The sequence below is a fragment of the Panulirus ornatus genome, chromosome 11, assembly GCF_036320965.1.
Source record: "Panulirus ornatus isolate Po-2019 chromosome 11, ASM3632096v1, whole genome shotgun sequence".
NCBI classification, from domain to species: domain Eukaryota; kingdom Metazoa; phylum Arthropoda; class Malacostraca; order Decapoda; family Palinuridae; genus Panulirus; species Panulirus ornatus.
In genome coordinates, this window is record NC_092234.1 from 3,041,543 (window position 1) to 3,185,721 (window position 144,179).

At 40.2% G+C, this 144,179-nt stretch overlaps 3 protein-coding genes across 4 annotated transcripts in view; 1 reads left to right on the forward strand and 2 right to left on the reverse strand.

Moving 5' to 3' along the window:
* Bcat (Branched chain amino acid transaminase) overlaps positions 1 to 3,446 on the reverse strand; it is a 52,441-nt gene extending 48,995 nt beyond the window's left edge. The window contains exon 1 of the mRNA XM_071666366.1: positions 3,307 to 3,446. Within this exon, the coding sequence (XP_071522467.1) occupies positions 3,307 to 3,390 (84 nt within the window). The 5' untranslated portion in view covers positions 3,391 to 3,446. The remainder of the gene's footprint in view (positions 1 to 3,306) is intronic.
* Positions 3,447 to 12,234: 8,788 nt separating this feature from the next.
* Vps53 (vacuolar protein sorting 53) lies at positions 12,235 to 88,859 on the reverse strand. Of its 2 annotated transcripts, XM_071666371.1 has the most exons (19): positions 88,569 to 88,859; positions 82,134 to 82,319; positions 81,260 to 81,331; positions 76,948 to 77,090; positions 76,345 to 76,465; positions 70,842 to 70,987; positions 68,354 to 68,528; positions 64,038 to 64,151; positions 62,168 to 62,269; positions 61,425 to 61,567; positions 54,890 to 55,010; positions 51,653 to 51,838; positions 42,313 to 42,519; positions 39,802 to 39,992; positions 31,974 to 32,022; positions 25,366 to 25,470; positions 19,043 to 19,117; positions 15,445 to 15,534; positions 12,235 to 13,019 (listed from the first exon to the last, which is right to left on the reverse strand). In XM_071666371.1, exons 1-19 carry the CDS (start codon positions 88,644 to 88,646, stop codon positions 12,756 to 12,758), a joined length of 2,568 nt encoding a protein of 855 aa, XP_071522472.1. In that variant the 5' UTR covers positions 88,647 to 88,859; the 3' UTR covers positions 12,235 to 12,755. The 2 variants fall into 2 exon arrangements, 1 of the variants encoding a protein (XP_071522472.1); XR_011713302.1 differs by lacking the exons at positions 12,235 to 13,019; positions 15,445 to 15,534; positions 31,974 to 32,022 and having other exon boundaries at positions 19,040 to 19,117.
* A 2,314-nt stretch (positions 88,860 to 91,173) lies between these two features.
* LOC139751200 (uncharacterized) lies at positions 91,174 to 114,877 on the forward strand. Its single transcript, XM_071666372.1, has 10 exons — positions 91,174 to 91,327; positions 98,583 to 99,224; positions 101,654 to 102,475; positions 103,240 to 103,341; positions 103,910 to 104,065; positions 105,044 to 105,208; positions 105,920 to 106,087; positions 109,219 to 109,386; positions 109,819 to 109,986; positions 114,016 to 114,877. Exons 2-10 carry the CDS (start codon positions 98,625 to 98,627, stop codon positions 114,559 to 114,561), a joined length of 2,895 nt encoding a protein of 964 aa, XP_071522473.1. The 5' UTR covers positions 91,174 to 91,327; positions 98,583 to 98,624; the 3' UTR covers positions 114,562 to 114,877.
* Positions 114,878 to 144,179: the final 29,302 nt, after the last annotated feature.

Sequence of the window (144,179 nt, forward strand, 5' to 3'; positions counted from 1 at the left end):
GACCTACCTGAAGGTCTAAGACCTTGTTTCACTATCAAAATGCCAAGGAAAACACATTTTGTTGGAGAGAGGCTTATAACACAGTAAAACATGTAACCATTCACGTAGAATGTTACAATCTAAAAGCAAACCTATTAAAGACAACTTACAAACTTTGTTGAAGATATTCTTACGTCACAATGAATAAGAGGATTCCCTGAAATGGCTGCTACGTTAACTTTCTCTACTGTACCTTGCTATAAACAGTCATAACCCACTAACATTTACGAAAATGTGTATATAAACTTTTAACCTTATATACGCTCTCTACTACACGTACATACCAATGACCAAGTAAACTGGATCTGTGAGCCAAGGCCATGCAGTCCAGTTTTTGTCCCGAACTATTGATCTCTGCTCCTTCCCAGTCACCTCTAAACTCGTCAACTAACGTTTAGGGTCTAGACATAAACAGCAACGTTTATATATATATATATATATATATATATATATATATATATATATATATATATATATATATATGTGTGTGTGTGTGTGTGTGTGTGTGTGTGTGTGTGTGTATAAAGACTTCTAGTTTGACTTGGAATACTGAAATACCTAATAAACAGACCGCATTAAATAGCTCTCACCGGCTGCATCTTTCTCAGAGTACCATAGGACCATCAAGTTCTTGGCACGCTTATGTTGGAGTCTACAACAATAACCTAACCCAAATTGGTGCAAACCAAATCAAACTTAACTAGGCTTTAATAGTGTACATCAACTGGTTATAAAACAGGTAAAACGGGTCAACTGTGATGTGTATATGAAATCAAGGGAAGATTCATTCTCTAGCTTCTAAATACAGTTCATTATAGGATTGGACAATTCCTAAACATCATCGTAAAATGCGTCTATACCAATGCAAAAAGCCCTAACTTCATCCATCAGTTTCTTGAACCAATACGCATCAATAATTCAGCTCGACCTTAAGGCCGGTCCTTACCGATTCTTTCTTTTTTTTTTCAAGTTATATACCACCATACCCCTCAGCTGAAATAGTTGTGACTTGCTAAGAAAAACTATTTGTTTCTTTAGATAAGGTGGACCATAACACTTGAATTCTAGGCATCACGAAATCAGCAATCAAAGCTTCCAATCACAGCCGATTACGAAGATTAACCTAAATGCAAATGCTAGAAGTTTCTATCTGGATACATTCAGAAAGAGTCGCCTAAAAGAAAATTGTTTCAAAGAGCTTGCATCAATTTACTCGGCTGATACTGGTGACAGGTTCACCAAACAGGGCACGATGAACAGGACTCGTGGTGGTCCAGCACAAGGTTAGCAAGGTGGCAACTTGGTCGCGTGCTCAACGCCCCCAAATGTATTGCATCGTATTCTAACAGCTACGTCACACTACACACATCTTTCACTTCACAACTGCGTTGTGCGCACAGGCTTACAGTCAATCCACAGCTTTTCACAAGACCAGTGCTCTACAGCTAAAAATGGAAACAAATATACTCCCTGTTAGACGCATTTACCTCACTTTCCGACAGGCATACACGAGAAACTCAAAAAGAGAAGTAACTTTAAAACAATTGTTTTTCCATCACCTGCACTGGACGCAGTGAGGTTTACAGGTATAAAGCTATCAAAGCCAGGAAGAGCAACATATGCAGTTAGGAGCGCCTATGGTCTTACATGTACCTTGAAAATCTAAAGATGGCCAACACACACACCGTAGTTTATGCCAGGTACAAAGATGCGCGTTAATGACGTATGAGTCTGCGTGTGTGATTGTGTATCAGCATATCAACGCCCGACCAGAAGTCTTACCTAGTGAAAGACACCTCATTCGAGAATGTGCCAAAACACATGAGTAAGTGCTGAAGACGAAAGCGCGTCTGCTGGCACAAGTGTGCTCGTATTCCGTCCGAGTTTCCAGATGAGCGTGCACAAGATTGTCTCATCTGGCTTCATTCTCTTGTTTCACGAGAAATACAAAACAGGTCATTCTCAATTATAATAAAACCAAAGTTTTTGTGTGAATTATATTATCAACAAATAAGACATGAGTCTACAATCATTTAGATCAACAACCTATGCATAAAGTTGTAATTACATTGGCCATGTTCTCTCAACTGACACTTAAGACATTTTCACTGTTCATCTATTAAAATATTGTTTCATGGTTGAGCGTTAACTATTCAAGTACAACAATCATCACCATGCAGACAGTCTTCATACATCCTTATCCTTCCATGAAAATCTAATAAAAAACGGTAAAAGCCTTGTGTATTGTACATGATAAGCCTGATCTGAACAATTCATATATTCAGGTTATCAGATTAACTGGAAACTATCAAAAACCATTTAAGTTCATTTCTTCCGCGACGTGGGACGGAAGCGTTTAACGAATCTACGAAACATTCTACGTGTTACAAACAATAAAGTTTTTAACCTTATTATAACAATTTTCACTATCCTCACCTTATTATAACAATTTTCACTATCCAAGTCCTTACTATCAAAATCGGCTTCGTTACATTATGCAACTTCCCTGCACAGTTATTACGTAAAAGATTTGTCAGATACGGGTAAGGTTTACAGTCATCATGAGGTGCTCATAATCCGGAATTAACCTAATGCAACCATGAAAAGCTTCAGGAAACCTTATCAGCTCATGCCACTTTTGTATTGCCGTCCCCTGCCTTGCGACCTCAGGTGGGTTACAGGCGGAGCTCTACATCCCCTTCAAGGTAACGATCAATACAGCCGTGTTCTTTCAATTGATACGATCAAACAACATACCGCCTTAGAATGAACGGACCCCCTACGACTTATCAAAACAAGAGCGACCTGAGGACAAAAAAAAAATACATAACTGTTGTCGCTGAAAGCGGCAAACAATGAAGCCAACCTTAAAGAATGATGACGTACGCCACGCCCACAGGCTATGATTGGTCGGCGGAGGAGGCTGGTTAATGACGTCATGATCGCGCCACGATGCCGGCCTTACCGCCATGTATTCAACTACAATAACAAAACACGACTACTGCTATGCAAGAATAATAAGTGTTGTTCACACAGCTTAATACTGAATAGAAGAGCTTAGGGGCATTAGAACTTGTGATACTGTTTACTTACATTTTACAAAATTACCGAGTAGCTCATCGATTTCGTATCTTAACCCAGCTGATTTCAAAGCCTGCACGTTTATTCACAATTTTCAATGCTCTAGCAAAAATCAACACATACAATGACACACTAGAACTACACTATGAACATCCACTAAAACGCTTCGCTACAGTGAACACTTACTCGGCTTCCTTTTCTGTTTTTCCACGTAAAATTATTTGAAATCCTTGCAGCGAAACTTCCGTACGTCTTCACTGAGGCCATCATCAAAGCGTACTGATCTGTTCACACGACTCGAGATGGCGCCTACCCGGCCGACCTCTGTCGGTAGGGACCAGGTAGTCTGTCGGGGTCTGCCGGGACTTGTGGGTATTGGATCCAAACAGTACTTCATAAATTGCATTATGTGCACCGATACAATAAGCAATGACTCGTTCTATTTCCCATGCTGTTTTTGTACTTTTTCCGACAGCATTCACATTCATAACCTCTGCAAAATATGGCATTTCAAAGTTAGTTTGAGAATGCTGTTCTTTTCCCCAAAAGCCCCCTAATTATATATTTTTATTGATACACTGTTTCATGTACTGCAATGACTGACTGTCGCTAGGTAGGAAGCAAGATTTCTTCATACAGAGGGTGATATTAATTGCACAGACCGTACTAATTGCAGTCCCGTTACCTCTAGAACTCAGGGACAAGCATGAACGATAACTAAATGTCAATAAGTTTTATCATTCCGCAAAGATTCTGTGTTAGTTAACCTTTCGACGGGACGTTATCAACCCAGGGACCCTAGGTCGGGTTTGCCAAAAGATTAGCGATTATGTCTATGGGGGTTGTATTTGGTTACCCTTGTCTGTTATCATGTTAATTTATATGGCATTTGCAACTTTGGCTTGCCGAGCCAGGAGGTCGTAATGACTGTTCGAGAGTAGAATTCTAAGATTATTTTCAAGGAAAATGCATCGCGTCGTCTGATGCTAACCTTGAGTTTTCATGCTTGGGATAAATAAACTTTTCTGATCTTTAATCTGCTCGTTTTCTCCATGATTTAACATCTGTTCCGTTTAACAAGTTTTGCGATTTCTTTTCTTTCTTATGATCTCACGTTCTTGTATCAGGCATTAACTACGCTGCCGGCAGCCGGTTGCGTATGGTCTTACGCAAGTGGCAGCCGGCTACGTATCTCGTCACAAACCCCACGGCCGACATTACCCTAGCGATAATTCAACCAAATCTTATTTCTTTTCATAACTTGCCGTTTATAATTTCATAAACATCATAACATCCAAAAATCATTCCTTGAATCGAGACGACTTCATGTTGAGAAAGGTGATTAAAGGCGAATAAGCTTTATATATATATATATATATATATATATATATATATATATATATATATATATATATATATATATATATATATATATATATACATATATATGTGTGTGTGGGTGTTTATGTATATACATGTGTATGTTGGTGGGTTGGGCCATTCTTTCTTTTTCCTTGCGCTACCTCGCAAACGCGGGAGACAGCTGATAAGTATAATATATATATATATATATATATATATATATATATATATATATATATATATATATATATATATATATATATACAGTGTGTTTGTGTCCAAAAAATGAACCAAACCACCTGAGCTGTTGAGATAAATGCTGATCAGATTGCCCCTAAATCATATGAGGAACACGTATATGTCCGACACTTCATATTAATAGTAAACTTATAAAAAATAAAGTCCAGTAAATTAGCACATGAATAGGCACGAACCAGAGGGACTGACATTTCATATCAAATATTTGGAAGCTACAGTCTTAATTACACTAAATATGGCTGTCATACTATGAACCGACCTCGCATTTGATGCAATCAGAATTTTAATGTAACTTTAGATTCAACAGTCGCCTTGGAATGATTTAAAACAGCTACCTAAGCATAATAACAACCTGCGTGCAAGGAAGAAAGTAATGTCACTTGTGCCTCCGAATGCGTATTTCTTTGTTCTGATATGCAATGTACAATAACATCATACACATAAAAGCAAGGGCATATGGCTGAACCAAAGACTATACATACAACCTCAAACTGAGCCTACGAGACTACTGATCTTTAACCAATGTCACAGTAGCAAGGTGCAAATGAGACATTATGGTGTTTGGTGTTACTAGCACCAGAGGCTGCAGCTGCAAGCTTCGTTACGTAAACAAACGCCCGCATCTGATACTTTCAACTCTATTATCAAATCAATATGATTATACACCACATATAACGATTTGGAATAGTATATTACTTTGATTTTCTTTAAAACTTGAAAATAAAAGATATTGTTTTCAGAATTTTCTAAAATTTCTTGATATACAAATGCACATTGGCGTCATATTAAGATGCACCTCGGCTGGTGATCAGTCCAGAGTCCAATAGGTGAAACCTGCCTAGTAATGACGTTAAAATGTTTCAATATGATGTTACTAGAAAATAAAGACACAGGAACAAGCGCGTTATGCGCACGTTTTTTGTAATCCTAAATTCTCCAGTGAAAGTCGAAAAGAATGAAGATAATTATCTAAAAACAACAAACTGAAGATTATAACCCAAAGATAATGTGATGACGTTAAACCTGGCGACTGTATATTTGAAAACAATTTCACAAGAAATGCGCGGTAATGTAAAAGGAAAAGTTGTTAGAACTCTGAGTAGTGTTCACACCCTGGGTTGATAAAGGAGTCGAAACCTATCGCTAACGGTGTTTTTGGAATTTTGATGAACTTGAATATCTTATAATGTGGGTGAGCAAGACTCGCTATCACTCATGTTGGACTTTTCATCACTTTTGTTTATTAATAACGTATATACAGTTTCGTCTGCAATCAAACCATTTGACAGAGATGAGGAGGTCATGTGGAATGTCTGAAGTCTTTGGATATTACTTGAAAATTTGGTTGTAAATGGAATGGGTTGGAACAAACCTGCCGGTAATCCCGAGACTGTACACCATATGATAAATTTTCCATCACCAGGAGGCATGCTGGAGCATAGCGCAACTTGGTATAACTGATATACCGAAACATTGACCACAAGCTTGTGTTACCTAACTTCAGTTATTATATGTAATCTAAGAATAATAGTCAGGCTGCTAAAACCCTAAAAAGGTTGCCATTGTATTGAAAGGTTGTTAACGTACTACAGGGGTGTATTGAAAGGTTGTTAACGTACTACAGGGGTAGTCATAAATTGTCGTATTCAAGATCTTAAACATCTGTAACGATCAAGTTCATCTGGAAAGGGCCATATACGCAGTGGGAATGTGTTCTTAAATAATCTTAAATATCTGAAAGTGTTTACAAGATTGTTGGTTTTAAAATGACGGCCACAGCCTTAATGACCCTAGTAATCAATAAACCTACAGCCCAAATAACCAACCAACTCTGATCTATAGCTGACCCACAGCCTAGCATAAATTTATGATCTCGGTAATGTATGTATCGCTATTGAGAAAGAGAAAAAAGCGAGCTTTCAACGTTTACGAGACGGTCGCCCCTGAGATGGAAACGGCTATATTTTCCAAGCCCTTGAGAAGTAACAGGAACCACGAATGGGAAACTTTTCAAAATAAGTGATGCACAACTCTAGCATGACAACTTCACAGATGAAACTGAGAATGCTGAAAAAAATATATCGAAAAGATTGCCGAGGCTCGTTAAATAGGTTGCGATAAGGGATTGGCTACATTTTGGTTCAGACTACCTGTAAAGTGCGATTCAATCGGTGTCAAGGGGCGACATTATCATAATTATGATTACTTAATTACAAACGTTTCACAAACATATTTCTACCAAAATTCTAAGCATTATCTTAGTGGAGTTAATTACATGAAGTATCTAAAAAATCAAAATCTTTAAATAGCAAAACATAAATATCTATGCAAGCCTATGTACAAACCAAAAGATGCTGAAAAAGGTACTTCCTCTAGCATCTTTAGTTTTTCTTCATTCATCCTTTCCAGAGAATATATTAGCCTTTCAAAATCCTCGTTTAATGTATGATTATATAGGATTCCAGGAATTCTTCGATATGTACATAAAAAATCGGGCGTTTAATAATTCCGTAATCAAGGTAATGATTTTTATAATATTCAAACATTTTATAGCATTATTCCAAGTTACCTGTCAAATTCGGGTGTTATGTTTTAGTAATATGCATAATTAATGGCTTCTCTATACTTACTTTTAGTTATACTGGAAGATAAGACATGTATTAGAGGAAATGATACTGGAAGATAAGACATGTATTAGAGGAAATGATAAGTCTATTTGTACTTCATATGATGATGATGGCCAAGGATATGGTGTAGATAGGCGTATGACCATAAACATGGCATGTCCTTGAGAACACATTGTAGAATTCCCCTGAAACTAAACACGAACTAAATGTATCAGGGGAAATGATAAGGATACTTGTTTCACATGATGATGGTTAATGACATGATGACAAATTCTGACGTCCTTAAGTGGACAGTGTCTAAGCAGTGTGGAAGGAATTCCTCTGAAACTAAACACGAATTAAATGTCGACTGGGTACTTTTGACTGGAATTAATTTTAGAAGTACATTTACAATGAAATATTGGCGAAAATGTCAGTTGTGTTGTGGTTACGTAATCAAGCGTTGTCTTCCGTTAGAAACTTGATTCTGGACCTTCCTACGGGTTTTCAGACCTTTAATTAAAGTATTGAAATTAGACCAAACCTTAACATGCCTTGCAAGCACTTACAACAACAGTAATCCAAAAGGCAGCTTCAGATCCAGACTGCTTTACACTGCTAAACCTCTCAATATGGAGGCAGTTACAAGTAAGTCAGTTTTCAGGTGTAATACTTTAAGAATTATCATTAGCGTATGTAGTTCTCGAAGTCAGTGAAGACGAGAGGGAGTTCCCAGCTGACCAGAGTAACCGCGCTGTCGGCCGCAAGAAATCTTACTACCTTAACCTTCGTCCAACATCTATTAGAACTATATAATCATTTCCTTGCATGCTACATCATGTCGAACAAATTTAAGCTATACATTTTGAAGTTCCTTAAAACAGAAACATACATACACACGGACCTCCGTGGGTAGTGATTAGCGTTACTGACCATGAGTTAGCATAGCAGGGCCAAAGCGTTGAACCCACATGAATTTCAATCCCGAACGTGGCAGTCGGCCTACATCTAACCCAAGAGTATATCGTCCCATCGGGAATGGTCGATGAATGTGTGTGTCTGTGTGTGTGTGTGTGTGTGTAAACTTACATGGGAGTAAAGGTGATACATACAAGTCTAAGAGATAAGGAAAGACGAGCGTAAAACTCTTAACACAAAAATAATCACCTATAGATCATACCAAATATATATGGCAACAACACAATGAAAAGAATACTAATGAGCAGTTATCAAAGACACGTTGGGAAAGAAATTAAAAGACTGGAACATTCTTTAAGGATTTAATGAAGCTCAAAAATCAAAGGTGATGCGACAAAATGAAGGTTACATAAGCTAGCTGTCTGTGGTGTCTATACATGGGTTACCTAGGTTAGCAGGATGTGGTGCTCACACCATACATACGTAATAGTTTCGTTATGTTAAAATCTGTGCATGATGGTAAGGGGTAGGAGAAACCTTTAGCTTCAGACATGAAAAACATTTACCAGTCACTGCCAGTAAACAATGAACATGTAAAATAAGTACTAATTAGCAACAAAAATCTGTGAAGTGGCTTCAATTTACCGTAGGTTAACTTACTTTACAACGTGCTTTCTGTAGTCTATGTCGAAGTTCTTATCTCAGGCTAACTTATGGTACCCTATGGTAACCATGGGTAAAAAAAAGTAATAAAAACCTTTTCAATATTTCACTTAACCTATGAAATTCAATAACCTTGTCATCCAGTTCTTGTGGAAGACGCTATTTTTTCTACACTTTCTAAAACTTCCAAATACATGTAAGTCTTAAACTTACAAAATAGTAAAAGAGTAATGGTACAGGCATGCTTTAGTTTTGCAATTTGGTGTATTTCTATCTACCATCATAGCCAAAGATGGAAATTAGAGAGATATATTTACTATATTTCAGTTATTTATGTCAAATAATTATCATGGAGTACAGTAAATACATATATCAACACCTATTCTGTAACAAAAAAAATCATATCAATACATTAACTACTTCATATCTATATGTAGAACAAGATTTTTACTGTTTGCTGCGATGGCTAACTTCTAAAGCTTCCACATACACGATAATCATTTTGCTATATAAATTTGCATGATCAAACAGAACCATGACCTAAGTCTTAAACTTATAAAATAGTAGACAGCGACAAAGTATATAAAAAAAAAAAAAAAATAACAGTACAGGCATGCTGTAATTTTGCTAATTGGTAATATGCCTATTTATCCTTTTTAGAGCAAAGAAACTGATTACATATTTCTTAGATTAACCTTAATCTATAAATGAAAAGTGTTCTGGTTAATCTATAAAATGCATGGATTATCATATGTCCATCTATTAAGTCTAACTATATTCTCATTTACTGTACATGGGGTTGATCAAACACATAATCATACCTGTTCCTAGCACCAAATGTACATGCTATGAGAAGTGCATGTACACCAAACTCATGGGATAAATTTGCTATGCTGCATCAATTATCATAATCTAATTCATCATATAATGAATATTTCTCACCTGATATTTGCCTCCCAAGCAGTAATAGGGCATGCTCCTAAAAGATAATTATGTTCGCACAAGAACCAATATATTGCATAATGAAAAACATATATTCCTGTAAGTTAACATTACACATTATCATGAAATCAGTGGCTTTGTAAAGATAGGCTATATATCTCTGTGCACTTCACCTCAATATTCAACATAGGGATATAGCAAGCTCTCAGATCAGTTTCATATTAGCTGCTTTCAAGAAGCGTGCTATATGACAGTAAAATGAATATTAGTATCAGAAGACTGATCTAAGATGGAAATAATGCTACAAATATTTTATGGTACTGCATTATTATCATTATTATTATCAATACCATTAAAATATATACCCACCAATCTCACTAAGTTCCTTAATGAGACTGTACTTCATTTTGTCCAATGATGGCAATATAGCTTCAATGAAGGTGACTTTTTGCTCATGGTTAACCACAGGCTGGTGAAGTTTGGTAACACCTATACTGTGGTAATTACTGTAACAATTCTCAACTCTAGAAAAGCACACATAATACACGTCCCCAGTTTGAGATAAAAGAAAATGAATTCTGGAATTAGAATGTATATCAATATAATATGTATATCACCAACTTCTGAACCAAGGCCAATTCCTCTCTTCACCTAAATAATGATACTTGCCATGTTCTATAATCTTTTGGAGTACTACCATCCCCATCACTCCAATTTTCACACTCATTCACAATCTTTCTCTTACTTGCAATCATACTTTTCCTAAATCATTCCAACAAAATTCAATACTATATATTCTGCCTAAATGATAGAGGCTGTAAATTGAAAATGACCATCATAATCAGACCTACAGTACAACAGAAACAGCAAATTAAAAACAAAAGCATGCTACAAATGAAACATTAATGATTTGGTCACAAAAATTTACTAATGGTAATGTAGTTATGTGAACAGATGATAAATCTTCAGTCTCAAGATTTTTATTTTGTTAGCTGAGACAGCATGGGTAGCTGAGGATACCCCTTGCTTCAGCGAGGTAGTGCCAGGAAAATAGACATAGAAGGCCACATTCATTCACACTCTCTCGCTTTCATTGTAATGCACTGAAACCACAGCTTCCTATCCACAACCAGGCCCCACAGACCTTTCCATAGTTTATCCTCGACATTTCACAAGCCCTGATCAGTCCACTGACAGCATGTCAACCTGGTATACCACATCATTCCAATTCACTCAATTCCTTGTACGCCTCTCTCCCTCCTGGATGTTCAGGCCCCAATCACTCAAAATCGTTTTCACTCCACCTTTCCACCTCCAATTAGGCCTACTGCTTGTCCATGTTTCCTCCACCTCTGACACATATATCCTCTTTGTCAATCTTTCCTCACTCATTCTCTCCATATGTCAAAACCTTTTCAACAAACCCTCTTCTGCTCTCTCAACCATACTATTTATTACCACACACCTCTCTTACCATTTCATTACTGACTCGATCAAACCACCTGTAAAACCCTATCTATAGTCCATGCCTCGCAACCATATAATATTGTTGGAACTATTATTCCTTCAAACATCTCCATTTTTGCTCTCCGAGATAATATTCTCTCTTTCCACACATTCTTCATTGCTCCCAAAACCTTTAACCCCTCCCCAACTCTGTGACTCACTTCCATATCCATGGTTCCATTTGCTGCTAAGCCCACTCCCAGATGTCTAAAACACTTCACCTCCTCCATTTTTTCTCCATTCATACTCACATCCCAACTAACACGTTCCTCAACCCTGCTGAACCTAATAACCTTGCTCTTATTCACATTTACTCTTAACTTTCTGCTCTCACGCACTTTTTCAAACTCACTCACCAACTTCTGCAGTTTCTCACTTGAATCAGCCACAAATGCTGTATCATGAGCAAACACTACTGACTCACTTCACAGGCCCTCTCATCCCCAATAAACTGCATACTTGCCATTCTCTCCAAAACGCTTGCATCTACCTCCCTTACCATCCCATCTATAAATAAATTGAACACGCATAGGGACATCACACACCCCATGATATCCCTGTACAATTTTAATTAAATTTGCTGAAAAATTAAGGCTTTTATATGTGGATGAGTTCAAGATTGAAAGATTTGCAAACTGGAGCAAAGATTTTTTCAATAATGAGAAAATTCATATACACCCACCCCTTCCTTTATTCAGGGGTAATGTTCTGCAAAAACCTCACACAAAGAGAAACAGCATATAGCAAACCAATAATCATACACAGAAGAATGGGATGTTTTGGCCCACTTTTTACAACACACAACAGGAAACTTTGATTGCAAAAAAATAGTGAGTGGTAGAAGTAGGTTCTTTGCAGGATGGTGAAATCACATACTGGGATCCTGCTTAAAGTATGAGACAAGTGTTTATAAAGTCATCCTTTTTTTTTTTTTTTCCAAAAACACCATGAAAAGAAACACAAGAATGACTAACTCAAATGCACTCTTGTTCAAGGCTTTCCAATACTGTACAAATTACTGGATAAATATATGCAGAAATATGTTATCATATACAACATATCTTGTGATGCAGGGGAATTTACTGAAAAGACAAAAATACATTTGTCAGAGGATACATTCATGATAGTAACCTGACATAAAAATATCTAAGCCATTTGAACAATGATTTCAACAGGACAACCCTCTAAAACTTTCCACCATTCTTTTTCTCCAAAAAATCATACTGTACCCTGTTTTTATTTCTCCTGAGGTTTAGTAACAAACTTTTTAATATGTTGTTACTCAATAAATCCCCCCTTAAAAATCTTACTGTCTACATACACATATATAAAAAATCTTACTATTAGGGCATTAAGCAAAATGCAAAATACTTAGGTGTCTTATGATATAAGTCTGCGTGATTTTAACATCCTTTCAAGGCGCGCAATCTTGCTCATTTCATGTTCTGGGCTTGGGGCATTATTGGTGGTTATGCTGGCAGTGGGTGAAGTCTGACAGACAGGAAGGTGGGAAGCAGCAGGCTGGTTGCCAGTGATGATAACTGCTGGGCTTCGATGAGGAGAATCCATTGTGCACCCTAAAGTGCGCTGGCGATACAGCTCTAACACTGATGCTCGATCTTTAACCCCTCTCATTTCTAGCACCTGTGCAGTGATATGCATGAGATGTATTATCTTCATTCAAATTCTATATAATGCATTGCAACTGATGAGAAGAATGATAAAAGTTATGATTAAAAAAATCAATTATGTACATTAACTTCCTACCAATCAGATAGATAATTCCGTGACTGGTGTTTTGAGAAGTTTTTTTTTTTTTTTTTCATACTATTCGCCATTTCCCGCGATAGCGAGGTAGCGTTAAGAACAGAGGACTGGGCCTTTGAGGGAATACCCTCACCTGGCCCCCTTCTCTGTTCCTTCTTTTTTTGGAAAAAAAAAAAAAAAAAAAAAAAAAAAAAAAACGAGAGGGGAGGATTTCCAGCCCCCCGCTCCCTTCCCTTTTAGTCGCCTTCTACGACACGCAGGGAATACGTGGGAAGTATTCTTTCTCCACTATCCCCAGGGTTTTGAGAAGTAAATGCTGTTATTAGGAGCTCCTAGCAAATATCTGAACTTCTTATCAAATGTTCCCATATGCATTCCATTCCCAAAAAAATGGGCTAAGGATTTTACAATGCAAGCTTCAGTCTCAACAACAATAATGATGTATAGCTGAACAGGAGCTGATAAAGCTTTTACTTTCAGATATCATGAACAGAGAGGATGGAAAATTATTCTAAGTGTTATCATATATATCTATAAATGAAATCCTATCAAAAGTGTATTGGAAACTGAGAGTTTGAATTGTGATTTTTATGCATAAGAAATCAGAATGAAGGAAATGTCTGAATAAACAGTATGAAGAATACATGTCTAGGCAGCTTGCTCAAAGGCAGGAAGGCTGAAGATTACAACTGATGGTAATAAGAACTACTAGAACAACTCATCAAAGCAATAATTCATATCCACCTTCAATTACTTGCTTCAATATGAATTTAATAAAAATGATGAACACTGGAGAAAATATATAAACTTTTTGTCTTGCTCTCTTCTCTGAACCAATCAACACAATCCCCCATCTACTTTGATAAAGTAGTTTGGGACACATTCTGGGTTTGGGAAGAAAAATCACTCATCACTAATCTAATAACCCAAAAAGGCATCTTTTTTCTCTTGTAAACCTTCTTTGTTTCTCTTGTAAATCAGACAAAACCCCAATACCAGTCGGTTGTCATGATTTCCTGGTTCTGGAAGATCTAATAATCAGAATATTCAGGTTTGGGAGGATATACTGGAATACTAAACATAAATTGAATTCAAGAATCCCTTCTGCAGAATCTGAAACCTTCCACATTAACAAAGTTTCCATATAATAAACTTCCTTACATAATAAGTGAAAGCTGGTAAAGCTGCAACAATAAACACAGCAGTCATAATATTATCATACAATTTTGATTAATCATCAACACAAGGTAATTGCCCCTTCTTTCAATTTCTTTTGACCATATCCCCTGCTACATGCAAGAAAATTTGAGAAGCTAAATGACACAACTCTAAGAAAATTATATCATACACCTTAATTACAGACTTGGGCAAAAAAATCAATATACAGACACACCAGAATAAGCACACTGTTCAGAAGCCTTTCTCAAATAAGACTAACTCCTCCTAATGATGCAACATTGGCCTACAAATATCATCTCTAAACAATGTTTCTATTTGAAGCTGATACAACTATATGCATCATCTTAAACTTTGCAGGAAGAAAGCATCCAAAAATCAATGAAAAAAGAATTGTGAGTACAATAAAAGAAAAATCAGCAACCAGTCCCTAAATAATCAACTGAAAAACCTAACAATATAGATAAAGAGAATATCTTAAAGTAAATTATCAGACATAAAAGCATTCATCTAAATCTCTACTGTTTACTAATGTTCATATTCTGCAAAGAATTCTGAAGAATCTTATAATGATGGCTGCTAAAGAAAAGTACAAATGTATGTATGACACAAATGGGTTGATGAAAGCATCATCAACTGCAGGAAAAGTCAACCACTATCAAAACCTGAAACATACAACATAATCATTTATTATAAAGTACTGGAAAAAGGTGGCACAAAACAAGTTATGCAAAATCAACCCATGATGCACCATGATAAACTCTATCATTGTGCTCCAAATGCTACATCCAACTTATGTTTGGTTCTAAAATGTAAATCAAATGATGACTTAATCATTATCATTATTATACAGTGTTCAGTGGAGGGACACACTTCCAAAACATTGCAGGGATTTCATAACCAATGACAAAATTTTCATTCTGTAGTACTGGTCACTGCTTACTTAACAAAACAAACTTCATTTTATTAAATTCCTGGAGCTTCATAAGTATTCCTAAATAAGATATCGTATCAATTAAATAATGTGATACCTATTTCTGAGTTACTTTTTCTTGAAGAGCCTATGAAGTTTGACATTTCCAGACAGCTGAGTAAAGAGCAGTGCTGATAACACAGTATCATTTACCTTCTGAAAGTCTGCAATCGTTGCATCTGGCAGAAGGCGATTGAACTTATCAACTAAGTCATTGTGTGTTGCATATTCTCCCATCACAACCTAAAAGAAGTTTTTAAAAAGAAAATGAATTTAACTAATCATTAAATGTCTTATATCATATATGTCATACTTAATCGCTGTTTCCTGCCTCACAGAGGTAGCGCCAGGAAACAGATGAAGAATAGCCCATCCACTCATATACACACAATAAAGGCAGACAGTATGAATTATGTACATGGGTATAAATGTTTATGTCTGTGTGAGTATAAATATGTATACATTGAGATGTATAGGTATGTATATGTGCTGTGTGTGGATGTGTATGTATATACATGTGTATGTGGGTGGGTTGGGCCATTCTTTCGTCTGTTTCCTTGCGCTACCTTGCTAATGCTGGAGACAGCGACAAAGCAAAATAAATAAAATAAAATATATATATATGTAAATATATTTCTTTCTTTTTCTTTCAAACTATTCGCCATTTCCCTCGTTAGTGAGGTAGCGTTAAGAACAGAGGACTGGGCCTTTGAGGGAATATATGTTCTCAGTGAATGTAGGTTTGCGGCAAGGGTGTGTGATGTCTCCATGGTTGTTTAATTTGTTTATGGATGGGGTTGTTAGGGAGGTAAATGCAAGAGTTTTGGAAAGAGGGGCAAGTATGAAGTCTGTTGGGGATGAGAGAGCTTGGGAAGTGAGTAAGTTGTTGTTCGCTGATGATACAGCGCTGGTGGCTGATTCATGCGAGAAACTACAGAAGCTGGTGACTGAGTTTGGTAAAGTGTGTGGAAGAAGAAAGTTAAGAGTAAATGTGAATAAGAGCAAGGTTATTAGGTACAGTAGGGTTGAGGGTCAAGTCAATTGGGAGGTGAGCTTGAATGGAGAAAAACTGGAGGAAGTGAAGTGTTTTAGATATCTGGGAGTGGATCTGGCAGCGGATGGAACCATGGAAGCGGAAGTGGATCATAGGGTGGGGGAGGGGGCGAAAATTCTGGGGGCCTTGAAGAATGTGTGGAAGTCGAGAACATTATTTCGGAAAGCAAAAATGGGTATGTTTGAGGGAATAGTGGTTCCAACAATGTTGTATGGTTGCGAGGCGTGGGCTATGGAGAGAGGTGTGCGCAGGAGGATGGATGTGCTGGAAATGAGATGTTTGAGGACAATGTGTGGTGTGAGGTGGTTTGATCGAGCGAGTAACGTAAGGGTAAGAGAGATGTGTGGAAATAAAAAAGAGCGTGGTTGAGAGAGCAGAAGAGGGTGTTTTGAAGTGGTTTGGGCACATGGAGAGAATGAGTGAGGAAAGATTGACCAAGAGGATATATGTGTCCAAGGTGGAGGGAACGAGGAGAAGAGGGAGACCAAATTGGAGGTGGAAAGATGGAGTGAAAAAGATTTTGTGTGATCAGGGCCTGAACATGCAGGAGGGTGAAAGGAGGGCAAGGAATAGAGTGAATTGGAGCGATGTGGTATACCGGGGTTGACGTGCTGTCAGTGGATTGAATCAAGGCATGTGAAGCGTCTGGGGTAAACCATGGAAAGCTGTGTAGGTATGTATATTTGCGTGTGTGGACGTATGTATATACATGTGTATGGGGGGGGTTGGGCCATTTCTTTCGTCTGTTTCCTTGCGCTACCTCGCAAACGCGGGAGACAGCGACAAAGTATAATAAATATAAATACATATCAACATATACAAATATACATACACATACACAGACATATACATACATACACATGTAAATATTCATACTTGCTTGCCTCCATCCATTCCTGTCACTACCCTGCCCCACAAGAAACATCATTGCTACCCCACACTTTAGCGAGGTAGCGCTAAGAAAAACAGACAAAAAAGGCCACATTCATTCACACAGTCTCTAGCTGTCATGTGTAATGCACCGAAACCACAGCTCCCTATCTACATCCTGGCCCCACAGACCTTTCCATGGTTTACCCCAGACACTTCACATGCCCTGGGTCAGTCCACTGACAGCACGTCGACCCTGGTATACCACATCAGTCCAATTCACTCTATTCCTTGCACGCCTCTCAACCTCCTGTATGTTCAGGCCCCGACTGCTCAAAATCTTTTATACTCCATCCTTCCACCTCAAATTTGGTCCCCCACTTCTTGTTCCTTCCACCCCCGAGACATAAATCCTCTATGTCAATCTTTCCTTACTCATTCTCTCTATATGTCTAAAACATTTCAACACACCCTCTTCTGCTCTCTGAGAAAGGTTGTATATATAAGATTAATATTTTTTCAAATAGCACTAACAACCTCATAAATGAAAGATCAAAAGAATCTATTAATCCTATTCATTCATATGCTGAAGATTCACCACTGCACACTCAAGCTAATTCCACTTGCATTCTTTCCTCATTTGCTTGTCTTATCCCTCATTATAATTCAAATGTTTTCACCACTCGACTCAGTTAAAATCTCCCACCAGGATCAATGCAGTATAGTCAAATTCAGTGCTTCCTACCTCTCTCTCAGAAATTTTCTTTTGTTCAGTCCCCAAATGGTATAATCATAAACAAAATAGAAGGGCAAGTATGAAGTCTGTTGGGGATGAGAGAGCTTGGGAAGTGAGTCAGTTGTTGTTCGCTGATGATACAGCGCTGTTGAGTGATTCATGTGAGAGACTGCAGAAGCTGGTGACTGAGTTTAGTAAAGTGTGTAAAAGAAGAAAGTTAAGAATAAATGTGAATAAGAGCAAGGTTATTAGATACAGTAGGGTTGAGGGTCAAGTCAATTGGGAGGTAAGTTTGAATGGAGAAAAATTGGAGGAAGTAAAGTGTTTTAGATATCTGGGAGTGGATCTGGCAGCGGATGGAACCATGGAAGTGGAAGTGAATCATAGGGTGGGGTTGGGGCGAAAATCCTGGGAGCCTCGAAGAATGTGTGGAAGTCGAGAACATTATCTCCGAAAACAAAAATGGGTATGTTTGAAGGAATAGTGGTTCCAACAATGTTGTATGGTTGCGAGGCGTGGGCTATGGATAGAGTTGTGCGCAGGAAGGTGGATGTGCTGGAAATGAGATGTTTGAGGACAATATGTGGTGTGAGATGGTTTGATCGAGTAAGTAATGTAAGGGTAAGAGAGATGTGTGGAAATAAAAAGAGTGTGGTTGAGAGAGCAGAAGAGGGTGTTTTGAAATGGTTTGGGCACATGGAGAGAATGAGTGAGGAAAGATTGACCAAGAGGATATATGTGTTGGAGGTGGAGGGAACGAGGAGAAGTGGGAGACCAAATTGGAGGTGGTAAGATGGAGTGAAAAAGATTTTGAGTGATCGGGGCCTGAACATACAGGAGGGTGAAACGTGTGCAAGGAATAGAGTAAATTGGATCAATGTGGTATACCAGGGTCAATGTGCTGTCAATGGATTGAATCAGGGCATGTGAAGCGTCTGGGGTAAACCATGGAAAGGTCTGTGGGGCCTGGATGTGGAAAGGGAGCTGTGGTTTCGGTGCATTACACATGACAGCTAGAGACTGAGTGTGAACGAATGGGGTCTTTTTTTGTCTGCTCACCTCATTCATAACTTAAAAGATTCAATACACACCTGTAGTACCAGCTCAGCACGTGCCATGCCTCTTGCCACCATTCTGGTATACGTTTGAGGAGGGTCACGTCGCACCTGTAATGCAATTTGCTTTTTTTTTCAGTCCAGCCACAGACAAAAGTCGTCATTAAGGTTTGCCCTAAACAGAAACAAAATGATAAAGATAGAGAATTGGAAAAAAATCTTCAAGTCTTGAGGTATATGGAAAACCCACCTTTTATAAAGCAGCAGGTTGTAGATGTTAAAGATAACTTAAAAATGTAAAGTTTCAAAGCTTAATGGTGTTGATAAAACAACATAAGTCACAACAATCTAACCTTAAGATGCCAATAGCCACAAAGTAATAACACATGTTGTCCAGCTAATACCTAGAGGTGAAGGAAGGAGAACAAAAATTAATGTACAAAGCAAATAGGGTCAAAATCTAGAGATATACCAAGTTGATTAGTTGAAGTGTTTTGGACTCAACTGAGTCAATCAAGTATGTACAGCAAGAGCTTATCCATGTGCATGAGCACTACTCCATACAAGGAGGAATAAATCTATAGAACTGAAGTAACAGTTATATGTTAAAGTTTTAGAGGCATCTGTCCCACTGAAAAATACCATCCAATCTAAGTTCATATAGATAGTTGTGGCAAGATAGGACAAGATGTAAATCAAATAAGTGAAGAAACAGCAGATTTGAAAGAACTGGAGGAATGCAGTACTGAGTCATCAGTATATGACAGCTTTCCCTTTTTTGATGAAGAAATCATCAGGAAGAGGAGGAGCAAAGGAAACAGGACAGAATCCTTAGGGAAACTGCTGTTGACAGACAAAGAGGGAGAGGCATCATAAACAATTAGGGAAACAGAAAGACCAAAGAGGAAGAACATGGGAGGAATGAGTGAAAGAAAAAAGTCAAAAGGAGCTTGAAATCTTCTCACCAATCATCAGCTTCACGTTTACATCAGCTACCAGTGATATCAATCATCAACTTCATGTTTACAAGACATCAGCTACCAGTGATATTCTTTTCTATGTTACTAACATCTGGTCATCCTCTCTGAGAGACCTCTGAGCAGTCCAATACTGTAACTCTTGATAAATCAAAAGCTTCTGGCATGGTGTGGCCCTCTAAAGACATATTCAGATAAAAGCTTTTATCATACCACAGGATACAACATAGTACTCCCCAAAGATTCTTACAGAGGATGGTCAATTAGTAACACAGAAAAGAATACCACTTGTGACTGAAGCCTTGCAAAAGCTATGTTGATGGTCTGTTTGAAGAATATGATACTCCAAGTGCCCAAGGAAGTGGAAGTCATAATCACAGATTCTGGTAAAGATAAAAGTCAGAGAAACTGAAAATTAGTTGAGATTTAGAGCAGTGATGGACTGTTCATGAGGATAGAGTGTATGAATGCATGTTTTGCAGAAAAAAGTTTTCACATTTAAGCACATGCAAAATTTATGAGGAAGAATCAACATAAGCTCTGAAGCACATTTCTTTAAAATATAAAGAAAGATGCATATGGCTCACAAGCCTTACTTATGAACATGAGAAGTAACTTTAGGATGATGTGAGAAGAGATTACAGGGAGAAGCAAACATGAGGTGTGTGTCAGTGAGTGGGGGGATATTATACAAAAAAACAGAACCAAAGAGAGTAGCTTTATTATTTGAAGACGTTAATGGTATTAGCAGAATGTTGTAGTAAAGGAAACGTATTACGACAATGGCTGTTATATACATATGGCAAAAAGCAGGGAAAAAACCCTCTGTGGAAGAAGACAAGAGGTTGTTACAATTCCAATGGATACATAAGCATTTCATATAAGGAATAACATATCTGATTCTTCAGAGAATATCAAACATATATGCCTAAACACAACATTCACATAACCATACAAACAGAAAAGGCTATCAACGTCAGTGGCCAAATATAGTTTAATCCTGGACAGATATCTACAATGTACCCACAATCAACTGTATTGTAGTAGTGACACAGGCAAATGGGCTGCAGCCACATACAGCATGACAAATTTATTTATCAAAAATGCAATTTGATCCTAGACTGAGCAGCTGACATAAGGTGAGATATATGCAGAGAATACCTAATGCAAATAACTTCATTTTAATAAACTATTTCCACATATCTATAATATTTCAAATGTTCCATCTTCTTATTTCATTTACCATAACCCTGCATAGTGCTGTATTCCCTGATTCTTTAACAGAAAATTACCTAAAGCCAAAATACATCTCATCTGCTTACACTTTTTTTTCAAATGACTAGTGCTAATCCAAGTCAATGACATACACACTAGTGGGTTGAACCATTCCCTTTGGTAAACCAATCCAACCCATGAGGACCATATTTCTGCCTTTCTTTCATTCCTTAGAATTTAGATGATCTGTTTGTTTCCCTATAAATCGAAGCCCACTAAACCTCTCCTTCCTTCTTAAATATTCAAACTTTCGAAATTTTCTACTTTAACCCATCTATATCTCACATTCTATTTGTTAAAGAGGTAAATCAGCTAGGATACAGACACATAAGGCAAACTAGTACTTCTTTTACAATAAAGGAGGATGACAAATCGGTCAGACACCAAATATAACAACATTCTTCAATAAAATTACCTTCACTGATTGGAAAATTAAAATATTTTTTTCTTTTATCATTATACTGTACCTAATAACCTTGCTCTTATTCACATTTACTCTTAACTTTCTTCTTTCACACACTTTACCAAACTCAGTCACCAGCTTCTGCAGTTTCTCACATGAATCAGCCACCAGCGCTGTATCATCAGCGAACAACAACTGACTCACTTCCCAAGCTCTCTCATCCACAACAGACTTCATACTTGCCCCTCTTTCCAAAACTCTTGCATTCACCTCCCTAACAACCCCATCCATAAACAAATTAAACAACCATGGGGACATCACACACCCCTGCCGCAAACCTACATTCACTGAGAACCAATCACTTTCCTCTCTTCCTACACGTACACATGCCTTACATCCTCGATAAAAACTTTTCACTGCTTCTAACAACTTGCCTCCCACACCATATATTCTTAATACCTTCCACAGAGCATCTCTATCAACTCTATCATATGCCTTCTCCAGATCCATAAATGCTACATACAAATCCATTTGCTTTTCTAAGTATTTCTCACATACATTCTTCAAAGCAAACACCTGATCCACACATCCTCTACCACTTCTGAAACCACACTGCTCTTCCCCAATCTGATGCTCTGTACATGCCTTCACCCTCTCAATCAATACCCTCCCATATAATTTACCAGGAATACTCAACAAACTTATACCTCTGTAATGTGAGCACTCACTCTTATCCCCTTTGCCTTTGTACAATGGCACTATGCACGCATTTCGCCAATCCTCAGGCACCTCACCATATATATATATATATATATATATTATCCCTGGGGATAGGGGATTAAGAATACTTCTCACGTATTCCCTGCGTGTCGTAGAAGGCGACTAAAAGGGGAGGGAGCGGGGGGCTGGAAATCCTCCCCTCTCGTTTTGTTTTTTTTCTTTTTCTTTCCAAAAGAAGGAACAGAGGGGGCCAGGTGAGGATATTCCAAAAAAGGCCCAGTCCTCTGTTCCTAACGCTACCTCGCTAACGCGGGAAATGGCGAATAGTTTAAAAGAAAAAAAGAAAGCGACAAAGTATAATAAAATAAATAAATAAATATATGTTGATATGTATATGTGTGTGTATGGGCATTCATTTATTTATATGTGTATGTGAGTGGCTGGGCCATTCTTCGTCTGTTTCTTGGCACTACCTTGCTGATGTGGAAAATGTTGATCAAGTATGATGATTTCTTTTTCTTTTTTTTTTTTTTGTCGCTGTCTCCCGCGTTTGCGAGGTAGCGCAAGGAAACAGACGAAAGAAATGGCCCAACCCACCCCTATACACATGTATATACATACGTCCACACACGCAAATATACATATCTACACAGCTTTCCATGGTTTACCCCAGACGCTTCACATGCCTTGATTCAATCCACTGACAGCACGTCAACCCCGGTATACCACATCGTTCCAATTCACTCTATTCCTTGCCCTCCTTTCACCCTCCTGCATGTTCAGGCCCCGATCACACAAAATCTTTTTCACTCCATCTTTCCACCTCCAATTTGGTCTCCCTCTTCTCCTCGTTCCCTCCACCTCCGACACATATATCCTCTTGGTCAATCTGTCCTCACTCATTCTCTCCATGTGCCCAAACCATTTCAAAACACCCTCTTCTGCTCTCTCAACCACGCTCTTTTTTATTTCCACACATCTCTCTTAACCTTACGTTACTTACTCAATCAAACCACCTCACACCACACATTGTCCTCAAACATCTCATTTCCAGCACATCCATCCTCCTGCGCATAACTCTATCCATAGCCCACGCCTCGCAACCATACAACATTGTTGGAACCACTATTCCTTCAAACATACCCATTTTTGCTTTCCGAGATAATGTTCTCGACTTCCACACATTCTTCAAGGCTCCCAGAATTTTCGCCCCCTCCCCCACCCTATGATCCACTTCTGCTTCCATGGTTCCATCCGCTGCCAGATCCACTCCCAGATATCTAAAACACTTTACTTCCTCCAGTTTTTCTCCATTCAAACTTACCTCCCAATTGACTTGACCCTCAACCCTACTGTACCTAATAACCTTGCTCTTATTCACATTTACTCTTAACTTTCTTCTTTCACACACTTTACCAAACTCAGTCACCAGCTTCTGCAGTTTCTCACATGAATCAGCCACCAGCGCTGATTCATGTGAGAAACTGCAGAAGCTGGTGACTGAGTTTGGTAAAGTGTGTGAAAGAAGAAAGTTAAGAGTAAATGTGAATAAGAGCAAGGTTATTAGGTACAGTAGGGTTGAGGGTCGTCAATTGGGAGGTGAGTTTGAATGGAGAAAAACTGGAGGAAGTGAAGTGTTTTAGATATCTGGGAGTGGATCTGGCAGCGGATGGAACCATGGAAGCGGAAGTGGATCATAGGGTGGGGGAGGGGGCGAAAATTCTGGGAGCCTTGAAGAATGTGTGGAAGTCGAGAACATTATCTCGGAAAGCAAAAATGGGTATGTTTGAAGGAATAGTGGTTCCAACAATGTTGTATGGTTGCGAGGCATGGGCTATGGATAGAGTTGTGTGCAGGAGGATGGATGTGCTGGAAATGAGATGTTTGAGGACAATGTGTGGTGTGAGGTGGTTTGATCGAGTAAGTAACGTAAGGGTAAGAGAGATGTGTGGAAATAAAAAGAGCGTGGTTGAGAGAGCAGAAGAGGGTATTTTGAAATGGTTTGGGCACATGGAGAGAATGAGTGAGGAAAGATTGACCAAGAGGATATATGTGTCGGAGGTGGAGGGAACGAGGAGAAGAGGGAGACCAAATTGGAGGTGGAAAGATGGAGTGAAAAAGATTTTGTGTGATCGGGGCCTGAACATGCAGGAGGGTGAAAGGAGGGCAAGGAATAGAGTGAATTGGAGCGATGTGGTATACCGGGGTTGACGTGCTGTCAGTGGATTGAATCAAGGCATGTGAAGCGTCTGGGGTAAACCATGGAAAGCTGTGTAGGTATGTATATTTGCGTGTGTGGACGTATGTATATACATGTGTATGGGGGTGGGTTGGGCCATTTCTTTTGTCTGTTTCCTTGCGCTACCTTGCAAACGCGGGAGACAGCGACAAAGCAAAAAAAAAAAAAAAAAAAAAATATATATATACACAGACATATATGCACATGTACATATTCATACTTCCTTGCCTTCATCCATTCCTGGCACTACCCCGCCCCACAGGAAACAGCATCGCTACCCTCTGCTTCAGCGATGTAGCGCCAGAAAAAGAGACAAAAAACCACATTCGTTCACACTTAGTCTCTAGCTGTCATGTGTGATCATCAAAATCACTGTTCCCTATCCACATCCAAGCCCCACAGACCTTTCCATGGTTTATCCCAGGCACTTCACATGCCCTGGTTCAGTCCACTGATAGCATGTTCCAGTTCCAATTCACTCTATACCTTACACACCTCTCATCCTCCTGTATGTTCAGGCCCCGATCCCTTAAAATCTTTTTCACTCCATCCCTCCACCTCCAAATTGGTCTACCGCTTCTCCTTGTTCCCATCACCTCTGACATATATATCCTCGTATGTCAATCTTTCCTCACTCATTCTCTCCATACGCCCAAACCATTTCAACACACCCTCTTCTGCTTTCTCAACCTCACTCTTTACATTTCCACACACCTCTAAATCTCTAATGAGATGCATCACTTACTTGTGAAGCAACAACTGGTAGCTGAAGCATGACAGCCTTGAGGGCATGGCAGTCTAAAAGGAGCTGTTCACAGCCAACACCACTGATGGGACGGCATTTATACACCTGAAAAAGAAAATAATAATAATATAAATTACTTACTACTAACAATATGAATGCCTCTGAGTGTATGGTATCAGGTATCATGTGACTTGAGAGTTATCAAACTCTATGTTTGTATTCAAACATATTTTGCTAAATTACATATAAACTCTGTATGAATGTGATATAAATCAAATGTTTCCCTGATGAAAATATTCATCCCAAATCAAATCTTTGGCTAAGATAATCAATATTAAATACCCAGCCTTGTACATTCAATAGTGGCACAAAATTCTGAAATTCTGATAACTTCTGAACAGAAAGTTGTAGTCACCAGTATCCTATTAAGAGATTTATGAGTGAAGATATTTCAATATTGTATGGGTTCGGTGACAAGTTTACCTGCTGGACAAATTTGTTAAGGATTGCAGCTGCCAACTTGTCACAAAACCTGGAAGAGAGAAACAACATGGTTGGTAATCTCTATGATATTCATTGCAGTAGCTAGTCCCACCTGCTTATGGCAGCAAAACCATTAGTTAGATATACAACTAACAAAGAAGTTATAAACTATCTTTTAAAGCCTGCCAAATTTTCTAGTATGAGCTTAAACACACAGAAATGGAAATTTTGTGCATAATAAATTCCAGAAAAAAAATTCAGTCCTTCAGAAATTGTTTGATTATAGGACCATATACAAATCAAACTGTTGGAAAAGAATAGAGAAGTAAATAAAAATCCAATCAAGTGTAGAGGCCAAATATTCAAACAAAATCTTAACCCACTTACTGGCGATAAACCCTATACAAGGCACAGGATGCCTCAGGCAGTAGCAAGTCAGGAAACTACTACTGACAACTCTGTAAATGTTTCCACATCCTTTGCACATATTTTTTAACTTAGCTGGTCATTAACCATCAGGGAGTACATCATATATGTTCAGTCCAGATAGCAAAGGAAATAAAATTCCCCTATCACTGGGGATAGGGGAGAAAGAGTACTTCCCACGTATTCCCTGCGTGTTGTAGAAGGCGACTAAAAGGGAAGGGAGTGGGGGCTGGAAATCCTCCCCTCTCATTTTTAATTTCCCAAAAGAAGGAACAGAGAAGGGGGCCAAGTGAGGATATTCCCTCAAAGGCTCAGTCCTCTGTTCTTAACGCTCCCTCCCTCACGCGGGAAATGGCGAATAGTATGAAAAAAAAATATATATATACATAGATTTCCTATAATGTAGGTTTGCGGCTGGGGTGTGTGATGTCTCCATGGTTGTTTAATTTGTTTATGGATGGGGTTGTTAGGGAAGTGAATGCAAGAGTTTTGGAAAGAGGGGCAAGTATACAATCTGCTGTGGATGAGAGCTTGGGAAGTGAGTCAGTTGTTGTTCGCTGATGATACAGCGCTGGTCGCTGATTCATGTGAGAAACTGCAGAAGCTGGTGACTGATTTTGGTAAAGTGTGTGAAAGAAGAAAATTAAGAGTAAATGTGAATACGAGCAAGGTTATTAGGTACAGTAGGGCTGAGGGTCAAGTCAATTGGGAGGTAAGTTTGAATGGAGAAAAACTGGAGGAAGTAAAGTGTTTTAGATATCTGGGAGTGGATCTGACAGCGGATGGAACCATGGAGGCGGAAGTGAATCATAGGGTGGGGGAGGGGGCGAAAATCCTGGGAGCCTTGAAGAATGTTTGGAAGTCGAGAACATTATCTCGGAAAGCAAAAATGGGTATGTTTGAAGGAACAGTGGTTCCCACAATGTTGTATGGTTGCGAGACGTGGGCTATGGATAGAGTTGTGCGCAGGAGGGTGGATGTACTGGAAATGAGATGTTTGAGGACAATGTGTGGTGTGAGGTGGTTTGATCGAGTAAGTAATGTAAGGGTAAGAGAGATGTGTGGAAATAAAAAGAGCGTGGTTGAGAGAGCAGAAGAGGGTGTTTTGAAATGGTTTGGGCACATGGAGAGAATGAATGAGGAAAGATTGACTAAGAGGATATATGTGTCGGAGGTGGAGGGAACGAGAAGTGGGAGACCAAACTGGAGGTGGAAAGATGGAGTGAAAAAGATTTTGAGTGATCGGGGCCTGAACATGCAGGAGGGTGAAAGGCGGGCAAGGAATAGAGTGAATTGGATCAATGTGGTATACCAGGGTTGACGTGCTGTCAGTGGATTGAATCAGGGCATGTGAAGCGTCTGGGGTAAACCATGGAAAGTTGTGTGGGGCCTGGATGTGGAAAGGGAGCTGTGGTTTCGGGCATTATTGCATGACAGCTAGAGACTTAGTGTGAACGAATGGGGCCTTTGTTGTCTTTTCCTAGCGCTACCTCGCACACATGAGGGGGAGGGGGATGGTATTCCATGTGTGGCGAGGTGGCGATGGGAATAAATAAAGGCAGACAGTGTGAATTGTGTGCATGGGTATATGTGTATGTGTCTGTGTGTGTTTATATGTGTACATTGAGATGTATAGGTATGTATATTTGCGTGTGTGGACGTGTATGTATATACATGTGTATGGGGGTGGGTTGGGCCATTTCTTTCGTCTGTTTCCTTGCGCTACCTCGCAAACGCGGGAGACAGCGACAAAGCAAAATAAATTAAATGAATAAATATATATATATATATATGTATATCCTTGGGGTTAGGGGAGAAAGAATACTTCCCACATATTCCCTGCGTGTCGTAGAAGGCACTAAAAGGGGAGGGAGTGGGGGCTGGAAATCCTCCACTCTTGTTTTTTTTTTAATTTTCCAAAAGAAGGAAGAGAAGGGGGCCAGGTGAGGATATTCCCTCAGAGGCCCAGTCCTCTGTTCTTAACGCTACCTTGCTAATGCGGGAAATGGCAAATAGTTTGTAAGAAAGAAAAAGATATATATATATATATATATATATATATATATATATATATATATATATATATATATATATATATATATATATTCCCTGGGGATAGGGGAGAAAGAATACTTCCCACCGTATTCCCTGCGTGTCGTAGAAGGCGACTAAAAGGGAAGGGAGCGGGGGGCTGGAAATCCTCCCCTCTCGTTTTTTTTTTTTTTTTCAAAAAGAAGGAACAGAGGAGAGGTCCAGGTGAGGATATTCCCTCAAAGGCCCAGTCCTCTGTTCTTAACGCTACCTCGCTATCGCGGGAAATAGTGAATAGTATGAAAAAAAAAAAATATATATATATATATATATATATATATATATATATATATATTTATTTTATTATACTTTGTCGCTGTCTCCCGCGTTTGCGAGGTAGCGCAAGGAAACAGACGAAAGAAATGGCCCAACCCCCCCCCATACACATGTATATACATACGTCCACACACGCAAATATACATACCTACACAGCTTTCCATGGTTTACCCCGGACGCTTCACATGCCTTGGTTCAATCCACTGACAGCACGTCAACCCCTGTATACCACATCACTCCAATTCGCTCTATTTCTTGCCCTCCTTTCACCCTCCTGCATGTTCAGGCCCCGATCACACAAAATCCTTTTCACTCCATCTTTCCACCTCCAATTTGGTCTCCCTCTTCTCCTCGTTCCCTCCACCTCCGACACATATATCCTCTTGGTCAATCTTTCCTCACTCATTCTCTCCATGTGCCCAAACCATTTCAAAACACCCTCTTCTGCTCTCTCAACCACGCTCTTTTTATTTCCACACATCTCTCTTACCCTTACGTTACTTACTCGATCAAACCACCTCACACCACACATTGTCCTCAAACATCTCATTTCCAGCACATCCATCCTCCTGCGCACAACTCTATCCATAGCCCACGCCTCGCAACCATACAACATTGTTGGAACCACTATTCCTTCAAACATACCCATTTTTGCTTTCCGGGATAATGTTCTCGACTTCCACACATTTTTCAAGGCTCCCAAAATTTTCGCCCCCTCCCCCACCCTATGATCCACTTCCGCTTCCATGGTTCCATCCGCTGACAGATCCACTCCCAGATATCTAAAACACTTCACTTCCTCCAGTTTTTCTCCATTCAAACTCACCTCCCAATTGACTTGACCCTCAACCCTACTGTACCTAATAACCTTGCTCTTATTCACATTTACTCTTAACTTTCTTCTTCCACACACTTTACCAAACTCCGTCACCAGCTTCTGCAGTTTCTCACATGAATCCGCCACCAGCGCTGTATCATCAGCGAACAACAACTGACTCACTTCCCAAGCTCTCTCATCCCCAACAGACTTCATACTTGCCCCTCTTTCCAAAACTCTTGCATTTACCTCCCTAACAACCCCATCCATAAACAAATTAAACAACCATGGAGACATCACACACCCCTGCCGCAAACCTACATTCACTGAGAACCAATCACTTTCCTCTCTTCCTACACGTACACATGCCTTACATCCTCGATAAAAACTTTTCACTGCTTCTAACAACTTGCCTCCCACACCATATATTCTTAATACCTTCCACAGAGCATCTCTATCAACTCTATCATATGCCTTCTCCAGATCCATAAATGCTACATACAAATCCATTTGCTTTTCTAAGTATTTCTCACATACATTCTTCAAAGCAAACACCTGATCCACACATCCTCTACCACTTCTGAAACCACACTGCTCTTCCCCAATCTGATGCTCTGTACATGCCTTCACCCTCTCAATCAGTACCCTCCCATATAATTTACCAGGAATACTCAACAAACTTATACCTCTGTAATTTGAGCACTCACTCTTATCCCCTTTGCCTTTGTACAATGGCACTATGCACGCATTCCGCCAATCCTCAGGCACCTCACCATGAGTCATACATACATTAAATAACCTTACCAACCAGTCAACAATACAGTCACCCCCTTTTTTAATAAATTCCACTGCAATACCATCCAAACCTGCTGCCTTGCCGGCTTTCATCTTCCGCAAAGCTTTTACTACCTCTTCTCTGTTTACCAAATCATTTTCCCTAACCCTCTCACTTTGCACACCACCTCGACCCAAACACCCTATATCTGCCACTCTGTCATCAGACACATTCAACAAACCTTCAAAATACTCATTCCATCTCCTTCTCACATCACCACTACTTGTTATCACCTCCCCATTTACGCCCTTCACTGAAGTTCCCATTTGCTCCCTTGTCTTACGCACCCTATTTACCTCCTTCCAGAACATCTTTTTATTCTCCCTAAAATTTACTGATAGTCTCTCACCCCAACTCTCATTTGCCCTTTTTTTCACCTCTTGCACCTTTCTCTTGACCTCCTGTCTCTTTCTTTTATACTTCTCCCACTCAATTGCATTTTTTCCCTGCAAAAATCGTCCAAATGCCTCTCTCTTCTCTTTCACTAATACTCTTACTTCTTCATCCCACCACTCACTACCCTTTCTAAACAGCCCACCTCCCACTCTTCTCATGCCACAAGCATCTTTTGCGCAATCCATCACTGATTCCCTAAATACATCCCATTCCTCCCCCACTCCCCTTACTTCCATTGTTCTCACCTTTTTCCACTCTGTACACAGTCTCTCCAGATACTTCTTCACACAGGTCTCCTTCCCAAGCTCACTTACTCTCACCACCTTCTTCACCCCAATATATATATATATAGTGGTTCCAACAATGTTGTATGGTTGCGAGACATGGACTATGGATAGAGTTGTGCGCAGGAGGATGGATGTGCTGGAAATGAGATGTTTGAGGACAATGTGTGGTGTGAGGTGGTTTGATCGAGTAAGTAACGTAAGGGTAAGAGAGATGTGTGGAAATAAAAAGAGCGTGGTTGAGAGAGCAGAAGAGGGTGTTTTGAAATGGTTTGGTCACATGGAGAGAATGAGTGAGGAAAGATTGACCAAGAGGATATATGTGTCGGAGGTGGAGGGAACGAGGAGAAGAGGGAGACCAAATTGGAGGTGGAAAGATGGAGTAAAAAAGATTTTGTGTGATCGGGGCCTGAACATGCAGGAGGGTGAAAGGAGGGCAAGGAATAGAGTGAATTGGAGCGATGTGGTATACCGGGGTTGACGTGCTGTCAGTGGATTGAATCAAGGCATGTGAAGCGTCTGGGGTAAACCATGGAAAGCTGTGTAGGTATGTATATTTGCGTGTGTGGACGTATGTATATACATGTGTATGGGGGGGGTTGGGCCATTTCTTTCGTCTGTTTCCTTGCGCTACCTTGCAAACGCGGGAGACAGCGACAAAGATAAAAAAAAAAAAAAAAAAAAAATATATATAACATATCATGTGACTTGAGAGTTATCAAACTCTATGTTTGTATTCAAACATATTTTGCTAAATTACATATAAACTCTGTATGAATGTGATATAAATCAAATGTTTCCCTGATGAAAATATTCATCCCAAATCAAATCTTTGGCTAAGATAATCAATATTAAATACCCAGCCTTGTACATTCAATAGTGGCACAAAATTCTGAAATTCTGATAACTTCTGAACAGAAAGTTGTAGTCACCAGTATCCTATTAAGAGATTTATGAGTGAAGATATTTCAATATTGTATGGGTTCGGTGACAGGTTTACCTGCTGGACAAATTTGTTAAGGATTGCAGCTGCCAACTTGTCACAAAACCTGGAAGAGAGAAACAACATGGTTGGTAATCTCTATGATATTCATTGCAGTAGCTAGTCCCACCTGCTTATGGCAGCAAAACCATTAGTTAGATATACAACTAACAAAGAAGTTATAAACTATCTTTTAAAGCCTGCCAAATTTTCTAGTATGAGCTTAAACACACAGAAATGGAAATTTTGTGCATAATAAATTCCAGAAAAAAAATTCAGTCCTTCAGAAATTGTTTGATTATAGGACCATATACAAATCAAACTGTTGGAAAAGAATAGAGAAGTAAATAAAAATCCAATCAAGTGTAGAGGCCAAATATTCAAACAAAATCTTAACCCACTTACTGGCGATAAACCCTATACAAGGCACAGGATGCCTCAGGCAGTAGCAAGTCAGGAAACTACTACTGACAACTCTGTAAATGTTTCCACATCCTTTGCACATATTTTTTAACTTAGCTGGTCATTAACCATCAGGGAGTACATCATATATGTTCAGTCCAGATAGCAAAGGAAATAAAATTCCCCTATCACTGGGGATAGGGGAGAAAGAGTACTTCCCACGTATTCCCTGCGTGTTGTAGAAGGCGACTAAAAGGGAAGGGAGTGAGGGGCTGGAAATCCTCCCCTCTCATTTTTAATTTCCCAAAAGAAGGAACAGAGAAGGGGGCCAAGTGAGGATATTCCCTCAAAGGCTCAGTCCTCTGTTCTTAACGCTCCCTCCCTCACGCGGGAAATGGCGAATAGTATGAAAAAAAAATATATATATACATAGATTTCCTATAATGTAGGTTTGCGGCTGGGGTGTGTGATGTCTCCATGGTTGTTTAATTTGTTTATGGATGGGGTTGTTAGGGAAGTGAATGCAAGAGTTTTGGAAAGAGGGGCAAGTATACAATCTGCTGTGGATGAGAGCTTGGGAAGTGAGTCAGTTGTTGTTCGCTGATGATACAGCGCTGGTCGCTGATTCATGTGAGAAACTGCAGAAGCTGGTGACTGATTTTGGTAAAGTGTGTGAAAGAAGAAAATTAAAGTAAATGTGAATACGAGCAAGGTTATTAGGTACAGTAGGGCTGAGGGTCAAGTCAATTGGGAGGTAAGTTTGAATGGAGAAAAACTGGAGGAAGTAAAGTGTTTTAGATATCTGGGAGTGGATCTGACAGCGGATGGAACCATGGAGGCGGAAGTGAATCATAGGGTGGGGGAGGGGGCGAAAATCCTGGGAGCCTTGAAGAATGTTTGGAAGTCGAGAACATTATCTCGGAAAGCAAAAATGGGTATGTTTGAAGGAACAGTGGTTCCCACAATGTTGTATGGTTGCGAGACGTGGGCTATGGATAGAGTTGTGCGCAGGAGGGTGGATGTACTGGAAATGAGATGTTTGAGGACAATGTGTGGTGTGAGGTGGTTTGATCGAGTAAGTAATGTAAGGGTAAGAGAGATGTGTGGAAATAAAAAGAGCGTGGTTGAGAGAGCAGAAGAGGGTGTTTTGAAATGGTTTGGGCACATGGAGAGAATGAATGAGGAAAGATTGACTAAGAGGATATATGTGTCGGAGGTGGAGGGAACGAGAAGTGGGAGACCAAACTGGAGGTGGAAAGATGGAGTGAAAAAGATTTTGAGTGATCGGGGCCTGAACATGCAGGAGGGTGAAAGGCGGGCAAGGAATAGAGTGAATTGGATCAATGTGGTATACCAGGGTTGACGTGCTGTCAGTGGATTGAATCAGGGCATGTGAAGCGTCTGGGGTAAACCATGGAAAGTTGTGTGGGGCCTGGATGTGGAAAGGGAGCTGTGGTTTCGGGCATTATTGCATGACAGCTAGAGACTTAGTGTGAACGAATGGGGCCTTTGTTGTCTTTTCCTAGCGCTACCCTCGCACACATGAGGGGGAGGGGGATGGTATTCCATGTGTGGCGAGGTGGCGATGGGAATAAATAAAGGCAGACAGTGTGAATTGTGTGCATGGGTATATGTGTATGTGTCTGTGTGTGTTTATATGTGTACATTGAGATGTATAGGTATGTATATTTGCGTGTGTGGACGTGTATGTATATACATGTGTATGGGGGTGGGTTGGGCCATTTCTTTCGTCTGTTTCCTTGCGCTACCTCGCAAACGCGGGAGACAGCGACAAAGCAAAATAAATTAAATAAATAAATATATATATATATATATATGTATATCCTTGGGGTTAGGGGAGAAAGAATACTTCCCACATATTCCCTGCGTGTCGTAGAAGGCACTAAAAGGGGAGGGAGTGGGGGCTGGAAATCCTCCCCTCTTGTTTTTTTTTTTAATTTTCCAAAAGAAGGAAGAGAAGGGGGCCAGGTGAGGATATTCCCTCAGAGGCCCAGTCCTCTGTTCTTAACGCTACCTTGCTAATGCGGGAAATGGCGAATAGTTTGAAAGAAAGAAAAAGATATATTTTTTTTTTTTTTTTTTTTTTTTTATACTTTGTCGCTGTCTCCCGCGTTTGCGAGGTAGCGCAAGGAAACAGACGAAAGAAATGGCCCAACCCCCCCCCCCCATACACATGTACATACACACGTCCACACACGCAAATATACATACCTACACAGCTTTCCATGGTTTACCCCAGACGCTTCACATGCCTTGATTCAATCCACTGACAGCACGTCAACCCCTGTATACCACATCGCTCCAATTCACTCTATTCCTTGCCCTCCTTTCACCCTCCTGCATGTTCAGGCCCCGATCACACAAAATCTTTTTCACTCCATCTTTCCACCTCCAATTTGGTCTCCCTCTTCTCCTTGTTCCCTCCACCTCCGACACATATATCCTCTTGGTCAATCTTTCCTCACTCATCCTCTCCATGTGCCCAAACCACTTCAAAACACCCTCTTCTGCTCTCTCAATATATATATATATTTTTTTTTTTTTTTTTTTATACTTTGTCGCTGTCTCCCGCGTTTGCGAGGTAGCACAAGGAAACAGACGAAAGAAATGGCCCAACCCCCCCCCCATACACATGTACATACACACGTCCACACACGCAAATATACATACCTACACAGCTTTCCATGGTTTACCCCGGACGCTTCACATGCCTTGGTTCAATCCACTGACAGCACGTCAACCCCTGTATACCACATCACTCCAATTCGCTCTATTTCTTGCCCTCCTTTCACCCTCCTGCATGTTCAGGCCCCGATCACACAAAATCCTTTTCACTCCATCTTTCCACCTCCAATTTGGTCTCCCTCTTCTCCTCGTTCCCTCCACCTCCGACACATATATCCTCTTGGTCAATCTTTCCTCACTCATTCTCTCCATGTGCCCAAACCATTTCAAAACACCCTCTTCTGCTCTCTCAACCACGCTCTTTTTATTTCCACACATCTCTCTTACCCTTACGTTACTTACTCGATCAAACCACCTCACACCACACATTGTCCTCAAACATCTCATTTCCAGCACATCCATCCTCCTGCGCACAACTCTATCCATAGCCCACGCCTCGCAACCATACAACATTGTTGGAACCACTATTCCTTCAAACATACCCATTTTTGCTTTCCGGGATAATGTTCTCGACTTCCACACATTTTTCAAGGCTCCCAAAATTTTCGCCCCCTCCCCCACCCTATGATCCACTTCCGCTTCCATGGTTCCATCCGCTGACAGATCCACTCCCAGATATCTAAAACACTTCACTTCCTCCAGTTTTTCTCCATTCAAACTCACCTCCCAATTGACTTGACCCTCAACCCTACTGTACCTAATAACCTTGCTCTTATTCACATTTACTCTTAACTTTCTTCTTCCACACACTTTACCAAACTCCGTCACCAGCTTCTGCAGTTTCTCACATGAATCCGCCACCAGCGCTGTATCATCAGCGAACAACAACTGACTCACTTCCCAAGCTCTCTCATCCCCAACAGACTTCATACTTGCCCCTCTTTCCAAAACTCTTGCATTTACCTCCCTAACAACCCCATCCATAAACAAATTAAACAACCATGGAGACATCACACACCCCTGCCGCAAACCTACATTCACTGAGAACCAATCACTTTCCTCTCTTCCTACACGTACACATGCCTTACATCCTCGATAAAAACTTTTCACTGCTTCTAACAACTTGCCTCCCACACCATATATTCTTAATACCTTCCACAGAGCATCTCTATCAACTCTATCATATGCCTTCTCCAGATCCATAAATGCTACATACAAATCCATTTGCTTTTCTAAGTATTTCTCACATACATTCTTCAAAGCAAACACCTGATCCACACATCCTCTACCACTTCTGAAACCACACTGCTCTTCCCCAATCTGATGCTCTGTACATGCCTTCACCCTCTCAATCAGTACCCTCCCATATAATTTACCAGGAATACTCAACAAACTTATACCTCTGTAATTTGAGCACTCACTCTTATCCCCTTTGCCTTTGTACAATGGCACTATGCACGCATTCCGCCAATCCTCAGGCACCTCACCATGAGTCATACATACATTAAATAACCTTACCAACCAGTCAACAATACAGTCACCCCCTTTTTTAATAAATTCCACTGCAATACCATCCAAACCTGCTGCCTTGCCGGCTTTCATCTTCCGCAAAGCTTTTACTACCTCTTCTCTGTTTACCAAATCATTTTCCCTAACCCTCTCACTTTGCACACCACCTCGACCCAAACACCCTATATCTGCCACTCTGTCATCAGACACATTCAACAAACCTTCAAAATACTCATTCCATCTCCTTCTCACATCACCACTACTTGTTATCACCTCCCCATTTACGCCCTTCACTGAAGTTCCCATTTGCTCCCTTGTCTTACGCACCCTATTTACCTCCTTCCAGAACATCTTTTTATTCTCCCTAAAATTTACTGATAGTCTCTCACCCCAACTCTCATTTGCCCTTTTTTTCACCTCTTGCACCTTTCTCTTGACCTCCTGTCTCTTTCTTTTATACTTCTCCCACTCAATTGCATTTTTTCCCTGCAAAAATCGTCCAAATGCCTCTCTCTTCTCTTTCACTAATACTCTTACTTCTTCATCCCACCACTCACTACCCTTTCTAAACAGCCCACCTCCCACTCTTCTCATGCCACAAGCATCTTTTGCGCAATCCATCACTGATTCCCTAAATACATCCCATTCCTCCCCCACTCCCCTTACTTCCATTGTTCTCACCTTTTTCCACTCTGTACACAGTCTCTCCAGATACTTCTTCACACAGGTCTCCTTCCCAAGCTCACTTACTCTCACCACCTTCTTCACCCCAATATATATATATATAGTGGTTCCAACAATGTTGTATGGTTGCGAGACATGGACTATGGATAGAGTTGTGCGCAGGAGGATGGATGTGCTGGAAATGAGATGTTTGAGGACAATGTGTGGTGTGAGGTGGTTTGATCGAGTAAGTAACGTAAGGGTAAGAGAGATGTGTGGAAATAAAAAGAGCGTGGTTGAGAGAGCAGAAGAGGGTGTTTTGAAATGGTTTGGTCACATGGAGAGAATGAGTGAGGAAAGATTGACCAAGAGGATATATGTGTCGGAGGTGGAGGGAACGAGGAGAAGAGGGAGACCAAATTGGAGGTGGAAAGATGGAGTAAAAAAGATTTTGTGTGATCGGGGCCTGAACATGCAGGAGGGTGAAAGGAGGGCAAGGAATAGAGTGAATTGGAGCGATGTGGTATACCGGGGTTGACGTGCTGTCAGTGGATTGAATCAAGGCATGTGAAGCGTCTGGGGTAAACCATGGAAAGCTGTGTAGGTATGTATATTTGCGTGTGTGGACGTATGTATATACATGTGTATGGGGGGGGTTGGGCCATTTCTTTCGTCTGTTTCCTTGCGCTACCTTGCAAACGCGGGAGACAGCGACAAAGTATAAAAAAAAAAAAAAAAAAAAAAAAAAAATATATATATATATATATATATATATATATATGTAAACAATGGAACATATATCTTTAGAAAGAACAAAACGATTTTATGGTGAAATGTGCAAACATTAAGCCATTTGGAGGAAGCAGCTTTGTATGGCTGGTAGTGCTGCAGCCTGAACATTTGTTCACTTGACATGCTCACCACATAAACATAAGTAGAGCTACTGTATTGCTGAAAAACAATACTCCTTTGGATGATGAGACAAAAAAATATCAGGGTTTTATTTCTAATTCTAATGAAATGTGCTGCTCTGAGGGCATAATAAATATTCATAGCAGTCACAGTCAATGGGTAAAATCAGAGAATGTAAATACTGTACTACACGAGAATCATGTAGATTTCAATATGGATAAATAAATAAGCCATAAAAAAATTAATCATACAATGGTGCCTTCCTACAGATGACCCACAGAGAAAGAGGTAGTGGGGAAAATATCATGAGACTTGGAAGCTGCCATGTATGAAAAACTTGAATTTCCAGAGCACACTGAAAAGACAGTACTTTTACGCCAAATAATAAGTGCTATGGTAATGATGACTTTCACAACAAGGGACAGAATGCTAATCATGAAAATGTTAAACATGTACATATGAGGCAAAACAGAATACTGCTGTGTTGTAGGGTCACCAGTTAAACTGGTAAAGATAAACAACTTGGAAAGAATACGTAAACACCTCACAAACAAAACAGATGGTCAGGAGTATAAGAATTACCACAGAAGTTTGCAGGAGCTGAATTCTACATTCTAAAAAGAAGAAGCAAAAGATAAACGATAACATATCTCTAGCAGCAAACAGAAGACGTACAGAGAAACATTTTAAATCAGAAAGAATTGCATAGGTAGTAATACGTGGAAACATACTAAAAAGATACCAGATAAAAATTTACATGTGTCCCACAAAGAAGGCTCCATGATTATTCAAAGCAAAATTGCACAAAAAAGAAACATTCATGGAGCATTCACAGAGACATTTATTAAAAGATCCATTGCATGTTTGAGGTCAATCCCTGATAAACTTCAGATCAATGATTATGAAAGGTGCATGGCAGAGAGGAATGGCACTATTCACCTAAGACTAGCCCCACTATCATGGCAAAATCTTTTTGTTGGCACTCGTAGGCAGACTGAGGGGTAAAAACAGAGAGAATCTGAAGCATTATAGAGTAAAATTGAGGTGATGTAGAGGTAATTTAAGAATTCATTATCAAAAGCTGCTACAGGGGTGTGCAGAAGTGTCTATCTAAACTAAGGAAAAAAGGTACAGCTCAGTTTAATGCAGATTATAAAAAATTAGTGGAAAAGAAAGGGCTTGGAAGAAGTCAACCGAAATCAACAAAGGATGGAATGATCTATAGCTAGAGAATCTAAAAGACATTATGGATGAAGTTAAAAATGTGTGATGACAATAAACCCTCCATTCAAAAAAGTAAGGTGATGGGAAGAATTTCATTAATTTGACACCACTTCTTTTTTCTAACGTTTCAATTTCTGTATAAATAACATGGCAGTCATGTAAAATTTTCTGGCACTACTATTACTGTTTCCACACATCCATCCATACCTCATGTCCAAAAACCACATAGACCTTCACTTTGTCTTTCAAATTCCTTTCAGTAGTTATCATACATAACCTAACTATTTCTTAGTACAGTAAGCATAATCAGGAAGTGAAACTTACTAAGGATATTTAGAGTGGCTTGAGGGAAGACAAAAGGTACAAAAACAGAACACAGTGCCATAAGCATAAAAAATAACTAGTTGAAATACAGAGGATATTTTGGCTCAATCAGTCAAACCCATTTCAGTATTTAAAAACAAAATATGAGACAAAAGACATTACAAACCTGGTGAAGTATTTACGAGATGTGTGGAGATTATGTCTCACTAAGGGTACAGAAGTGGTAATATGCTGTGAAATTGCAGTTACATATGGACTCTGGTCACCAGTCTGTTCCATCATCCAGTTGACTTTGGTCATTGAAGACAAAGCTGGATCACAAAGGCTCTCTACATGTGCCACAAGGAGTGCAATACACTGCAAAACATCAAGGAGTAAATACGTAAAATTTGCAAAAAATACAGCATATATTACCTTTTCATTAAATACGATAAAAATAACAAATATATAACTGATTTACAATGGTTTTGTACTCTTCAAAGACTTTTTCTATATCCTCTGAAATAAACCCTCTCTATGAGTTCTCTATCTAAATAATCTTCATTATGGATCTGGTCTTTCCTCATTTAGGAAAATAATTTGGTCAGGTTCTTTTTTTTTTGGTAAATATAGGTGGCTCTATCAACAATTTTATACTATATGAAAATTCATCATCTGCTCATGGATAATGACATCATACTCACACATAACCTTTCTTGTTATTCATGACTTAAGACTTCAACATTTCTCACGTACATGGCTGTCCTCTCCTAACTATCCATCTATATCTCTAATGCCTGTTCCCTAAGGGAGCTCCCTCAATGGTGTGGCCACAGCAAATGAGTCTCTGGTCTGTCTTCTCCTTCCCCAACATTAATCACTTTCTGTTATCATAATTATAATGTTTCTTAAAAATTGCTGGAAAAATAAAATGGTACATGCAGATGTACACACACGGCCTGTGAAAAATACTGGTTTAGAAGGAAGAAAAAGTATTTTTATACCACTGGCACAGCTCCATGAACATCTGAAAGACCACTTTTTGCTGGGTATAAGGAGTGATATGGTCTTATGTCTCCTCTAAAATCAGGTAAATCCACGAGGACACAACCCCTTCAATTAATATGAAACAGGCCATAAGATGCTCATTTACATAACTCAGCAACAGTATAGCAACTAGTTCAGACCTATGATGTCATGGTATGAAAGTGAGACTGGGCAACCTCTTGCCCATATTCATTCCCTAGCTGTTGATCTACCATCCTGAAATCACAAATCAAAATGATGTTAACATAAGGTCAATAACATAAGCTACAGAACTTGTAATGTTAATAAGCTACAGCCTTAACTACCGAACCTTTTCAGGAGCACCTACTGACCCACAGGAACAAGAACTTTTGATCTGGAATAGGCTGATAGTCACCACATTATGAAGAAACCTGCTTTCTAGAACAAATTTCTATGATTATGCAGCTTAACCTCACATAGTGCTCTCCTGAAGCTACTGTAATCAACTAATCTTGATTCTTAACAGAAAGACTGAAATTAACCTAGTGAAAAAAATCTGTGGAACTGTTTAGTCCTCAAGGCATAACTCTGAACTGCTAAGTTTTCTTGTGTGCCTACATAAGTTTTCAAGACTATCTTGGTATAAATCAAAGTATACCAACGAGTGTCTCTTGTTATTATACTTGTTCAAATGCAGGCTTACAGGCTGCACATTTCTCTAAATGAAACTGCAGACTCTTCCACTGTCAAAATATCTAGAACCATACAAAAACAATATAATTTCAAACCATGAACAAAATGCAGTGACAGCTATCATAACAAAGTCTGTGTCCCACTTTTGCAGCTAATATCACAATGTCTCCAAGTATGCTAACTTTCATATTACAACAAAAAACTTACAATATGCATCATGGAAAACTTTTAGACAAAAGATTTTACCTACATGGCCAGTAAAGAAAAGGCCAGAAACAAAAACGATGACACCACAAGCTGACATAAAGCAAGATCCGAATAATACCAGGAAGGAGGTATATGTAAATGTGGGTGAATAGCTGCTGAGTCCTACCTTACCTCCACACCATAATGTTCTAGATCTAAATGGCTTGCTGTATGGCTGTTAAGTCCAGTGAGGAAGCATCTGATAGCCATCTATATTTCAAGATGGTCAAAGGGGAGAATCACGTATACAACTTACTCTCTTTTTACTTTCCCTAAAAAAAAGGCTCTCTCAGATGCTCAAGGGAATTGTGTGTAGAAGAAAAATGGTTATCTATAAATTCTGTAATGTATGACAAGACATGAAAAGCAGTAACAGTTATCAAAAGGTTCTCAAGAACATAGCAGAGCATGTGTAGGAAGTAAAAATAGACTGAGTACCTACTTTAAGAATGATGATTCTGTGGAAATAGTAAAATACTAAAACCTGAAGGTTATTCAGTATTTTTCAATATGAAAAAAATTCAAACTACTGACATGCAATTATAATTTTGCCTTTCTTTAAAAGGTATCAAAAACTCAAAAGATTTTGGATGATGTCGTACAGATGTCAAAGATTGGTCACTGATGCTCCCATATAAGCCACATGCAACACTATGCTTCAAAATTCTTAGAATTAAGACAAAATTTGCCAGTGTATAGCATATATCATCTTTTCATTAAGATAAATACCCTATACACCAAATATCCTAACCTGTGCTAAAACTGCATGAAAGACATCTTGTTCCTGGGTGAGGCTGATTGTATGAGCTAGTGATGGTTGGCTCTTTTCTTTTAATTTGGCCTCTAGTCGTCCTGTCATTTCTTCACAGTACTCAGCAGAAACTAGTACTGAACACACACGACGTACATCATCCTCACTTAGCTTGGGACTGTCACCCTCACGCCACAATGTCTGTACCTGTGGATACATCCCTCCCACTTGTCTATAAACAGAAACATTTCAGTAAAAATAGGTTCTGTTTGTAAGACTTTTCCAATCTTATATAAGGTAACCAAGGATGCTAGTGCTTAAAATCCATTTGCAGGACTCAGCTCACCATAGTAAAACATGGAAAATTTTCTGCATAATCATACATAATGATTCAAACCCTCTTAACAGCTGATCATCAGTCGTTGAACACTTCCATACAATGTAAACAAAATTTCCTCCCATCTTTTTCCTCTGGAGGCTTCAGTCAAAGACAGAAGGTTTCAGTAAAAACATCCTTTGAAAGCAACATAACAGAAGGTAACAAAAAAATAAAAGGAGAAGAATATGGATCTTCACAACACAGGTAGTTAGTGTATTTAATCAAGATGAATTCAAAGGCCATCTGGGGTTGAGCAGTCAGTTTTGAATCCTGGTTGTGGTATTAAGTCCAAACTTAACTCAGCTGTTCATCCTCCAATAAAAGATAGTTAATAATTTGAGTACCTGACTTAGACCACATCTGTTTCCTGGCACTACCTTGCTAATGCAGAGGGTGGCGATGCTGTCCTATGGGGTAGGGTGGCACCAGGAATGGATGAGAGTGAGCAAGTATGAATATGTACATGTGTATATAAGTATATGGACCCCTATGGTGTAGCAGTTGGTGTTCCTAACCGTGACGCATTCACAGGCTGCTAAGGGTTGAGCGCATAGGTTCAAATCCATTGGTTATGGCAGTCAATCCACAGTCAACACATCTGTTTATCCACCTCTAGGGGTTGGTCTATAATATGAGTACCTGCCTAAGGCTAGGAAATGGCGAATACGTTTGAAAAAAAAAAAAAAAAAAAAATATATATATATATATATATATATATATATATATATATATATATATATATATATATAGTGGTTCCAACAATGTTGTGTGGTTGCAAGGCATGGGCTATGGATAGAGTTGTGTGCAGGAGGGTGGATGTGCTGGAAATGAGATGTTTGAGGACAATATGTGGTGTGAGGTGGTTTGATCGAGTAAGTAATGTAAGGGTAAGAGAGGTGTGTGGAAATAAAAAGAGCGTGGTTGAGAGAGCAGAAGAGGGTGTTTTGAAATGGTTTGGGCACATGGAGAGAATGAGTGAGGAAAGATTGACCAAGAGGATATATGTGTCGGAGGTGGAGGGAACGAGGAGAAGTGGGAGACCAAATTGGAGGTGGAAAGATGGAGTGAAAAAGATTTTGAGTGATCGGGGCCTGAACATGCAGGAGGGTGAAAGGTGAGCAAGGAATAGAGTGAATTGGATCGATGTGGTATACTGGGGTCGACGTGCTGTAAATGGATTGAATCAGGGCATGTGAAGCGTCTGGGGTAAACCATGGAAAGGTCTGTGGGGCCTGGATGTGGAAAGGGAGCTGTGGTTTCGGGCATTATTGCATGACAGCTAGAGACTGAGTGTGAACGAATGGGGCCTTTGTGGTCTTTTCCTAGCGCTACCTCGCACACATGAGTGGGGAGGGGGATGGTATTCCATGTGTGGCGAGGTGGCGATGGGAATGAATAAAGGCAGACAGTGTGAATTGTGTGCATGGGTATATATGTATGTGTCTGTGTGTGTATATATATGTGTACATTGAGATGTATAGGTATGTATATTTGCGTGTGTGGACGTGTATGTATATACATGTGTATGGGGGTGGGTTGGGCCATTTCTTTCGTCTGTTTCCTTGCACTACCTCGCAAACGTGGGAGACAGCGACAAAGCAAAATACATAATAAATAAAAATATACACATGTACATGATTCATACTGTCTGCCTTTATTTATTCCCATTGGCATTTTTTTTTTTAATTTTTCCAAAAGAAGGAACAGAGAAGGGGGCCAAGTGAGGATAATCCCTCAAAGGCCCAGTCCTCTGTTCTTAACGCTACCTCGCTAATGCGGGAAATGGCGAATAGTATGAAAGAAAAAGAAAAAGATATATATATATATTTATATATATATATATATATATATATATATATATATATAGGAGAGAAAGAATACTTCCCACGTATTCCCTGCGTGTCGTAGAAGGCGACTAAAAGGGAAGGGAGCGGGGGGCTGGAAATCCTCCCCTCTCGTTTTTTTTTTAATTTTCCTAAAGAAGGAACAGAGAAGGGGGCCAGGTGAGGATATTCCCTCAAAGGCCCAGTCCTCTGTTCTTAACGCTACCTCGCTATCGCGGGAAATGGCGAATAGTAAGAAAAAAAAAAAATATATATATATATATATATATGCCAATGGGAATAAATAAAGGCAGACAGTATGAATTATGTACATGTGTATATATGTATATGTCCGTGTGTGTACATATATGTGTACATTGAGATGCATAGGTATGTATAATTGCGTGTGTGGAAATGTATGTATATACATGTGTATGTGGGTGGGTTGGGCCATTCTTTCGTCTGTTTCCTTGCGCTACCTCACTAACGCGGGAGACAGCGACAAAGCAAAATATATAAATAAATAATTTTTTTTTTTTTTTTTTTTGCATCATGTCTACCTCGTTGTTTAGTTTGTCTATGGATGAGGTGGTTAAGGAGGTGAATGCAAGAGTTTTGGAAAGAGGGGCAAGTATGCAATCTGTTGTGGATGAGAGAGCTTGGGAAGTGAGTCAGTTGTTGTTCGCTGATGATACAGCGCTGGTGGCTGATTCATGTGAGAAACTGCAGAAGCTGGTGACTGAGTTTGGTAAAGTGTGTAAAAGAAGAAAGTTGAGATTAAATGCGAATAAGAGCAAGGTTCTTAGGTACAGTAGGGTTGAGGGTCAAGTCAATTGGAAGGTAAGTTTGAATGGAGAAAAACTGGAGGAAGTGAAGTGTTTTAGATATCTGGGAGTGTGAGGAAGTGAAGTGTTTTAGATATCTGGGAGTGGATTTGGCAGCGGATGGAACCATGGAAGCGGAAGTGAATCATAGGGTGGGGGAGGGGGCGAAAATTCTGGAAGCGTTGAAGAATGTGTGGGTCAAAAGCATTATCTTGGAAAGCAAAAATGGGTATGTTTGAAGGAATAGTGGTTCCCACAATGTTATATGGTTGCGAGGCGTGGGATATGGATAGAGTTGTGTGCAGGAGGGTGGATGTGCTGAAAATGAGATGTTTGAGGACAATATGTGGTGTGAGGTGGTTTGATCGAGTAAGTAATAATAGGGTAAGAGAGATGTGCGGTAATAAAAAGAGTGTGGTTGAGAGAGCAGAAGAGGGTGTTTTGAAATGGTTTGGTCACATGGAGAGAATGAGTGAGGAAAGATTGACCAAGAGGATATATGTGTCAGAGGTGGAAGGAACGAGGAGAAGTGGGAGACCAAATTGGAGGTGGAAAGATGGAGTGAAAAAGATTTTGAGTGATCGGGGCCTGAACATGCAGGAGGGTGAAAGGCGGGCAAGGAATAGAGTGAACTGGATCGATGTGGTATACCGGGGTCGATGTGCTGTCAATGGATTGAACAAGGGCATGTGAAGCGTCTGGGGGTAAACCATGGAAAGTTGTGTGGGGCCTGGATATGGAAAGGGAGCTGTGGTTTTGGTGCCTTATTACATGACAGCTAGAGACTGAGTGTGAACGTATGTGGCCTTTGTTGTCTTTTTCTAGCGCTACCTCGCACACATGAGGGGGAGGGGGTTGTTATTTCATGTGTGGCAAGGTGGCAATGGAATTGATAAAGGAAGACAGTATGAATTATGTACATGTGTCTATATGTATATGTCTGTGTGTGTATATATATGTATACGTTGAGATGTATAGGTATGTATATTTGAGTGTGTGGACGTGTATGTATATACATGTGTATGTGGGTGGGTTGGGCCATTCTTTCGTCTGTTTCCTTGTGCTACCTCGCTAACGCGGGAGACAGCGACAAAGCAAAATAAATAAATTTTTAATTTTCCAAAGAAGGAACAGAGAAGGGGGCCAGGGGGGAAAAATTCCCCAAAGGCCCAGTCCCTGTTCTTAACGCTACCCGCAAAATCGCGGGGAAATGGCGAATAGAAAGAAAAAAAAAAAAAAAATATATATATTATTTATAATATTTTAAATATAAATTAAAATAAAAAAACAACTTAATTTAGGAAGGATAAATATTCCCCAAAATTTTTTCCCTGGTGTGGTAAAAGGGGGGACTTAAAAAGGGAAGGGGGGGGGGGGCCCCCCCCCTTTCGTTTTTTTTTTTTTTTCCTAAAGAAGACAAAGCAAAATATATAAATAAATAATTTTTTTTTTTTTTTTTTGCATCATGTCTACCTCGTTGTTTTGTTTGTCTATGGATGAGGTGGTTAAGGGGGGGAAAGCAAGATTTTGGAAAGAGGGGCAAATAGCAAAACGTTTTGGATGAGAGAGCTTGGGGAAATGAGTCAGTTGTTTTCGCTGATATACAGCGCTGGGGCTGATTCATGTAGAAACTGCGAACTGGTGACTTTATTTGGAAAAATGTGTAAAAGAAGAAAGTTGAGATTAAATGCAATAAGAGCAAAGGGTTTTTAGGACAGTAGGGGTTAGGGTCAAGTCAATGTTGTGTGGTTGCAAGGCATGGGCTATGGATAGAGTTGTGTGCAGGAGGGTGGATGTGCTGGAAATGAGATGTTTGAGGACAATATGTGGTGTGAGGTGGTTTGATCGAGTAAGTAATGTAAGGGTAAGAGAGGTGTGGGAAATAAAAGAGCGTGGTTGAGAGAGCAGAAGAGGGTGTTTTGAAATGGTTTGGGCACATGGAGAGAATGAGTGAGGAAAGATTGACCAAGAGGATATATGTGTCGGAGGTGGAGGGAACGAGGAGAAGTGGGAGACCAAATTGGAGGTGGAAAGATGGAGTGAAAAAGATTTTGAGTGATCGGGGCCTGAACATGCAGGAGGGTGAAAGGTGAGCAAGGAATAGAGTGAATTGGATCGATGTGGTATACTGGGTCGACGTGCTGTAAATGGATTGAATCAGGGCATGTGAAGCGTCTGGGGTAAACCATGGAAAGGTCTGTGGGCCTGATGTGAAAGGGAGCTGTGGTTTCGGCATTATTGCATGACAGCTAGAGACTGATGTGAACGAATGGGCCTTTGTGTCTTTTCCTACGCTACTCGCACACAGAGTGGGGAGGGGATGGTATTCCATGTGTGGCGAGTGGCGATGGGAATGAATAAAGCAGACAGTGTGAATTGTGTGCATGGGTATATATGTATGTGTCTGTGTGTGTATATATATGTGTACATTGAGATGTATAGGTATGTATATTTGCGTGTGTGGACGTGTATGTATATACATGTGTATGGGGGTGGGTTGGGCCATTTCTTTCGTCTGTTTCCTTGCACTACCTCGCAAACGTGGGAGACAGCGACAAAGCAAAATACATAATAAATAAAAATATACACATGTACATGATTCATACTGTCTGCCTTTATTTATTCCCATTGGCATTTTTTTTTTAATTTTTCCAAAAGAAGGAACAGAGAAGGGGGCCAAGTGAGGATAATCCCTCAAAGGCCCAGTCCCTCTGTTCTTAACGCTACCTCGCTAATGCGGGAAATGGCGAATAGTATGAAAGAAAAAGAAAAAGATATATATATATATTTATATATATATATATATATATATATATATATATATATAGGAGAGAAAGAATACTTCCCACGTATTCCCTGCGTGTCGTAGAAGGCGACTAAAAGGGAAGGGAGCGGGGGGCTGGAAATCCTCCCCTCTCGTTTTTTTTTTTAATTTTCCTAAAGAAGGAACAGAGAAGGGGGCCAGGTGAGGATATTCCCTCAAAGGCCCAGTCCTCTGTTCTTAACGCTACCTCGCTATCGCGGGAAATGGCGAATAGTAAGAAAAAAAAAAAATATATATATATATATATATATATGCCAATGGGAATAAATAAAGGCAGACAGTATGAATTATGTACATGTGTATATATGTATATGTCCGTGTGTGTACATATATGTGTACATTGAGATGCATAGGTATGTATAATTGCGTGTGTGGAAATGTATGTATATACATGTGTATGTGGGTGGGTTGGGCCATTCTTTCGTCTGTTTCCTTGCGCTACCTCACTAACGCGGGAGACAGCGACAAAGCAAAATATATAAATAAATAATTTTTTTTTTTTTTTTTTTGCATCATGTCTACCTCGTTGTTTAGTTTGTCTATGGATGAGGTGGTTAAGGAGGTGAATGCAAGAGTTTTGGAAAGAGGGGCAAGTATGCAATCTGTTGTGGATGAGAGAGCTTGGGAAGTGAGTCAGTTGTTGTTCGCTGATGATACAGCGCTGGTGGCTGATTCATGTGAGAAACTGCAGAAGCTGGTGACTGAGTTTGGTAAAGTGTGTAAAAGAAGAAAGTTGAGATTAAATGCGAATAAGAGCAAGGTTCTTAGGTACAGTAGGGTTGAGGGTCAAGTCAATTGGAAGGTAAGTTTGAATGGAGAAAAACTGGAGGAAGTGAAGTGTTTTAGATATCTGGGAGTGTGAGGAAGTGAAGTGTTTTAGATATCTGGGAGTGGATTTGGCAGCGGATGGAACCATGGAAGCGGAAGTGAATCATAGGGTGGGGGAGGGGGCGAAAATTCTGGAAGCGTTGAAGAATGTGTGGGTCAAAAGCATTATCTTGGAAAGCAAAAATGGGTATGTTTGAAGGAATAGTGGTTCCCACAATGTTATATGGTTGCGAGGCGTGGGATATGGATAGAGTTGTGTGCAGGAGGGTGGATGTGCTGAAAATGAGATGTTTGAGGACAATATGTGGTGTGAGGTGGTTTGATCGAGTAAGTAATAATAGGGTAAGAGAGATGTGCGGTAATAAAAAGAGTGTGGTTGAGAGAGCAGAAGAGGGTGTTTTGAAATGGTTTGGTCACATGGAGAGAATGAGTGAGGAAAGATTGACCAAGAGGATATATGTGTCAGAGGTGGAAGGAACGAGGAGAAGTGGGAGACCAAATTGGAGGTGGAAAGATGGAGTGAAAAAGATTTTGAGTGATCGGGGCCTGAACATGCAGGAGGGTGAAAGGCGGGCAAGGAATAGAGTGAACTGGATCGATGTGGTATACCGGGGTCGATGTGCTGTCAATGGATTGAACAAGGGCATGTGAAGCGTCTGGGGTAAACCATGGAAAGTTGTGTGGGGCCTGGATATGGAAAGGGAGCTGTGGTTTTGGTGCCTTATTACATGACAGCTAGAGACTGAGTGTGAACGTATGTGGCCTTTGTTGTCTTTTTCTAGCGCTACCTCGCACACATGAGGGGGAGGGGGTTGTTATTTCATGTGTGGCAAGGTGGCAATGGGAATTGATAAAGGAAGACAGTATGAATTATGTACATGTGTCTATATGTATATGTCTGTGTGTGTATATATATGTATACGTTGAGATGTATAGGTATGTATATTTGAGTGTGTGGACGTGTATGTATATACATGTGTATGTGGGTGGGTTGGGCCATTCTTTCGTCTGTTTCCTTGTGCTACCTCGCTAACGCGGGAGACAGCGACAAAGCAAAATAAATAAATTTTTAATTTTCCAAAAGAAGGAACAGAGAAGGGGGCCAGGTGAGGATATTCCCTCTAAGGCCCAGTCCTCTGTTCTTAATGCTACCTCGCTAATGCGGGAAATGGCGAATAGTATGAAAGAAAAGAACATATAAATAAATAAAATTAAATACATGGAGAGAATGAGTGAGGAAAGATTGACCAAGAGGATATATGTGTCGGAGGTGGAGGGAACGAGGAGAAGTGGGAGACCAAATTGGACGTGGAAAGATGGAGTGAAAAGGATTTTGTGTGATCGGGGCCTGAACATGCAGGAGGGTGAAAGGAGGGCAAGGAATAGAGTGAATTGGATCGATGTGGTATACCGGGGTTGACGTGCTGTCAGTGGGTTGAATCAGGGCATGTGAAGCGTCTGGGGTAAACCATGGAAAGCTGTGTAGGTATGTATATTTGCGTGTGTGGACGTGTGTATGTACATGTGTATGGGGGGGGGTTGGGCCATTTCTTTCGTCTGTTTCCTTGCGCTACCTCGCAAACACGGGAGACAGCGGCAAAAAAAAAAAAAAAAAAAAATACATATACACAGAATACATACATATATACAAATCTACATATTCATGCTTGCTTTCATCCATTCCTGGCTCCATCCCACCCCATAGGAAACAGCATGGCCATCCCCTGCTTCAGCAAGGAAGCGTCAAGAAAACAGACAAAAAGGCCACATTTGTTCACACTCAGTCTCTAGCTGTCATGTGTAATGCACTGAAATCACTGATCCCTATCTACATCCAGGCCCAACAGACCTTTCAATGGTTTATCCTTGATTTTCACATGCCCCGGTTCAGCCCACTGACAGCACGCCAAACTAGGTATACCACATCATTCCAATTCACTCTATTCCTTACATGCCTCTCACACTCCTGTATTTTCTGGCCCCGATCACTCAAAATCTTTTTCACTCTATCTCTCCACCTCCAATTTGGTCTCCCACTTTTCCTTGTTCCTTCCATGTCTGATAGATATATCCTCTTTGTCAAACATTCTTCATACATTCCCTCCATACGTCCAAACCATTTCAACACACCCTCCTCTGTTCTCTCAATCACACTCTTTTTATTTCCACACATCTCTCTCATCCTTTCATTACTTACTCGATCAAACCACCTCACACCATATACTGTCCTCAAACATTTCATTTCCATCACATCAACCCTCCTCCACACAGCCTTATCTATAGCCTGTGCCTCTCATTCATATAATACTGTTGGGACTATCATTCTTTCAAAAATACCCATTTTTGCCCTCCCAGATAATGTTCTCTCTTACTATGCATTCTTCAGGGACCCTAAAACCTTCACCCCTCCCTCACCTACCCTAAGCCTCACTTTTGCATCCATGGTTCCATCTGCTGCATGTCCACTCCCAGGTATCTAAAACACTTCTCTTCCTCCAATTTTTTTTCCACTCAAACTCACGTCCCAGTTACCCTGTCCCTCAACCCCACTAAACCTAATAACCATGCTTTTATTCACATTTACTCTCAACAGCTCAAAAAAGTTAAAACACTAATAATACTGATACTAAAATTTCACATATTACATGAGATGTGTATTTACCTGTGCAAGAACAGCTGTTAATTCCTTCATATTAATATCCTTAGGCATAGGAATGTTGGCTCCAACTTTAGGCAATGCTGCTCGTAATACTTTGGTGCAGAACTCTCGTAAGTGTCTTTGAAGTACCTCCACGAGCCCCCCTAAACTCTCTCCAGGTCCTAAGCGCAGGAACTCAACTAATACATTCTGCAAGATCATACATGATTCTCATATAAAAAATTTCCAAAAATGAAATTTGAATCTAGACATAATGATTCTAGCTGCTATTCAAGCTATAAGGAGTAAAAAGCCAGAGGAAAATTTCTCAAGATATGACTATCTCAACAATACCTGAAATTCTTAGCATCATGGAAAAAATATAGTTATAACACATGTCCTTCCCATGTCATGAACAAATTTGATAAGATGTAAACAAAACATCACACCTTGTCTCCCTAGCCTACTATACATTCTCAAAGCTCAAACATTATCTTATCATGAAATATTCAAACATGAAACTAGGGACGGGCAGGTATTGCCAGCTCATCCGGTGAGATTTCTGAAATTTCCAAACAATACAAAAAAGATTCCTAATTAATGTAAATCCTAATTCAATCGTTACAATAACACAATCTCCAAATCATGACAATCTGAAATGGCAAAGGTAGTAATAAAGTCAACTTGCCAATTAGGTAGTTACTTGGTATATAATCCAGAACAGTTTCTGTACTACCTATACTGATGCTAAAGCCAGTGATAATCTCAGCAAGAAATTCTGCGTAAATTGTAGAAGGACTGCCTGAACTGACTAACAGTCCACTAGATATTGTACCCACTCAACAATTAACTCCTGAGCCAAATGGAAGATCAATCTCTACTGTTAGTCTTGACTGATCTACAGAACTCATGAGCCACCTCTGGACAATGTCTTGAAAACAATGAACACAAATCATGAATTAAGGTTAGCTGTGGCATGATTACCTGTCAATCAAAAATCTATCTAAAATTCAATGAAATTAATTAGGTCATTCTAACTGCAGTATACTACTATTGGTTCTTGTTGAACCAAACTATATGGATAAACGAAGGCTTTGCATAAGTTATTTACAGTAGGATGAGCTACAGAAAGTATCTAAGAAGAAACTCTGATGCATATGTTATTAAGCGGAAAATGAGTTTCCAGAATGAAAAAATTTGACTGCTGTATACTAACATGATTCTGTCATTTATCCCTTTAAGCTCTATACCCACAGATCAATGGACAGAATTCTCCACTCTACAATTTCCACTCTATTTCCAATGCTAAGTTCTGGGTAAGAGTTTGAGAGAAGAGGGCACTTATGAGGGCCTGTATACACAACACTCATCAGTTTAGTCATCCTGTAGACATCAGAGAGGGAGGTGATACATAGTTTGCGTATATGTTGCCAAAGTGCAATAAATTTCATTAATTTTGCTGATATATATAAATATGAATAAGAGCAAGGTTATTTGGTTCAGTAGGGTTGAGGGACAAGTTTATTGGGAGGTAAGTTTGAATGGAGAAAAACTGTAGGCAGTGAATTGTTTTAGATATCTGGGAGTGGATTTAGCAGCGGATGGAACCATGAAATGGCACTCCTCTCCCCCATACGTGTGTGAGGTAGCGCTAGGAAAAGACAACAAAGGCCACATTTGTTCACACTCAGTCTCTCTCTAGCTGTCATGTGAATGCACCGAAACCACAGCTCCCTTTCCACATCCAGGCCCCACACAACTTTCCACGGTTTACCCCAGACGCTTCACATGATATGGTTCAATCCACTGACAGTACGTAGACCCCAGTATCACACATCATTCCAATTCACTCTATTCTTTGCACGCCTTTCACCCTCCTGTATGTTCAGGCCTCGATCACTCAAAATCTTTTTCACTCCATCTTTCCACCTCCAATTTGGTCTCCCACTTCTCCTCGTTCCCTCCACCTCTGACACATATATCCTCTTTGCCAATCTTTCCTCACTCATTCTCTCCATGTGACCAAACCATTTCAATATACCCTCTTCTGCTCTCTCAACCACACACTTTTTATTTCCACACATCTCTCTTACCCTTTCATTACTTAATCAAACCACCTCACACCACATACTGTACTCAAACATCTCATTTCCAACACATCCACCCTCCTCTGCACAACCCAATCTATAGCCCACACCTCGCAACTATATAACTTTGTTGGAACCACTATCCCTTCAAACATACCCATTTTTGCTTTCTGAGATAACATTCTCACCTTCCACACATTCTTCAATGCTCCTAGAACCTTCGCCCCCTGAAAAGAAACAAGTTGGCTGAAGTGCAAGTTTAACTGGAGAGAACCTTGAGGAAGTGGGGTATTTGGATAACTCAGACTGGACATGGCAGCCAATGGAACTATGGAAGCCAAAGTGAGCTTAGGTCCTGGGCACACTGAGGAGTGTGTAGCCAGATAGGTCAACGTCTGTGAGTATTAAGATGGGTATATTTGATGGTATAAGAGTTCAGTCATTGTATGGATGCAAGCAATGGGTCCTAGATGAATAAGTATGGAAGTGGGTGAATGTGCTGGAAATTCAATGTCTGCACACAATATGTAGTGTGAGAAGGGGCGGTTGAATAAGAAATGATAGGGTAAGAGAAAAATGTGGTAGTATGTACAAGAGAGCTGAAGAGGGTGTGCTGAAATGGTCTGAAAATATGGAGAGGATGAGTGAGGAGGGAATGACTAAGGGGGTATAAATATCACAAGTGGATGGGACAAAGGTAAAGGAGGATACAAAGGACGAGGTGTAAGGATGGAGTGAAAGGGACTACACTGGAGGGTATGAGGCATGCATGGGAATATGGGATAGGGTGAACTGGAGACAAGTAGTATACAGGGGATGTGCAGTCAATGGGCTGAACCAGGGAAATGAAGCAGTCAAGGGTAACTGAAGTAAAATCTAAGGAGCTTGGTTGTGCACTGGGGACTCCAGTTTCAGTGTACTGTGCATGACAAATACCGAGCGGAAGTTTCCCAAAGAGGTCATCCTTTGTTTGTTTCTAGCACTAATGTACTATCACAAGAAGTGGCTACAAGTATGAAAAAATTTCTACAAACCAAAAATACAAGAGCTAAGGAAGAAGATGCATAAGAGAGTAATCACTTGGAAATGTGTGATGACTTCAAAGAGGGGCAAGAGCTAAAGGGACCAACCACTTTCAAATTTCTGATCTGGTGTGAAATAAAAGTAAACCTACCTTGTATATAGTGAAGAGTTCTCCACAGCAAGGTACAACATTGGATTCCTCAGCATCTATGTGCTCAAACTTGTAGCTTTTCATATCAGAGGCAAACTTCTCAATCTGATCATTAAGACGCCTGTTAATGGATGTAAAAGTTAATGCTTGTTACAACGTGATATAGTCCTTTAAAACTCCTACTGGGTTAATGCCTACTCTTAAATCACAAATACAGTTCTAGATTTAAAAGATAATTTTCAGGTCAAAATGACACATCAGCATTAATCTCCAAGCACAGTATTCAAGTTTCCTGGATAATTATCTTAGATAGGAGTAAAAGCTGACATAACCTTACCAAAAGATAAACAATATGAACACCTTACAGGTATCATGGTCCTATTATTAAATAACGGAGGGATTAAGAAAACTATTATGAAAAAATATCAACTTATCAATAAAAATAGTTTCATTCTGACAATATATATTCTCTTTTCCTACTTGCTCATCATTTTTTGCATGAGTGAGAAAGTGACAAGGACAAATAACTGAGCCTTAGAGGGGAAATTCCTCACTTGGCTCCTTGCTCTGTTTCTTTTTCTGGAAAGTAGTACAGGAAAGTATTTCTTTTTTCTTTCTTCATACCTGATTGCCATTTGCTTCATTAGCAAGGCAATGCCAGGGACAGACAAAGAAAGAAAACATCTGCACACATCCATTCTCTAGCTGACATATGTAAATGGACTGAAAAGGTAGCTCCCTATCCACAACTTGGGCCCTATCTGACATACCTTTCCATTACAGCACACTCGATTCAGCTCTCACAACCACACTCTTAATAATTCCACATCTTTCTCTTAACCTTTCTTTACCTAAATGACTCACTTCCGTCTCCAGAATTCAAGTCACTGCCATGTGCCCTCCAAGGTATCTAAGACACTTCACTTCCTCCAAGTTTTTTCCATTCAAACTCATACTCCAACTAACCTGTCCCTCAACTCAGCTAAACCTCATAACGTTGCTTTTATTCACATTTACTTTTAATTTCCTCCTTTCATGCACTCTTCCAAACTCAGTCCCTCTGCAGTTTCTCACTCGGATCTGCCACCAATGCTACATCATTGGCAAGAAAAAACCAACTCACTTCTTAGGCCATCTCATTCCCCATAGACTGGATACTTGCTCCTCTCTACAAGACTTGCATTTACCTTCTTCATCACCCAATCCATAAGCAAATCAAACAACTATGATTGCATCATACACCCCTACCACAGACCAAACTTCACTTGGAACCATTCATTCTGCTCTCTCCTTACTTACACTCTTAATAAGAACTTATCCCAACTTCAATAAGAACTTATCCCTACTTCTAGCAGCTTTCCTCCCACATCATATACTTTTAAGTCCTTCTGCAAGACATCTCTATCAACCATATCATATGCTCTCTCCAGATCCATAAATGCCACATACATATCTATCTGCTTCTCTAAGCATTTCTCACACATTTTTCAAAGCAAAAATCTGATCCGCACGTCTTCCACTACTTCTAAAACTACTTTGCTCCTCCCAAATATGAGGCTCAATCAACAATCTCCCATTTACCATGTCAGGCACATTCAAACTTATATTTCCGTAGTTTGAACCCTCACCTTCATCCCCCTTGCCTTTATACTGTGGCTCTCTATATGCATTCTGCCAATCCTTAGGCACCTCATCATGATCCATACATACACAGAAAATCCTTGCCAACCAATCAACAACACAGTCACCCCCTTTCTTAATATATTCATCTGCAATACTATCTACTCCAGCTACCTTGCACATTTCAGCATATGTAAGACTTTCAAAACCTCTTCTTTCTTCACTAAACCACTCTCCATGACCCTCTCACTTTACATACCACAATGACATAAACACCCTTCTTCTGCCACTCTATCATCAAACTCATTCATCAGTCATTATAAATACTCTCTCCATCTTCTCTTCACTTCATCACTATTACCACTTCACTTTTGACCCCTTTCATCAATGTTTCTAGTTTTCCCTTGCTTTTCACACATTTCAAACCTCCTATTAAAATATCTTACTCTCCCTAAAGTTTAGTGATACTCACTCCAGCAGTGAAAAGTTCTCATCATGGGGTGTAAGGCATGTGTACAAGTAGGAAGAGAGGGCAGTGAATGGTTCCAAGTGAAGGTTGGTCTGAAGCAGGGTTGTGTGATGCCACCATGTCTGTGCAATTTGTTTATGGATGGGGTGGTGAGGGAGATAAATGTGACAGCCATGGCAAGAGGGGTGATTATGCAGACCATGGGGGATGAGAGGGCTGGAACATGAGTCTGATGTTGTTTGCTGATGATACAGCTCTGGTGGCAGATTCATGTGAAAAACTGCTGAAGTTGATGGCTGAGTTTGGAAGAGCTTGTGAAAGAAGGGAATTGTGAGTACTGGTAAATAAAAGCAAGGGTATTAGGTTTAGCAGGGTTGAGGGACAGGTTAGTTGGGTGTGTGTTTGAATGAAGAATTGGAAGAAGTGAAGTAAACTAAATACTTGGGAGTGGACTTGGCATTGAATGGAACCATGTAAGTGGAAGTCACAGAAAGGGTTAGGAGGTGAAGGTTCTGGAAGCACTGAAGAATTCATGGCAAGAGAGATCATTATCTGGGAGGGCAGAATTGAGACTGTCTGAAGGAACAGTTGTCCCTACAACATTATATAAATGCAAGGCAAGGACTATACATAAGGCTGTAGAGAAGAGGGTAAATGTTTCAAAATAAAAAGTTTGAGGACAATATCTGGTGTGAGGTGGTTTGATCAAGAAAGTAATGAAAGGATAAGAGAGAAGTTTGGTAATAGAAAGAATGTGGTTGAGAGACCTAAAAAGGGTGCGCTAAAATGGGTCGGACTTATGGAGAGAATGAGTGAGGAAAGGTTGACAAAAAGGATATATGTATCAGAAGAGGAGGGAACAATGAAAATGGGGAGACCAAATTGGAGATGGAAGGATGGAGTGAAAAAGAATTTGAGTGATCGGGGCCTGAGCATGCAGGGTGGTGAAAGGCATGCACGGGATAGAATAAACTGGGACAATGAGGTTGATATGCTGTCAATATACTGAACCAGGGCATATGAAGCTTCCACGGAAATCCATGGAAAGTTCTGTGTGGGGCCTGGTTGTGAATAGAGAGCTGTGGTTTTGGTGGCAGCTGGAACAGGAAGGTCAGCAGATATGGCCTTTCTTTGCCTGTTCCAGGTGCTACCTCTTTAACACAGGAAACGGCAATCAAGTATAAAGATATATGTGGATAGGGAGCTGTGGTTTCGGTGCATTACACATGACGGCTAGAGACTCAGTGTGAACAAATGTTGGCCTTTTTTTTTAATCTGTTTTCCAGGTGCTATCTCGCTGAAGCAGGGGGTAGCGATGCTGTTTCCTGTGGGGTGGGGTAGCGAAAGAAATGGATGAAGGCAAGCAAGTATGAATAAGTATATATATATATATATGTGTACAAGTCTGTGTAGGTGTATGTATATGTATGTATACATTGAAATGTAAATGCATGTATATATGCGAGCATGGGCGTTTATGTATATATATGTGTATGTAGGTGGTTGGGCTATTCTTCGTCTGTTTCCTTGGTTGGGCCATTCTTCATCTGTTTCCTTGCGCTACCTCTAATGCGGGTAACAGCAGTTTAGTATAATAAAAAGAATACAAATGTGTATAATTTTTTCTCATACATAATCACCATTTCACGCATCAGTGAGGTAGCACTGAGAACAGAGGAGTAAGCTTAAGAGGGAAAATCTTCACTTGGCCTGCCCCTATCTGTTCTTTCTTTTGGAAAAGCAAAAACTGGAGGGGAGAATTTCCAGCCTCCCACTCCCTCCCCTTTTAGTCACTTTTTACGACACGCAGGGAATACGTGGGAAGTATTCTTTCTCCCCTATGGTTGTTTAATTTATTCATGGATGGGTTGGTTACGCAGGTAAATGTAAGAGTTTTGTACAAAGGGGCAAGTATGCAGTCTGTTGGGGATGAAAGGGATTGGGAAGTCAGTCAGTTGTTCACCGATGATACAGCTCTAGTGGCTCAACTGTGTGAGAAATTGCAGAAGCTGGTGACTGAGTTTGGAAAAATGTGTGAAAGGAGAAAGTTGAGATTAAATGTGAATAACAGCAAGGCTATTAGGTTCAGTAGGGTTGAGGGACAAGTTAATTAGGATGCAAGTTTGAAAGAAGAAACATTGGAGGACGTGGAGGGTTTTAAATATCTGGGAAAGGACTTAGCAGCGGAAGGAACCACGATAGCAGAAGTGAGTCACAGGGTGGAGAAGGGGCAACGGTTCTGAAAGCAATGAAGAATGTGAGGAAGGAGAGAACATTATCTCGGAACAAAAATGGGTATATTTGAAGGAATGGTAGTTCTAACAATGTTATATGGCTGTGAGGCATGGGCTATAGATAGGGTTGTACGGAGGATGGTAGATGTGCTGGAAATGAAATGTTTGAGGACAATATGTGGTGTGAGGTGGTTTGATCGAGTAAGTAATGAAAGGATAAGAGAGATGTGTGGAATCAAAAAGAGTGCAGCTGAGAGAACAGAAGAGGGTGTGTTGAAACTGTTTGGACATATGGAGAGAATGAGCGATGAAAGATTGACAAAGAGGATACATTTATTCATTATACTTAATCGCCATCTCCTGTGTTAGTGAGGTAGTGCAAGCAAACAGATGAGGAATGGCCCAGCCCACCCACATACACATGTATACCAAAACCACTCATTCTCATTAAAATATTTCATTTTTTTATATTACACTTAGTTAGTGTCCCCCGTGTTAGTGAGGTAGCACAAAGAAACAGACAAAAGAATGGCCAAATCCACCCACATACACATGTATATACATAGATGCCCACACATGCACATATACGTACCTATACCTTTCAACGTATACATATATATACATACACAGACATATACATATATACACATGTATACATCCACACTTGCTGCCTTCATCCATTCCCATCGCCACCCCACCACACATGATATGGCTACCCCTCCACACGCATGCACAAGACAGCACTAGGAAAAGACAACAAAGGCCACATTTGTTCACACTCAGTCTCTGGCTGTCATGTGTAATGCACCAAAACCACAACTCCCTTTCCATATCCAGGCCCTACAAAACTTTCCATGGTTTACTCTAGACGCTTCACATGCCCTGGTTCAATCCACTGACAGCACATCAACCCCAGTATACCATATCATTCCAATTCAATCTATTCCAAGCACACCTTGCACCCTCCCGTATGTTCAGGCCCTGATCACTCAAAATCTTTTTCACTCCATCCTTCCACCTCCAATTTGGTCTCCTACTTCTCCTCATTCCCTCCACCTCTGACACATATATCCTCTTGGTCAATCTTTCCTCACTCATTCTCTCCATGTGACCAAACCATTTTAACACACCCTTTTCTGATCTCACCACCACACTCTTTTTATTACCACACATCTCTCTTAACCTTTCATTACTTGCTCAATCAAATCACCTCACACCACATATTGTCCTCAAACATTTCATTTCCAACCCATCCACCCTCCTCCACACAACACTATCTATATCCCACACCTTGCAACCATATTACATTGTTGGAACCACTATTCCTTCAAACATACCCATTTATGCTCTCCAAAATAATGTTCTCGCCTTCCACACATTCTTCAACACTCCCAGAACCTTCGCCCCCTCCTCCACCCTGTGACTCAATCCGCTTTCATGGTTCCATCTGCTGCCAAATCCACTCCTAGATATCTAAAACACTTCACTTCCTCCAGTTTTTCTCTATTCAAACTTACCTCCCACTTAACTTGTCCCTCAACCCTACTGAACCTAATAACCTTGCTCTTATTCAAATTTTCCCTCAACTTTCTTCTTTAAAATACTTTACCAAACTCAGTCACCAACTTCTGTAGTTTCTCACCCAAATTAGCCATCAGCGCTGTATCATCAGTGGACAACAACTGACGCACTTCCCAAGCCCTCTCACCCACAACAGACTGCATACTTCCCCTCTCTCCAAAACTCTTGCATTCACCTCCCTAACAACCCCATCCATAAACAAAGTAAACAACCACTGAGACATCACGCATCCCTGCCACAAACCAACATTCACTGGGAACCAATCACTTTCCTCTCTTCCTACTCATATACATGCCTTACATCCAAGATAAAAACTTCTCACTGCTTCTAGCAACTTACCTCCCACACCATATACTCTTAATACCTTCCACAAAGCATCTCTATCAACTCTATCATATGTCTTCTCCAGATCCATAAATGCTACTTATAAATCCATCTGTTTTCTAAGTATTTCTCACATACATTCTTTACAGCAAACACCTGATCCACACATCCTCCACCACTTCTGAAACCACATTGCTCCTACCCACTCTAATGCTCTGTACACGCCTTCATCCTCTCAATCAATACCCTCACACACAATTTCCCAGGAATACTCAACAAACTTATGAGTGTGTGAGAGGAGTCTTACTTGTCAACATTATCTATGTATACTTTGAGATAAGGTTGGAAGCAACGGCATACTGCTCCATGGAAGGGAGAACTCAGCATCTCTCCCTGAATTTCACTCTCCACAAAAGGATTTGTAGTATCAGGTGTGACAGGCTGTTCATCCTAAAAATATGAAATAACTTGTGACTTATAATAAATAAGTTTACCAAGAAATTACGTGCAGATAACTTCATTTCATCCAGGAAAGAGGGGTGGAAGAGCTAAACTGACTTTCCTTATGTAACCACCATACTATCTATACATCTGCTATATCCAGTTACACAGATTGGATCAAGTGCATATAGCATTCCAAACTACTCACACAAACTGAAGCTCAGTGTACTAAAGAGAACATGAACTTCTACATTAACTGCCCCTAACTTTTCACTTTGTATAACAAATTAACTGAAGTTGGAACATAAAGAAGTAAATTATCTTGCAAGGAATATTACATCAGAACAAGTTAGGGCCAACATTTCAACCTGCTATTTTCAATATGTGGAGTCACTTTTTTTAAACCCTCTGACCTTGATATCTCCTGTGGGAGTCTCTGATATACTTACCTTAAAAGTGTCCCTTTTGATGGCCTTCCAGAAGATTTATCAAAATACAAATTCTAGACCCAGGATTATACCTCTAGAGGATTTTCTGAATATAAGGGAAACAAATAAAGAAAAGAATATAATAGTAAGATAATTATAATCAACTTAGCCAATTACTAACTTCTACGAATGGGTTTGTAGAGGTGGATGAGCGTAATGTGCGATCATGCAGTTGGAATCCAGCATATTTTCTCACAAGAAGACTCTCTAACTCAGACATAACCTGCACAGGTAAATAGAAAGAATTACTCATACAGATAAATACTGTAAACAAATAACACGTGGTAAAATTCACCATACTAAATTGATCTATACTACAAGAAGTTTTTCATTAAAGTCTGAAATTGTCATTAACTGTTAACCTCTATCTCTCTCCCTTAAAAAAAAAGGGTGGGGGGGAGGCTGTGACAAATTTTCTTTATCATAGTCTGTAAAGGAACTTACCTTTGAAATACATTAATGTAACATTATAAAAGACTGAGATATTTCTGTAATTTGGATGAAACAAAACTGATTGTTCCAGTCTGCAGTAGCAGCTTTCTGAAGGAAGAATAATGCTGAAAAGAGAGTTTCCTCCACTCACGTGATAACTGAGATACCTGCAATCACATCTATAATGAGTCCTAAACTCAGATTTGTTATAAAGATACATTTTCAAATATCACCTGGTCTTAACTAACTGATGCCTACTGTTTCTATATCTTTCCACTAGTATTAAGAATCACTACATTTGCCTCTTCAGAGATGCAAAACCCTAATTATTCTAAACTTTTCATGCTTCACCTATAGAACAAACTGAAGGCTACTGACTCCCTATTGTAATATCTAAACTATCTAAAATAATAATGAGTATGTCCTTCACATAATATTGTATGTTTGTGATGTAAGAGTACATGAAAATGGAATGAAACTAAAATGCTTGGATGTAATCTTCCTAATCTTTTAAGTGCTATCTTACATGAATTGCATACAGTGATAAATACACACACTATAATCTACCTCTGCCTTCTAACATATCTTCATTTTTTCTGATTACAATATTCTTATCGAACACCATGGTCTACTTTTCAATATCATCATTACTAATTCTTTTTAAAAAGTAATCTTTAACATTATCAAACACTATTGGCCACAACAAAATTCTCAAAAACTGATGAACTCCAGTGCTGCTTCTTAGTCCTTAGTACCTCACCCTTGAAGGACCACCGGGAAAAGGCAACTCTGGTGTAGTGTTTTCAGAGGCTCATACCTAATGTTCCCACCAACTAATATATCCCTGGGGATAGGGGAGAAAGAATACCGCTCACATATTTCCTGCATGTTGTAGAAGGCGACTAAAAGGGAAGGGAGCAGGTTGCTGGAAATACTTCCTTCCTCTATTAGAACAAGGACCCAAGTGTAGATTTTCCCCCTCTGAGGCTCTATCATCTGTTCTTGATGCTAAGGCTCTGTCATCTGTTCTTGATGCTACCTCACTCATGCAAGAAATGGTGAGCCTATATACATATAAAAAAAAAGACATGTGACAGTTTGGAATCTCACAAGCCAAGTCCACTATTCTTCATAATTCCTTTATTTTTTCTTTCTTTCTTTCATGCATACTCACCAATTCCCACATGAAAAAGGTAACATCATGCATAGAACACATCCTCAGAGGGAAAAAATTCTTGCTCAGTTCCTTATTGTGTTCCATCTTGTGGAATGCCATACAGGAGGGGAGGACCTCCAGTTCCCCATCACATTTCATGACATACAGGGGAAATGTTGGCAGTATCCTTGCTCCCCTATTGTAGCTAAATCCTTCCTTACCCTCTAAAACCTTTCAAATACATGGCTCCTTTACCTTCCCTAACTTTTGAACAATAAAACTCAACCATCCTTACCCCTTTAATGGCTATCAAGCAATGCTTCTTTTGTTCTCCTCTCTGTATTCTCTTCATAAACCTACAACTAGTATCCCCTTACATACTTATGTATTTACAGATACATACTTTATGAGCATGAAGAAGTGTACCAACATCAATATCCTGGGTTCTCAGCTCCATTGCCCGAGATAACTGAGATCTTGTCACCTCACAAAAGGAAAGAGCAAGGCGTGCTGGGACCTGTTAATAAGGAACAAGGCAATTTAGGTGATTACATCTTATCAAACTGTGAATCAAATGAACAAACACTCTTCAAAAATGTTACATGACTCCACAGGCAAGTGGTAATACCACACGAAAGAAGTCATCCTTAATGAGGTTGTACTATTGAGAGAAAAAAAGGTGGTGGAGGATTTCTTTATCCCAAAAGGGCCCTGCTCTTACATGGAGCACAAACTCAGTTGCAAAAATCCCATTTTGATAAAAGGGATCCTAGAGTAACAAAATAATAACCATTATAATACTATGAAATAACAAAATCAACAACAATAATAACAGTAATAATAATGATAATAATAATATCTATTTATCTATTATTCTATTATACTTGTTGCTGTCTCCTGCGTTAGCGAGGTTGCACAAGGAAACAGATGAAAGAATGGCCCAACCCACCCACATACACATGTATATACATACACGTCCACACACACACATATACATACCTATACATTTCAACGTATACATATATATACATACACAGACATATAAATATATACACATGTACATTATTCATACTTGCTGCCTTTATTCATTCCCATCACCAGCCCGCCACACATGTAATGACAACCCCCTCCCCCCCACACGTGCAAGATAGCGCTAGGAAAAGACAACGAAGGCCACATTTGTTCACACTCAGTCTCTAGCTGTCATGTATAATGCATCGAAACCACAGCCCCCTTTCCACATCCAGGCCCCACAAAACTTTTCATGGTTAATCCCAGATGCTTCACATGCCCCGGTTCAATCCATTGACAGAACGTCGACCCCGGTAAACCACATCATTCCAATTCACTCTATTCCTTGCACGCCTTTCACCCTCCTATATGTTCAGGCTGACATGCTGTCAATGGACTGAACCAGGGTATGTGAAGCATATGGGGTAAACCATGGAAAGGTCTATGGGGCCTGGATGTGGATAAGGAGCTGCAGTTTTGATGCATTACACATAACAATCAGAGACTGAATATGAACGAATGCAGCCTTTCTGTCTGTACTCATCTCTGGAAAACAACTAAATGTTTACTATCTGTGCCCTATTTCTCATTTACACAAATTACAGTAAAAAACTCTGAGGATGCTAAAATAAATATGGATGAATAATGCAAAGACAAGAATGCTAGTAACAAACTGGCAGTTAATATATTTGTGTGAGTTAAATACTTTTTTTTTTCTTCTTTTAAACTATCCGCCATTTCCCACATTAGCGAGGTAGCATTAAGAACAGAGGACTGGGCCTTTGTGGAATATCCTCACCTGGCCACCCTCTGTTCCTTCTTTTGGAAAATTAAAAAAAAATACACCATTAAATACACCATTTGCTTTTCTAAGTATATGGATTTGTATGTAGCATTTATGGATCTGGAGAAGGCATATGATAGAGTTGATAAAGATGCTCTGTGGAAGGTATTAAGAATATATGGTGTGGGAGGAAAGTTGTTAGAAGCAGTGAAAAGTTTTTATCGAGGATGTACGGCATGTGTACGTGTAGGAAGAGAGGAAAGTGATTGGTTCTCAGTGAATGTAGGTTTGCGGCAGGGGTGTGTGATGTCTCCATGGTTGTTTAATTTGTTTATGGATGGGGTTGTTAGGGAGGTAAATGCAAGAGTTTTGGAAAGAGGGGCAAGTATGAAGTCTGTTGGGGATGAGAGAGCTTGGGAAGTGAGTCAGTTGTTGTTCGCTGATGATACAGCGCTGGTGGCTGATTCATGTGAGAAACTGCAGAAGCTGGTGACTGAGTTTGGTAAAGTGTGTGGAAGAAGAAAGTTAAGAGTAAATGTGAATAAGAGCAAGGTTATTAGGTACAGTAGGGTTGAGGGTCAAGTCAATTGGGAGGTGAGTTTGAATGGAGAAAAACTGGAGGAAGTGAAGTGTTTTAGATATCTGGGAGTGGATCTGGCAGCGGATGGAACCATGGAAGCGGAAGTGAATCATAGGGTGGGGGAGGGGGCGAAAATTCTGGGGGCCTTGAAGAATGTGTGGAAGTCGAGAACATTATCTCGGAAAGCAAAAATGGGTATGTTTGAAGGAATAGTGGTTCCAACAATGTTGTATGGTTGCGAGGCGTGGGCTATGGATAGAGTTGTGCGCAAGAGGATGGATGTGCTGGAAATGAGATGTTTGAGGACAATGTGTGGTGTGAGGTGGTTTGATCGAGTGAGTAACGTAAGGGTAAGAGAGATGTGTGGAAATAAAAAGAGCGTGGTTGAGAGAGCAGAAGAGGGTGTTTTGAAGTGGTTTGGGCACATGGAGAGAATGAGTGAGGAAAGATTGACCAAGAGGATATATGTGTCGGAGGTGGAGGGAACAAGGAGAAGAGGGAGACCAAATTGGAGGTGGAAAGATGGAGTGAAAAAGATTTTGTGTGATCGGGGCCTGAACATGCAGGAGGGTGAAAGGAGGGCAAGGAATAGAGTGAATTGGAGCGATGTGGTATACCGGGGTTGACGTGCTGTCAGTGGATTGAATCAAGGCATGTGAAGCGTCTGGGGTAAACCATGGAAAGCTGTGTAGGTATGTATATTTGCGTGTGTGGACGTATGTATATACATGTGTATGGAGGGGGTTGGGCCATTTCTTTCGTCTGTTTCCTTGCGCTACCTCGCAAACGCGGGAGACAGCGACAAAGTATAATAAAAAAAATAATAATAAATACACCAACATCCAAACTTATGAGAATGTCTTACTACAAAGGATTACACCTCAAGCAAGACAGTCAATAACAGGATAATCAAAGTTCTGGCCATCAAGAGAGGCATCAAAATAATAAGAAAATTCATCTACCTGTCTACATCCAATATGTTCTTCCTTCCCATCTGAGATAAAACACCATTTCAGAATACTTCCCCTGCACAAAAGCCATTACACTTCTTAACATATTCTAATATGTCAGAAAGATGGCATATTTCATTTTTTATATTATTATTATACTTTGTCGCTGTCTCCCGCGTTTGCGAGGTAGCGCAAGGAAACAGACGAAAGAAATGGCCCAACCCCCCCCATACACATGTACATACATACGTCCACACACGCAAATATACATACCTACACAGCTTTCCATGGTTTACCCCAGACGCTTCACATGCCTTGATTCAATCCACTGACAGCACGTCAACCCCGGTATACCACATCGCTCCAATTCACTCTATTCCTTGCCCTCCTTTCACCCTCCTGCATGTTCAGGCCCCAATCACACAAAATCTTTTTCACTCCATCTTTCCACCTCCAATTTGGTCTCCCTCTTCTCCTCGTTCCCTCCACCTCCGACACATATATCCTCTTGGTCAATCTTTCCTCACTCATCCTCTCCATGTGCCCAAACCACTTCAAAACACCCTCTTCTGCTCTCTCAACCACGCTCTTTTTATTTCCACACATCTCTCTTACCCTTACGTTACTCACTCGATCAAACCACCTCACACCACACATTGTTCTCAAACATCTCATTTCCAGCACATCCATCCTCCTGCGCACAACTCTATCCATAGCCCACGCCTCACAACCATACAACATTGTTGGAACCACTATTCCTTCAAACATACCCATTTTTGCTTTCCGAGATAATGTTCTCGACTTCCACACATTCTTCAAGGCCCCCAGAATTTTCGCCCCCTCCCCCACCCTATGATCCACTTCCGCTTCCATGGTTCCATCCGCTGCCAGATCCACTCCCAGATATCTAAAACACTTCACTTCCTCCAGTTTTTCTCCATTCCAACTCACCTCCCAATTTATTTATGTGAACTAATAATTCTTTCAGTAAGGACTGAACACAAACTGTGGAGTGACTCTTTCTGACTCATCATTCTCAATAACTCATTTGCAAACAATTGACTGGTATAGTATTCTGAACTCCATCTTCTGCAACAGACAAAAATAATCACACTAAAGAGGCAGGTTTACTTCACTATCATGAACAAACCTAAATCATTATGTCATCCTAGTAGAGGGTGGAAATTTTGTTTTGTGTCACTAGTAGAAAAAAAGTGAGGGAATATCTTAGTTAAAGTAGTCTTATTAATCTTTTTGTGAGGAATAAACATTGTATCTGAACAGGATTGATTTTTCCCTTTTCAAAATGTGTGCTGCTAGTAACTGATTATACAGGCAGATTTATGACTTGTTGCAAAAATCAGAAGGATATACAATAACTTGAGCTTATATACCTGCCATGATGGTGGAAACATTGCAGCTAATGTTTTCTCAAATTCCACAGCTGTTTTAAGAAACCATTTGCGCCTCAAGTCGACCTTGGTTAGCCAAGCATCACTCTCACCACCAGCAAAAAGAACCTCATATTCCGCTAATTGGGTCTTTACTACATCCTCAATGATGGTTCGTCTGAAAAGTAAAAATTCACATCAGCAGTTTTGTTACAAAAATATCAAAGTTCAGAGAGCAACGACTTTCTTGATGTCATCAGGAAATGTATGTTTTTAAATGCTGTGAAAACAGCAATTCACTAAAGGCTGGGAATGGCTTCTAATAGTTTGCTCCATGGCACATATCATGTGTAATTTTCAAGAGTGAAACTGATGCTCAAGTCTAAATATACCATCCAAGAATTTGATTCATCAACAGTTAATGTCATATCATTGAAATTACAGATACACACTATTACATACAGTAATACTCATATACTTCACAAACTGTAATATTTATCAAAAACCATGAGGGGTCTTAACCATCTCAGATGTTGAAATAATAAAGGATAATAAGAAAATGTGATTTCAATCTAAAAATTTTCCTTTATGTTATATAGCCCTATGACAGTCTGAATTTTCAAAAATATCCTTGGTTTAAGTATTTTCCTACAACGTATTTAAAAAGGTGCCATGCTTACTACCATGATGTCTGGATTTCGAAAATTTTCATGATAGTCTGATGTTTCCCACAGTGAGGTAGTGCTAGGAACATATGAAGAACAGCTTCCATTGTCTCTCCAGCTGTCAAGTATAATACATCAATACCAATGCCTTCATCCAAAACTAAGCCCCAAAGACACCTCCATGGTTTACCCTGATTTCTAAGTATACATAAATTTTTTTCTGTGGCAACTATTCCAAGCACCACAGTGATCCAAAGCTGTGGAAGGACCCTCGTAGCTTGAGTCTTTGTATACTCGAGACATGCATGCTACTTTCAATGTGGATAAAAAATACATTTAGATCAAAGCACCAACTTCAAGTTTCATCATCTAAACCAAATTTTAGCACTTTTAGGAGCCTTACATTTTTTGTTTACATTTTCATTTCTATCATTCTTATTTTTGTTATGCCTCATTCTACATTTTTCTATGAGACAGAATATTTCATAAATGTATTTTGTGCTTTGGAAACATGATATCCAAAGAATCTTACCAAGCAATAAAAGGGATTTAATGACATAAAGCTCTAAATGTAGCTTAAAAGTCTGGAGTAGCATGTGCAATATGTTGATCAGTGGTCAAGCATTATGAAACTTAAAGGAAGAATCTAAAATCTATTCTCAACAAGAGCCTGAAGACATGATATTCATCCTGACAGACACCAGTTTCTCAATTCTAAGTTCTATACCTTTACTAAGGCCTGCTTTCAAAATGAGTTTACATCTGGTGCTCAACTAAAATATATGTGCATATTCCCTCTTATTGCACACCAAAATTTCAGTCAAAACCACAGTCTTGCATCCTCAAGTAAGAAGTATAGACGTTTTTGCTCTCATATGAAATTTCAAGTACAACATTGAAGGCCTGCTTTCAAAATGAGTTTACATCTAGTGCTCAACTAAAATATATGTGCATATTCCCTCTTATGCACACCTAAATTTCATTCAAAACCACAATCTTGCATCCTCAAGTAAGAAGTACAGACGTTTTTGCTCTTATATGAAATTTCAAGTACAACATTTAATTCTAGCTGTTATATTAATTCATCAACACATAGCTGGAAGCAACAAGTGCTGTTAACGCAGAAGACTTTATACCATTACATTCAAAATATGGAGATGTGAGCAGATAAAACTCTTCATAAATAACTCATTTTCCAACGCTCTACGGTGAAAGTTCTTTGTAAGTATTGCCTGATGGGCAACAGTATTCCTAGCATGAGTATGATTATCAAAACCTTTGAAGGACAAATGACCATATAATGTTTTACAGACCTTTTAGAGAGACTGAGGCATAGATCAGACAAGCAAGTAATCTCTCCACTGTAGACCTGTTTCAATATCAATGAGGATATCTTTGGCTTCATATTAGGTTTCTACTATAAACCTTTATTTCTAAAGATTCTTTTCTAATCCCTGGCAGACACCTTTATTTCTAAAGATTCTTTTCTAATCCCTGGCAGACACAAACCAAAGAAGAACCACTATCCTGTTAGTAAGCCTAATAATCTGTTTACCACACATAAATGCTTGTGAAAGCTGTCTAAAACATCCTCAGCAAAACATGGAATCTTGCGGGTGCGGCTATAAATGTTATGAAAAGTTCATATAAGCAGCAGGTTAGGCATTCAACTGTTTTATGGGATATTTCTCTTTTTATCATACAATGCAAGTAAAAAATCAAGCAAATGAGCTTCAGCTTGTCTCTGTCTAAATTAAGTATGTAAATGCAAACACAAAACAAAAACAAACACAAAATTACTTTTGCTTATAAGTATGCTAACTTACTTGACTTTTGGGTCCAACTCTGAGACCACAAGACAAGCTTCAGCAAGTTCTTTTGTGGGTGCAAAACGCTTTGCATTCGGACCATGAAAAGCTCGGTGAAAATCATCCAAAATCTGTTTCTCTAATTCACTTCTAATCTCCTCAACCTGTTACAAAACATATTAGAAATTGTAGAATCAAAAGCCTTTGATTCTAGGAAATTTCACAAAAATGGTAGGACAAGAATGTATATATTTTGATTCAGCACAAAAGGAAAACTTAATAAAGTAAAAAATTAAGTAAGTATTGGATTACCTTAAACTGAGAGTATAACCTTTGAACTTCGTGAATTATGCTCTGTACTGTGTCATGGTTAGACACTTACAGTGTTGATGTGAATTTTGTGTTGCCACCTAAACATTCAGCTTTAACCCAGGTTGGGTCTTGATAAAGGAAATGCAATATGTGGCTAACAGTTCACAAAAAGGCTGAAACAGTGGATACACTTGAATGCAGGAAACTGGTAAAAGAGTTAGCATTATCGTATAGTGTGATGAAGAGGGAAGCAAGGTTAGATTTCACATTGGCTGATGAGGTCTTGGCCTAATGTACCAACTTGAGGAGGGGTTGAAACTCTACCTATGATTTTATAGCTGTGACCACTATATCTAACCTTAAAAGCATCATTTGATGACTCAATGGGTAGTAATAAGCTGAGATCTTGAGAATCACATGGGATGTGGATACGAAGTTCAAGCTGTATGCCTAAAGAGGCAGATTGTAATGTGCTTAAGCAAGAATATGGGGCAGGGATTCTTCTTTTCCCAAATGCGAATCCAAACCTTCTGTTAAATTACTTCTCCTCAGCACCAGAGATAATTAGTTGATAGGGTATTGATTGAGAGGATCAAGGCATGTACAGAGCATCAGATTGGGGAGGAGCAGTGTGGTTTCATAAGTGGTAGAGGATGTATGGATCAGGTGTTTGCTATGAGGAATGTATGTGAGAAATACTTAGAAAAGCAGATGGATTTGTATGTAGCATCTATGGATCTGGAGAAGGCATATGATAGAGGTGTAGAGATGCTCTCTGGAAGGTATTAAGAGTATATGGTGTGGGAGAAAAGTTGCTAGAAGCAGTGAAAAGCTTTTATCAAGCATGTAAGGCATGTGTACAAGTAGCAAGAGAGGAGAGTGATTGGTTCCCACGGTTGTTTAATTTGTTTACGGATGGGGTTGTTAGGGAGGTGAATGCAAGTGTTGTGGAGAGAGGGGGAAGTATGCAGTGTTGAGGATGAGGGGGGCTTGGGAAGTGAGTCAGTTGTTATTCGCTAATGATACAGCTGGTGACTGATTCAGGTGAGAAACTGCAGAAGTTGGTGACTAAGTTTGGTAAACTGTGGAAAAGAAGAAAGCTGAGAGTAAATGTGAATAAGAGCAAGATTATCAGGTTCAGTAGTGTTGAGGGACAAGTAAATTGGAAGGTAAGTTTGAATGGAGAAAAACTGGAGGAAGTGAAGTATTTTAGGTATCTGGGAGTGGATTTGGAAGCGGATGGAACCATGGAAGCGGAAGAGAGTCACAGGGTGGGGGAGGGGGCGAAGGTTCTAGGAGCATTGAAGAATGTGTGGAAGGCGAGAACGTTATCTCAGAAAGCAAAAATGGGTATGTCTGAAGGAATAGTGGTTCCAACAATGTTATATGGTTGTGAGGCATGGGTGATAGATAGGGTTGTGCGGAGGAGGGTGGATGTGTTGGAAATGAGATGTTTGAGGACAATATGTGGTGTGAGGTGGTTTGATCGAGTAAGTAAGGAAAGGGTAAGAGAGATGTGTGATAATAAAAAGAGTGTGGTTGAGAGAGCAGAAGAGGATGTACTGAAATGGTTTGGTCACATAGAGAGAATGAGTGAAGAAAGATTGACAAAAAGGATATATGTCAGAGGTGGAGGGAATGAGGAGAAGTGGGAGACCAAATTGGAATGAAAAAGATTTTGAGCGATCGGGGCCCGAACATGCACGAGGGTGAAAGGCGTGCAAGGAAAAGAGTAAATTGGAATGATGTGGTATACCAGGGTCGATGTGCTGTCAATGGATTGAATCAGGGCATGTAAAGCATCTGGGGTAAACCATGGAAAGTTTTGTGGGGCCTGGATGTGGAAAGGGAGCTGTGGTTTCGGTGCATTACACATAACAGTTAGAGTCTTAGTGTGAACAAATGTTGCCTTTGTTGTCCTTTCCTAGCACTACCTCACACGCACATGGGGGAAGGGGGGTGTCATTTTAAGTTTGGCGGGGTGGCGGTGGAAATAGATGAAGGCAGCATGTATGAATATGTGCATGTGTATATATGTATATGTCTGAATGTATATGTATGTATACAATGAAATGTAGAGGTGTGTATATGTGCGTGTGTGGGCATTTATGTACATACATGTGTATGTGAGTGGGTTTGGGCCATTCTTCCATCTGTTTCCTTGCGCTACTTCACTAATGCGGGAGACAGCGACAAAGTATAATAATAATAATAATGATAATAATAATAATAATAATAATAATAATAATAATAATAATAATAATAATAACATGAAATGAGTCATGCACTACTAATGTGGATTGAAAGAAAGACATGTGTTCCTTGGATTTGTACATCTTTTGCAGGATGATATTCCTGATATAAAGGTATAAGTCCTCTGTATCAATAAAACAAAGCATCTGGGGATATCTAGGTGCTATGAGATGATATGAATGATATAGCAATTATAAATGAATAACAGTGGAATTCCTTTAGCTTTGCCACTACGTGAACACCATTTTGATGCTTTTCAAGGACTATATATCTAAAAACATGTCCTGTATGAATCAGAACTCTATAAAAATAATCTATAATGAATTTAGTTTACATTATGGTGTGGGAGGCAAGTTGCCAGAAATAGTGAAAAGTTTTTATCAAGGATGTAAGGCATGTGTACGAGTAGGCAGAGAGGAAAGTGATTGGTTCTCAGTGAATGTCGGTTTGCGGCAGGAGTGTGTGATGTCTCCATGGTTGTTTAATTTGTTCATGGATGGGGTTGTTAGGGAGGTGAATGCAAGAGTTTTGGAGAGAAGGGCAACTATTTTGTGGATGAGAGGGCTTGGGAAGTGAGTCAGTTGTTGTTCACTGATGATACGGCACTGGTGGCTAATTCGGGTGAGAAACTGCAGAAGCTGGTGACTGACTTTGGTAAAGTGTGTAAAACAAGAAAGATGAGAGTAAATGTGAATAAGAGCAAGGTTATTAGGTACACTAGAGTTGAGGGACAAGTCAAATGGGAGGCAAGTCTGAATGGAGAAAAACTGGAGGAAGTGAAGTGTTTTAGATATCTGGGAGTGGATTTGGCGGCAGATGGAACCATGGAAGTGAAAGTAAGTCAAAGGGTGAGGGAGGGGGCAAAAGTTCTGGGAGCATTGAAAAATGTGTGGAAGGCGAGAACATTATATCAGAAAGCAAAAACGGGTATGTTTGATGGAAGAGTAGTTCCAACAATGTTATATGGTTGCGATGCATGGGCTATGGATAGGGTTGTGTGGAGGAGGGAGGATGTGTTGGAAATGAGATGTCTGAGGACATTATGAGGTGTGAGGTGATTTGATCGAGTACGTAATGAAAAGGTAAGAGAGATGTGTGATAATCAAAAGAGTTAGGTTGAGAGAGCAGAAGAGGGTGTATTGAAATGGTTTGGTCACATGGAGAGAATGAGAGGAAAGATTGACAAAGAGGATATATGTGTCAGAGGTGGAAGAACAAGGAGAAGTGGGAGACCAAATTGGAGGTGGAAGGATGGAGTGAAAAAGATTTTGAGCAGTCGGGGCCTAAACATACAGGAGGGTGAAAGGTGTGCAAGGAATAGAGTGAACTGGAATGATGTGGTATACCGGGGTCGACGTACTGTCAATGGATTGAAACAGGGCATGTGAAGTGTCTAGGGTAAACCATAGAAAGTTTTGTGGGGCCTGGATGTGGAAAGGAAGCTGTGGTTTCGGTGCATTATACATGACAGCTAGAGGCTGAGTGCGAACGAATGTGGCCTTTGTTGTCTTTTCCTGGCGTTACCTCCCACACGTGCGGGGGGAGGGGGTTGTCATTTCATGTGTGGCGGGGTTGCAATGGGAATGAATAAAGGCAGCAAGTATGAATTGTGTACATGTGTATATATGTATATGTCTGTGTACGTATATATATGTATACGTTGAAATGTATGGGTATGTGTATGCGCATGTGTGGATGTGTATGTATATACATGTGTATATGGGCGGGTTGGGCAATTCTTTCATCTGTTTCCTTGCGCTACCTCGCTAACGTGGGAGACAGCGACAAAGTATAATAAAAATAAATAAATGATAAATAAATAGTTTACATTATCATAATGCACATAAAGTAAAAAGGAAAAAATACTGGGAAAATTTACCTATAATTGTGTGGATGAAGGATGCACTCCTTGAACATCAACTTACTGGTGCTTGTGAATCCTATGAATTCTACACGAGTGCCCACTTTACATTAATTGTTTGACAACTGTCCTCATCTTAGAGGTGTGCTTTATGTAAATATATGAGGACAAATTCTGAGCCAATGATACTGGTAGTGCACTTCTGACATGGTTATTGGAAATGGGCAATAAAAATTTTCAGACTAAATAATATGAGCTAGTTCCTATATCTTCTTAATAATAACATTTTAAAAACCTATTGCCTAATTTATATTTTCATTCAGTGTTCTAAAGGGAACTTTCAGTCACTGTTATCATAAAACATTCAAACCATTGTTATTCTTATCTCCATATTTTTTCAGTATATTCACCTGTCATGTCTGAAAAACACTAAAGCTGAGTGGCCATGTTTATTGTCAGTTTCAAAAGCAAAAAACAAAGTGCTGCAACGGTGAGCTGGAGCAAAAACCAAAGCTCCAAACTTTTTCCCTTAAACCCTGAATATACTGAGGAGTTAAACTTGAAGCTCCTAAAGTAGTTTCTGTGGAAAAGCAGTAACATTAAGAAGCAGAGGCTTCTACTGGGTGCAACAAAGATGGTGCCTTAAATAAAAGTGCTGACTTAAATGGAGAGGTTAAAGGCTATAAAAATGCAAAACATGAACGAAAGAACAAAGGTAGACTTGACTGCAACCTTGAATTTTCAAATCAAAATGATAATACTCACAATGGATAGTTCTTTAAAAGGCACAAAGTAAGAGCAACCAGAGGTTTCAGCATAAACTAAGCTGGAAACTTGTTAAAAAAGATGTAAAGATACTTATACAGCATTAAGAGATGAGGCAACATGGTAAAACTCATTCTGTTATACACAAACAGTAATCACATACACTGACACATAATTCTATTTCCCTTTTCATAACCTAACACAGTAAGGTGAGAAAATAGAATAAGCTTCAAATACAATTACAATTCGTTTCATGAAGAGCCAAATCTTTTACAATAAGTTCTTACTAAACTGAATGGCATACAGCATAAGAAATTATACTTTACTCACCTGATGAGCTAGATCAGCAACTTGTGGAATATGCTTATAACGGTTGAGATGCTCTAAAACATTCATAACTCCCTGTAGCAAAGTGGCAATCTCCCCATATTCTCGACGAGCCTTCAAAGCTCTGCAAACAAAATAAGACGACTGAAGGAGCATGAGGCCTATTTCTGCCCTATTATAATAAATGAGTAAACCTGTCATGCTCACTATCCAGGATGGTTTCAAAGAACAAAATCTAAGATATTCGTTGATATCATGAAGTGCATATATCATGTTCTTTTACTGTGAATCAATTTTGTAGAACTGGGATCACCACTTCAACCAACCAGACATGTAAATAGACATGGATGCCTAATTCCCTTGGGGTAAATCTGTTATCCTACAAACCTCAACAAAATACAAAAAAAAACAAGAAAAACTTCTATAGATATTCAAACTTCCAAATGCTGAAACAGAAAAACCAGTCAGTCAGATATTCAACTTCAAGTACACAAATCACCTTTAACACAAATGGTGCCAGCACACTGTACTAGCTGACACAATTAAAGCATTTGAAATCAGTTATAAGGATATGTTCAGAAATCATTACAACCAATGAAAACTCACTGCAATTTCTGGACTCCCTCAACCAACATCTGAAGATGATTCAGTGTGGTGATGGAGGTGGTGAGGTTTCTCTTGGCCGTGTCCAGTTGTTTGATGTCTCTGGTGATCTCCTTCACTCGCTGCTCAGATTCACCTGCTCTCTCCTAAATTAATAATCAAAGTGTATTTAAGGAAACAGGCAGTACATATAATCAACTGTAAAATTCAAGTGACCTAGTATACCGCCATGTTGTCCGCAAGAAATTTACACATAAAGGAAGGTGAGGAGATTTTGATGAAAGACCTGGAAAAATCTTAATTGCAAATGGGCAAACTATGTAATCGGTTAAAATGTCAAGCATGAAAGTTTAAAATGACTGTTACAGTTGCATGTGCATTATGCAATGACAAAAATTTTAAGAACATTTCCATTGAGAAGAAATTGGAAGAAAAATTGAGCAAAAAATTGAGCAAGTGTACCTAGGGGGAGAAGGCTTGTGATGGGTAACAGATAGGGAAAAGGAAATGAAGCAGAATAAATATGTATGGAGACCCCAGTGACAATGACAGTGGTGAAAGAATACACAGAACATTTCTATCAACAGATATGAGTGTTAAATATAGAAAATATCAACAAAAGAATGTACAGTTGTATGACTTACTTCCACTTTCAAGAATAAGTGCAAAAAGCAAGATATTGGTATCAACAAATCTTATGAAAGAAAATATCATTCACAAAAGTTTACTACAGGAAACTAAAGTTAAAGACATCACAAAGATTCATGTATGGTTACACATTTGATGTCCATCTTCAAAACTGTGCTGAGGGTATATGACAATAATGATCTAAACATAAGTGGTATAAATCAAACAAAACTCAATAAAGCCAGAGGTCGGTAACTGAAATTCAAGCTGAAGTACACCAGATCAGTAAAGTTAGTAATCTCAAATGGAAAAAAAATTATCATTCTTTGCAAAGCCATCTATTATAAATAAATATAGTAGTTATGGACATGTGTAGAGACATAATAAAGATTTGTAAATCAGCTCAGCCTGAGCTGACACTCAACAATTTAACCTAATAAGATCAAGGTGAGAACAATGGAAGTAAGGGGAGTGGGGGAGGAATGGGATGTATTTAGGGAATCAGTGATGGATTGCGCAAAAGATGCTTGTGGCATGAGAAGAGTGGGAGGTGGGTTGATTAGAAAGGGTAGTGAGTGGTGGGATGAAGAAGTAAGAGTATTAGTGAAAGAGAAGAGAGAGGCATTTGGAAGATTTTTGCAGGGAAAAAATGCAGTTGAGTGGGAGACGTATAAAAGAAAGAGACAGGAGGTCAAGAGAAAGGTGCAAGAGGTGAAAAAAAGGGCAAATGAGAGTTGGGGTGAGAGAGTATCATTAAATTTTAGGGAGAATAAAAAGATGTTCTGGAGGGAGGTAAATAAAGTGCGTAAGACAAGGGAGCAAATGGGAACTTCAGTGAAGGGCGCAAATGGGGAGGTGATAACAAGTAGTGGTGATGTGAGAAGGAGATGGAGTGAGTATTTTGAAGGTTTGTTGAATGTGTTTGATGATAGAGTGGCAGATATAGGGTGTTTTGGTCGAGGTGGTGTGCAAAGTGCGAGGGTTAGGGAAAATGAGTTGGTAAACAGAGAAGAGGTAGTAAAAGCTTTGCGGAAGATGAAAGCCAGCAAGGCAGCAGGTTTGGATGGTATTGCAGTGGAATTTATTAAAAAAGGGGGTGACTGTATTGTTGACTGGTTGGTAAGGTTATTTAATGTATGTATGACTCATGGTGAGGTGCCTGAGGATTGGCGGAATGCGTGCATAGTGCCATTGTACAAAGGCAAAGGGGATAAGAGTGAGTGCTCAAATTACAGAGGTATAAGTTTGTTGAGTATTCCTGGCAAATTATATGGGAGGGTATTGATTGAGAGGGTGAAGGCATGTACAGAGCATCAGATTGGGGAAGAGCAGTGTGGTTTCAGAAGTGGTAGAGGATGTGTGGATCAGGTGTTTGCTTTGAAGAATGTATGTGAGAAATACTTAGAAAAGCAAATGGATTTGTATGTAGCATTTATGGATCTGGAGAAGGCATATGATAGAGTTGATAGAGATGCTCTGTGGAAGGTATTAAGAATATATGGTGTGGGAGGAAAGTTGTTAGAAGCAGTGAAAAGTTTTTATCGAGGATGTAAGGCATGTGTACGTGTAGGAAGAGAGGAAAGTGATTGGTTCTCAGTGAATGTAGGTTTGCGGCAGGGGTGTGTGATGTCTCCATGGTTGTTTAATTTGTTTATGGATGGGGTTGTTAGGGAGGTGAATACAAGAGTTTTGGAAAGAGGGGCAAGTATGAAATCTGTTGGGGATGAGAGAGCTTGGGAAGTGAGTCAGTTGTTGTTCGCTGATGATACAGCGCTGGTGGCTGATTCATGTGAGAAACTGCAGAAGCTGGTGACTGAGTTTGGTAAAGTGTGTGAAAGAAGAAAGTTAAGAGTAAATGTGAATAAGAGCAAGGTTATTAGGTACAGTAGGGTTGAGGGTCAATTCAACTGGGAGGTGAGTTTGAATGGAGAAAAACTGGAGGAAGTGAAGTGTTTTAGATATCTGGGAGTGGATCTGGCAGCGGATGGAACCATGGAAGCGGAAGTGGATCATAGGGTGGGGGAGGGGGTGAAAATTCTGGGAGCCTTGAAGAATGTGTGGAAGTGGAGAACATTATCTCGGAAAGCAAAAATGGGTATGTTTGAAGGAATAGTGGTTCCAACAATGTTGTATGGTTGCGAGGCGTGGACTATGGATAGAGTTGTGCGCAGGAGAATGGATGTGCTGGAAATGAGATGTTTGAGGACAATGTGTGGTGTGAGGTGGTTTGATCGAGTAAGTAACGTAAGGGTAAGAGAGATGTGTGGAAATAAAAAGAGCGTGGTTGAGAGAGCAGAAGAGGGTGTTTTGAAATGGTTTGGTCACATGGAGAGAATGAGTGAGGAAAGATTGACCAAGAGGATATATGTGTCGGAGGTGGAGGGAACGAGAAGAGGGAGACCAAATTGGAGGTGGAAAGATGGAGTGAAAAAGATTTTGTGTGATCGGGGCCTGAACATGCAGGAGGGTGAAAGGAGGGCAAAGAATAGAGTGAATTGGAGCGATGTGGTATACCGGGGTTGACGTGCTGTCAGTGGATTGAATCAAGGCATGTGTATGGGGGTGGGTTGGGCCATTTCTTTCGTCTGTTTCCTTGCGCTACCTCGCAAACGCGGGAGACAGCGGCAAAAAAAAAAAAAAAAAAAAAAAAAAGATCAAGAAAATCTAAAAAATGAAATGCTGAAATGTCTGTACATAGAGATACACTGTTTATTTTCAATTCTAAATATGCACTGATAACTAAAGAAATCAGAAACTTCAAGTTTAATTTCAATTAAGTTTTGCATAGCTAGCATTGAATATATACAAAAACAGATATAATGGTTGTGTGAATTGGCTCAAGCTCTGATCCTGCACTGAACAATAAAGAAAAGTAATCTCACATGTGGGATAAAAATCCAAATGCATTTAGTTACATCATAGTTCATAAACTAAAATTGACAATGCACACATACACATACCTATGGTCTTATGATTCAGCATCATCAAGCCTAAGCAAAAGACTGTTAGTATTATAGTCTCAATGAAGTTTATCTACAATCCACTAAAATTTAGCAAAGTTGTAATCACAGGTTGTTGCCTGGAACAAATGCACACATTGAATAAGAGATGCATAACTGAACTTTAACTCTGTCCTGAATCTTAGGTTCCACAAAAAGAGTAATCCCATAATATTTCGTTCAAAACAAACAAATCTTACCAATGATGTTCTTTGTATATGCTCACAAATAGATCTACAAAATTCAAATTCTGGAGACATGAATAGAAAGATGGAGAAGTTCTTGATGCGACTCCCTCATAACAGATGCATCAGCTCTCATAATATGCATCATCCATACACAAATTAGGAACTGCAAGACTAAAAGTTCCAAAGGAGGCAAAAAATACAGCAGGTCAGAGAAAGAGAGACAGCAGGATAAGATCTTTCACTGTTTAAGCTGGAGATATTACATTTAATTTTTACACTTTCTCTAGGTTTCTTTGTATATTCTTTTCCCTCACAAACAGCAGAAACTACCAACTTTCATCAAAATATTTACCAGTAGTTCTCTAATCCTAACAAAATATATACATCGTTTTGCAATGACAAATTTTGTCTCATGCCACTTTAGGCTTCTGTCTTCCTGAAGATCAAACTATGAAATACAATATACATTTGGCATATAACAAACATTAAATAACTCCTTACCTTAATATCCTGAAAACGTGAGAAAAGTTCTGCAATGGCTTCCTGGGCATTTAGTAATGATGCACGTCCATCCTGAAATAAATGAAAGTAAAGTTGTTATAGAGGGACATTTCTGCAACATATAAAGACGTATAAAGAAATAAATTCCATGATCTTTGATGATAATCTATAAGTGCCGTGGACAGAGTAATTCCAGTTCATACTCCTATAAATAGTTCCATCACAGTAGACTATTCTAGCTTCATCATTATTACATCTATCTCTTGATCCTATTCACTATTAATTCTGTTGTCTGCACTAACTTGGTAGATGACTTTCATATCCACTCTCAGCTAATGCTAAAGAACAAGTTGCAGTCTTCTCTGATTTTTCCACATCTAGGTCTAACTTCAGCACATAATGGTAAACTATGACATATGTTGAGTCCTAGCAACACCTGTGTATTCATTTTCCTTTTACTTTACCCCACAAAAGATTTCATGATCAAAGTACTTGGCTCAATTTGAACACAAACCTCGTGCAACACTGGAAATGAATTATGTAGGGCATTAAAGCAGTGTCATAGTAATGTACACTTAGCCACCATATCCATAAAACAATTCCATACTGAATAATACCTTTGTGTGGCTAAGCTATTTAATCTGGTAGGGAGCCACCATATCAAGGAAGGAGATGAAATGAGACTATAGCAAAAACACACAAAAAGACAGAAAGTAACTACAGAAAAGAACCATTCCTTAAATGCTTCATATGTGATATATTTAAAACTAGTCAATCTATAACTGGAAAATTTACTTATCCAAAGTCGACTGGGTATCCTGGTAACACGATGAAGAATCAGTTCACATTTTCAGTATTCAAAAAGTAATTTTACCTGATCAACATTGGTTAGTGATCTAACAACTGTTCTGATCTGGTCATCAGTCGAAGTAATCTTTAACCTCATCTCCTCTAGCACATCATCAATATGGTGAAGAGACTGTTCAGCTGGGAATCGTGTGTTGATGTACTCAACAGTGTTAAAATCAGGTGCATCAAAAGGATCATCACTTGGAAGAATCTGAAAATACAAAATTGCATTAACGGAACAAGTGAAAAAAGCATTTTTCTTAGTTAATCATTTCCATACTCTTTTTGAAAAAAAGAAAGGTGCTTATCCAAATATTCTCCTTATGGAAGGATAATATTTTGTGTCTGGGCCTTTGCAAGAGAAATTATAAGAATTTAGAGGAAAAAAATGGGGTAAAATTATTTAGTACTTCTTGCTTGCCAATGAACATTCCAATTCATTTCCTAGATGTATGATCATCAGTACCTGCACAGAAAGTCGCCTCTATAATTACCTTTTACAGCATCAGGGATTTTTTTTTTTTTTTTATACTTTGTCGCTGTCTCCCGCGTTTGCGAGGTAGCGCAAGGAAACAGACGAAAGAAATGGCCCAACCCCCCCCCATACACATGTATATACATACGTCCACACACGCAAATATACATACCTACACAACTTTCCATGGTTTACCCCAGACGCTTCACATGCCTTGATTCAATCCACTGACAGCACGTCAACCCCGGTATACCACATCACTCCAATTCACTCTATTCCTTGCCCTCCTTTCACCCTCCTGCATGTTCAGGCTCCGATCACACAAAATCTTTTTCACTCCATCTTTCCACCTCCAATTTGGTCTCCCTCTTCTCCTCGTTCCCTCCACCTTGACCTCTTGGTCAATCTTTCCTCACTCATTCTCTCCATGTGCCCAAACCACTTCAAAACACCCTCTTCTGCTCTCTCAACCACGCTCTTTTTATTTCCACACATCTCTCTTACCCTTACGTTACTCACTCGATCAAACCACCTCACACCACACATTGTCCTCAAACATCTCATTTCCAGCACATCCATCCTCCTGCGCACAACTCTATCCATAGCCCACACCTCGCAACCATACAACATTGTTGGAACCACTATTCCTTCAAACATATCCATTTTTGCTTTCCGAGATAATGTTCTCGACTTCCACACATTCTTCAAGGCCCCCAGAATTTTCACCCCCTCCCCCACCCTATGATCCACTTCCGCTTCCATGGTTCCATCCGCTGCCAGATCCACTCCCAGATATCTAAAACACTTCACTTCCTCCAGTTTTTCTCCATTCAAACTCACCTCCCAATTGACTTGACCCTCAACCCTACTGTACCTAATAACCTTGCTCTTATTCACATTTACTCTTAACTTTCTTCTTCCACACACTTTACCAAACTCAGTCACCAGCTTCTGCAGTTTCTCACATGAATCAGCCACCAGCGCTGTATCATCAGCGAACAACAACTGACTCACTTCCCAAGCTCTCTCATCCCCAACAGACTTCATACTTGCCCCTCTTTCCAAAACTCTTGCATTTACCTCCCTAACAACCCCATCCATAAACAAATTAAACAACCATGGAGACATCACACACCCCTGCCGCAGACCTACATTCACTGAGAACCAATCACTTTCCTCTCTTCCTACACGTACACATGCCTTACATCCACGATAAAAACTTTTCACTGCTTCTAACAACTTTCCTCCCACACCATATATTCTTAATACCTTCCACAGAGCATCTCTATCAACTCTATCATATGCCTTCTCCAGATCCATAAATGCTACATACAAATCCATTTGCTTTTCTAAGTATTTCTCACATACATTCTTCAAAGCAAACACCTGATCCACACATCCTCTACCACTTCTGAAACCACACTGCTCTTCCCCAATCTGATGCTCTGTACATGCCTTCACCCTCTCAATCAATACCCTCCCATATAATTTACCAGGAATACTCAACAAACTTATACCTCTGTAATTTGAGCACTCACTCTTATCCCCTTTGCCTTTGTACAATGGCACTATGCACGCATTCCGCCAATCCTCAGGCACCTCACCATGAGTCATACATACATTAAATAACCTTACCAACCAGTCAACAATACAGTCACCCCCTTTTTTAATAAATTCCACTGCAATACCATCCAAACCTGCTGCCTTGCCGGCTTTCATCTTCCGCAAAGCTTTCACTACCTCTTCTCTGTTTACCAAATCATTTTCCCTAACCCTCTCACTTTGCACACCACCTCGACCAAAACACCCTATATCTGCCACTCTATCATCAAACACATCAGGGATAAAAAATGATTTATGTAATTATGAATTTTAAGACCCATGTATGACTTATCAAGATTCAGAAAAACCTTAAAACTCTTGATAACACTTAGTAACACTGGTTAAACTACTATGATGACAATATCTTATCAGTGAGGAAAAATTTACCTATGTAGATTTAGTTATGTAAAATGAATAAATAAATTAATAAAAAATTTCATGAGGCAGGGTGGCGACGGGAATGGATAAAGGCAGCAAGTATGAATATGTACATATGTATACATGTATATGTATGTATACGCTTCGCGTACCCTGGTTCAAGCCATTGACAGCATGTTGACCACAGTATACCACATCGTTCCAATTTACTTTATTCCTTGCACGCCTTTCAACCTCTTGTATGTTCAGGCCCCGATCGCTCAAAATTATCCCTGGGGATATGGGAGAAAGCATGCTTCCCACGCTTTCCCTGCATGTCATAGAAGGCGACTAAAAGGGGAGGGAGCGGGGTGGCTAGAGATCCTTCCTTCTCGCTTCTTTTATAATTTTCCAAAAGAGGAACAGAGAAAGGGGCCAAGTGAGGATATTCCCTCAAAGGCTCAGTCCTCTGTTCTTAATGCTACCTCACTAGCATGGGAAATAGCAAATAGGTTATTAGGTACAGTAGGGTTGAGGGTCAAGTCAATTGGGAGGTAAGTTTGAATGGAGAAAAACTGGAGGAAGTAAAGTGTTTTAGATATCTGGGAGTGGATCTGGCAGCGGATGGAACCATGGAAGCGGAAGTGGATCATAGGGTGGGGGAGGGGGCGAAAATTCTGGGAGCCTTGAAGAATGTGTGGAAGTTGAGAACATTATCTTGGAAAGCAAAAATGGGTATGTATGAAGGAATAGTGGTTCCAACAATGTTGTATGGTTGCGAGGCGTGGGCTATGGATAGAGTTGTGTGCAGGAGGATGGATGTGCTGGAAATGAGATGTTTGAGGACAATGTGTGGTGTGAGGTGGTTTGATCGAGTAACTAACGTAAGGGTAAGAGAGATGTGTGGAAATAAAAAGAGCGTGGTTGAGAGAGCAGAAGAGGGTGTTTTGAAATGGTTTGGGCACATGGAGAGAATGAGTGAGGAAAGATTGACCAAGAGGATACATGTGTCGGAGGTGGAGGGAACGAGGAGAAGTGGGAGACCAAATTGGAGGTGGAAAGATGGAGTGAAAAAGATTTTGTGTGATCTGGGCCTGAACATGCAGGAGGGTGAAAGGAGGGCAAGGAATAGAGTGAATTGGATCGATTTGGTATACCGGGGTTGACGTGCTGTCAGTGGATTGAATCAGGGCATGTGAAGCGTCTGGGGTAAACCATGGAAAGCTGTGTAGGTATGTATATTTGCGTGTGTGGACGTATGTATATACATGTGTATGGGGGCGGGTTGGGCCATTTCTTTCGTCTGTTTCCTTGCGCTACCTCGCAAACGCGGGAGACAGCGAGAAAGCAAAAAGAAAGAAAAAAAAATAAAGTATATATATATATATATATATATATATATATATATATATATATATATATATATATATATATAGTATCCCTGGGGATAGGGGAGAAAGAATACTTCCCACGTATTCCCTGCGTGTCGTAGAAGGCGACTAAAAGGGAAGGGAGCGGGGGGCTGGAAATCCTCCCCTCTCTTTTTTTTTTTTTTTCCCCAAAGGAAGGAACAGAGAAGGGGGCTGGATGATGCGGGAAATGGCGAATAGTATGAAAGAAATAAAAGAAATATATATATATATATATGTTTGAAGGAATAGGGGTTCCAACAATGTTGTATGGTTGCGAGGCGTGGGCCATGGATAGAGTTGTGCGCAGGAGGGTGGATGTGCTGGAAATGAGATGTTTAAGGACAATATGTGGTGTGAGGTGGTTTGATCGAGTAAGTAATGTAAGGATAAGAGAGATGTAAGGAAATAAGAAGAGCATGGTTGAGAGAGCAGAAGAGGGTGTTTTGAAATGGTTTGGGCACATGGAGAGAATGAGTGAGGAAAGATTGACCAAGAGGATATATGTGTCGGAGGTGGAGGGAACGAGAAGTGGGAGACCAAATTGGAGGTGGAAAGATGGAGTGAAAAAGATTTCGAGTGAACGGGGCCTGAACATGCAGGAGGGTGAAAGGCAGGCAAGGAATAGAGTGAATTGGATCGATGTGGTATGCCAGGGTCGACGTGCTGTCAATGGATTGAATCAGGGCATGTGAAGCGTCTGGGGTAAAACATGGAAAGTTCTGTAGGGCCTGGATGTGGAAAGGGAGCTGTGGTTTCAGGCATTATTGCATGACAGCTAGAGACTGAGTGTGAACGAATGGGGCCTTTGTTGTCTTTTCCTAGCACTATCTCGCACACATGAGGGGGGAGGGGGATGTTATTCCATGTGTGGCGAGGTGGCGATGGGAATGAATAAAGGCAGACTGTGAATTGTGTGCCTGTATGTATATGTCTGTGTGTTTATATATGTGTGTACATTGAGATGTATGGGTATGTATATTTGCGTGTGGGGACGTGTATGTATATACATGTGTATGGGAGTGGGTTGGGCCATTTCTCCCGTCTGTTTCTTTGTGCTACCTCGCAAACGCGGGAGACAGCGACAAAATAATAATAATAATAATAATAATAATAATATATATATATATATATATATATATATATATATATATCCCTGGGGATAGGGGAGAAAGAATACTTCCTACGTATTCCCTGCATGTCGTAGAAGGCGACTAAAAGAGGAGGGAGCGGGGGGGCTGGAAATCCTCCCCTCGTTTTTTTTTAATTTTCCAAAAGAAGGAACAGAGAAGGGGGCCAGGTGAGGATATTCCCTCAAGAGGCCCAGTCCTCTGTTCTTAACGCTACCTTGCTAACGCGGGAAATGGCGGATAGTTTGAAAGAAAAGAAAAAGATATATCTCTTGCACACGTGGGGGGGGAGGGGGGTGTCATTTCATGTGTGGCGAGGTGGCGGCAGAAATGGATAAAGGCAGCATGTATGAATATGTGCCTGTGTATATATGTATATGTCTGTGTATGTACATGTATGTATTTGCTGAAATGTATAGGTATGTATATGTGCCTATGTGGGTGTTTATGTATATACATGTGTATGTGGGTGGGTTGGGCCATTCTTTCGTCCGTTTCCTTGTGAAAAAGATTTTGAGAGATCAGGGCCTGAACATGCAGGAGGGTGAAAAGCGTGCAAGGAATAGAGTGAACTGGAACGATGTGGTATACAGGGGTCGACATGCTGTCAATGGATTGAACCAGGGCATGTGAAGCGCCTGGCGTAAAGTACGGAAAGTTTTGTGATGCCTGGATGTGGAAAGGGAGCCGTGGTTTCGGTGCATTACACATGACAGCTAGACACTGAGTGTGAATGAATGTGGCCTTTGTGGTCTTTTCCTAGCGCTACCTCACGTGCATGCGGGGGGAGGGGGGGTGCCATTTCATGTGTGGCGGGGTGGTGATGGGAATGGATGAGGGCAGCAAGTATGAATATGCACATAACAGTCTGAGAAGTTATGCGATCCTCAGCAGTAGGGACATAAATTTTGTTAAGCTTTACCATACACTTTGTCTAAACGGTGTGATTTTCAAAAGCTCTGTTGATTTTTATGGGTATCTTACCTTCACTTAAATCAATAAACCATACATGTTCCCTGATATACATAACCCTCTTTACTAACAATTTAAATACAATCTTCTACTAATATACATAAAGCAGCAAATCATGCTCCTTAACTGCTACTACATTCAGTATACACAACACCAGCACTGTAGAATTATACCAGAATCACTCAATATTCAAAGCCAACAGATGTGCAGAGCTTAACTACAATATTACTAAAACAATATATAAAGTTATCATTACAAATCACAGTAAATCTCAGTTCCCTAGACAAGATGGGTTAGGTTTTCTTGAGTTTTCTAGTACTTTTCTTTCTATTATACAGTTTGACCCCTCACCTTCGAAGCTCTCCCCTATTTTTGCACTGACCATGGAATTGCTGAACTTAACACTACAACTGCACTCTAAATCTAATAAATTATCTGATTTCATCTTCACTAATATTTCAAAGTTCAAACCAGCGTGTCCATATTGTAATCTTTACCCTATACGTTAGAATTACCTCTTGTATAGCTTGCACTACTTCTGGTGGAAAATCAAGGTTTAATTTCTCAACTTCCGTCAAGCTTTCAGTCTCCATATCGTTGCCGGTCTCTCCTGCTTTGTTCTGCAGTTTACATGAATGTAGTTTGCTACAGCCACTTTAAAGATACTTCTCTAATTTCTTGTTCGTTTTATCAGTAGATTCTCTGAATAAAGATTAGTACTTTTTTTTTTTTTAAAGTAATTCGCTATTTTCTTGAGCTCTAACGGGAAGTGTCAACAACAGAATAACAATGTTGTTTACCTGCAGATTGCAGTACGTTTGTGTTTACGCAAAAAAGAAATAAAATTTACAATAGATGAATAGAATATAATAAATAAAATATATATATATATATTATATATATATATATATATATATATATATATATATATATCAGAATTTGTACTGAAAATATTGAGTACAACTTTAATGACAACATAAAGCCAATTCTTTGCAAAGGTGTTACTTTCGTTACTTGCAAGTGTATGTGGTCATTCAGAGATGTTATTCGGAACTTATTCTGAAAAGGGAAATCCTGACAAAGGCGTTGGCTTACTTAGGTGTTTGGTTCAAGTGACAGAGTTATTAAAGCTGTCAACGTCTTTGTAATCACTAACAAAAATCTTGTACACTCTTTGGATGAATGGTATGTCCAGAAATTTCACAGACGTAAAGCAAATGAGGAAGCAAGTTGGATAAACATTCAGAATGATTAAAACAAGATTTTCGAGAGGAATAACGTTTACGTTTTGATACTGTCTCCATAATGTTTTCCGCTTTCTTTCGTGTTCTTGGCTCCGGATGAAAACTTTTCCTTTCAAGAGAGGCAAGTTATGTAGAAAGAAAAAGGAATTAATGTATAGACAGAGAAAGCACAACGGGTCTGATTGCCAAAAACCTCACTGATTATTTCATATGTTCATTTCTTTTAATTTAAATTTTAAACACACAAATGACAAACACGCACACATAATGAAGCCTAAAACAATGAGAAGTATGTATAACCCTGGACTGCTTCAGCTTGCAAAAGTACAAAGAGGAGATCCGAGTTGGTACAGTGCAATACATGTACTGTATATGGTTGATAAAGTTGCGTTCAAGCTAACGCAAGGTATGAAAATAGTATACAGTGAAAGCTCTCAATATGAGTGTTCTCCTGTCATAATAATGTTATCTGAACGTGTGACAGGGACTTGTGGCCAAAACACCATGTCAGGGTTATTACTAAGCAAGTAAATCATCCCAGAGTTTATATTATGGTTGTGTTTAGTAAAAATGTATAAGAAAATATCCATGAGAATCGTTTACAGCTGATATCAAACACATTAGAATATGTGTTTCATCTATGTTCACTACACTTACAGATACACATACATGAAATATAGTAGGTCTAAAAGTGGGCAACATTTCATAATACTTGAGGGAGGAGGAAAGTTACAAAGAGACCTTAGATACAATAAAGTCGACGACCACAAAAGATAGAAAAATTAAGATGAATGACTAACAATTACGAGTCTTTATTAATTCAAGTCGGAGATTTTTCTCTGAAGAATCGAAAAAGTATTGCTCACTCTGGGACTCAGGCGAAGCCCACCTGTCACCATTCTTCTACGTTTCGAAAAAATATATTTAAGAACTTGCCTCCCTATGTTCGCTCCAAGGATGCCGTAAACTCAGACGCAGTGACAGCTTACACTCCTCTGAAGGGAGTTATTCGACGTCGATGTAATCTGTAATATAATAGGCGACTTTCCACTCGCTAGGCAACTTCAAGCAGGCGTAGTCCATTAACGCACCTATATCTATATACCCTCTTGAAATTTTAGAATTACAGGAAGTAAACACAATAGATGAGTACCAAAGAGATAACAATGAGATAAAGGGTGTTCACAAAACAGGACTATATGGATACAAGCAATTTGTAAGTCAATTATGCCAAACTACTCAAGCAGGTTTCTCATATGCAGTGTTGCCAAGATGTGCATTGCTGAATGCCCTCATCCACCCTCCTAATAAATCCTCGTCAGGTTTATATTGTTATATGACATTTACAGTTCTGTACATTAAGTGGAGTGGAGTGTTTACTCTATTATGGAAAGCAAAACGGTTTTTTAGGACTAAAACATGCACAATGCATCACTATAGATGATAAATATATGTTTAATATAAAAAAATGCGTGGAAACTTCATGTTACTGACAATAATTACACGAAACAGTCTTGGTTATAAAAAGATTCGAGAAACCTATATTCATATGTTGCTTTGAAAATGAAATGGAGCATGTGTATTTCCTCGTTTGCTGTGTTTGATGAGAATACCTTACCTGTGCTCTTAGTACGCGCGATATGATTTTAAACCAAAACGGCAGCATTTTCATTGTGCTGAGATCGTGCAAGAGCATTGTAAACGATACTAAAAAGTTTGCATAATCTCAACATAATAATTGCAAAGATTATGTGATTAATCCACTGTATTAATCATGCAATCGTGTGTTAGATATATGTGGAAATTCTTCATGGTAAAGACTTTGCTTCCTACCTGGTACGTCCTTTGCGACCATAAGATCTTCCACTAATCTGGCATTACTGCAGTATGTCCTGGACGTGAATAGTACGAAATGTGAAAATGTAGAGGTATTTTCTGCCTTTATTCTTATCAAGAGAAGCTATAGCAACAACGCCAAACTGGCACAGGAGACATTAACTTCAACACACATCGCAGATTATTTCAATTAGGTAAATATGATGCTTTAAGTCACTACGAATGTACGTGTTTTCGTAACAAGTGAAACAAGAGTTTGAAGGAAATCCAAATCGTTGTTTTGGCATAGTTGAAAAACGAATTAGTTCGGTTGCTAATGAGGGCATACAATTAATCATGCTAAGAGATTAGGCAAGTATGGGTAGGGCAGCGATTAGAGCTTGTGCTTTACACAAGACGCCTCTGCATTGCTAGCATTAGGAAGGAATATATGTGATTTAGGAGACATTAATTGCTGGTCCTGGGAATCCCAAAATTTCCATTACTGGGTAGTTAATGGGTTTAGTGCATGTAGCATATGTTAAACAGTTTTTACTTGTTTATTTTCTTTAAGATTTTTTCCCAAGTAAATCATAACGCGATTATATTGTTAAAATTTCAGAGTACTCGAGAAACTCGCGTAGTGTTCTTACAGCTGATATAACTGCTACAATATAAGGTTTACTTAACCGTATATGTTCCATGATCATGTCATTCCCCACTACTAATGTGTTTATTTAATGTATAATTTAAAAGGAATGCTTTTAATCACACTCTGCCACTCCATTTCTTCAGATATTACATTTCCATTGTAAAACACTCTTTGAAAATCCAAAGCTAATCTTGTGATGCATGTAAATAGAATTTGAACCTTCCACTTTCCTGATATTCTATGAAGTAAAATGCATCCTCAAGCAATGTCTCCCTTGTTGACAATGAGCAAGGGGGACTTTTATGAACTTCTGTAAACCTTTAAATAAAATATTTCGGAATCAAGTAAGTAATCCGTTACATCAGTTTTGCAGCAATTTTAAGTTAATATTGTTGAAAATAAGTGTATTTATTATAGGTAGTGGAGCATTATTCCACCACTGATAGTCAAATGCAGAGAATTTTAAGTAATGCTAGGTTAGGATTTTTTTAGGTTGGTATCTACCAATCTATCAATATGAGGTGCCCTTGCCTTTTGGGAACATTCATCAAGATGCTGACCACTGCAAAAGTCTCCATTTATCCCTGTCCTTACATGCCTCACTCATGTACATATTCCATGCATTCTTCTAACATTTCTCTCCCTTGAGTATTCCTCCAATATATATCCCCATGTCACAGATGGTCTTCCTCTCACACCAACCCCTTTAATTGTACTATCATACATTTTTCTTGTAAACTCCCACTCTTGCATTTTTTCCATGTGCTCAGGTTGATACATTACATCCAGTCTACCACTCAGAAATTTATTCCCTTTGCATTCCCTGCCATATCATATTGCTTAAAGACCCCCTCATTTCTTCTTCCCATCTTGTAATACCTCATGCTTTTCTCAAATAGCTCATTTCCATATCCTGGATTGTTCACCACTGTGACTCATTTCATGTCCATCTTTCAGCAGCACATGTCTGGGTTGGGAGGAATATGCTTTCCTTTGATCCTCTTTTCCTTTCCTTACATACACCTCTACCTTTCATTACTCTGTTTAGGAACCCAAGGACTCTTTTACCCTACTACTTTCTTCCTTATCTCTCCTTCCATATCACCAAACTTATCCAAGACAGCTCCTAAATACTTAGGTTTTCTCACCTCTTCCAGCCTTTCTTCCCCTCCATATCCACAACACAGTTTAGTAGACTGTCTTCTTTCATTGATAGGGTTTTGCAAAATCTATACTTTGTTTTCTTTCAAACACCATTATTTTACTTGCATTTACCTTCAATTGCCTACTCTTACACACTTCATAAAACACTTATGACCATCAGCAACTCCATTCTCAGCACACAACACAATATCATTCGCATAAAGGCTTGCTATTAGCCACCATACCTCACTGCCACACTTCATCTCTATCCCGTTTCCCTAGTTTGGCTTTCATCTTTCATATGAGTCAATCTATATATATATATATAAATATATATATATATATATATATATATATATATATATATGTTTATTTATTCCTGGGGATAGGGGATTAAGAATACTTCCCACGTATTCCCTGCGTGTCGTAGAAGGCGACTAAAAGGGGAGGGAGCGGGGGGCTGGAAATCCTCCCCTCTCTTTTTTTTTTTTTTTTAATTTTCCAAAAGAAGGAACAGAGTGGGGCCAGGTAAGGATATTCCACAAAGGCCCAGTCCCCTGTTCTTAACGCTACCTCGCTAATGCGGGAAATGGTGAATAGTTTAAAAGAAAGATATATGTTTATTATACTTTGTTGCTGTCTCCCGCGTTAGCGACGTAGCGCAAGGAAACAGACAAAAGAATGGCCCAACCCACCCACATACACAGACATATACGTATATGTCTGGAAGAGTAATTGTGAATAAGAGCAAGGTTATTAGGTACTGTAGGGTTGAGGGTCAAGTCAATTGGGAGGTAAGTTTGAATTGAGAAAAACTGGAGGAAGTAAAGTGTTTTAGATATCTGGGAGTGGATCTGGCAGGGGATGGAACCATGGAAGCGGAAGTGAATCATAGGGTGGGGGATCGGGCGAAAATCCTGGGAGCCTTGAAGAATGTGTGGAAGTCGAGAACATTATCTCCGAAAGCAAAAATTGCTATGTTTGAAGGAATAGTGGTTCCAACAATGTTGAATGGTTGCGATGCGTGGGCCATGGATAGAGTTGTGCACAGGAGGGTGGATGTGCTGGAAATGAGATGTTTGAGGACAATATGTGGTGTGAGGTGGTTTGATCGAGTAAGAGATGTAAGGGTAAGAGAGATGTGTGGAAATAAAAAGAGCAGGGTTGAGAGAGCAGAAGAGGGTGTTTTGAAATGGTTTGGGCACATGGAGAGAATGAGTGAGGAAAGATTGACCAAGAGGATATATGTGTCGGAGGTGGAGGGAACGAGGAGAAGTGGGAGACCAAATTGGAGGTGGAAAGATGGAGTGAAAAAGATTTTGAGTGATCGGGGCCTGAACATGCAGGAGGGTGAAAGGCGGGCAAGGAATAGAGTGAATTGGATCGATGTGGTATACCGGGGTTGACATGCTGTCAGTGGATTGAATCAGGGCATGTGAAGCGTCTGGGGTAAAACATGGAAAGTTCTGTGGGGCCTGGATGTGGAAAGGGAGCTGTGGTTTCGGGCATTATTGCATGACAGCTAGAGACTGAGTGTGAACGAATGGGGCCTTTGTTGTCTTTTCCTTGTGCTACCTCGCACACATGAGGGGGGAGGGGGATGTTATTCCATGTGTGGCGAGGTGGGGATGGGAATGAATAAAGGCAGACAGTGTGAATTGTGTGCATGTGTATATATGTATGTGTCTGTGTGTGTATATATATATGTGTACATTGAGATGTATGGGTATGTATATTTGCGTGTGTGGACGTGTATGTATATACATGTGTATGGGGGTGGGTTGGGCCATTTCTTTCGTCTGTTTCCTTGTGCTACCTCGCAAATGCGGGAGACAGCGACAAAGCAAAATAAATATATATATATATATTTTTTTTTTTTTTGCTTTGTCACTGTCTCCCGCGTTTGCGAGGTAGCGCAAGGAAACAGACGAAAGAAATGGCCCAACCCACCCCCATACACATGTATATACATACATCCACACACGCAACTATACATACCTACACAGCTTTCCATGGTTTACCCCAGACGCTTCACATGCCCTGATTCAATCCACTGACAGCACGTCAACCCCGGTATACCACATCGCTCCAATTCACTCTATTCCTTGCCCTCCTTTCACCCTCCTGCATGTTCAGGCCCTGATCACACAAAATCTTTTTCACTCCATCTTTCCACCTCCAATTTGGTCTCCCTCTTCTCCTCGTTCCCTCCACCTCCGACACATATATCCTCTTGGTCAATCTTTCCTCACTCATTCTCTCCATGTGCCCAAACCATTTGAAAATACCCTCTTCTGCTCTCTCAACCACGCTCCTTTTATTTCCACACATCTCTCTTACCCTTACGTTACTTACTCGATCAAACCACCTCACACCACACATTGTCCTCAAACATCTCACTTCCAGCACATCCATCCTCCTGCGCACAACTCTATCCATAGCCCACGCCTCGCAACCATACAACATTGTTGGAACCACTATTCCTTCAAACATACCCATTTTTGCTTTCCGAAATAATGTTCTCGACTTCCACACATTCTTCAAGGCTCCCAGAATTTTCGCCTCCTCCCCCACCCTATGATCCACTTCCACTTCCATGGTTCCATCCGCTGCCAGATCCACTCCCAGATATCTAAAACACTTCACTTCCTCCAGTTTTTCTCCATTCAAACTCACCTCCCAATTGACTTGACCCTCAACCCTACTGTACCTAATAACCTTGCTCTTATTCACATTTACTCTTAACTTTCTTCTTTCACACACTTTACCAAACTCAGTCACCAGCTTCTGCAGTTTCTCACATGAATCAGCCACCAGCGCTGTATCATCAGCGAACAACAACTGACTCACTTCCCAAGCTCTCTCATCCCCAACAGACTTCATACTTGCCCCTCTTTCCAAAACTCTTGCATTTACCTCCCTAACAACCCCATCCATAAACAAATTAAACAACCATGGAGACATCACACACCCCTGCCGCAAACCTACATTCACTGAGAACCAATCACTTTCCTCTCTTCCTACACGTACGCATGCCTTACATCCTCGATAAAAACTTTTCACTGCTTCTAACAACTTGCCTCCCACACCATATATTCTTAATACCTTCCCCAGAGCATCTCTATCAACTCTATCATATGCCTTCTCCAGATCCATAAATGCTACATACAAATCCATTTGCTTTTCTAAGTATTTCTCACATACATTCTTCAAAGCAAACACCTGATCCACACATCCTCTACCACTTCTGAAACCACACTGCTCTTCCCCAATCTGATGCTCTGTACATGCCTTCACCCTCTCAATCAATACCCTCCCATATAATTTACCAGGAATACTCAACAAACTTATACCTCTGTATATATTTTTATTTTGCTTTGTCGCTGTCTCCCGCGTCTGCGAGGTAGCGCAAGGAGACAGACAAAAGAATGGCCCAACCTACCCACATACACATGTATATACATAGATGCCCACACACACACATATACATACATACACATTTCAACATATGCATATACATACACAGACATATACACATGTACATATTCATACATACTGCCTTCATCCATTCCTGCCACACATGAAATGGCACCCTCCTCCCCCTGCGTGTGTGCGAGGTAGCGCTATGTAAAGACAACAAAGGGCATATTCGTTCACACTCAAGTCTCCAGCTGTCGTGTAATGCACCAAAACCACAGCTCCCCCTCCACATCTAGGCCCAACAAAACTTTCCATGGCTCATCCCAGACGCCCCACATGCCCCGGCTCAATCCATCGACAGCACTTCATTTCCAACACATCTAACCTTATCTGTACAACCCCATCTATATCCTATGCCTCATGTACCTCTGCTTCTCCCTGATCCTCACCGTAACAAGAACTGAAATTGTCAGAGTCTGTAAAGAAGAATCTCATAATCCTAGTACACGGCCTTTCTCAATCTTTTATCCATTTCCACATTGTCAGTCAAACCCTTTTGCTTTTCTCTTCCTTTATATATCAAACATGTATACCTGTGGATCATCTTGTGCTGGAAAATGGTGTCTACAAGGAATAAACTCTTCTTGGCACAGAGGACTACATGATAACTTCTGTAATCATTTACTCCAGGCACTCCCAATTTACCAACTATCTTGCCATTTTCATCTCATCCCACCTTTGCATTCATGTTGCCATTAGAACCATGTTTTTGTCTTTCTCAAGACCGTTTATACAGTTATTCAAATTTTGGAGTGCTTCATTTCATCCTTACCTAGCATAGTCTTCATATTCAGAAGCACATATACACATACATACTTCACAATTTCAGTCTTTCCTTTCATTCACATGATTCTTGATCCATTCTGTCCATGTTCTGCAACACTCTCCCACACTTTTGACTATAGCAGAATTGTACATCCTACTCTCCCTCTTCTTTGATAATCTTCATTCATTCCTGTCCATACTACTTCACTTGTATGCCCTCCCATAACTTGCATATATCATTTATTTTCACTCCACACACCTTGCCCAAGGATATTGGTTTCCTCAATCCCCAGCACATCCCTGCTATAACATCTGAATGTCTATACAAGCTCCCTCCTTTCACTCTCACTAGTCACTCCATTTACATTCAGCACCATCACCCTCATTTCTATGACCCTTTTACTCCTCAGCATTACTGATGGACTCCAGTGCCTCTTCTAAGCCTTCTGTGCCTTGCCTTTGACTGGCCACAGGACGGCTCCAGCATAGTGTTTCCCAGAAGCAGCAGGGCTCCCGCATTGTCCAAAAAAACTAAAAACCCCAGCACACCTCAAGTGTCTGTATTTGAAGTAAAGAGAGCTACTATTACTACTGCTATTGCCCTGATGGAGTTGGGCAACACATCCCCCTTTAGTTCCACCCCTAAAAGGTTGAATAACATGGTTACCATGAGAAGGCAGGGTAAGACTTAGAGACTAGAAAACAAGAGTATACTCTTGGGGTACTGAAATTTTAAATTTTTCCCAATTTTGAGCCAACCATTGTAGCAGCACCTCCTAACCTCATTGGTTACAATACTGCCACTGCACAAAGCATCTGGGATGGTATTGTCTTTCTTTTTACACTGATCTCTTGATTTGCAGCAAAAACAACAACTCAAGAAATTTGACCTTTTATACCAACCTTTAACCCCTTCACTGTGGATGGTTCATATATGGCCTTTTTTTCATACACTGTAGATGGTATGGAAAGGGATTCCTGCTTTCTTGAATATTAGACAGTAGAATAAGATGGCTTTTTTTTTTCTACTTTATGTTCTCTGCTGTACAGAGAGAAGTGGATTTTTTCCTTTGTTTACAGTGAAGGGGTTAAATGTGGGGTGAATATGAGTTAGAAGAGGGACTCGATGATTTGTGTAATTACTTTCCTGTATGATGATAACAAGATATTAGGGTGTCAGGGGCACCAATTTAGTTGGTAACACAATAAGTTACTGTAGGTCTACATATGTAAGCAAGTATTTTAGAAGCAGCTCTCCTGTTTTGTCAGGTTATGAATGCAAGATACTATCCTTGTTTTTGATGTTTTATGCTGGACAAAGTGCAGGAACATATTAATTGGTAGTGATATGGAGATTTCTATTTGGAGTGTTTCTTTATCACTTGATGTCTTTTATTTTTAATACTGACTGGATGCATATTACTTAACAGGACTTACTGCCTTGTTTGGGCTGTATACATATTTTAACAATCATGGATAGACTTCGGCGACGCATCCTCAACACTTCTTGCAACCAGGAAATTGGAACAGAGGACCAGGAGACCACGACAATTGATCAAGAACCTGGGGAAAGTCACTTTGAACCTGAAATGTGGGACCAGGATTATACAACAAGTACCCAAGAACCTAGAGCAATTGATGAGCATAGAACAAGTGATCAACAACCTGAGACTAGTAACCAGGAACCTGAAATAGGGGAACAGTTATGCATTACTTGTGATCAAGAATCCGAGACAAGAATGCAGGAGCCCAATGCATGTGATTTGGAACTTGAAAGTAGTGGGCAAGAACTCAGAACAAGGAATCTGGAACATGTCACATGTGATCAGGAACCACAGACATGTGAGCTTAAACTCAGAATAAGGGACCAGGAGGATGTTACATATGACCAAGAACCTGAGACAGGTAACCAAGAAGCTGGATTAAAGGACCAGAATCTTGCAACAAGTGACCAAAGATTTATGACAAAGAATCGGAAATATGGTACAAGGGACCACAAACATGGGATAAGGAAAGAGAATCCTGGGCCAGTGGATGTGGAACATCATACAACAGACCAGGAGGAATGTCAGGTGAGTTTGAAATATTCCATTCTTTGTATCTCCTTATTGGAGAAAATATTGATAATGGAATCAACATGCTTATAGTACTTGATTATAGAAGTAATATCTAGGAATATGATCATTAAACCTTAATATAATGATCTGATGAAATTTATACCTTACCTTCAGGCCCCAGGACCCCTTTGTATGTGGCTCCTGCAGTACTTAAGAATGTAGTTACATCCATCAGGCAGAATCTCACTCAAGAAATGTGGTTATGCTGTGTATTTATCTTAGATGAGTACAGGACATTTGAGACAGTTGTCTCTCTTCAGTACGGAAATTACATCATGGAAATGATGAATCAGTTTTTGCAGTGTTGGAGAGACGCATGGTGTCTAGAATGCAGACATGAAGCTGTGACTTTAACATTTCTGGGGAATGTAAATTCATATGAGAAAGTGTGTAGTGGAGTAGAGGTTAAGAAAGATTTAGGGGGCAGTGCTGTGTTATAATGTGGATTCATTGCTATGTGAATATGTGTTGTTTATATCATGAGGGATGGGTGAACTTTTTGTTTTTGTGATCGATGGTTATTGAGTGTTTTGGGTACTATAAACAACTGTATGCCAAGCAGGTAGAGGTGGGATTATATTAGGTTTTTATTTTGTGCAGCTGTTGAATATTTGTGGTTGTTAAGTAGCTGTTGACAGTTCTTTGTGTTGTTTTGTGGTGAATAGTTTCAAATGTTTGCTTTTCAAAGGGTGGATGACAAGGCAGGTTAAGCAGAGTTTTAGATGGAGTTGGTGAATTGCTTATAGCACATAATGAGGGATTCTTTTTCTTGTATTCTAATTGCATTTAGTTTGTTTATGGTCTTTGCTGATGTTTATGGTGTGGGACTGAGTGTTGTGTGGTACCTAGTTTGGTTGGTGTTACTTGAATGAGTAATCAAAAATTTAGAATTCTGGGATGGGTTAATATCTTGGGTTAAGAGAGTAATGAAGGAGTTTTGCAGAGATGCATACATTCTCTTTTGAATGAGCAAGTGTTCTTGTTGTTTGATTTACTGCCACATTTTTGGTGCTGCTTGTGTAGTTTTAGGGTGTTATGATGTGATTGTGAGGTCTGTACATGAGAGGACTTGCACATTGTAGTTTGAAAGGGGATGAGAGAAGATTGCACTGGAAGAAGTTGAAGAGGGTTGGAGAAAGAACTACTCCTTTGGTGTACTGTTTTAGAGGTTGGGGATTTAAGAAGCAAAGCCTTTTTGAATAACGTTGGCATGACAGTGCTCTGTGACTTTGGCCAACCATTTTGTTCACATTTCTGTTGCTGCTTGTGTAGTTTTAGGGTGTCATGATGTGATTGTGAGGTCTGTACATGAGAGGACTTGCACACGGTTGTTTGAAAGGGATGAAAGAAGATTTTGCTTGAAGAAGTTGAAGAGGGTTGGAGAGAAAACGAATGACTCTGGCATGACATTTATCTGTGAATTTGGCTAACCATTTTTTTTTAAACCTCTTATGAAGTTTGGTGATATGTATCTTTCAAGTTCAGTTGTTTGGAAATGTGATTTTTTTGCAACTTGTACTGTGCAAAAGGATGTTTGTGGCAGGTCAAAGTCATCAGGAGTGTGTTGCATAAGGTCTGCATGTACTGTGGCGGTGGAGTGATTGCATCTGAAGCTGTGCTCTTCAGGTCAATGTAGGATATTTTGGTTGACTCATTTGTGGATCAGATTTTTTAGGAGTTTAAATGTTGATCATAGCAGTGGTATAGGGCACTAATAGGAAGGAAAGTTGGGCTATTGGTGGGTTTATGGATTCATACTATGTTGGCAAGTTTCCAAGTATTTTGGATTGTGCTAACTAAGATTTGTTGAAGATGTGTGTAAGTGCTTATGTTGTCTTTAGACTTGAGCTTTTCATATAGAAATTTGATATATTGTGGAGATGATTTTAGGTTTTTAATCATGATGTGAATGTCAGTAGGAGTAATGGGTGGGTTAGGTGTTATGTTGATGAATTTTGTTTTGGATTTTTGTAATTGGTCTGTGATTGGTTATGTTGTAGGATGGTTAAATGGGATTAATTCTCATTGATACACCACATTTTAGGAGCCAGAATGGTATTGTAATCTCCAGCTAGGGAAATACTTGCTCAGATGGTCATAGGCCTCTGTTTATGAGCAAGAAAGTACACTAAATGATATAAGTACATCAGAGTAAGTCATATATATATATATATATATATGGTAATTTGTTACTGTATGAGAAAATTTGAGGTAACCTAAGTTCACTTTAGACATAGTAAGTATCATAATGCCCGTGCATGTAGAATGTGTTGGGAAGGTAGTCAGAGAAGATGTCTTTAACATTCATAGTTTTATATATCCAAGCTTATACATTAACTGTTTTTGATCTTATGACCATGACTAATGCATGATGATATTTTCAGGACAGTGAAAACTTGAACAGTTGTTTGATCTGTTTTGGGGTATATGATAAAGACAGACGGCGGCCACGTGTGCTGCCTTGTGGTCACTCTCTCTGCTCCTGCTGTATCACTAACATGATAATTTGTTGCTCAATAACGTGTCCCAGCTGCCGAGCTCAGCATGAAATTACCAATACTGAACAAGTTCCCATTAACTATGATTTAGAAAAGTTAATATTAACAGGAGTAGGTGTTAGTGAAACTGTTGGTGTTTTACAGCATGAGTATTTATGTGGAAAACTCAGAGAGAGATTTATGCATTATCTTAAATCAAAGAAATGCATTGGTATCTTTTTATCCATCGGAGTCATAATTTTGTTATATCAGTGGAGTACTACAGTACTGCCAACTGAATATGCTTTAAGAGCAGAGATTACAAAGATTTTGGAACACCAGAGACAGCAACAGATGAGCCGAAACAGTGATCAACTGGCCAGCTTTGAGCAGACATTCTCCTACCTTGACATATATGATAAACAGCTGGAGACTGGGGAAAAGAACTTCAGAAAGACAGTGCAAGAGCTTGAAGCAGCTGTAAAGCAGTGCAAACAATTGATACCACAACTTCAAAAGGAGAGAGACTGGGTGAGGAAGGCACGAGAGGAGGGCATGAAGGAACAGGAGCTGCTGGTGAGCAACCAAGAATGTCTTAGTAAGGCCACCACCGCACAGGAAGTGTTTCAGGCTATTCAGGATGCTCGACACCAGACTATTACAGCTCAAGCATGGCTCCAGCACTGCAAGGAATATGTCTATGACATAACTATGACAAAAGCTCTGCAGGTAAAGAATTTTTCATGTTACTGTAATGAACATTACATGAAACATTTAATATATTCCTCTACTTTACACTTTCCTGGCTGGCAGAAAAATAGTGGATAAGATACGTCTTTTCTCCCATTCAGTAGGCAAATAGAAATGTTTTTTTCCATATGAGCCAAGTTTCTTAGATGTTCTTGCAACATGCCTTCACAGTCTTTATTTCATAAGTGACTTCCCAGTGTTGAGGTGTGTGAGGACTTGGTGCCTTAAATTTGTTCTTTTCTCCACTGAAGAATAACTGGTGTGTAAAACTTATGGCTCTGTGAAACTGATGTGCTTTCAAACCTCTCAATGGTATTCAGAATCATTTTTCAAAAATTGGAGGAGAATATCATATATAAATATTGTATGGGTGACTTTAAAGTTGTGTTTCTGTTTGATATATCATTCCTTATTATTAATTCTGTCCTTATTTAGTTTGGTGGATCAAGTAGAAGTTATCTTACTCTCTTATGAAATGTGCTCTTAAGTTGGAAGGTATATTTATATGGTGTAAGGGATGCCTGTCTGTGGTATGAGGGATGCACTTCACCTGATGCGAGAGATGTGTGTCATTGCTAAAACAGGTGAACTTTGGTGTGAGAATGTTATTTGGTGTGAGAGGTGATGATTAGTAATTGCATAATATTATTAATTTTCCATCCCTTTTAGTTTACACCACGTAAAATTTGCAATCCATATTAACAAATCATTACATAAATAATTCAATATATTTTTGTAAGCAGTTTCTGGAGGTGATGAAGTTTTCTGCTAAACTGCTAAATATTGATATTGTTGAACTACTGAAGATCAACATTGCTGACATGCTGCTGTCTCTTCAAAAGCAGGTTGGTGTCCATGTCACTAAACTGCTTTTCCTTAGCAAGTTGTAAATTAGCTGTATTTCGTACCTTGTGTAGCTGTTCTTCCTAATAAAAAATTTTCATGATATTTATGGAGTACTTTGTTAAACTGCCAAGTGTCTGATTAGTTCTAAATTTTTTGATGTTTGCATTCATAACCACTAGTTCTTTAGTCATGTAATATTCTATTTCATTATTTATTTTTCAGGTTCTGAAATTTATAAATACTGTCAGCAATAACCATGACCTTAGTTATCTTATTCATCCACCACACTCATATTATAAAGGTACATCTTTACATTTTCTACATACTTTTTCCCTAACCACATTGTTGTCTGGCTGTTCTGTCAGTACATTTGTCAAAGAACCCACTGTCCTCATCATCATTCAGTTTAAAAAATTTAAAGGTTGTGATCAGATCACCCTTCTCTTTTGTCTCTTATAAAAGGGGCAAATTTAAAGCTTCAAACTATTTTTTTTGTGTGTGTATGTGTCTGTATGGGTAGATGATGCAGACTTATCTTTGGTGAAATACTATGTTCCTCCTGTACAGGTCCTTCATGGATTATGTGGTACTGAGCAGCTTTATTGTGAAGTGACCCTTCATGGGGGCGATCACCACTATCGTCATGTGACCCTCCAAGACAACAATATCTATCTGGGCCCACCAGAGAGCCATTTACCACCCTCTCGAGCTTTCACACTGCCCGTAAGTTGCCAGTGACTGTTTCCCTTCACTCTGCCTGTGGGTTAAAACTTAGTTATGTCTTCTCTCCACCATTTAAGCAGACCTTATTGCCAACCATTGATTTGTCTGTAATATGGACTTCCATGGTGTAGCAGTTAGCATTCCTGACTGTGATGCATTCACAGGCATCCCAGGGGTGAGTGCATAGGTTCGAATCCTAGTTGCAGCAGTCGGTCCTTACTCAACCCAACTGTTCATCCACTCCTAGGGGTTGTTTGAAAAAATGGATATCTGGCTCAGTCACTGGATTGAACCAGGGCATGTGAAACATCTAGGGTAAACCATGGAAAGGTCTGTGGGGCCTGGATGTGGATAGGGAGCTGTGGTTTTGGTTTTTGTGCATTACACATAACAATGAGAGACTGAGTGCAAACGAGTATGGGTTTTTGTCTTTCCTGGTGCTACCTCGCTGAAGCAGGGGGTAGTGATGCTGTTTCCTGTGGGTCTAGAATCCAGGCTGTGGAAATGAGCTGTTTTGAGAGGAGCATGTGGTATGACTAGTTGGAATGAAGAAAGAAATAAGGGGGTGCATGAGAGATGTGGTATGTCAGGAAATGCAAAGGGAATGAATTGTGGATTTTAGAGGAGGTGGAATGTAGTACTTTGAGGTGGTTTGGGCATGTGGAAAGAATGCAACACAGGGATTTATAAGAAGAGTGTGTGATAGTACAATTAAAGGGATTGGCGTAAGAGGAAGACCAACAATGACAGGGAAATTGAGTGGAAGAGTACTAGAAGGAGAGAAATGGAGGAAGAATGTTTGTTACAATGTATGCAAGAGAGGCATGTAATGACAGGAATAAGTGGAGACTTTTGCTGTGGCCAGGCTCTTGGTAAGAATTCCCAAAGGTAATGGGCATCAGAGATATAGATAGATAGATTTCATGAAAATGAGTTATTTTAAAATTCTCTCCATTTTAAAAATGTTTTGCTCAACAGCTAGCTGCACTAGTGATGGCAGTGCTTACCAGCAAGTCAACTCCAGTCTATGGGATGCTGATGAAGAACTCAGATCAGTATTTCTCTCAAGTGTTCATGCAAGACAAAAATTTTGTGCTTATCCCTGAAAACAAGATAGCTCCCACTCAGTCCCTAACTCTTCCTGTAAGTTACCAACTTGTTGTTTGTGCCCTGTACTTTACCCTTGTAAGACTGTTGCCCATGCTCTCACTCTTCCTGCAAGTTATCAGAAACTTGCCCAAGCCTACACTGTGCCTGCAAGTTATTAGAAACTTTCCCATGCCCACACTCAGCCTTCCATTTACCAAAACCTGTTGCCTATATTTACACTGTCTCTAAGTTACCAGGAACTGTTCCCCTTACCCACACACTGTTCGTAAGTTACCAGAAACTGTTGCCCTTACCTACATTCTTTTTGCTAGTTACCAGAAACCATGCCCAGGCCCATATTCTGTAGGTTACAGTAACTGTTGCCTATGCCCATACTCTGCTTAAAATCATAGTTTTACCCACATCCACACACTGTTTGCAGATAATTAGAGACTTGCCTACAGTTCACATCATCTTTAAATCACCCTACCTCTTTCAACCTGTAAGTTGCTATTGATAGCTCAATAAGCTATCCATAAGCTGCCTGTGATTCATTTGGAACTTTAGCCCATAACCCCACATTATTCACCATGTCCTTGTTTTGCTTTCACCTATTGATGATATCAAGATTGCATGAATGAATATTAAAATTTAGCAGTTCTTAGTAGTGTTACATGACAGCAGAGAAAATACCAAGTAAATGGATCCATTAGAAAAATCAATTACCTGATTTTCTGACTTAAGACAAAGCTCCCTCTCCAATAGTTGGTTGAGCTGGTAATGGCAATGCTTACCCTGAAGTCAACACCAGTTTATGCAGTAATGGTGAAGGGTTCCTGCCTGTACTCTGCGCAAGCATCATTTCAAGACGACAGGTTCATGCTACAGTCCTTGGAAAACCAGCCACTGCCCAACCATGCGTTTGTTTTGTCTGTAAGTTTAAACATTTTTTGTTCATACCCACACTATACCAGTAAGTTACTAGACTAATTAACTCATTGTCTGCCAGTAAGTTACCAAACAGTTGCTCACCCATTCTGCCTGTAAGTTACCAGAACGTTGCTCACACCATCTGACAGCAAGTTACCAATTGTTGCTCATACCCAGTATGCCTATAAGTTACCAGATTGTTGTTCACACCAACTGAATGTAAGTTCCCAGACTGTTCCTTGCACCTAGTCTACCTGTAAGATACCAAACTATTGCTCATACCATCTGACAGTATGTTACCAGACTGTTGTTCACATTCATTCTGACTGAGTTATCAGATTTGCTCACATCCAGTCTGTCTGTAAGTTACTAGGTTTTTGTTCACTCCCAGTCTGTGAGTAGAAGGAGGGGTCACTATCTGGAATTGTGAAGATTGAATTGCATGAGGGTATATTAGTCTTGACAGTGTGGCATGGATGCAAGTTATGGGCTCTAGATAAAGTATTTAAGTCATTATATTTGTTGTAAAGACTAAGGAGAGGAAACTGTATGTATTACAGCACATCAGATATCCAGAATGTTTTGTGAAATATTTGTCAAGATGAAAATATTGATTGGTGGAAGAGCATTGTGAATTTTACCAAGGATGTAAGGCATGTGGACAAGTAGGTAGGGAGGAGAGTGACTGTTTCCCAATGAATATCGGTCTGCAGCAGGGATGTGTGATGTCCCTATGGTTATTTATTTTCTTTATAAATAGGGTGATTAGGGAGGTAAATGGAAGAGTTTTGGAGAGAGGGGTGAGTATGCAGTCTGTTGGGGTTGAGAGGGCCTGGGAAGTGAGTCAGTTGTTGTTTGCCAATGATATAGCTCTAGTGGCTGATTTGAGTATGAAACTGCGGAAGTCTGTGACTGAGTTTGGAAAATTGTGTGAAAGGAGAAAGTTGAGAGTAAATGTGAGTAAGAGTAAGGTTATTAAGTTCAGTAGGGTTAAGGGACAAGTTAGTTGGGATGTAAGTTTGAATGGAGAAAAATTGGAGGAAGTGAAGTGTTTTAGATATCTGGGAGTGGACTTAGCAGTGAATGCAACCAGGAAATGTCACTGGGTGGGTGAGGAAGTGAAAGTTCTGGGAGTAATGAAGAATGGGTGGATGGAGAGAATGTTATCTCAGAGCCAAAATGGATATGTTTAAAGGAATAGTAGTTCCAGCAGTGTTATATGATTGTGAGGCATGAACTATTGATAGGGTTGTACGGAGGAGTGTTGATGTGATGGAAATGAAATGTTTGAGGACAATATGTGATTTGAGGTGGTATGATCATCAAGTAAAAAAAAGGTATGAGAGATGTCTGGAAATAAAAAGAGTGTGGTTGAGAGAGCAGAAGAAGGTGTGTTGAAATGGTCTGGACATATGGAAAGAATGAGTGAGGAAAGATTGACAAAGAGGATATGTGTCAGAGGTGGAGGGAACAAGGAGAAGTGGGAGACCAAATTGGAGGTGAAAGGATGAGGTGAAAAAGATTTTGTGTGATTAGGGCCTGAACATACCGGAGGGTGAGAGGTGTGTAAGGAATAGAGTGAATTGGAACGATGTGGTATACTGAAGTCGACATGCTGTCAATGGACTGAACCAGGGCATGTGAAATGTTTGGGGTAAACCATGGAAAGGTCTGTGGGGCTTGGATGTGAATAGGGAGCTGTAGTTTCGGTGCATTATACATGACAGCTAGAGACAAAGTGTGATTGAATGTGGCCTTTTTTGTCTGTTTTCCTGATGCAGGGGGTAGCGATGCTGTTTTCTATGGGGGTAGGATAGCGCCAGGAACGGATGAAAGTAAGCAAGTATGAATATGTACATGTGTATATATGTATATTTATGTGCATGTATATGTTTGTATATGTGCTTATGTTGATATGTAAAAGTATGTGTATGGGCATTTATATTTATTTATATTTATTTTGCTTTGTCGCTGTCTCCCGTGTTTGCGAGGTAGCGCAAGGAAACAGACGAAAGAAATGGCCCAACCTACCCCCATACACATGTATATACATACACTTCCACCCACGCAAATATACATACCTATACATCTCAATGTACACATATATATACACACACAGACATATACATATATACCCATGCACACAATTCACACTGTCTGCCTTTATTCATTCCCATCGCCACCTCGCCACACATGGAATACCATCCCCCTCCCTCCTCATGTGTGCGAGGTAGCGCTAGGAAAAGACAACAAAGGCCCCATTCGTTCACACTCAGTCTCTAGCTGTCATGCAATAATGCCCAAAACCACAGCTCCCTTTCCACATCCAGGCCCCACAGATCTTTCCATGGTTTACCCCGGACGCTTCACATGCCCTGATTCAATCCACTGACAGCAAGCAACCCTGGTATACCACATCGATCCAATTCACTCTATTCCTTGCCCGCCTTTCACCCTCCTGCATGTTCAGGCCCCGATCACTCAAAATCTTTTTCACTCCATCTTTCCACCTCCAATTTGGTCTTCCACTTCTCCTCGTTCCCTCCACCTCTGACACATATATCCTCTTGGTCAATCTTTCCTCACTCATTCTCTCCATTTCATAACACCCTCTTCTGCTCTCTCAACCACGCTCTTTTTATTTCCACACATCTCTCTTACCCTTACATTACTTACTTGATCAAACCACCTCACACCACACATTGTCCTCAAACATCTCATTTCCAGCACATCCACCCTCCTGCGCACAACTCTATCCATAGCCCACGCCTCGCAACCATACAACATTGTTGGAACCACTATTCCTTCAAACATACCCATTTTTGCTTTCCAAGATAATGTTCTTGACTTCCACACATTCTTCAAGGCTCCCAAGATTTATGTACATAAATAAATATATGAGTGGATGGGCCATTCTTCATGTTTCCAGGTGCTGCCTCACTGACATAGGAAACGGCGATCGTGTGTAATAAATAATATGAATAATATGTAGAGAAAAATAGCACACGATATATACTGTGCTACTTGTCCAGCAATTTAAGACAGAAATCTGGAGAAATACAGAAAGAAAACCTACATTCAAGTACTTTTTTTTTTTTTTCTTACCAACTCCCAAATTCTCCATTTATTAACAGCTGGGTGATCTACTGGAAGTAGTGCTAACTGTTGGCTCAACCCCAGTCTATGTGGAGGTAACGAAGGACTCCCACCAATACTCCTCCCAGGTGTTATTCCAGGACAACAAATTTATAGTCCATCCTTTACAGAACCAGCAACTACCCAGCCATGCATTCACCCTAAAGGTAAACTAACTGACAAATTTGTATTTCAAGTTTTATATGTACATTCCCACTCGGTGCATCTTAAAACAACTAAGTATTTCTGTGCAAGCTAGTCTTCTTAGTGCAGTTAACCATAAACCATTCTCTTGAGTTTGCAGTGACTTCATTACATCCATTATCTGCTTGTTCTTGAGATGAAATGAGATATATTTAGGGAAGCAGTGATGGCATGTGCATGAGAAAGGTGGGAGGTGGGCAGATGAGAAAGCATGTCTTGTTTCATCAGTTTATAAACTTAGGAAAATTTGAGTGTGTGTGTTGATAGATAATGATAAATATTTTCATGCAGGTATCTTAAGTTACTGTCAGAGAAAATCTTTAATATACATCCAGTCTTTTTTCTTTCTTGTCATTTTCTGTCACCATCTTTGATAGTCTCCCTCTACCTAACAGCTGGCTGACCTGATGATGGCGATGCTTACTCGAAACGTGATGCCAGTGTATGTAATGTTAACAAAGGACTCCCTCCAGTACTCCAGCCAGTTGTTGCTCCAAGATGGGAACGTCATACTTCATTCTCTTCAGGAACAGTCAGTTCCTGACCACACCCTTATCGTTCCTGTAAGTACCAAAGTCTTCTACTCAAACCTACCCTTTGCCTTAATTTACTGTAGACTAACCCAAGACTATTTTATACTTGTAAGTTACCATACTTTACCTTAGGCCCTCACTCTGCCGACAGGATACTCGAAAATGATACTTGCTCCCTTCTTTCTTTATAAATAACCATAAACTTTTCCCCAAACTTTCACTCTTCCTGCAAGTTACCATGTGTACACTCTACCTGTAAAACACAAAACTTGATTGTGCCCTTACTTTACCTTTGAATTATCAGACAGTTCCAGACTTGCCTTGTCCATAAGTTATAAGACATGCCCTTGCCCTGACTCTGCCTGAGTTACTTATCTGTTTTGCATGCCCTTTATGTAACCGTAGGTTTATAGACTTGCCCTTCCCTCAGTTTGTTTGTAAGATACCCAGCTGTTGATCATATTAACAGTTTACCTTTGAGTTAACAGACTTATCTACACATTTATTTTGCTTGGAAGGTACCAAACTGTTGCCCATACAGTCACCCCAAGTTCAAACTGTTACCAAAATTTTTTGTGTGTTTATTTGTGTGTGTGTGTGTGTGCAAGTTCCTGGACTGTTGACCTTGCTTTCGCTCTGACCAGTCCATTACTTATGTCAGTGTGAGAACTCTGCTGTAAATTGCAAGATTTGCCAAAACCCCCAACTTTCACTACGCTATACAGACTAATGTCCATCCCCATCACTATTTCCATACACTAGAGCATCTGTTTAACACACATTCCCTCTGTTAATTGTGGAAGAGCTAAATGTTAGTGAATTCTTCAAATTTCTGTATATTGGTAATAGGTACTCATGAAGGGCAGAGGAGTGAGTATTTTGAAGGATTAGTGAATATTTTTGATGATAGGATGGCAGATTTAGGGTATTTGGGTTAGGGTGGTATGCCAAGTGAGAGTCATGGAAAGAAGTTTGGTGAAGAGAGACAAGGTGGTGAAAGCCTTGCATAAGATGAAATGTAGCAAGGCAGCTGGAATGGATGGTATTGCAATTGAATTTCTTTAGAATTGATGTGACTGTTGTTGTTTGGTTAGTTAAGATTTTCAATGTATGTATGTATGGATCATGGTGAGATACCTGAGGACTATTGAAATGCCTGTTTAGTGCCATCTTATACAAGCACAAAAAGAGATATAATTTTGTTGGGTGTACTTGGCAAGTTTTATGGAAAGGTTTGTAGGGCCCTGTGGTTTCGGTGCACTACACATGACAGCTAGACTGAGTGTGAACGAATATGGCCTTTTTTTGTCTGTTTTCTTGGCGGTACCTCGCTGAAGCAGGGGATAGCATTGCCATATGCTGTAGGATGGGGTAGTGCCTGGAATGGATGAAGGCAAGCAAGTATGAATATGTACATGTGTATATATGTATGTCAGTGTATGTGTATGTCTTTGGATGTATCTGGTGATATGTATATCTATGTATATGTGCATATACATGTATATACATACATGTCCACACATGCACATGTACATACCTATACATCTCAATGTATACATATATATACACCCACAGACATATTCATATATACACATTTACATAATTCATACTGTCTGCCCTTATTCATTCCCATCCCATTTGTTACATACAAATCCATTTGTTTTTCCAAGTATTTCTCACATACATTTGACATTTCCCGTCTGTTTCCTTGTGCTACCTTGCTAACATGGGAGACAGCGAAAGAGTATAATATATATATATATATATATATATGTGGACAATGTGTGGTGTGAGGTGGTTTGATCGAGTAAGTAACGTAAGGGTAAGAGAGATGTGTGGAAATGAAAAGAGCGTGGTTGAGAGAGCAGAAGAGGGTGTTTTGAAATGGTTTGGGCACATGGAGAGAATGAGTGAGGAAAGATTGACCAAGAGGATATATGTGTCGGAGGTGGAGGGAACGAGGAGAAGAGGGAGACCAAATTGGAGGTGGAAAGATGGAGTGAAAAAGATTTTGTGTGATCGGGGCCTGAACATGCAGGAGGGTGAAAGGAGGGCAAGGAATAGAGTGAATTGGAGCGATGTGGTATACCGGGGTTCACGTGCTGTCAGTGGATTGAATCAAGGCATGTGAAGCATCTGGGGGAAAAAAAAAAAAAAAAAAAAAAAAAAAAAATTTTTTTTTTTTTTTTTTTTTTGCCGCCGTCTCCCGCGTTTGCGAGGTAGCGCAAGGAAACAGACGAAAGAAATGGCCCAACCCACCCCCATACACATGTATATACATACGTCCACACACGCAAATATACATACCTACACAGCTTTCCATGGTTTACCCCAGACGCTTCACATGCCCTGATTCAATCCACTGACAGCACGTGAACCCCGGTATACCACATCGCTCCAATTCACTCTATTCCTTGCCCTCCTTTCACCCTCCTGCATGTTCAGGCCCCGATCACACAAAATCTTTTTCACTCCATCTTTCCACCTCCAATTTGGTCTCCCTCTTCTCCTCGTTCCCTCCACCTCCGACACATATATCCTCTTGGTCAATCTTTCCTCACTCATTCTCTCCATGTGCCCAAACCATTTCAAAACACCCTCTTCTGCTCTCTCAACCACGCTCTTTTTATTTCCACACATCTCTCTTACCCTTACGTTGCTTACTCGATCAAACCACCTCACACCACACATTGTCCTCAAACATCTCATTTCCAGCACATCCATCCTCCTGCGCACCATTCTATCCATAGCCCACGCCTCGCAACCATACAACATTGTTGGAACCGCTATTCCTTCAAACATACCCATTTTTGCTTTCCGAGATAATGTTCTCGACTTCCACACATTCTTCAAGGCTCCCAGAATTTTCCCCCCCTCCCCCATCCTATGATCCACTTCCGCTTCCATGGTTCCATCCGCTGCCAGATCCACTCCCAGATATCTAAAACACTTTACTTCCTCCAGTTTTTCTCCATTCAAACCCACCTCCCAATTGATTTGACCCTCAACCCTACTGTACCTAATAACCTTGCTCTTATTCACATTTACTCTTAACTTTCTTCTTTCACACACTTTACCAAACTCAGTCACCAGCTTCTGCAGTTTCTCACATGAATCAGCCACCAGCGCTGTATCATCAGCGAACAACAACTGACTCACTTCCCAAGCTCTCTCATCCCCAACAGACTTCATACTTGCCCCTCTTTCCAAAACTCTTGCATTCACCTCCTAACAACCCCATCCATAAACAAATTAAACAACCATGGAGACATCACACACCCCTGCCGCAAACCTACATTCACTGAGAACCAATCACTTTCCTCTCTTCCTACACGTACACATGCCATACCTCCTCGATAAAAACTTTTCACTGCTTCTAACAACTTGCCTCCCACACCATATATTCTTAATACCTTCCACAGAGCATCTCTATTAACTCTATCATATGCCTTCTCCAGATCCATAAATGCTACATACAAATCCATTTGCTTTTCTAAGTATTTCTCACATACATTCTTCAAAGCAAACACCTGATCCACACATCCTCTACCACTTCTGAAACCACACTGCTCTTCCTTCCCCAATCTGATGCTCTGTACATACCTTCACCCTCTCAATCAATACCCTCCCATATAATTTACCAGGAATACTCAACAAACTTATACCTCTGTAATTTGAGCACTCACTCTTATCCCCTTTGCCTTTGTACAATAGCACTATGCACGCATTCCGCCAATCCTCAGGCACCTCACCATGAGTCATACATACATTAAATAACCTTACCAACCAGTCAACAATACAGTCACCCCCTTTTTCAATAAATTCCACTGCAGTACCATCCAAACCTGCTGCCTTGCCGGCTTTCATCTTCCGCAAAGCTTTTACTACCTCTTCTCTGTTTACCAAATCATATATATATATATATATATATATATATATATATATATATATATATATATATATATATATATATTGACAAAATATATTTTGCATAAGTGTGATTATACAGGTGAAGTTGACTGAAGCAGGAATAACCTAATTTTTTTATTTACCCCCCAGTATGACAATGTTCGGATGCTGATAGATGATGCATCAGCCCTCACATTTCTTGACCTTGCCTGGAAGGATACATTAAAAGGCCGGGTCTATATACAACTCACAGGAAGCTCTGGTAGAGGTCAATTGTTTCTTGCCCTGTGTACTGGAGAGCAAGGTCCTTCTTATCGCAAAACTCTGCTGCATATGGTGAATGAAAGAGATTATACAGGCGAAGAGATAGTTGGTGGTGACTATGAAAACAGAGATGGCACAGGTGGCAGGATATTACCTGGCCTCAAAACAGGTGGGGAGCAAGACAGGCTTGGGGAAGTTGGCCTTGTGTATGGTGTCTATAAAGAAGCTGCTTTGAGTGCCCAATTTGCTATTGTTACTAGACCATATGTCTCAGAACATTATCATTTATCGTTTGGCAAAGTTGTGAAGGGGATTGAATTAGTAACTGCAGCAGTCAAGTTTGAAGCTTATTATAACATAATAGTTGATGAATGTGGAGTAATTTTGCCTTTAGTACCTCTATCAAACTGCCCTCACAAAAGCAGTTCATAGTCAAAAATATCAGTAACCTTCCTTTGATTACAAATTCATAATTTAAATAATCTATGTAAAAACAAAATCTATGATAGATGTCATAATGTTAACAATAGTTCTTTAAAATGTAACATTTTCTGTAAAGTTTTACTTTCTTTTCATTAACTAACTATTTCTGTAGAACTTCTTTCTTTCTTTCAAACTATTCGCCATTTCCCGCATTAGCGAGGTAGCGTTAAGAACAGAGGACTGGGCCTTGAGGGAATACCCTCACCTGGCCCAATTCTCTGTTCCTTCTTTTGGAAAATTAAAAAAAAAAAAAAAAAAAAAAAAACGAGAGGGGAGGATTTCCAGCCCCCCGCTCCCTCCCCTTTTAGTCGCCTTCTACGACACGCAGGGAATACGTGGGAAGTATTCTTTCTCCCCTATCCCCTGAAGTGTGAATTAACGCTCGGGGGTCCATTCCTAGGATTTTCTTTTAATTTTTATGGTGGAAATTAAGTGCAGGGTCCACTCCCAGGATTTTAACTAACCTTATCTATGGAAATGAAGCTAAACTAACACTCCAGGGTCAACTCCTAGGATATCTTATTGTGCTCATATCTCAAGCCAAACTCTGATTTGTGGACAACAGTCTACATGAAATATTCATTGTCTTGGCACCATTGATGAATATGAAGGAATTAGTACCTATCTATCTACCTGTCTATATTTCTGAAGCCCATTCCTTCAGGGAACTCCCATCAAGGGGGATGGCCTCAACAAAAGTCTCCACTCATCCCTGTTCTTGCATGCCTCCCTTGCATACACCATTCCACCATTTCTTTTCCCTCTAGCACTGTATCTCCCCATTTCACAGGTGGTCTTCCTCTCACACCAACCCCAGTAATTGTAGTATCCATCTTCCATTCTTTTCACATGCCCAAACTACCTCAAGGTATTACTTTTCAACAACTCTACCAGTCCACAATTCATTCCCTTTGCATTCCCTACCATACCAGATCTCTCATACACCCCTTCATTTCTTTCTTCATATCTTATTGTAATACCACATGCCTCATTCATATAACTCTTTCCCACAGCTTGGATCTTAATGTGTTTGACTCATTCTGTGTCCATGTTTTGGCTGCACAGGTAAGGGTCATGAAGACTATGCTGTTCCATAATCTTTTCCACCTACCCATATTACATTTAGCTACTGTATCACTGCAAGGTCACTGATCATTATGAAAAGGGTAAGAAGGGTAAGAGAAACAGATGTAACAAGATTAAAAACAAACAGAAAACTAAGATGAATGACAAGAAAAATGGAATTATGGATCAACACTGTCAGACTAAAGATCATGTGATAGCAAATTACTTTCCTTATCATAAAATTAAATATAAACTGAAGAATCCAATTCAAATAAAGGGAGAACTAGACAAAAGTGCAAATTAGAGTCGAGATAAAGATGTCATTGAGAATTAAGAAACATACTGGAACAAGAGTGTGATCATCGATGGGCTTCTCAAATGCTGGTAAAGCCGTAACTGCCACCAGCATCACAAAGTACATTTCTATGGGGCCAGAGGATGTTAGTGCTGCAGGACCACGGTGTACTAGTGCCTAGATGTGGATAGGGAGCTATAGTTTCCTTGCGAGGTAGCGCAAGGAAACAGATGAGAGAATGACCCAACCCACCCACATACACATGTAAATACATACACGTCCACACACGCACATATACATACGTACACATCTCAACATATACATGTATATACACACAGACATATAAATATACACACGTAATTAATTCATACTGTCTGCCCTTATTCATTCCCATCGCCACCCCGCCACACATGAAATGAAAAACCCACTCCCCCTGCATGTGCCACATTCGTTCACACTCAGTCTCTAGCTGTCATGTATAATGGGCCAAAACAACAGCTCCCTTTCCACATCCAGGCCCCTAAAAACCTTCCATGGTTTACCCCAGACGCTTCACATGCCCTGGTTCAATCCATTAACAGCACGTCGACCCCGGTATATCACATCGTTCCAGTTCACTCTATTCCTTGCACGCCTTTCACCCTCCTGCATGTTCAGGCCCTGATCACTCAAAATCTTTTTCACTCCATCTTTCCACCTCCAATTTGGTCTCCCACTTCTCCTCATTCCCCCCACCTCTGACACATATATTCTCTTTGTCAATCTTTCCTCACTCATTCTCTCTATGTGACCAAACCATTTCAAAACACCCTCTTCTGCTCTCTCAACCGCACTCTTTTTATTACCACACATCTCTCCTACCCTTTCATTACTTACTCGATCAAACCACCTCACACCACATATTGTCCTCAAACATCTCATTTCCAGTACATACACCCTCCTCCGCACAACTCTATCTATAGCCCATGCCTGCAAGCATATAACATTGTTGGAACCACTATTCCTTCAAACATACTCATTTTTGCTTTCCAAGATAATATTCTCAACTTCCACACATTTTTCAACGCTCCAAGAAATTTTGCCCCCTCCCCCACCCTATGATTCACTTCCACTTCCATGGTTCCATCCGCTGCCAAATCCACTACCAGATATGTAAAACGCTTCACTTCCTCCAGTTTTTCTCCATTCAAACTTACCTCCCAACTGACTTCTCCCTCAACCCTACTGTACCTATTAATCTTGCTCTTATTCACATTTACTCTCAGCATCCTTCTTTCACACACTTTACCAAACTCAGTCACCAGCTTCTGCAGTTTCTCACCCGAATCAGCCACCAGCGCTGTATCAACAGTGAACAACAACTGACTCACTTCCCAAGCTCTCTCATCCACAATACACTGCATAGTTGCCCCTCTTTCCAAAACTCTTGCATTCACCTCCCTAACAACCCCATCCATAAACAAATTAAACAACCATGGAGACATCATGCACCCCTGCCGCAAACCAACATTCACTGAGAACCAATCACTTTCTTCTCTTTCTACATGTACACATGCCTTACATCCTAGATAAAAACTTTTCACTGCTTGTAACAAATTGCCTCCCACACCATATATTCTTAATACATTCCACAGCATCTCTATCAACTCTATCATATGCCTTCTCCAGATCCATAAATGCTACATACAAATACATTTGCTTTTCTAAGTATTTCTCACATACATTTTTCAAAGCAAACACCTGATCCACACATCCTCTACCACTTCTGAAACCACACTGCTCTTCCCCAGTCTGATGCTCTGTACATGCCTTCACCCTCTCAATCAAAATTCTCCCATATAATTTGCCAGGAATACTCAACAAACTTATACCTCTGTAATTTGAGCACTCAATTTTATCCACTTTGCCTTTGTACAATGGCACTATGCAAGCATTCCACCAATCCTCAGGCACCTCACCATGAGTCATACATACATTAAATAACCTTACCAACCAAATTCCACTGCAATACTATCCAAACCCGCTGTCTTGCCGGCTTACATCTTCCGCAGAGCTTTTACTACCTCTTCTATGTTTACCAAATAATTCTCCCTAACCCTCTCACTTTGCACACCACCTCGACCAAAACACTCTATATATGTATATATATATATATATATATTTTTTTTTTTTTTATACTTTGTCGCTGTCTCCCGCGTTTGCGAGGTAGCGCAAGGAAACAGACGAAAGAAATGGCCCCCCCCCCATACACATGTATATACACACGTCCACACACGCAAATATACATACCTACACAGCTTTCCATGGTTTACCCCAGACGCTTCACCTGCCTTGAATCAATCCACTGACAGCACATCAGCCCCGGTATACCACATCGCTCCAATTCACTCTATTCCTTGCCCTCCTTTCACCCTCCTGCATGTTCAGGCCCCGATCACACAAAATCTTTTTCACTCCATCTTTCCACCTCCAATTTGGTCTCCCTCTTCTCCTTGTTCCCTCCACCTCCGACACATATATCCTCTTGGTCAATCTTTCCTCACTCATCCTCTCCATGTGCCCAAACCACTTCAAAACACCCTCTTCTGCTCTCTCAACCACGCTCTTTTTATTTCCACACATCTCTCTTACCCTTACGTTACTCACTCGATCAAACCACCTCACACCACACATTGTCCTCAAACATCTCATTTCCAGCACATCCATCCTCCTGCGCACAACTCTATCCATAGCCCACGCCTCGCAACCATACAACATTGTTGGAACCACTATTCCTTCAAACATACCCATTTTTGCTTTCCGAGATAATGTTCTCGACTTCCACACATTCTTCAAGGCCCCCAGAATTTTCGCCCCCTCCCCCACCCTATGATCCACTTCCGCTTCCATGGTTCCATCCGCTGCCAGATCCACTCCCAGATATCTAAAACACTTCACTTCCTCCAGTTTTTCTCCATTCAAACTCACCTCCCAATTGACTTGACCCTCAACCCTACTGTACCTAATAACCTTGCTCTTATTCACATTTACTATTAACTTTCTTCTTCCACACACTTTACCAAACTCAGTCACCAGCTTCTGCAGTTTCACACGTGAATCAGCCACCAGCGCTGTGTCATCAGCGAACAACAACTGACTCACTTCCCAAGCTCTCTCATCCCCAACAGACTTCATACTTGCCCCTCTTTCCAAAACTCTTGCATTTACCTCCCTAACAACCCCATCCATAAACAAATTAAACAACCATGGAGACATCACACACCCCTGTCGCAAACCTACATTCACTGAGAACCAATCACTTTCCTCTCTTCCTACACGTACACATGCCTTACATCCTCGATAAAAACTTTTCACTGCTTCTAACAACTTTCCTCCCACACCATATATTCTTAATACCTTCCACAGAGCATCTCTATCAACTCTATCATATGCCTTCTCCAGATCCATAAATGCTACATACAAATCCATTTGCTTTTCTAAGTATTTCTCACATACATTCTTCAAAGCAAACACCTGATCCACACATCCTCTACCACTTCTGAAACCACACTGCTCTTCCCCAATCTGATGCTCTGTACATGCCTTCACCCTCTCAATTAATACCCTCCCATATAATTTACCAGGAATACTCAACAAACTTATACCTCTGTAATTTGAGCACTCACTCTTATCCCCTTTGCCTTTGTACAATGGCACTATGCACGCATTCTGCCAATCCTCAGGCACCTCACCATGAGTCATACATACATTAAATAACCTTACCAACCAGTCAACAATACAGTCACCCCCTTTTTTAATAAATTCCACTGCAATACCATCCAAACCTGCTGCCTTGCCGGCTTTCATCTTCCGCAAAGCTTTCACTACCTCTTCTCTGTTTACCAAATCATTTTCCCTAACCCTCTCACTTTGCACACCACCTCGACCAAAACACCCTATATCTGCCACTCAAAGCTGTGTAGGTATGTATATTTGCGTGTGTGGACGTATGTATATACATGTGTATTTGGGCATTTCTTTCGTCTGTTTCCTTGCGCTACCTCGCAAACGCGGGAGACAGCGACAAAGTATAATAATAATAATAATAATAATAATATATATATATATATATATATATATATATATATATATATATATATATATATATTTTTTTTATACTATTCGCCATTTCCCGCATTAGCGAGGTAGCGTTAAGAACAGAGGACTGGGCCTTTGAGGGAATACCCTCACCTGGCCCAATTCTCTGTTCCTTCTTTTGGAAAATTAAAAAAAAAACGAGAGGGGAGGATTTCCAGCCCCCCGCTCCCTTCCCTTTTAGTCGCCTTCTACGACACGCAGGGAATACGTGGGAAGTATTCTTTCTCCCCTATCTCCAGGGATAATATATATATATATATATATATATATATATATTTTCCCTGGGGATAGGGGACAAAGAATACTTCCCACGTATTCCCTGCGTGTCGTAAAAGGCGACTAAAAGGGGAGGGAGCGGGGGGCTGGAAATCCTCCCCTCTCGTTTTTTTTTTAATTTTCCAAAAGAAGGAACAGAGAATTGGGCCAGGTGAGGGTATTCCCTCAAAGGCCCAGTCCTCTGTTCTTAACGCTACCTCGCTAATGCGGGAAATGGCGAACAGTTTGAAAGAAAAAGAAATATATATATATATATATATATATATATATATATATATATATATATATATATATATATATATATATATATTATCCCTGGGGATAGGGGAGAAAGAATACTTCCCACGTATTCCCTGCGTGTCGTAGAAGGCGACTAAAAGGGAAGGGAGCGGGGGGCTGGAAATCCTCCCCTCTCGTTTCTTTTTCTCTTTTTTTTTAATTTTCCAAAAGAAGGAACAGAGAAGAGGGCCAGGTGAGGATATTTCCTCAAAGGCCCAGTCCTCTGTTCTTAACGCTACCTCGCTGTCGCGGGAAATGGCGGATAGTATGAAAAAAAAAAAAAAAAATATATATATATATATATATATATATATATATATATATATATATATATATAGTAAAAGCTTTGCGGAAGATGAAAGCCGGCAAGGCAGCAGGTTTGGATGGTATTGCAGTGGAATTTATTAAAAAAGGGGGTGACTGTATTGTTGACTGGTTGGTACGGTTATTTAATGTATGTATGATTCATGGTGAGGTGCCTGAGGATTGGCGGAATGCGTGCATAGTGCCATTGTACAAAGGCAAAGGGGATAAGAGTGAGTGCTCAAATTACAGAGGTATAAGTTTGTTGAGTATTCCTGGCAAATTGTATGGGAGGGTATTGATTGAGAGGGTGAAGGCATGTACAGAGCATCAGATTGGGGAAGAGCAGTGTGGTTTCAGAAGTGGTAGAGGATGTGTGGATCAGGTGTTTGCTTTGAAGAATGTATGTGAGAAATACTTAGAAAAGCAAATGGATTTGTATGTAGCATTTATGGATCTGGAGAAGGCATATGATAGAGTTGATAGAGATGCTCTGTGGAAGGTATTAAGAATATATGGTGTGGGAGGAAAGTTGTTAGAAGCAGTGAAAAGTTTTTATCGAGGATGTAAGGCATGTGTACGTGTAGGAAGAGAGAAAAGTGATTGGTTCACAGTGAATGTAGGTTTGCGGCAGGGGTGTGTGATGTCTCCATGGTTGTTTAATTTGTTTATGGATGGGGTTGTTAGGGAGGTGAATGCAAGAGTTTTGGAAAGAGGGGCAAGGATGAAGTCTGTTGGGGATGAGAGAGCTTGGGAAGTGAGTCAGTTGTTGTTCGCTGATGATACAGTGCTGGTGGCTGATTCATGTGAGAAACTGCAGAAGCTGGTGACTGAGTTTGGTAAAGTGTGTGAAAGAAGAAAGTTAAGAGTAAATGTGAATAAGAGCAAGGTTATTAGGTACAGTAGGGTTGAGGGTCAAGTCAATTGGGAGGTGAGTTTGAATGGAGAAAAACTGGAGGAAGTGAAGTGTTTTAGATATCTGGGAGTGGATCTGGCAGCGGATGGAAACATGGAAGCGGAAGTGGATCATAGGGTGGGGGAGGGGGCGAAAATTCTGGGAGCCTTGAAGAATGTGTGGAAGTCGAGAACATTATCTCGGAAAGCAAAAATGGGCATGTTTGAAGGAATAGTGGTTCCAACAATGTTGTATGGTTGCGAGGCGTGGACTATGGATAGAGTTGTGCGCAGGAGGATGGATGTGCTGGAAATGAGATGTTTGAGGACAATGTGTGGTGTGAGGTGGTTTGATCGAGTAAGTAACGTAAGGGTAAGAGAGATGTGTGGAAATAAAAAGAGCGTGGTTGAGAGAGCAGAAGAGGGTGTTTTGAAATGGTTTGGTCACATGGAGAGAATGAGTGAGGAAAGATTGACCAAGAGGATATACGTGTCGGAGGTGGAGGGAACGAGGAGAAGAGGGAGACCAAATTGGAGTTGGAAAGATGGAGTGAAAAAGATTTTGTGTGATTGGGGCCTGAACATGCAGGAGGGTGAAAGGAGGGCAAGGAATAGAGTGAATTGGAGCGATGTGGTATACCGGGGTTGACGTGCTGTCAGTGGATTGAATCAAGGCATGTGAAGCGGGAGACAGCGGCAAAAAAAAAAAAAAAAAAAAAAAAAAAAAAAAAAAAAAATATATATATATATATTATATATATGTATGTATATATGTATATATATATATATATATATATATATATATATATATATATATATATATATATATATATATATATATATTATCCCTGGGGATAGGGGAGAAAGAATACTTCCCACGTATTCCCTGCGTGTCGTAGAAGGCGACTAAAAGGGAAGGGAGCGGGGGGCTGGAAATCCTCCCCTCTCGTTTTTTTTTCTCTTTTTTTTTAATTTTCCAAAAGAAGGAACAGAGAAGAGGGCCAGGTGAGGATATTTCCTCAAAGGCCCAGTCCTCTGTTCTTAACGCTACCTCGCTGTCGCGGGAAATGGCGGATAGTATGAAAAAAAAAAAAAAAAAAAATATATATATATATATATTTTTTTTTTTTGCTTTGTCGGTCTCCCGCGTTTGCGAGGTAGCGCAAGGAAACAGACGAAAGAAATGGCCCAACCCACCCCCATACACATGTATATACATACGTCCACACACGCAAATATACATACCTACACAGCTTTCCATGGTTTACCCCAGACGCTTCACATGCCCTGATTCAATCCACTGACAGCATGTCAACCCCGGTATACCACATTGATCCAATTCACTCTATTCCTTGTCCTCCTTTCACTCTCCTGCATGATCAGGCCCCAATCACACAAAATCTTTTTCACTCCATCTTTCCACCTCCAATTTGGTCTCCCACTTCTCCTCATTCCCTCCACCTCCGACACATATATCCTCTTGGTCAATGTTTCCTCACTCATTCTCTCCATGTGCCCAAACCATTTCAAAACACCCTCTTCTGCTCTCTCAACCACGCTCTTTTTATTTCCACACATCTCTCTTACCCTTACGTTACTTACTCGATCAAACCACCTCACACCACACATTGTCCTCAAACATCTCATTTCCAGCACATCCATCCTCCTGCGCACAACTCTATCCATAGCCCACGCCTCGCAACCATACAACATTGTTGGAACCACTATTCCTTCAAACATACCCATTTTTGCTTTCCGAGATAATGGATTGAACCAGGGCATGTGAAGCATCTGGGGTAAACCATGGAAAGTTGTGTGGGGCCTGGATGTGGAAAGGGAGCTGTGGTTTCGGTGCATTATTACATGACAGCTAGAGACTGAGTGAGAACGAATGGGGCCTTTGTTGTCTTTTCCTAGCGCTACCTCGCACACATGAGGGGGAGGGGGTTGTTATTGCATGTGTGGCAAGGTGGCGGTGGGAATAAATAAAGGCAGACAGTATGAATTATGTACATGTGTATATGTCTGTGTTTGTATATATATGTGTACATTGAGATGTATAGGTATGTATATTTGCGTGTGTGGACGTGTATGTATATACATGTGTATGTGGGTGGGTTGGGCCATTCTTTCATCTGTTTCCTTGCGCTACCTCGCTAACGCAGGAGACAGCAACAAAGCAAAATAGAATAAAAATAAAAATATAAATATAAATAATGATTCATGGTGAGGTGCCTGAGGATTGGCGGAATGCTTGCATAGTGCCATTGTACAAAGGCAAAGGGGATAAGAGTGAGTGCTCAAATTACAGAGGTATAAGTTTGTTGAGTATTCCTGGTAAATTATATGGGAGGGTATTGATTGAGAGGGTGAAGGCATGTACAGAGCATCAGATTGGGGAAGAGCAGTGTGGTTTCAGAAGTGGTAGAGGATGTGTGGATCAGGTGTTTGCTTTGAAGAATGTATGTGAGAAATACTTAGAAAAGCAAATGTATTTGTATGTAGCGTTTATGGATCTGGAGAAGGCATATGATAAAGAGTTGATAGAGATGCTCTGTGGAAGGTATTAAGAATATATGGTGTGGGAGGCAATTTGTTAGAAGCAGTGAAAAGTTTTTATTGAGGATGTAAGGCATGTGTACGTGTAGGAAGAGAGGAAAGTGATTGGTTCTCAGTGAATGTAGGTTTGCGGCAGGGGTGTGTGATGTCTCCATGGTTGTTCAATTTGTTTATGGATGGGGTTGTTAGGGAGGTGAATGCAAGAGTTTTGGAAAGAGGGGCAAGGATGAAGTCTGTTGGGGATGAGAGAGCTTGGGAAGTGAGTCAGTTGTTGTTCGCTGATGATACAGTGCTGGTGGCTGATTCATGTGAGAAACTGCAGAAGCTGGTGACTGAGTTTGGTAAAGTGTGTGAAAGAAGAAAGTTAAGAGTAAATGTGAATAAGAGCAAGGTTATTAGGTACAGTAGGGTTGAGGGTCAAGTCAATTGGGAGGTGAGTTTGAATGGAGAAAAACTGGAGGAAGTGAAGTGTTTTAGATATCTGGGAGTGGATCTGGCAGCGGATGGAAACATGGAAGCGGAAGTGGATCATAGGGTGGGGGAGGGGGCGAAAATTCTGGGAGCCTTGAAGAATGTGTGGAAGTCGAGAACATTATCTCGGAAAGCAAAAATGGGCATGTTTGAAGGAATAGTGGTTCCAACAATGTTGTATGGTTGCGAGGCGTGGACTATGGATAGAGTTGTGCGCAGGAGGATGGATGTGCTGGAAATGAGATGTTTGAGGACAATGTGTGGTGTGAGGTGGTTTGATCGAGTAAGTAACGTAAGGGTAAGAGAGATGTGTGGAAATAAAAAGAGCGTGGTTGAGAGAGCAGAAGAGGGTGTTTTGAAATGGTTTGGTCACATGGAGAGAATGAGTGAGGAAAGATTGACCAAGAGGATATACGTGTCGGAGGTGGAGGGAACGAGGAGAAGAGGGAGACCAAATTGGAGTTGGAAAGATGGAGTGAAAAAGATTTTGTGTGATTGGGGCCTGAACATGCAGGAGGGTGAAAGGAGGGCAAGGAATAGAGTGAATTGGAGCGATGTGGTATACCGGGGTTGACGTGCTGTCAGTGGATTGAATCGAGGCATGTGAAGCGGGAGACAGCGGCAAAAAAAAAAAAAAAAAAAAAAAAAAAAAAAAAAAAAAAAAATATATATATATATATTATATATATGTATGTATATATGTATATATATATATATATATATATATATAATATATATATATATATATATATATATTATCCCTGGGGATAGGGGAGAAAGAATACTTCCCACGTATTCCCTGCGTGTCGTAGAAGGCGACTAAAAGGGAAGGGAGCGGGGGGCTGGAAATCCTCCCCTCTCGTTTTTTTTTCTCTTTTTTTTTAATTTTCCAAAAGAAGGAACAGAGAAGAGGGCCAGGTGAGGATATTTCCTCAAAGGCCCAGTCCTCTGTTCTTAACGCTACCTCGCTGTCGCGGGAAATGGCGGATAGTATGAAAAAAAAAAAAAAAAAATATATATATATATATATATTTTTTTTTTTTGCTTTGTCGGTCTCCCGCGTTTGCGAGGTAGCGCAAGGAAACAGACGAAAGAAATGGCCCAACCCACCCCCATACACATGTATATACATACGTCCACACACGCAAATATACATACCTACACAGCTTTCCATGGTTTACCCCAGACGCTTCACATGCCCTGATTCAATCCACTGACAGCATGTCAACCCCGGTATACCACATTGATCCAATTCACTCTATTCCTTGTCCTCCTTTCACTCTCCTGCATGATCAGGCCCCAATCACACAAAATCTTTTTCACTCCATCTTTCCACCTCCAATTTGGTCTCCCACTTCTCCTCATTCCCTCCACCTCCGACACATATATCCTCTTGGTCAATGTTTCCTCACTCATTCTCTCCATGTGCCCAAACCATTTCAAAACACCCTCTTCTGCTCTCTCAACCACGCTCTTTTTATTTCCACACATCTCTCTTACCCTTACGTTACTTACTCGATCAAACCACCTCACACCACACATTGTCCTCAAACATCTCATTTCCAGCACATCCATCCTCCTGCGCACAACTCTATCCATAGCCCACGCCTCGCAACCATACAACATTGTTGGAACCACTATTCCTTCAAACATACCCATTTTTGCTTTCCGAGATAATGGATTGAACCAGGGCATGTGAAGCATCTGGGGTAAACCATGGAAAGTTGTGTGGGGCCTGGATGTGGAAAGGGAGCTGTGGTTTCGGTGCATTATTACATGACAGCTAGAGACTGAGTGAGAACGAATGGGGCCTTTGTTGTCTTTTCCTAGCGCTACCTCGCACACATGAGGGGGAGGGGGTTGTTATTGCATGTGTGGCAAGGTGGCGGTGGGAATAAATAAAGGCAGACAGTATGAATTATGTACATGTGTATATGTCTGTGTTTGTATATATATGTGTACATTGAGATGTATAGGTATGTATATTTGCGTGTGTGGACGTGTATGTATATACATGTGTATGTGGGTGGGTTGGGCCATTCTTTCATCTGTTTCCTTGCGCTACCTCGCTAACGCAGGAGACAGCAACAAAGCAAAATAGAATAAAAATAAAAATATAAATATAAATAATGATTCATGGTGAGGTGCCTGAGGATTGGCGGAATGCTTGCATAGTGCCATTGTACAAAGGCAAAGGGGATAAGAGTGAGTGCTCAAATTACAGAGGTATAAGTTTGTTGAGTATTCCTGGTAAATTATATGGGAGGGTATTGATTGAGAGGGTGAAGGCATGTACAGAGCATCAGATTGGGGAAGAGCAGTGTGGTTTCAGAAGTGGTAGAGGATGTGTGGATCAGGTGTTTGCTTTGAAGAATGTATGTGAGAAATACTTAGAAAAGCAAATGTATTTGTATGTAGCGTTTATGGATCTGGAGAAGGCATATGATAAAGAGTTGATAGAGATGCTCTGTGGAAGGTATTAAGAATATATGGTGTGGGAGGCAATTTGTTAGAAGCAGTGAAAAGTTTTTATTGAGGATGTAAGGCATGTGTACGTGTAGGAAGAGAGGAAAGTGATTGGTTCTCAGTGAATGTAGGTTTGCGGCAGGGGTGTGTGATGTCTCCATGGTTGTTCAATTTGTTTATGGATGGGATTGTTAGGGAGGTGAATGCAAGAGTTTTCAAAAGAGGGGCAAGTATGCAGTCTGTTGTGGATGAGAGAGCTTGGGAAGTCAGTCAGTTGTTGTTCGCTGATGATACAGCGCTGGTGGCTGATTCATGTGAGAAACTGCAGAAGCTAGTGACTGAGTTTGGTAAAGTGTGTGAAAGAAGAAAGTTAAGAGTAAATGTGAATAAGAGCAAGGTTATTAGGTACAGTAGGGTTGAGGGTCAAGTCAATGGGGAGGTAAGTTTGAATGGAGAAAAACTGGAGGAAGTAAAGTGTTTTAGATATCTGGAAGTGGATTTGGCAGCGAATGGAACCATGGAAGCGGAAGTGAATCATAGGGTGGGGGAGGGGGCGAAAATTCTGGGAGCCTTGAAGAATGTTTGGAAGTCGAGAACATTATCTCGGAAAGCAAAAATGGGTATGTTTGAAGGAATAGTGGTTCCAACAATGTTGTATGGCTGCGAGGCGTGGGCTATGGATAGAGTGGTGCGAAGGAGGGTGGATGTGCTGGAAATGAGATGTTTGAGGACAATATGTGGTGTGAGGTGGTTTGATCGAGTAAGTAATGTAAGGGCAAGAGAGATGTGTGGAAATAAAAAGAGTGTGGTTGAGAGAGCAGAAGAGGGTGTTTTGAAATGGTTTGGTCACATGGAGAGAATGAGTGAGGAAAGATTGACCAAGAGGATACATGTGTCAGAGGTGGAGGAAACGAGGAGAAGTGGGAGACCAAATTGGAGGTGGAAAGATGGAGTGAAAAAGATTTTGAGTGATTGGGGCCTGAACATGCAGGAGGGTGAAAGGCATGCAAGGAATAGAGTGAATTGGAACGATGTGGTATACCGGGGTCGACGTGCTGTCAATGGATTGAACCAGGGCATGTGAAGCGTCTGAGGTAAACCATGGAAAGTTGTGTGGGGCCTGGATGTGGAAAGGGAGCTGTGGTTTCGGTGCATTATTACATGACAGCTGGAGACTGAGTGTGAACGAATGGGGCCTTTGTTGTCTTTTCCTAGCGCTATCTCGCACACATGAGGGGGGGAGGGGGTTGTTATTCCATGTGTGGCGAGGTGGCGGTGGGAATAAATAAAGGCAGACAGTATGAATTATGTACATGTGTATATATGTATATGTATGTGTGTGTATATATATGTGTACATTGAGATGTATAGGTATGTATATTTGCGTGTGTGGACATGTATGTATATACATGTGTATGTGGGTGGGTTGGGCCATTTCTTTCGTCTGTTTCCTTGCGCTACCTCGCTAACGCGGGAGACAGCGACAAAGCAAAATAAATAAAATTTTTTTTTTTTTTTTTTTTTTTTTTGCTTTGTCGCTGTCTCCCGCGTATGCGAGGTAGCGCAAGGAAACAGACGAAAGAAATGGCCCAACCCACCCCCATACACATGTATATACATACGTCCACACACGCAAATATACATACCTACACAGCTTTCCATGGTTTACCCCAGACGCTTCACATGCCTTGATTCAATCCACTGACAGCACGTCAACCCCGGTGTACCACATCGCTCCAATTCACTCTATTCCTTGCCCTCCTTTCACCCTCCTGCATGTTCAGGCCCCGATCACACAAAATCTTTTTCACTCCATCTTTCCACCTCCAATTTGGTCTCCCTCTTCTCCTCGTTCCCTCCACCTCCGACACATATATCCTCTTGGTCAATCTTTCCTCACTCATTCTCTCCATGTGACCAAACCATTTCAAAACACCCTCTTCTGCTCTCTCAACCACGCTTTTTTTATTTCCACACATCTCTCTTACCCTTACGTTACTTACTCGATCAAACCACCTCACACCACACATTGTCCTCAAACATCTCATTTCCAGCACATCCATCCTCCTGCGCACAACTCTATCCATAGTCCACGCCTCGCAACCATACAACATTGTTGGAACCACTATTCCTTCAAACATACCCATTTTTGCTTTCCGAGATAATGTTCTCGACTTCCACACATTCTTCAAGGCTCCCAGAATTTTCGCCCCCTCCCCCACCCTATGATCCACTTCCGCTTCCATGGTTCCATCCGCTGCCAGATCCACTCCCAGATATCTAAAACACTTCATTCCTCCAGTTTTTCTCCATTCAAATCTCACCTTCCAATTGACTTGGACCCTTCAAACTACTGTTACTAATAACCTTGCTCTTATTCACATTTACAATTAACTTCTTTCTTCACCCCACTTTTCCAAACTCAGTTCACCAGCTTCTGCAGGTTTCACACGTGAAATCAGCCCAGCGCTGTGTCATTCAGCGAACAACAACTGATCACTTCCCATGCTCTCTCATCCCCTAACAGACTTCATACTTGCCCCTCTTTCAAAACTCTTGCTTTCCTCCTAACAACCCAGTCCATTACAAATATTAAACAACCATGGAGACATCACACCCCTGTCGCTAAACCTACATTCACTGAGAACCAATCCACTATTCCTCTCTTCATACACGTACACATGCTTAAGCCTCGATAAAAACTTTTCCACTGCTTTCTAACAACTTTCCTCCAACCATATATTCTTAATTCCTTCCACAGAGCTTCTCTATCAACTCTTATCATATGCCTTTCTCGATCAATATAATGATTCATACAAATCCATTTGCTTTTCTAAGTATATCTCACATACATTCTTCAAAGCAAACACCTGATCCACATTCCTCTACCACTTCTGAAACCACACTGCTCTTCCCCAATCTGATGTCTGTACTTGCCTTCCCACCCTCTCAATAATACCCTCCCATATAATTTACAGGAATACTCAACAAACTTATACTCTGTTAATTTTGAGCACGCACTTATCCCTTGCTCCTTTGTAACAATGGCACTATGCACGCATTCTGCCAATCCTCAAGGGCACCTCACCAGGAGCATACATACATTAAATAACCTTACCAACCAGTCAACAATACAGTCACCCCTTTTTTAATAAATTTCCACTGGCAATACCCATCCAACCTGCTGCCTTGCGGCTTTCATCTTCGCAATGCTTTACTACCTCTTCTTGTTTACCAAATCATTTTCCCTAAACCCTTCACTTTGCACCACCACTCGACCCAAAAACACCCTATATCTGCCGCTCAAAGCTGTGTAGGTATGTATATTTGCGTGTGCTTTTGTGGACGTATGTTTATACATGTGTATTTGGGCTTTCTTTGTCTGTTTCCTTGCGCTTACCTCGCAAACGCGGGACGACAGCGACAAAGTATAATAATTATAATAATATAATAATATATATAATTATCTATATATATTATATTATAATATATATATATATATTATATATATAATTTTTTTTTATACTATATTCGCATTTCCCGCATTAGCGAGGTAGCGTTAAGAACAGTGGATGGGCCTTTGAGGAATACCCTCACCTGGCCCAATCTCTGTTCCTTCTTTTGGAAAATTAAAAAAAAAACGAGAGGGAGGGATTTCCAGCCCCCCGTCCTTACCTTTTAGTGCCTTCTACGACCACGCAGGGAATACGTGGGAAGTATTCTTTCTCCCCTAATCTCCAGGGATAATATTTATATATATATATATATATATATTTATATTTTCCCTGGGGCTAGGGGCCAAAGAAATACTTCACACGTTATTCCCTGCGTGTCGTAAAGGCGACTAAAAGGGGAGGGAGCGGGGGAGCTGGAAATCTCCATCTCGTTTTTTTTTTAATTTCCAAAAGAAGGAAAACAGAGAAATAGGCCGGGTGAGGGGATTCCCTCAAAGGCCAGTCTCTGTTCTTATCGCAACCTCGCTAATGCGGGAATTGGCGAACAGTTTGATAAGAAAAAGAAATATATTTATATTATATTATATTATATTATATTTATATATATATATATTATATTATAAATATATATATATATATTATCCTGGGGATAGGGGAGAAAGAATACTTCCCACGTTTCCCTGGCGTGTCGTAGAAGGCGACTAAAAGGGAAGGGAGCGGGCTGGAAATTCCCCTCTCGTTTCTTTTTTCTTTTTTTTTAATTTTCAAAAGAAGGAACAGAGAAGAGGGCAGGGTGAGGATATTTCCTCAAAGGCCAGTCTCTGTTCTTAACGCTACCTCGCTGTTTTTATTCGCGGAGATAAAAAACAAAAACCGAAAAAGATAAAATAGAAAAAAAAAAAAAATAAAAAAAAGATAAAAAAAAAAGAATACAAAAAAAAAATAAAAAAAAAAAAGAAAAAAAAGAAAAAAAAAATAAAAATAAACAATGAAAAAAAATCATAAGTTGGAAAAAAAAATGGCGGGGTGATAGTATGAAAAAAAAAAAAAAAAAATATAATATATATATATATATATTATATTATATATATATATATATATATATAGTAAATAGCTTTGCGGAAGTGAAAGCCGGCAGGCAGCTGGTTTGGATGGTATGTGCAGTGGAATTTATTAAAAAAAAAGGGGGTGACTGTATTGTTGACTGGTTGTCGGTTATTTATTGTATGTATTGATTCATGGTGAGGTGCCTTTCCTTGAGGTTTGGCGGTATGCGTGCCATTAGTGCCATTGTACAAAGGCAAAGGGGATAAGAGTGAGTGCTCAAATATACAGGAGGTATAAGTTTGTTGAGTAATCTGGCAAATTGTCTGGGAGTGGTATTGATTGAGAGGGTGTGAAGGCATGTACAGATCATAGATTTGGGGAAGAGCAGTGTGTTTCAGAAGTGGTAGAGGATTGTTATGTGGATCAGGTGTATGCTGTGAAGTATGTATGTGGAAATACTTAGGAAAAGCAAATGGATTTGTATGTAGCATTTATGGATCTGGCGAAGGCATATGATAGAGTTGATAGAGATGCTCGTGGAAGGTATTAAGAATTTATGGTGTGGAGGAAGTTGTTGACAGCAGTGAAAAGTTTTATCGAGGATGTAAGCATGTGTACGTGTAGAAGAGAGAAAAGTGATTGGTTCCGTGAATGTAGTTTGGGCAGGGGTGGGTGATGTCTACATGGTGTTTAATTTGTTTTGGATGGGTTGTTAGGCGGTGAAGCAAGAGTTTTGGAAAGAGGGGCAAGGATGAAGTCGGTTGGGGATGAGAGAGTTGGGAGTGAGTCAGTTGTTTTCGCTGATGATACAGTGCTGGTGGCTGTTCATGTGAGAAACTGCAGAAGCTGGTGACTGGTTTGGTAAAGTGTGTGAAGAAGAAAGTTAAGAGGTAAATGTGTGGAATAAGAGCAAGGTTATTAGTGTACTGTAGGGTTGAGGGCAAGTCAATTGGGGAGGTGAGTTTGAATGGAGAAAAACTGGAGGAGTGAAGTGTGATTTAGTGTTTTAGATATTCTGGGAGTGGATCTGGCAGCGGATGGAAACATGGAAGCGGTAAGTGGATCATAGGGTGGGGGAGGGGCGCAAAATTTCTGGGACCTTGAAGAATGTGTGGAAATTCGAGAACATTACTGGAAGCAAAAATGGCTTGGTTTGAAGAATAGTGGTGCCAACAATGTTGTATGGTTGCGAGGCGTGGACTATGGATTGAGTTGTGCGCAGGAGGATGGATGTGCTGGAAATGGATTTTGGGACAATTGTGTGGTGTTGAGGTGGTTTGATCGAGTAAGTAACGGAAGGGTAAGAGAGATGTTGGGGACATAAAAGAGCGTGGTTGAGAGAGCAGAAGAGGAGTGTTTTGGATAATGGTTTTGTTTCACATGGAGTGAATGAGTGCGGAAAGATTGACCAAGAGGATATAAGTGTTCGGAGGTGGAGGTAACGAGGAGAAGAGGAGACCAAATTGGAGTGGAAAGATGGACGTGAAAAAGACTTTTGTGTGATTGGGGCCTGAACATGCCAGGGGGAGAAAGGAAGGGCAAGGATAGAGTGAATTGGAGCGATGTGGTTATACCGGGGTTGACGTGCTGTCAGGGGATTTGAATCAAGGCATGTGAGCGGGGAGACAGCGGCCCAAAAAAAAAAAAAAAAAAAAAAAAAAAAAAAAAAAAAAAAATAAATATTATATATATATTATTATATTATTGTATGTTTATATGTAATTATATATGATATATATATATTATATATATATTATATATATATATTATATATATATATATATATTTATATATTATCCTGGGGGATTGGGGTAAGAAAGTATATTCACACGTAATTCCCTGCGAGTGTAGTAGGCGACCTTAAAAGGGAAGGAGCGGGGGGCTGGATATCTCCCCTCTCGTTTTTTTTTCTCCTTTTTTTTTAATTTTCCAAATGAAGGAACAGAGAAGGGGCCAGGTGAGGATATTTCTATCAAAAGGCCCAGTCCTCTGTTCTTAACGCTACCTCGCTTGTCGCGGGAAATGGCGGATAGTATGAAAAAAAAAATATAAAAAAACATATATATTATATATTATATTTTTTATTTTTGCTTTGTCTGTCTCCCGATTGTTTGCGAGGTTCTAGGCAAGGAAACAGACGAAAGAAATGGCCCAACCCACCCCATACACATTGTATATACATACGTCCACACACGGCAAATATACATACCTTCACAGCTTTCCATGGTTTACCCCAGACGCTTCACATGCCCTGATTCAATACACTGACAGCATGTCAACCCCGGTTTATACCACATTGATTCAATTCACTCTATTCCTTGTCCTCCTTTCACTCTCCTTGGTTGATCAGGCCCCACCCCAATCACACAAAATCTTTTTCACTCCATCTTTCCACCTCCAATTGGTCCCCACTTCTCCCTCATTTCCCTCCCCCTCCGGACACATATTATCCTCTTGGTCAATGTTTCTCACTCATTCTCTCAATGTGCCCAAACCATTTCAAAACACCTTTTTCTGCTCTCTCAACCACGCTCTTTTTATTTCCACACATCTCTTTACCCTTACGTTACTTACTCGATCAAACCACCTCACACCACACTTTGTCCATCAAACATCTCATTTCCAGCACATCTTCCTCCTGCGCACAACTCTATCCATAGCCCAGCCTCGCGCAAACATACAACATTGTTGAACCACTATTCCTTCAACAATCACTCCATTTTTGTCTTTCCGAGCTACTGGATTGAACCAGTGGCCATTGCCATGTGAAGCATCTGGGGTAAACCATGGAAAGTTGTGTGGGGCTGGATGTGGAAAGGGAGCTGTGGTTTCGGTGCATTATTACATGACAGTAGAGACTGAGGTGAGAACGAATGGGCTTTGTTGTTCTTTTCTAGCGCTATAGCACAACATGAGGAGGAGGGGGTTGTTATTGCATGTGTGGCTAAGGATGGCGGTGGGAATAAATAAAGGCAGGACAGGTATGAATTATGTACATGTGTATATGTTGTGTTTGTATTTATATATGTGTTACATTGAGGATGAATAGATATGTATATTTGCGATTGTTGTGGACGTGTATGTATATACATGTGTATGTGGGTGGGTTGGGCCATTTCTTTCATCTGTTTCCTTGCGCTACCTCGCTATCGCAGGAGACAGCAACAAAGCAAAATAGACTATAAATAAAAATATAAATTTAAATAATTGATTCCATGTGAGGGTTGCCTGAGTATTGCGGTAAGCATGCTAGTGCCATTGTACAAAGGCAAAGGGGTAAGAGTGTGTGGCTCAAATTACAGAGAGTATAAGTTTGTTGAGTTATTCCTGGTAAATTATATTGGGAGGTATTGATTTGAGTGGTGATGGCATGTACAGAGCTTCAGATTGGGAAAGACAGTGTGGTTTCAGATAGTGGTAGAGGATGTGTGGATCAGTGTTTGTTTGAAGATGTAGTGAGAAATACTTAGAAAAAGCCAAATTATTTGTATGTAAGCGTTTATGGATCTGGAGAATGGCATATGATAAAAGTGTTGATAGAGATGCTCTGTGGAAGGTATTAAGAATATATGGTGTGGGAGGCAATTTGTTAGAAGCAGTGGAAAAAGTTTTTATTGAGGATGTAAGGCATGTGTACGTGTTGGAAGAGAGGAACGTGTTTTGGTTCTCAGTGAATGTATGTTTGCGGCAGGGGTGTGTGATGTCTCCATTGGTTGTTCAATTTGTTAATGGATGGGGTGTTAGGAGGTGAATGCCAAGAGTTTTGGAAAGAGGGGCAAGGAGAAGTTGTTGGGATGAGAGAGCTTGGAAGTGATGTTCAGTTGTTGTTCGCCTGATGATTACAGTGCTGTGTGGCTGATTTCATTGTGGGAAACTGCAGAAGCTGGTGATGAGTTTGTAAAGTGTGTGAAAGAAGAAAGTTAAGTGTTAAAAGTGAATAAGAGCAAGGTTTTTAGAGTACCGTAGGGTTGAGGGTCAAGTCAATTGGGAGGTGATTTTGACATGGAGAAAAAAAACTGGAGGAAGTGAAGTGGTTTTAGGATATCTTGGGAGTGGATCTGGCAGCGGATGGAAACATGGAAGCGGAAGTGATCATAGGGTGGGGGAGGGGGCGAAAATTCTGGGCTTGAAGAAAGTGTGGAAGTGAGAAACATTATCTCGGAAAGCAAAAATGGCATGTTTGAAGGAATAGTGGTTCCAACAATGTTGTATGGTTGCGAGGCGTGATATGGATAGTGTTGTAGGCAGGAGGATGGTTGTGCTGGAAATGGATGTTTGAGGACAATGTGTGGTGGGAGGTGGTTTGATCGAGTAAGTAACGTAAAGGGTAAGAGAGATGTGTGGAAATAAATAAAGAGCGTGGTTGAGAGAGCAGATGAGGGTGTTTTGAATATGGTTTGTCACATGGGAGAGATATGACTGTGAGGAAAGATTGAAAGGAGGATTACGTGTCGGAGTGTGGAGGGAACGAGGTAGACGAGGGAGACCATTGGAGTTGAAAAGATGGGTTTCTTAGTGAAAAATGATTTTTGTTTTGTGATTGGGGCATGAAAACTGCAGGAGGGTGAAAGGAGGGCAAGAAATAGAGTTGAATTGGAGCGATGTGGTATTACCGGGTGACGTGGTGCTGTCAGTGGATTTTGAATCGTGGCATGTGAAGCGGGAGACAGCGGCAAAAAAAAAAAAAAAAAAAAAAAAAAAAAAAAAAAAAGAATATAAATATAATATTTATATATATGTATGTATATAGTATTTTTATATATTATTATATTATAATATATATATATATATATATTATATTATTCCCTTGGGGATGGGGAGGAAAGAATATTCCCACGTATTCCCTGCGTGTCGTAGAAGGCGACTAAATGGGAAGGGTATGCGGGGGCTGGAAAATCCTCCTCTCGTTTTATTTTCTTCTTTTTTTTTAATTTTCCAAAAGAAGGAACAGAGAAAGTGGGCAGGTGAGGATATTTCCTCAAAGGCCCAGTCTCTGTTTTTAACGCTACCTCGCTGTGCGGGAAATGGCGGATAGTTATGAAAAAAAAAAAAAAAAAATATATATATATATATATATTTTTTTTTTTTGCTTTGTCGGTCTCCCGCGTTTACGAGGTAGCGCATGGAAACAGACGAAAGAAATGGCCAACCCACCCCCGATACACATGTATATACATAACGTCCACACACGCAAATATACATACCTACACAGATTTCCTGGTTTACCCCAGGACGCCTCACATGCCCTGATTCAATTCCACTGACAGCATGTCAACCCCGGTATACCACATGATCCAATTCATCTATTCCTTGTCCTCTTTCACTCTCCTGCATGGATCAGGCCCCACCCAAATCACACAATCTTTTTCCTCCATCTTTCCACCTCAATTTGGTCTCCCACTTCTCCTCATTCCTTCACCTCGACACATATATCTCTTGGTCAATGTTTCCTCACTCATTCTCTCCATGTGCCCAAACCATTTCAAAACACCTCTTCTGCTCTGCTCAACCACGCCTCTTTTTATTTCCACACATCTCCTTCTTACCTTAGTTTACTTACTCATCCAACACCTCAACCACACATTGTCCTCATACAGCTCATTTTCCAGAACATCCATCTCCTGCGCCAACTTATCCATAGCCCACTCGCTCGCAACCATACAACATTGTTGGAAACCTCACTACTTCCTTCAAACATACCCTTTTGCTTTCCGAAGTTAATGGATTGAACAGGGCATGTGGGGGGGGAAGCATCTGGGGTAAACCATGGAAAGTTGTGTGGGGCTGGATGTGGAAGGGAGCTGTGGTTTCGGTGCATTATTTTACTTGAACGCTAGAGAATGAGTGAGAAGAATGGGGCCTTTGTTGTCTTTTCCTAGCGCTACCTGCACACATGAGGGGGAGGGTGGTTGTTTTATTGCATTGTGTGGCAAGGTGGCGGTGGAATAAATAAAGGCAGCAAGTATGAATTATGTACATGTGTATATGTCTGTGTTTGTATATAGATGTGTACATTGGAGATGTTTAGGTATGTATATTTGCAGTGTGTGGACGTTGTATGTCTATAATGTGTATGTGGTGGGTTGGGCCATTCTTTCATCTGTTTCCTTTTGCGCTACCTCGCTAAACGAAGGAGACAGCAACAAGCATGAATAGAATAAAAATTAAAAATATAAATTAAATAATGATTCATGGTGAGGTGCCTTGTGGATTGGCGGAATGATTGCTTTAGTGACATTGTACAAGGCAAAGGGGATAAGAAGATGAGTGCTCAAATTACAGAGGTATAAGTTTGTTGAGTATTCTGGTAAATTATTGGGAGGGTTATATTGAAGGGTGAGGCATGTACAAGCATCAGTTTGGGAAGAGCAGCTGTGGTTTCAGAATTGGTAGAGGATGTGTGGATCAGGTGTTTGCTTTGAAGAAGTATGGGAGAAATACTTTGAAAGCAAATGTCTTTGTATGTAGGTTTGATGGATCTGGGAAAGGCATATGATAAAGAGTTGATAGGAGATGCTCTGTGAAGGTATTAAGATATATGGTGTGGGAGCAATATTTGTTTAGAAGCAGTGAAAGGTTTTTATTGAGGATGTTAAGGCCTGTGTACGTGTAGGAAGAGAGGAAAAAGTGATTGGTTCTCAGTGAAGGTAGGATTGGGCAGGGGTGTGTGATGTCTCCATGTTGTTCATTTGTTTATGGAGCTTGGGAAAAAAATTTTTTTTTTTTTTTGTTAGGTGAGGTGAATGCAAGAGTTTTCAACAAGAGGGGAAGTATGCAGTCTGCTGTGGAATGAGAGAGCTTGGGAGTCAGTCAGTTGTTGTTCGCTGATGCTAAGCGCTGGTGGCTGATTCATGTGAGAAACATGCAGAAGCTAGTGATGAGTTTGGTAAAGTGTGTGAAAGAAGAAAGTTAAGAGTAATGTGAATAAGAGCAAGGTTATTAGGTACAGTAGGGTTGAGGGTCCAAGGTCAAGGGGAGGTTAAGTTGAATGGAAGAAAAACTGGAGGAAGTAAAGTGATTTTAGATATCTGGAGTGGATTTGGAGCGAATGGTACCATGGTAGGCGGGGAAAAACACAAAGATAAATAGAGTGAAGTGATCTAGTGAAAGTTTGTGACTAAAAGTTGAAGAAGTGAGATAGGTGGATAGTAGTAAAAAAAGAGAATCAGAAAAAAGTTGTATTGAAAGACAATAAGGTGATGAATATTTTTCATAGGGTTGGGGGAGGGGGCGACAATTCTGGGAGCCTTGATGAATGTTTGGAAGTCGAGAACCATTATTCTCGGAAAGCAAATTGGGTATGTTTGAAGGAATAGTGGTCTCCAACATTGTTTGTATCGGCTGCGAGGCGTGGGCTTGGAAGAGTGGTGCGATTGTATCATAAAGAAAGGTAGAGAGGGAAGGATAAAGGTTAATAGGAGGTGTAGGAGGATATGTAGAGAGGGAAGGAGGAAAGGTACTGTAAGGGATAGGGAGAGTTGTAGTAGGAGGGAAGGGGAGGATTACATAGGATTAGGAGGGTGGATGTGCTGGATATGAGATGTTTGAGGACAATATGTGGTGTGAGGTGCGTTTGATCGAGTAAGTAATGTACGGGCAAGAGAGATGTGTGGAAATTGAAAAGAGTGTGGTTGAGAGAGCAGTAAAGAGGGTGTTTTGAATTGGTTTGGTCACATGGAGAGAATGAGTGAGGAAAGATTGACCAAGAGGTACATGTGTCAAGAGGTGGAGGAACGAGGAGAAGTGGGAGACCAAATTGGTGGTGGAAAGATGGAGTGAAAAAGATTTTGTGTGATTGGGGCCTGAACATGCAGGAGGGTGAAAGGAGGGCAAGGAATAGAGTGAATTGGAGCGATGTGGTATACCGGGGTTGACGTGCTGTCAGTGGATTGAATCGAGGCATGTGAAGCGGGAGACAGCGGCAAAAAAAAAAAAAAAAAAAAAAAAAAAAAAAAAAAAAAAATATATATATATATATTATATATATGTATGTATATATGTATATATATATATATATATATATATATAATATATATATATATATATATATATTATCCCTGGGGATAGGGAGAAAGAATACTTCCCACGTATTCCCTGCGTGTCGTAGAAGGCGACTAAAAGGGAAGGGAGCGGGGGGCTGGAAATCCTCCCCTCTCGTTTTTTTTTCTCTTTTTTTTTAATTTTCCAAAAGAAGGAACAGAGAAGAGGGCCAGGTGAGGATATTTCCTCAAAGGCCCAGTCCTCTGTTCTTAACGCTACCTCGCTGTCGCGGGAAATGGCGGATAGTATGAAAAAAAAAAAAAAAAAATATATATATATATATATATTTTTTTTTTTTGCTTTGTCGGTCTCCCGCGTTTGCGAGGTAGCGCAAGGAAACAGACGAAAGAAATGGCCCAACCCACCCCCATACACATGTATATACATACGTCCACACACGCAAATATACATACCTACACAGCTTTCCATGGTTTACCCCAGACGCTTCACATGCCCTGATTCAATCCACTGACAGCATGTCAACCCCGGTATACCACATTGATCCAATTCACTCTATTCCTTGTCCTCCTTTCACTCTCCTGCATGATCAGGCCCCAATCACACAAAATCTTTTTCACTCCATCTTTCCACCTCCAATTTGGTCTCCCACTTCTCCTCATTCCCTCCACCTCCGACACATATATCCTCTTGGTCAATGTTTCCTCACTCATTCTCTCCATGTGCCCAAACCATTTCAAAACACCCTCTTCTGCTCTCTCAACCACGCTCTTTTTATTTCCACACATCTCTCTTACCCTTACGTTACTTACTCGATCAAACCACCTCACACCACACATTGTCCTCAAACATCTCATTTCCAGCACATCCATCCTCCTGCGCACAACTCTATCCATAGCCCACGCCTCGCAACCATACAACATTGTTGGAACCACTATTCCTTCAAACATACCCATTTTTGCTTTCCGAGATAATGGATTGAACCAGGGCATGTGAAGCATCTGGGGTAAACCATGGAAAGTTGTGTGGGGCCTGGATGTGGAAAGGGAGCTGTGGTTTCGGTGCATTATTACATGACAGCTAGAGACTGAGTGAGAACGAATGGGGCCTTTGTTGTCTTTTCCTAGCGCTACCTCGCACACATGAGGGGGAGGGGGTTGTTATTGCATGTGTGGCAAGGTGGCGGTGGGAATAAATAAAGGCAGACAGTATGAATTATGTACATGTGTATATGTCTGTGTTTGTATATATATGTGTACATTGAGATGTATAGGTATGTATATTTGCGTGTGTGGACGTGTATGTATATACATGTGTATGTGGGTGGGTTGGGCCATTCTTTCATCTGTTTCCTTGCGCTACCTCGCTAACGCAGGAGACAGCAACAAAGCAAAATAGAATAAAAATAAAAATATAAATATAAATAATGATTCATGGTGAGGTGCCTGAGGATTGGCGGAATGCTTGCATAGTGCCATTGTACAAAGGCAAAGGGGATAAGAGTGAGTGCTCAAATTACAGAGGTATAAGTTTGTTGAGTATTCCTGGTAAATTATATGGGAGGGTATTGATTGAGAGGGTGAAGGCATGTACAGAGCATCAGATTGGGGAAGAGCAGTGTGGTTTCAGAAGTGGTAGAGGATGTGTGGATCAGGTGTTTGCTTTGAAGAATGTATGTGAGAAATACTTAGAAAAGCAAATGTATTTGTATGTAGCGTTTATGGATCTGGAGAAGGCATATGATAAAGAGTTGATAGAGATGCTCTGTGGAAGGTATTAAGAATATATGGTGTGGGAGGCAATTTGTTAGAAGCAGTGAAAAGTTTTTATTGAGGATGTAAGGCATGTGTACGTGTAGGAAGAGAGGAAAGTGATTGGTTCTCAGTGAATGTAGGTTTGCGGCAGGGGTGTGTGATGTCTCCATGGTTGTTCAATTTGTTTATGGATGGGATTGTTAGGGAGGTGAATGCAAGAGTTTTCAAAAGAGGGGCAAGTATGCAGTCTGTTGTGGATGAGAGAGCTTGGGAAGTCAGTCAGTTGTTGTTCGCTGATGATACAGCGCTGGTGGCTGATTCATGTGAGAAACTGCAGAAGCTAGTGACTGAGTTTGGTAAAGTGTGTGAAAGAAGAAAGTTAAGAGTAAATGTGAATAAGAGCAAGGTTATTAGGTACAGTAGGGTTGAGGGTCAAGTCAATGGGGAGGTAAGTTTGAATGGAGAAAAACTGGAGGAAGTAAAGTGTTTTAGATATCTGGAAGTGGATTTGGCAGCGAATGGAACCATGGAAGCGGAAGTGAATCATAGGGTGGGGGAGGGGGCGAAAATTCTGGGAGCCTTGAAGAATGTTTGGAAGTCGAGAACATTATCTCGGAAAGCAAAAATGGGTATGTTTGAAGGAATAGTGGTTCCAACAATGTTGTATGGCTGCGAGGCGTGGGCTATGGATAGAGTGGTGCGAAGGAGGGTGGATGTGCTGGAAATGAGATGTTTGAGGACAATATGTGGTGTGAGGTGGTTTGATCGAGTAAGTAATGTAAGGGCAAGAGAGATGTGTGGAAATAAAAAGAGTGTGGTTGAGAGAGCAGAAGAGGGTGTTTTGAAATGGTTTGGTCACATGGAGAGAATGAGTGAGGAAAGATTGACCAAGAGGATACATGTGTCAGAGGTGGAGGAAACGAGGAGAAGTGGGAGACCAAATTGGAGGTGGAAAGATGGAGTGAAAAAGATTTTGAGTGGTTGGGGCCTGAACATGCAGGAGGGTGAAAGGAGGGCAAGGAATAGAGTGAATTGGAGCGATGTGGTATACCGGGGTTGACGTGCTGTCAGTGGATTGAATCGAGGCATGTGAAGCGGGAGACAGCGGCAAAAAAAAAAAAAAAAAAAAAAAAAAAAAAAAAAAAAAATATATATATATATATATTATATATATGTATGTATATATGTATATATATATATATATATATATATATAATATATATAAATATATATATATATATTATCCCTGGGGATAGTGGAGAAAGAATACTTCCCACGTATTCCCTGCGTGTCGTAGAAGGCGACTAAAAGGGAAGGGAGCGGGGGCTGGAAATCCTCCCCTCTCGTTTTTTTTTCTCTTTTTTTTTAATTTTCCAAAAGAAGGAACAGAGAAGAGGGCCAGGTGAGGATATTTCCTCAAAGGCCCAGTCCTCTGTTCTTAACGCTACCTCGCTGTCGCGGGAAATGGCGGATAGTATGAAAAAAAAAAAAAAAAAATATATATATATATATATATTTTTTTTTTTTGCTTTGTCGGTCTCCCGCGTTTGCGAGGTAGCGCAAGGAAACAGACGAAAGAAATGGCCCAACCCACCCCCATACACATGTATATACATACGTCCACACACGCAAATATACATACCTACACAGCTTTCCATGGTTTACCCCAGACGCTTCACATGCCCTGATTCAATCCACTGACAGCATGTCAACCCCGGTATACCACATTGATCCAATTCACTCTATTCCTTGTCCTCCTTTCACTCTCCTGCATGATCAGGCCCCAATCACACAAAATCTTTTTCACTCCATCTTTCCACCTCCAATTTGGTCTCCCACTTCTCCTCATTCCCTCCACCTCCGACACATATATCCTCTTGGTCAATGTTTCCTCACTCATTCTCTCCATGTGCCCAAACCATTTCAAAACACCCTCTTCTGCTCTCTCAACCACGCTCTTTTTATTTCCACACATCTCTCTTACCCTTACGTTACTTACTCGATCAAACCACCTCACACCACACATTGTCCTCAAACATCTCATTTCCAGCACATCCATCCTCCTGCGCACAACTCTATCCATAGTCCACGCCTCGCAACCATACAACATTGTTGGAACCACTATTCCTTCAAACATACCCATTTTTGCTTTCCAAGATAATGTTCTCGACTTCCACACATTCTTCAAGGCTCCCAGAATTTTCGCCCCCTCCCCCACCCTATGATCCACTTCCGCTTCCATGGTTCCATCCGCTGCCAGATCCACTCCCAGATATCTAAAACACTTCACTTCCTCCAGTTTTTCTCCATTCAAACTCACCTCCCAATTGACTTGACCCTCAACCCTACTGTACCTAATAACCTTGCTCTTATTCACATTTACTCTTAACTTTCTTCTTTCACACACTTTACCAAACTCAGTCACCAGCTTCTGTAGTTTCTCACATGAATCAGCCACCAGCGCTGTATCATCAGCGAACAACAACTGACTCACTTCCCGAGCTCTCTCATCCCCAACAGACTTCATACTTGCCCCTCTTTCCAAAACTCTTGCATTCACCTCCCTAA

What these genes read in the sequence shown, in the direction of transcription:
- Vps53 (XM_071666371.1), bottom strand. Translation starts at nt 88,646, where the DNA reads ATGGAGACTGAAAGCTTGACGGAAGTTGAGAAATTAAACCTTGATTTT. An exon ending in TACATAGATAATGTTGACAA is followed by an intron (nt 55,011 to 61,424) that starts GTAAGACTCCTC and finishes ATCCATTAACAG; the next exon opens with GCGTCTTAATGATCAGATTG. An exon ending in TACCAGTTGTTGCTTCACAA is followed by an intron (nt 19,118 to 25,365) that starts GTAAGTGATGCA and finishes ATTGCATTACAG; the next exon opens with GTGCGACGTGACCCTCCTCA.
- LOC139751200 (XM_071666372.1), top strand. Translation starts at nt 98,625, where the DNA reads ATGGATAGACTTCGGCGACGCATCCTCAACACTTCTTGCAACCAGGAA. An exon ending in ACCATGCGTTTGTTTTGTCT is followed by an intron (nt 106,088 to 109,218) that starts GTAAGTTTAAAC and finishes ATTTATTAACAG; the next exon opens with CTGGGTGATCTACTGGAAGT. An exon ending in ACCACACCCTTATCGTTCCT is followed by an intron (nt 109,987 to 114,015) that starts GTAAGTACCAAA and finishes TTTACCCCCCAG; the next exon opens with TATGACAATGTTCGGATGCT.